The following is a 121,896-nucleotide window of genomic DNA, read 5'->3' as shown; positions in this document are numbered from 1 at the left end:
ACTAGACCCTGTTGACACATGAGGGGGACCCTGGGTGATGCAGTCCATCCTGAGAGTGACTGGTACTTATATGGTCATAAAAATCCTTAGTATGCACATACCTCTCTCATTAAACACAGCTTTATCTGTATCCCCTCTCCCTCTCCCTCCATCCTCTTAACTCTTTCAAGTTCAGTTTTTTTCTGCGCTCTTTGCCCTCCCCAGCGGCTGTCACCCCCCCTCCTCTCCCAGTTTATGCACGCCACTGGGATAACGTGATTGGCCCAAAGTGTGTGGATTGGCCAGAGGGGCGGATACATCAGGGCCGGGGCCCGCCTCGTCCTGGACCGCACCCCGGCGCCAGCTGTCTACGTACTGAGAGAAATTACGCGACCCAGTGAGCAGTTAGTGTAAGAGGGAGGGCAGAAGGAAGAGGGTGAGAGAGAGAGAGAGAGAGAGAGAGAGAGAGAGAGAGAGAGAGAGAGAGAGAGAGAGAAAAAAGAAAGAGACAGAAAGAGTGACTGAAGTAGAGAAGGAGAGGGAGGAAGCTCGAGCTGTAGTTTAGCCTGAACTCTCTGCGAAGCTGCTGTCGACAGGAAAAGAAGTTTGACTCACGGCGACGCTGACTGAGCCGCTCGGTTGTTGTTAGCCACCATCTGAAAGGCGTCCTGCATCCCAAAAGCAGGTAATATTCTCAGTTTTATAACACTTTTGCCTGCCATGCTCTTTCTCTCTCTCTCTGTGCCCACTTTCATTCAATCTCGCCGTCACTCCAGCAAGTGCAGTGAACCAGGAAGCACGGTTGCTAGTTCACCGCTGCAACTTCAGCAGCCGCGCAGGGTGGAGTGGGACCTCCCGACCAGATTTTAACCCGGGGTTTCTTTTAACTTTAAAACAGCACTCGAATACATATTTTATTGCTTAAAGTTTTTGACACAGGGACCAGTTTGGCCGATATGCGAGCGGGAGGTCGTCAAATACAGCATCAGCACTGTGGCAGCTGGGGAGAGGCTAAAAGCCTCAACGGCAGAGGCAGGAAGTGATTCGCTTGAATGAGTTGCAGGGGGAAAAAAGGGGCCGGTGAAGCGTTTTGGGGAGAGCGGGTTCAGATACACGAACACCGGCTCTGTCGAGGGGGACACAACGGGTAAAGTGTATCATTAGAGCGTGGCTGAACTTTTTCGGTTTGTAGCGGTCAGAAACAGGACGACGTGTGTGGCCAGTAACGTGTCTGGCTGGCGGCATGACGTCACTAGTTCACCGGCAGACCTGAGGAAAAAAAAAAACGGCGCTGACCAGCTCACCCTCACTGAACCATGTCATCTGTGTGTGTGTGTGTGTGCGCGTGTGCGTGCACGCACCTTCTGCTTTTCTTCCTTTATATTCCCAGTGTTAGCATGCTGGGGCCCAGGCAAAATGAGGAATATATTTGACTGTGATTTAGGTCACTATAGGTTATGGGCCTAAAAACATTCTGCATTATTTAACTATTTATCTCTTGAGGGAGACCTCGCCCAAACTACAGGATACAAAAGATAACTGACTCGCATAATACATTTCTCATAGCACAATATATGAGAAGAATAAAGAAGAGTGTCACATGTGTAGGTGCAACAGTTGGCATACTTCATAAAACATGTTTTGGAGATTGTGTTTAAAGGTCTGACATAAAGATAGTGTTCCCAAATGAAGTTTAGCTCATCAGTTACTCCAAGTCCAGGGTGTGTAGTATGAAAATGCAGTTTTACCAATCCCGGAGCTGACTCTCAGATCTCTGTAGATTATCCGTTTTGAGGATGTGGTCTGACAACCATTTGAAACAGGAGAAATCATTTTGCAGAGGTGGATAGGCATTGCTTGTTGTATCTGTTAGCCAGATTTTTTATGCAGAATGGTTGCTGAAATACACAGGAATGCCAGCTGAAAATGATGAACAGTCCACTGTGATGATCATTAGCCAGGCAACATGAGTTTTATGGGATATAGCAATAGCCAGCCAAGTACATTTTATTTATTTAGCCCAATGTCACAAATCTCCCCCAGACAGATTCAATTGTAAACCATAAGACTCCCTCTAATTTTGGAGCCTTGAAACTTAAGGACATACTAAGGACATTCATTCAGCCTCATGCACATCAGCATACAGCAGTACACTTGATATAGTTGTTCCTGCAAGCCTGAGAGAAAGTTTTTCTTTTACAATTTCAGACTTTTGTCAGATCTGTAAAGTGTCACATTCTCCTGAGGCCTAACTATGCAGTGTGATGGTGCATCTACGTAAGCATTCTGCTTTTGTCAGTACAATTTGTGTTCGCTCTTTTAGATGGCACATCACTGTGTTTGCACTCTGGGAAGCAAACAGACTTTGGTATGCCTGCATGCCCCTTCTGAGTTTGAGTATGGCAATCTGTGTGGCTCAGTATTTGCAAAAAAAAAAAAAAAAAAGACATGAATCTAACCTTAAGTCAGACTGGGCATCGTAGCTCTGGCACCTCTCCACCTGAACCTGCTTCTCATTGTACAAGGTGTTAGTGGTCTCAGAGAAAGCGAGAGCAGCACCTTTTTGCTCTTGCTTTTATAATAAGAACCATACACTTCTGTTTCTGTTTTCTGCCAAGAAATTACTGCCATTAAACCACAGTGTGAACTTACCACAGTCATACATTTTTGATACTTAGGCATAGAAATTATTGTGCTGAAATACTCATTAACTGTAGCAGATGTGTGTGTACATATTCTAATGTAGCATGTGTGCATCTCTTCTGTCAAAGTCATCTCTCGTGGTTGTGTTTCTCTGCATGATACACCTACACTCGAGTTGCAGTTGCTCGCTGTGTGGCTTGACAAAGACACGTCTTGAAATATGTAGCCTTAAAAGGGACACAAAGGGTGACATGTAGTATGTCATTTCCTGTTATTGCACTTGAGTCATAGGGATGAATTAAGTCCTGGAAATGCATTGTGCAATAGCTACTCTGCAGGGGCTGTTCCTCTCACCGATTGCCAGTTTCAGTGCAGTTATGGAGCCCCCCTGCAGAGATCGTTAAATTCCATCATTCGCGTGTCAGCAATGTCCATACTCGACGCCCCCCCGGAGAGTTATGCACTGTAGGCTAGACAAAATTAAATGCAGACATTTTAAAAGGTGAACAGGGAGTTGGTGTGCGAGACTGTTCAATCTTTTCAAAATGACACAGTCTGAGAGAACATGCCTGTGGATGTTTAGATTTCATTGGAAGGACGGTTGTCCTGGCTGAGCCAGATTACTTGCTGGCTTCAGTTGCAAATGAGAGTACAGAGTGGTGAGGGCAGTGCGACACAGTCTGGCACACTGCAACCCACAGCTGTCTCTTGTTATGAAGTCTCAAGGTTCTTTTAACAAATCAATAAAGATACCAAAGACATCACTGGTCCCATCTTTTCAAATGTGAAATCAAGAAAAGAATTATCAAACTACACTGAGAAAAATCCTTCTCAATTAATATATGAGAGGTTAACATGGTTGAAGAGCTGAAGAGGAGGCTGCCAGTTTGACTATGCCAGTTTTACTTTCTGAGTACGTTCCTTGTGCATTTCATGCTAATGATTGTTGAGGATTGACAGGCCATTAAAGTCAAGTGTCGTGCATATCCTAGTTTCCTACGTAGTCAGCTGAGATTCATTCATGCAGGCAAAACATTCCAGTCAGTGCAGAGACTTTAAGATTCCCCATTAACCATGGCAGAGCTGATCATGCCATTTCTCAGAATGTACTTGTAAGTGTTGTTCATAGTCAACACTGGGTGAAATTCACTTCTGCACTCAGAAAAAAACCCCAGTATATTTCAGACAGTATCAAATGCAACAGCCTGCACACATACTGAATGTGCTGTCTTTACCTTGTTCCATATATCACTAATGTTGGCCTTTTAATTTGGGTTTTTCAAACAGCTACTTTTTTTCTTGAATATCTTGTCTATTTTGGTTCAGCCCAAACATATTTCTTCTGGTTGACATGAACAGCATAATTAAGTTGCCTCAGTCAGACTGGTTGCAGTGTCTGGGCTCAGCAGACACTGCAGTAGTGCCTTCTGTGGGTTTCCTATTTCCTTTCACTGCTCTTTATTTCTTACATTTCCTTGTTGTCTCAGTCTCCTCGTCAGAGCTTTCACAGTGATCCCTGTTCCTCCGTCTCTGTTCTCCTTCATTTCCCCCTGCTCTACCTCTTTTCCTCTGCTTGTGTTTTTTGGCCCCCACTCCATCCTTTCCTCCACCCTCCCCCTCACAGAACGCACCTGTAAGATTTCAATACAGCCCAACAATACAAGGAAATGGGTGCGCTCTGGCTTGTACTACTCACAGAAAGGACTTTTCACGTTTCTGAACTCGAAGGACGGACCTTGACCATGTCTCTTGTGATGATTGCTTTTGGCTCAGTAGACAAAACTGCTTTTTGTTTTGTGGCATAAATTATGAGAGAATTCTTGACTAGAGATTTCTGACCTAGAGTCCAACTTTCTCTGGAGTGCCAGTTTATTGAGTCAGCTTCCTGGTCTGTCCTACATAGCGTCCTTATGGATAAGCATTTTTGTATGGTTCTTCTAGGTGTCATGATGTTTTTGGCTTATTATTGTTAATGGACGTAGTGCAAGTAAAGTAAAGCCATGTTCTTCTGCAGAAGCTGAGCGACTCCACATGATGACCCTAAAACAGAAAGCAGATCTGATCAGTGGTGAGGCTGCTGATTGTGATTGTGGTACAGTTGTGTTACTGTACATGACAGAAAATAGACTTTGTCCGCCGATGGGTGTGTGTGAACTGCACACCTGGTGTGCGACTCTACAGAGAAGTGGTTAATACTTCTGACATTGCGCAAGACATTCACCTAGACCACATAGACGGTGAACTTTCTTTTGCACTGTGAACTTTGAAACATGCTGTGTAATGGCTCTATCTTCTGACTCCTATCGGACATGTTTTTCTAGTGTAAGTGCAAATTGTAGATGTCAGACTATCAGGTGGTTCTATTAGGCCTGTGAATGCATTGTTTGAGGAGATGATTGCTAAAACAAGATAGCTCTGAATTGTCTAAGTAACTAAAAGGGAGTGCCCCAGGTAAAGATAACAAGTGCTAAAAAGAGCCACATAATAATCCATAAGGGTGAAGCCCGTGGGGGCTGTCTGGTGATAGGATGAATAGTATGAGAACAGGAGCCAAAGTGAGGTCGTAGTGGCAGCAGGTTTTCTTTGTTGGTTCTGTCAGATATAAAAGGCCTAGCTGTGCCAGTGCAGCATTCCTCTGAATAAAATTTACTGCTGATAAATGTGTATCTTAACTCCCCTCTGCATTTTTTCGCTGTCTGTTTAAAGCTTACGTAACCGCCTATCTATTTTTCTAATGGTCAATACTGTTGGGAGTGTTTTGGTAAAAGGGCAAACTGGTGCTGTACAGTATCTGCCCTGTTTTAACAAATAACCAGTCAATTGTGCATTCAGTGGTGTAATCAGATAGCTGTTTGAAAGATAGACATGGAATTTGTTCTGTGACCCTGAAAAGGATGTGCTTATCAGACCAACACCCTATTTCCAATTATCATGTCATCCTTGTGATTAAACTTAAGCGTCTAAAGGTCTGCATCCAGACTCCCATTGGATGAATGGTTGAAACAGGTAAAACAGACATTTTACAGAATATTTAAACATGGTTGAAGGGTTTTAGGAAAACACTTGACTTGATACTCTGACTTGCACTGTCCATTATCAGTGAAAGCGATCATGTAGGTCAGTGATTCCCAGTCGGGCACTTGTACTTAAAATGAATGGATCAACGATTGAAATGGCCAACTAAAAGTAAAGGATAAGGGGCTGAACACCACATGTTGTGATTGTGACTGTGTGGACACAAGTTGCTAGAGCGAGCAGAGAAATATAAAATAGTTTGCTCACAGTAAGGGATAAATGGCCAGCTTCTTTCACTTGAAGTGGAGTAATGGTATGAATGAAATGACCTTAACATTGACAGTTCAGTCGTACAAAAGATTATTCTAACATCCCTATCATATCCACTTTTATATAATACAGTTGAATAACCTTCAGTTTAAAATCAATTCAGCTGGAACATGGCTGGTGGTGTTGATGAAGGGATACTAGAGTTCATCTGACAGCTGTGGGGGTACATCCGGCAAAAAAAGAGAGTTGGGAACCACTGGTGTAGGTGATGTGCTGAGGCCTTTCGCAAGACCTAGTCGGGGCCCCTCTGGTTGTAAATGGTGGATGGCATTGGCCAGCTTACAGTTCAAAGTGAAATTGGATCCTGGTTGGAGCAGGAATGTGAAAAGTAATGTGGAAAGTGATGTAGATCTGTCATGCAGCACGGTTATTTTCCAGCAAGGGCTTAATTTGCTTCTCACTCCTCAGAGCCGCTCTGCATGTGCTCAAGAAAATGCTACCTTCCCTCCTCCTTGAAAGACTCACACACAACAAGTTCCACAAATGGCAAAATAGTTTTCTCAGTTTGTCATTTCCTCTTTCCTCCCTTCTCTTCTCCTTGCCCCACCCTTTCCACTTTCGGAGGAGGAGGACGAAGGGGAGAGAGAGTCGACGTGTGAGCCCATAATGAATTTTGACTGGCTCAGTGCCTTTCCAGTCCCTGTCTGGCACCCAGTCTGGCTTTCATGAGGGTGAACTTGCAGCCGATAGATCATCGGGCAGTGAAGGGGACCAAGTTGTAAAGCCAAGGCACAGAGAGGGACTGTTGCCCTGGAAATAGATGTCTGAGCATTTGTTAGACAGGGAAATATAAGCAACCAAAGCCAAACAAACTAGGGTGATAACAGTGCAAAATAACATCCACAGCATGAGGAGGACAGCTGAGGACAAGCAGATCTGACTCAGCCTAAGATAACTGGGATGTTGGGATGGGATGCAGTGGGTAGGAATACACTGTTATTGACTTTGCTTTTGTTCTATTAATATTCCTGTCAATGGGGCAGTCAACACGGCACAGCTGGTTTATGAGTTGCCTTTAGCTGGAACAGGAGGGTTTGACTGTACATGGTAATGCTGTGGTAGAAGCTGTCACGACTCCTGGTTTTTACAGTAACTCAGGGAGACTCAGTGAGGTGGAAAGGAATGAGAGGGAGTCTGACTGATGGATGGATGGCCTCAGTTTTATAAAGACTCAGGCTGACCTGCTTTCTAAACGGGACAAATGGGACTGAAAGGGACGCTCTGTAGCTCGTCCCTTTTCCAGTTCTCTCCTCATTCCTCCTCCGCATCTTTCTTATGCTCCTGCTTTACTTCCTCTGTTTATGACCACATTCTGGTTTCTGTGATGAGGCCGGTTTCTAAAACCGGCCTCTGTTCTCTTCCTAGTGTTATTTGTTTAATGGTTCCTCTTCCTCTTTCAAGCAGGCTGCTGCTGCTTTTGACAGGATACTGCCAGCTCTGTTGTCATTTGGGAATTTTTAGAATATAATCCTTTAATGGTATCTCAGTCAGATTCCATGAAGTTCAGGGATTTTTGCCAAGGGTTGTTTCGAGATGACCGTGTGTCAGTGTATTCAATTAACGAGTAATCCTTGTTATGAATATCTAGTCCAGCTAATCTCACCGTAAATGTGGATCAACAGAATAGGTAGTGAGTGCTTTCACAGCCGAGCGGTGTTGCAAAGTAACAAGGAATCAGGGAAACCTTGATTCTTACAGGATTAGAGAGGACTTGGCAGGGAGGCTGCAAGAACCTGAGCTATGAGCTCCAAGTGGGTGGGTGTGATGAGCGTCCATGCACACTGTTTTATCTCAAAGTCAAGTCAACATCCCAGTCTTACCATAACTGCTGGCCTCCACAAGGGAAGGCCTAGCTCTAAAAGTGTCTGATGGGAGTTCTTTATCCCTCCTCTTCTCTCTACTTTCAATATAGATCAGCGCTTGTCAAACTAGAATAGACGTTGGAGCAATTTTTAGTCCTCGTGCCACTCTCTGGAGAGGTAGTTTGAAGTGTGTCACTGAGTTATCTGTGTCAGGCATGTGTGTCGGACTGTGGCACACATCAGCAGACTTGACTCTTAGTTGTATCTTTGCTTCTTCACAAATAATGTTCAAGTTAGAGCTGAAACACTAGTCAGTCATCAGAAAATTATTCTGAGAATTGATTAATCATTAAATCCATTTTTCAAACAAAGATGCCAAACATTTCCTAGTCACAGCAAATGTTACTGATTTTTATGTGATAATAAATTGAAAATCTTTGCGCAGCTGCAACTACAGTAATCAATCAGTTGTAGCCACTTATTGATTAATTGCTAAAATAATTTGCATTTGAAATAATAGTGAAAGTAATTGTTAGTTGCGGCACAAGTCCAGATTTGTCTGTAGCACACAAAAATATATAAGCTGATTGTTTTATTGACCTACCAAGTAATACATGAGTAAGCTAATTGTGTGCAGCAGCAGATAGCATCTGTATTATTTTTTTTAGAAGTGTTTGAGATGCTGTTTTCATGGTGGCCAGCATTTCTCTCTGTACCTTGAAACATAGCAAACTAAAGCAACGACAGAGCTTTGGGTGTGTTCAGCCTGTTCTACTTCACTTCTTGTTTTTGCCAAACAACGAAGCTACAGGGATTATAATCAGTCATGGCTCGTATTCAGCTCTGCATGGGGCCAACTGATCCAAATATACTGGAGCGAGTAATGGTCAAAGGAGTTTTAAAGGAGCTTGGGAACGTACTGAGACACATACACGGTGAATAAGAGCACTCAGGTCTTTTTGATCTATGCAGCCATGGGTGTGCTACCAGTGTGCTGATCACAAATGACCTGCTGGTGTGATGGGAATATGGGAAGGAGGAAAAACAGGAAGGAAAGGCAGAGAATAGATCTGAGAAAAGATGCAAGGGAGGAGGCATAGAGGACAGAAATTTGTAGAATGCCTTTGCTTGCTGTCTGTCCCTGATAAAGGGTGAGTATGGGAGGAATGTGACCCTGAAAAGACTGGATAAACAGAAGGGGAAGGGGGAGGATGGGTGGTGTTAGGTCTCTGGAGAGGGAGAGCAGGGTGACTGAAGGCAGAGGAGGGAGTGAGAGAGCCAGCTGAGAGGTAAAGCAGGACTAATTTGCCCCACGTTCTGTTACAGGATGGGGTCGGTAACAGATCCCACCAGAGCCGAGTTAGGAGGTGGAGTGAAGCGGCTTTGGGCAGCTGTGCCCGCAGCCTGACAGCACTGACAGAGGATGGAGGGATGCAGGGGTCATGAGAAGAATGGCTCTCCCTCTGCATTCTTTCTCACAGATCAGGGTTAATGTGCTGGAAAAGACAGGACAGACACACGCTTGTTAAATGCAGCAAACTTCTTTTCTGTCTTTCAAAAGCTTCTCAAGGGTCTGTTACCTTTCTGTAGCACAGTTTAGGAATGATTCAGAGTTTGATAGAGTTTTGCAACGATTGAAAAAGAAGCAACTTGAAAAATACTAATTTGCCATGAATTGAAATAAATTGTGGGCATTTTAAAGAGACGTGTGGCTTATGTAAATACATTGTAGTTGACCTTATAAACTTAGGGGATAAAAAATGAATTGAAAGTTGCAATAAGAGAAATATGAGTCTTGTAGGATCTGTGTTTATCTGCACCATTTTCTCCAAGCATTTGTTTTATAATGCTGAGCATGAGAATTTGGCTCCAGGATCTCCCACTGGGCCTCAGTGAAATGTGGAATTACTCTCATGGACATATAAAACAATTCAGTGAAGTGTACGAGCTGAACCTGACCTCTGCAGTGATTTTTATTTCCTTCCTCTCCCTAGTGTTTACATATGAGCCACACAGCATATGCAAACAAGTGTGTATATGGTGGCCTTTAGTGTTCCCTCAGAGGTGAGGGAACATTGGCAAAGGCTAACGACCCTGGTGCTGCTGGGAAAACGTCATGCTCCTGCTGTGTTGGAATGATAATTGAGACGGTGAAGTCCGGGGCACCAGTGTCAGTGAAAGCACACAGCTTTCAGCTAATTGCACTTGTTGAGGTTGGGCGTCTTAGTTCAAACACACTCCTCTTCTTTTTTGTTCATACTGGTTAAACTTGTCTTGTCACTTTCTCTGTGGGTTAAACTGGAGCACTCCCTGTCCACAGCGTGTTATTTATGAGCTTTCAGAGGTGTATTGAAGCAACAGCTTGTGCTGAGCTTGTTGTCTATATGCTTGGACAAGATATTGTCTGCAGTGGGCAGTGTGCTCATGTTTGATAGTGAAACTTCGACGTGCAGCATTAAATATCAAGCGCTTGTTTTGGTTTGCTGCAAATTTTATGGGATGTTTTATCTAATTTGACAGTTACCCTCATCTCCTCATTGCAACACCATGTTGAGAAACAAATTGTTTGAGAGCAGTCCTCTGAGCGTGTAATCAGCGCAGTTGTTACATAACTTGTGTATTTAAAGTGACAGATACTTCTTTCCACCTGACTTCCAGGAGTTTCACCAATGGCCCACTTCCACCATCGAAACCTTTTAGGAAATGAGGATCTTCATTACCTGCATTAGTACAGCATTAACTTAGCTCCAGTTTTTTTTAAAAGTCAAAAGTCTGACAAATAATCAAAAAACAGATAATCACTCCTTTAAGAAAGCCAGAAACAAACAAAGACGAACATGACTCTGGTGTTGAAAACAAAAACAAAACTTGGTTTTTGCTCCTTTAATCTTTGACCCTTTAACTTTACCGTTCATCTGAACCGAAAAATGGACAAAGAAATGTACAAAAGGGTGCGTTTGTTTCCAGATTTAGTCACTGGGTTTAGTTCCTGAGACTGTTTGGATGATAAAGGCCGCAATGACATGCAAAAGTTTACGCTATCTCATCAAGATCACCCACAGTCAATTCAACCCCCACCCTCCCCCTGTCTGAGCAGTCACCCAGACCAACCAGCAGAAATGACAACAGAGACATACTCCCTCACAGGCTTCCCACCAGCTAACAGACAGTCGCCTCTGCTGGGAGGTGAACTCAGATCTCTGATCCTGGGCAAATGTTTCTCCTGTCAGCCACATGGTCCAGCTGCTGGAAATTTGATTAAGTATTCACAGCAGTTAGCCAGGGGGGGAACGTGGGGCCTTGTTTAACATGGTTGTGTGTGCTTCTCGACCCGACCTCACTTCAGCAGACTTTTCCTGTTGCATATCACATCAGTGGTGACCTCTGCATTCCTCAGAGACTGCATGTGAAGATGGAAGGATAGCAAAGGTCTGGTCCTGTAAACTAGACCTTTTTTACATAACCATCAAGCCTTTTTTCTACCAGATGTTATTGAGGACTTGAGCCATACACAAATATGATTTATTTCAGTCTGCTGAGAGATAACAAGCATTTAAAAGATAACCATAATGAAGCTGTTTATATTTTTTTGTGGTTTTATTTCTAAGTTTCTGACCGCTGTCAATGATTTTCATAACTTCCCTCAACTGACCACAAGCACTCTTTCTTCTGCTCTCTCTTTAACAGCTACCATGTCAGACGCAGACAAGTTCCTGTACGTGGACCGCAATCTGGTCAACAACCCCCTAGCACAGGCTGACTGGGCCTCCAAGAAGCTGGTATGGGTGCCCTCAGAGCGCCTGGGCTTCGAGGCCGGCTCCGTGAAGGAGGAGCACGGCGATGAGTGCGTGGTGGAGCTGGCAGATTCCGGTAAGAAGGTCAGGGTGAACAAGGATGACATCCAGAAGATGAACCCGCCCAAGTTCAGCAAGGTGGAGGACATGGCCGAGCTCACCTGCCTGAACGAGGCGTCTGTGCTGCACAATCTGAAGGAGAGATACTACTCTGGTCTCATATATGTGAGTATGGAGCAGCCTTTGTCGCTTATTTTTGCTGAAATGTAATGTTGTAGTGATGCTTGGGGCTAATTTTAGTTTCTGTTCCAGTTATTGTATCAGTGGATGAGATTTTAAGCCGTAGTCTTACTTTACGTGCTGTAGACAAAAATCCAGCTAAATGTGACATTTCACTTTTTCCTCTGCGTATGTTTTACCTCTGTTTTCTGGGTAAGCTTGCCCACAAGACAGTTATCAGGGTAACTTGGTCTCATTGACGTGGTCTTAAAACATTTTCCTCTTAATTGTTTTGAAATCTCCACTGGCTCACAGAAAACAATATGCAATGGCGACTCTCCAAACCAATTTATCTCCCTGTCCAACCTCCTAATTATCTCATTAAGCCCCATTGTTTAAGACAATCCACTGTGTGCAAATTGTCAGCGCAAAGAACGCGTTCAGTCTGTTAACATGCTCATGGTATGCAAGCATTCTTTCCCTACACCCTCTTCCTCTCTCTCTGTCTTGTTTGCTCTCTCCTTCTCTCTCTCTCTGTGTTTGGAGTTATCTTGTAAACAGGAAGTTGAAGGGAACAATGCAGTTCAGAGTGCGAGAGATGTGAAGATCAGCATTAGGGTAGAAGGGAGGGGCCAGTTTTTGAACAGATGGACATGGAATGTAAAATGTGTTGTAACTATTTCTGCCCCCATAATTAATGTCATTTATCCCTCATGTCCTGGGCTGGGAATGATTTGGTCTCTTTGACTTTGTGGTCTGGCCCAGTCATATCAGCACAGCCCCTTGTCCCCTACCTCACTCCCTCCAGAGATCCAGGCTACAGTTGGTTTGAGAGGCTCCAGGCTTCTCTGTAGATTTTAAATTGACCCTCTCCCAGGGGAGAGCGGGTGTACAACAGAGGGGAGAGATGCCTGGTACAGGGATGTTGGGAGGGCAGCACAGGAATGCAGTGCACAAGGAAAAAAAAAAAAAAATGAAGTTATGGTAGGAGGAGAAATGAGTCCAGATACTCAAAAGAAGAGATATAGTTGTTAGAAAGGAACTTAAGGAGGGTTTTAAACTTGGCCTCGAAGCAGAACGATAATTTGAGTGGATCTGAGATATGACTTGGATAACCAGTCAAGTAGCTGTAGTTTGACAAAGCTGAGGTCACTCATCAGTTTAAACGTGCAGCAGGGTGGAGTTGAGATTACGTAATGTAGGAGGGTAACAAATCAGAGTTCATGAGAAACTTTCAGCTTGGTGTTGATGGACAGAGAGAGGCCTTATTATTAAATCTAGTACAGCTTCTCCTTTTTATGGAGAAGCTAGTTTTTGGGAAAACACTTGTACTTAAGAAAACGTTAGCATATGAAATGGCCAATCCATGATCCTGATCTGCACACTGAACAGTCTGGCATCTCTTTATGATATTTCCACATGTCCAGTAGAATTTGACCTAAAAAACATTTTTAACTATCCCATTGAACACAAACACCCTCCTCTTCCACAGGTACCTTCCCTTTGGTTTCTTATTCCACATTTAAGTGCAGCTTTTTTAAAAGCCGCCTCTGTCTTGCGTTGCAGACATACTCTGGCCTCTTCTGTGTCGTCATAAACCCCTACAAGAACCTGCCTATCTACTCAGAGGAGATTGTTGACATGTACAAGGGCAAGAAGAGGCATGAAATGCCGCCTCATATCTATGCCATCACTGACACATCTTACAGAAGCATGATGCAGGGTAAGTCACCGTCCTCACCGTAAAACTGTGATGACATGAATAATCTTACATTTGCTGGCTTACATGATGTACTATTTTTTCTGGCTTGATTCAGACTTTTTTCCAGAGTTATTTTAGCATCCCAAAGCTTGTAATATGAGTCCCTTTAAGATGGCATTGTCAGTGAGGCTACTGTGTCCTGAGTGGTAACATGCTGAGCTATAAACTGTAAGGCTCCTAAGAGAATAGGTTTTACACATACATGCTGTAATATTGGCCACTTAATTGCATCAGTGCCCTCTCTTAAAATTGGAATGCAGTGAATGAGAGTAGTTTGTATGAGCTTAGGCCTTAAAATGGAAGACACTGGGGACCAGTTGCTGCAGACTATTGGAGTTAAGGCCAGCTCATCACAGAGTATTTCACATGATTTACATGCCCCACTGGCCACAGAAAACACCACATGCTCTAAAACTCTAGCTAAGCTGTATTAACCCTTGCTAAGTTGCGTTTAAAATAAATAAATAAATAAAATGCTGTGTGTCTCCTGTCCAGCTCATTTGTCATATTCTTTTGGAGCAATATATATTTAAATGGGCAAAAGATATTAATTTTGTAGAGCTCGCTGTATTTAGACTGATTCAGCTCAATATGTACTTGTACAGTGATTATGTTAAAAAAAAATATCCTGTGTGTAATAAGTGCTCTTATTACTTTGCTAATGGAGATTTCCTGTCTTTGGCATTTGCATGCAGTTTTTTTCTTTTTGAGACATTAACCCTTGCCTCGTTATGTAATTGTGCAGTGTTCTGTAACTTTTAACATTACGAGCATCGAACTGGTATTTCCTGCATGGCTATCTCATTGTAATGTGTTTCTTTAGTTCACCTCCTGTATGTGTTCCCATTTGTGGTTGTTTTCCGCACGTTTTGGTTCAGACAACATTCACGTTATATGAGGTGATGGGTAATGAACAGTTTGACACCCAGCAGCACCTCTTTCCAGTCACAGGAAGCCGGATATTGATTTCCTGTCTGTGGCCAATGTACATCCTGTTGTACAGACAAAAACCGTATGTGCTGTGGTGATAACATATGCTCACTTAGAATATGTAGCGTTGTCGTTCTGCAGAGGCTGCATAATCAGCTTGTGCACCTTTATTTTGCAGATCGTGAGGACCAGTCCATTCTTTGCACGTGAGTTTCAGATACACATAGATGGACATGACATTCTTCTAGTGTTGTAATATTATTTGACTGTCGCTGTTTTAAAACGATCCTTGTCTCAATCCTTTGACTGTTTATCTGCCTCTGTTTGTCCATTATAGAGGAGAGTCTGGTGCTGGAAAGACAGAGAACACCAAAAAGGTGATCCAATATCTGGCTCACGTGGCCTCCTCTCACAAGACCAAGAAAGACCAGGTCAGTCACACCTGTCATCTTACACAGTTCATCCTTCAAACCTTCCTCCTGTTACTCTTTTACCTCCTCCGGTCATCACTTTTATTTTTCATTTCTTACTCCCTTCATCTCTCATTTCACTCCCTGCCGTTATTTCTTATTTGTATCATCATTTTCGAGTGAGATACAGTGCCTTTATTTTACAGGATCAACATTTTCCTGTTCCTCTCTAAACACTTGCTCAACCACTTTTTTTTCTTTTACTGTTTATGTGCACTTGATTGTGTACATGATTGTTAATCCATCATCACACTGCTGTGTTCAGACAGCTTGTTTTCAGCAGTATGCATACTCTTCTGTGGTACAGCTGCTGCAGAAAAGACGTGCCATCAAAGGAAAAGGGGTGGCAATCAAGATAACAGCCCTGCAGGCATAGAAAAACAGTAGTTTGGATATAAAGGCTGCTGGTTTTTGCACTCCATGACATTTTATAAACACCAGACGCCTTACTTCATCTGTAACATATTCTGTTTTGTTGATATTGCTGCACCTTCTCATCAGAAATAAAACTCAGTCTACCATGTAACAGTCACACATGACGTCAGACTCTACTAGAAATCCTGCACCGCTGTTATCTGGCCTGCCAGCCTTTTCATAGATGCTGCGGAAAGCAACGCAGTGGGGTTTGATGAAAAACCACATCTATCATTCCCTTTTTTTGAGGTTGTTGTATTTCTCTCTTCCCATCAACAGAACAGCTCGGTCCTGTCACATGTGAGTTAACTCTCTCCCTCCATTCACCCTTCGCCCATCCTCCCCACCTGCTTCTGTCATCACCTTCCTCCTCCTCCTCCTCCCCCCACCCTGACCCCTCATCCTCCCTCCTCTTTCTCGTCGCTGGAGTGCACTGTTGTGGGAGTCACTTTGTATTAAGGGCAGAGGTGACATGTCTTGCCAGCCGATAGGAAGTAGGGAGGAAGTTTGTTTGCAGATCAGTGGCAGCCGTATGTGTTCCTGTGAAAAATTCAGCCAGACAATGGTAGGATAAGGAGGGAGGGGGGTCTTTGCTGAAAAAAATGCAGCACTTTTGGGTCTCACAATTGTATTCATGTATTTGTCTGGTTGAATTTTTCATAACTTGTATCACTTCTCTGTGCGTGCACCTGAGTCCAAAGTTGCTTTTCTTTTTTTGCATAAAAGTTTTGCTTTGTCAGTGTGTGTATGTTTGTACGACATCTGGTCCCAGCAGACATTGATCTCCTATGGCAGAGTACATGTCGTGTGATGGCCTTTTTTTGTGTGCTTAACATACACCTAAGTGACTGGCCACACAGTTTTTTTATTTATCAAGATGCTCAGTGAAGGGACAGTAGTCCAGAATCAAATTTTCTGTATAACTTGAACTCAGAAAAGCCTGACACAGATATCAGATATCTTGTACAGTAGAGGGTCACTGCTTTAAATTCTTATGCCTTCTTCCTTCTCCTGAACTTTACCTATGAATCAGCACAATAACGGTAGCTTTTGGATTTGAGATTTTGTCAGTCCATGTTAATGCTGGATGGATGTGAGTGATCATCAGGTGAAAAAACCCTCTGTATGAAAAACCAGGTAGCTGAGTCACGACTTAAACATACTCAGCAAACTATTTCGTGTTCATATATGTAGGGAAAGTTTTCAAAATCAGAAATAACATATCATTTATGTAATTCTGTAGTACAAACAGTACTGGTATTGTACTATATATTTGTGGAGACTTCACTAAAAGCAAGTACAGCTTCAAGGAAAAATGAATGTTATACTGAAGCTAACAGGACATTGTTTTGTGCTTGGGCTTCACTGGATTATTCTGCTCTGGGTAACAGGTGATGGGTTACTGATGAGGGTCACAGGGTCTTTGGGTGTTTGCAGATTTGGGCACTAACCTGATGTTATGTGTGTGTGTGTGGGGGGTGGGGTGAAATGCTTGGGTGCAGTGTGTGTGTGTGTGTGTGTGTTGCTGGTGCGTGTATCTGGTATCGCTCTCATCGCTTTTTGTTTTAAATGTTTTGTAAACTCCATGGTCTCCCTTGTCCTCAGACGTAAGTACATCATGACTGAATTAACAAACACCACTGTGTCAGCATATTTCTCTAAAAAGAAGCAAACTAATCAGTTTCTTACAATGACAAAGCATTTTAGTAAATGAATAGCAGAACGTAATTTGACGCTCTCAGGCTACATCACAGTGAGTCACAGTCCCTTTTGGTGACAAGGTCTCGTTAGATCTGAATCCATGGCTGAGAAATATGCAGCTTTAATGATGACAGTGCAAATACAAAGTGTCCTTTATATTGTGTTTTGTTCTTCTCTTCATTTCCACCAGGGGGAGCTGGAGAAGCAACTGTTGCAGGCTAACCCCATCCTTGAAGCCTTTGGAAATGCCAAGACAGTCAAAAATGACAACTCGTCCAGATTTGTAAGACTTGATGCTGCGTCTTGTTCTTCGTCTCATAAACTGCCTGTTTTACACCTGTTCTGTTCCAGACATCTTTCTTAAATACTGTTTTTATTCTCCTTTAGGGAAAATTCATCAGGATCAACTTCGATGTCAATGGTTACATTGTCGGTGCCAATATTGAAACCTGTATCCTTGAAACTGTGTGGTTTCTTGTTTTTGCCTTGTATTTAATGCCATGTTTTAGGCTACAGCACACTACAGTACATTGGATGGCTCGAGAGAGCTTTGTCATAGTAGTATCAGAAAACTTGTCCTTAACAGAGTGACCACTAGACTTGTTGGAGAAATCCCGTGCCATTCGCCAGGCCAAAGAAGAGAGGACCTTTCATGTCTTCTACTACTTGCTCACAGGGGCTGGAGACAGACTGCGCAGTAAGTAACATATCACACACCTATATGGTTAAAGACAGAGTGAGGTTTTCTTAAGGCTTGGCAGAGTAGTGATGATTATTTGTTTCATTCTGAAAGTTTCTTCTTGTAATAATTTAAAATTTCTTTTGCCATTTATCTCACCCCTGTTACTTTGTCTCAGATGAACTCCTCCTTGAAAATTACAACAACTACCGTTTCCTTTCCAACGGAAACGTCACAATTCCGGGACAGCAGGACAAGGATCTGTTCACAGAGACCATGGAGGCCATGAGGATCATGAGTATCCCGGAGGAGGAGCAAATAGGTGAGGTGGACAGCAGCTTAGTTTTAAACTGTGACTTTTTGTATTCTTTAAGTGGAACTTGTACAAATTGTCAGTGCAACATAAAATCATGTCTCTGCTCCTGATTGGTCGCTTCTTGTGCAGGCATGCTGAAGGTGGTGGCCTCTGTACTGCAGCTGGGGAACATGAGCTTCAAGAAGGAGCGACACACAGACCAGGCCTCCATGCCTGACAACACAGGTAAGTTAGACCTTAACCCTGTGCACCTTCACGTAGTTTATGATCCTGCAGTTCTGTCTTACATCTCACTGTCTTCCCTCTCTTCTTCTCTCTTTCCTCATCAACTCCCCGTTTTCATTTTCTCTCTCCCTATTTCCCCTGCAACAGCTGCCCAGAAGGTGTGCCACCTCATGGGCATGAACGTCACAGACTTCACCAGGGCCATCCTGTCGCCCAGGATCAAGGTGGGCAGAGACTACGTCCAGAAGGCCCAGACCCAGGAGCAAGCAGAGTTTGCTGTGGAGGCCCTGGCCAAGGCCACATATGAGAGGATGTTCCGCTGGCTCGTCATGAGGATCAACAAAGCGCTGGACAAGACCAAGAGACAGGGTGCCTCCTTCATCGGCATCTTGGATATCGCTGGCTTTGAGATCTTTGAGGTAAACAAGTGAAGCAAACTGTAAATCACTTGCCTGCAGGACATTGTAGTACGTAGAACAAAATATGTAAAAAAAAATATTTAAAAATCACACAGAATCTTATCCATGTTTGCATTTCTGCTGCTGATCAACTGTGTTCTCAACCATTCTTTTCTTGTCCCTGCAGCTGAACTCATTTGAGCAGCTGTGTATCAACTACACCAACGAGAAGCTGCAGCAGCTCTTCAACCACACCATGTTCATCCTGGAGCAGGAGGAGTACCAGAGGGAGGGCATCGAGTGGAGCTTCATCGACTTCGGCCTCGACCTGCAGCCCTGCATCGACCTCATTGAGAAACCTGTGAGTTTGCTGATGTCACTTACCTGTCAAGCTTTTATTTCTTTTTATTTCTTCTTCCGCTATTTCATATTTTCTGTTTCATGCATTAAGATCTGCTCCCTTCCTTTGTTTCCAGGCCAGCCCCCCTGGTATTCTCGCTCTGCTGGATGAGGAGTGCTGGTTTCCCAAGGCCACCGACAAGAGCTTTGTGGAGAAGGTGCTGCAGGAGCAGGGCACACACCCCAAGTTCTTTAAACCCAAGAAACTGAAGGATGAGGCTGACTTCTGTATCATCCATTATGCCGGCAAGGTAAACGTGCTAATTTGTAATAAATTTTCACCTATGTTAGAGTTATACTTGCCTTTTCTGTTCTCAAACTTCATACCAATCCAAAAGATGTGAGTCTAAAAACGACATCCTGGTTCCTGCCTAATATTACCCCTCAGGTGGACTACAAGGCGGACGAATGGCTGATGAAGAACATGGACCCCTTGAATGACAACGTGGCTACACTGCTCAATCAGTCCACTGACAAGTTTGTCTCTGAGCTCTGGAAGGACGGTGAGTTCAGACAGACGTTAGTTTGTTTCAGTAAACCGGGAAAATCGCTGCTTCTCTTGAGGCAGTGCTTGATGTGGGAATATATTTTATGTTCCTGTTTTGCATCTCATAGTGCTTTCTTTCTCTTTTACTGTCTGGTGTACGGACCTTTGTTTTTACCTTCTCAAATCCCATTTGTTGTTTCCATCCATTTCTTCCTCTGTCCGGCCCCTTTTTGTCTGTCATCTTTTTCTTTTACTGGGCCTCAGAGGTACAGAATTGTCAGAGAGCCTATTTTTATCAGCGTTTTCCTATTCTACACTCAGACTCAGGTGATGAGGTTTCTTTTTCATTTGTTCAGTCTTTCCCTCTTTCTCCTGTTGTCAGTTTAAACATGCTTATTTCCACCATGAATCCTCTCGGTTGTCCTTTTCTCCTAAAATGATGTTTCCAAAGATGCCAGTAAATTTAGTCAGTTGCTTCCTCTGTCTGTGACCAGCTCTGTTTACAGTAACAAAATCCTCTGGTCATCCTGGCACTTGTTGCTCTGTCATTGAACTCTCCTTCTCTCCCTCTGTGTAATAGTGTTGTTTGGGGCCTCCTGGTGTTGGTCATGGGTACTGCAACGATGGGTATATACTGCATGGGTTTGGTTTGGTCTTTTTTTTTTTTTTTTTTGTCACCACAAAGATACATGCCCACTGCAAGCAACGTTTGTCACCACCTCGACACACATACATATTTAAGTGAACCATCGCACATAGTTTTCACTCAGAGAAATACAAACTGGCAGTGTTAACAGTTGACAAACCCCCTTCACTCATTGCACTGAGTATTTTTTTTGTGTGTAATCTTTCCACACTTCACTGGCTTTTTGTGTCTCCTGTCTGTCATCCTGCTCCTGATTTCTGCCCCCCCACCCCCTCCACCCCATTCACTCTGTGTTTGTGTTAGTGTGGTGTTTCACTGGTCCCATCTCTGCTCTCTCCTGGTGTGTGTTTACCAAGAGGAGGTGGAGAGACAATGGTCATATTCATTCTTCCTTGTGACATGCATTCGGTTTCAGTTTGACTGGTTAAATATTTCAATCATTAAATTGAACGCCTCTGACTTCTTAAATAATGTTGTTCCCCTCTCTATTTCTGTCTCTGTCCCTCTTTTAGTGGACCGCATTGTGGGTCTGGATAAGGTGTCTGGCATGTCCGAGATGCCCGGTGCCTTTAAGACCCGTAAGGGCATGTTCCGCACAGTGGGCCAGCTGTACAAGGAGCAGCTGTCCAAGCTCATGGCCACTTTGAGGAACACAAACCCCAACTTTGTTCGCTGCATCATCCCCAACCACGAGAAAAAGGTATCTGAGAAAAACAAGCATCTATTAAGTCCTTTCCACCACAGGAACTTTACCAGGGGACTAAGAACTCAGGAACTAAACCGTCTTTCAAACAAAGGAACCACACATTAAATTCAGTTCCTGTATGATAGTTCCAGGTGCTAAAATAGTCCCTGCTCTGGGCAAAGGATTATCTAACGCTACTGCTTCATTCATTAAACAGGGAAGTGCCCAGGGAGTGAGATTAGGAGGAGGGGTGTACATTTCTTGTTGTTTATAAATGTACATTAATGAAGCTAGGTGGAAGGAGCAGGGGCTGAGCGGCAGTAGAACATAGCGAGTGAAGGAGAGAATGTTACATGTTGATCCTGTACTGAAGCAGAATTAAATAACCATCAAACATTCAGCAGGTTGTCACTGTGTGCTGTGGATAGATACACTGATTTATAGATACACGGCCCAAACATCAGTCATGCAACAGTAAATACTTAGTACATTAGAATAGGTCTGTTTTCTGATGAGTTAGATTTGTGTTACAAACACGTCATTGTTTCCAAATCTATTGTTGCTCTAATTTGCCTAATCTTCACACGTCTTTAGAAGTGATGGAAACTGTTGGTTTCTCTGTTTTGCAAAAATTGCTGATCAGCAAATGTTCCCCTTCCTTAGGCTGGTAAACTGGACCCCCACCTGGTTCTGGACCAGCTGAGGTGTAACGGTGTGCTGGAGGGGATCCGTATCTGCAGACAGGGCTTCCCCAACCGCATCGTCTTCCAGGAGTTCAGACAGAGGTAACAGTAATAATAGGACCGTTCCCAGTGCATCTTATTGATGTCATGCAGGAATGTGTAAGAAAACATTTAAATCCTATCATCTGCACCTCGTTTGCCAGGTATGAGATCCTCACTCCCAACGCCATCCCTAAGGGCTTCATGGATGGGAAGCAGGCCTGTGTGCTCATGGTAAGAGGTCTACAAAATTCAAACTGAGCTCCACAATATCTAGTCCTAGAACATACAAACAAATCACTCTATAGCGCGACTGATTAGTGCATTTCTTGCCCTGTCAGATCAAAAGCCTGGAGCTGGATCCAAACCTGTACCGCATCGGCCAGAGTAAAGTTTTCTTCAGAGCCGGTGTCCTCGCACACCTGGAGGAGGAGAGGGACATGAAGATCACAGACATCATCATCAGTTTCCAGGCCTGGTGCCGAGGCTACGTGGCGCGCAAGTAAGAAGAGACGGTCACCACATTTTTGGGGTCTAATAGTATCAGGATCCTGTTCAGTAGCTGCTGATAAAAACAATGTGGAGCATAACTTGAGTGACAACATTTAAGCAGACTCAACACTCAGACTTTAACAAGATTTGTTTTCTCTCAGCAGAGGTTTGTTTAAAAAAAAAAAAAAAACTGATCCTGCTGAAGTTGTTAATGTGCAGCTGAATCAGGAGAAATAACTTGGGTGACATGAAATGTGACTGAGTCTGTCTGATATTTCTTTGCAGGGCTTTTGCTAAGAGACAGCAGCAGCTGACTGCAATGAAGGTGATCCAAAGGAACTGTGCCGCTTATCTTAAACTCAGGAACTGGCAGTGGTGGAGGCTCTTCACCAAGGTGAATCTCAGACAACATCTTACGTCCAACATGTTGCTTACTGCACGTTTTGCTCCCTGGCTTTTTCCCCTAACTGTCTTTTTCTAACGCTCCCACCCCCCTTTTCCACCATTTTGTCCTCAGGTGAAGCCTCTGCTGCAAGTCAGCAGGCAGGAGGAGGAGATGCAGGCCAAGGATGAGGAGCTGACTAAAGTGAAGGAGAAGCATCTGCATGCTGAGCAGCAGCTCGTGGAGATGGAGGAAAAGCAACAGCAGGTAACATGAAATGTAGAATAAATGTAGAATATCTATTCATAGATAGATGATGAAGGAGGGTGCTTAGTTTGAGTGTCAAATAAGTGCTGTTTATCCTTGGTTTAAATTAACCATACACAATTTTAAAGTCATCTTTTTCCTCTGCTCGCAGTTGAATGCTGAGAAGATGGCCCTACAGGAGCAGCTCCAAGCAGAAACAGAGCTCTGTGCCGAGGCTGAGGAGATGAGAGCCCGCCTGGCTGCCAGGAAGCAGGAGCTGGAGGAGATCCTGCACGACCTGGAGGCCCGTGTGGAGGAGGAGGAAGAGCGCGCCTCTCAGCTGACATCAGAGAAAAAGAAGATGCAGCAAAATATCGCTGTAAGTAGAGAAAGTTCACTCACTCTCCAGCCGCTAATTTAGATACACATGCACCGATAACATTTGAAAAGGTAATTACTGTTTCATTGCCAACTCTCTCATTTATCTGCACACAGGACCTGGAGCAGCAGCTGGATGAGGAGGAGGCAGCCAGACAGAAGCTCCAGCTGGAGAAGGTCACCTTGGAGGCCAAGATGAAGAAGATAGAAGAGGATGTTATGGTTCTAGATGACCAGAATAACAAACTAAACAAGGTTAGGATTAAAAGAACCAGAATCACTGTGACTGGTTAGTGATCTGTACTTTTAGGGAGCTAGTGACTTCTACAGAGTCTTTCTGCTAATTTGTTCCTAAACGTAACAAAAGAAAGGATGCTATCTCTTACTAAACTTACTGTTTACCATGTTTGTGAATTCAGGAGAAGAAGCTGTTGGAGGAGAGGATCTCCGAGTTCACCACCAATCTGGCAGAGGAAGAGGAGAAATCCAAGAGCCTGCAAAAACTCAAGACCAAACACGAGGCCATGATCACAGACCTGGAGGGTAAGAAGAGAACACGACAGGCACAAACAGTAACAGACATGACAGCCATTATAGATGGAACTGGCCCTGCCCCGAGTCTAAACAGAGGAGGGTGTCGTCACAGTTTGCAACTTTTAGCATCTTTTTTTTTTTCGTTCCCATAGTTTAACATTTGTTCTTTCTCTCTGTCAGACCGCCTGCGCAGGGAGGAGAAGCAGCGTCAGGAGCTGGAAAAGAACCGACGCAAACTTGAGGGTGACTTCACTGAGATACACGACCAGATTGCTGAGCTGCAGGCCCAGATTGCTGAGCTCCGTGCTCAGCTAGCCAAGAAGGAGGAGGAGCTCCAGGCAGCTCTGGCCAGGTCTGTATGGACTTCATAGTTCATTGTTCTGAATTATTGTTCACCTTTGTTGCCCTGTGCTCAGTTTATCAGTCTGCAGTAGAGAATTTACTTAATTCAAAGAGATGGTGGTGTGATAAAGATTCCTCAGCTGCTGCTCCATTTACTCATTTCTGCTGACCTGTTCTTCCCTTCAGGATCGAGGAGGAGGCAGCTCAGAAGAACCTGGCCCAGAAAAAGATCCGTGAGATGGAGGCTCAGCTCTCTGAACTGCAGGAGGATTTGGAGCTGGAGAGGCAGGCCCGTACCAAGGCAGAGAAACACCGCAGGGACCTGGGAGAAGAGCTGGAGGCCCTCAAGACCGAGCTAGAGGACACTCTGGACTCCACCGCCGCCCAGCAAGAACTCAGGTAGAGCTGTTGGTCCTGGGTTATGATTTTCAGGATGTTTGTGTCTGTTGTACATCTCGACACAAGCAGATTAACCTCTGCTCTGCCTCCTCAGGACCAAGCGTGAGACAGAGGTGGCACAGCTTAAAAAGACTCTGGATGAAGAGGCCAAAGTCCATGAACACCAGCTGGCTGAGATGAGACAGAAACACGGTCAGGCCTTCGACGAGCTCAATGAGCAGTTGGAGCAGGCTAAGAGGGTAATTAAAGCCTTTTTCATCCACTTGACTGTTTTCTTTTTTCATTTTTCCTTATTGCACATTTGTTTTTCCACTGCAGAAAGCACTAATGCTTGTGTCCTTTCTCTGCAGAACAAAGTATCAATGGAGAAGGCCAAGCAGGCTCTGGAGTCAGAGAGGAACGAACTGGCCATTGAGATGCAGACGCTGATGCAGGGCAAAGGAGAATCTGAGCATCGCAGGAAGAAGGCTGAAGCCCAGGTCCAGGAGCTGCAGCTCAAACATTCAGAGAGTGAGCGCCAGAGGATGGAGCTGGCTGAGAAACTGGCCAAAGTGCAGGTACAGCAATTTGTCTGATGTGATTTAGTAGGATTCTTCTTCTTCTTTGTGTGGTTACATTGCTAAATGCTAAATCAAAGCCTGTATTGATTAGCTAGTCTTTGTCCAAACAACAATAAGAACAAGAAGTAATTGATTAGTTCGTTTTATTTGGTCATTCATTTATTGTCCTCTGTCCACAGACTGAGCTGGATAACGTCAGCAGCGTGCTGAGTGAGGTGGAGGGCAAATCCATCAAGGCAGCCAAAGACTGCTCTGCTGTGGAGTCCCAGCTGCAGGATGTTCAGGTACGCAGACGGACATGCTGTTTGTAACCTCCTGTATGTTCAGAGATGCCACTGCTCAAAGCTGATGAAACATTAGTCATGCATACTTGAGGCATGTGGCTGTTTTGCTTCTTATAATTCAGCTTTACATGCCTGTGTTTACAACAGGAGCTACTCCAGGAAGAGACACGCCAGAAGCTGTCACTGGGCACACGTCTGCGCCAGCTCGAGGACGAACAGAACAACCTGAGAGAACAGCTGGAGGAAGAAGAATCAGCCAAGAGGAACGTGGAGAAGCAGCTACAAACAGTGCAGGCTCAGGTGAAACACATGAACATGTCCCTCAGATGTGCTGCTGACCTCATTCAGACCAGTGGCCTAGAAACGTGCACTGGCTTCTACTGAAGACTTCATTTTAACTCTTGCTGCTTTATCCAGGACATGTCATGAAACACGCATCTACCTCACTGCGTTGAATGTTTGAGTGACACCACCTCTTTCCTTACAGCTTGCTGAAATGAAGAAGAGGGTCGAGCAGGACGCTGGGTGTCTGGAGACAGCTGAGGAGGCAAAGAAGAGGCTTCAAAGAGACCTGGAGGCAACAAACCAGCGCCTGGATGAGAAATGTGCTGCCTACGATAAGATGGACAAAACCAAGACACGTCTCCAGCAAGAGCTGGATGACCTGCTGGTAGACCAGGACCACCTCCGACAGATCGTCTCCAACCTGGAGAAGAAGCAGAAGAAGTTTGACCAGGTCAGACAATATTTATAGTGTTATTATAGTATAATTGTAGTGTTCATCTGCGCAAACATTAAACATTTTGTCCTGACTTTCTCTAGATGCTGGCAGAGGAGAAGAGCATCTCCGCCCGCTATGCAGAGGAGCGTGACCGAGCTGAAGCTGAGGCCCGTGAGAAGGAGACCCGAGCACTGGCTCTAACCCGAGAGCTCGAGTCTCTGATGGACATAAAGGAAGAACTGGACCGCAACAGCAAACTGCTGCGGGCTGAAATGGAGGACCTGGTATCCTCTAAGGATGACGCTGGCAAGAATGTAAGTCTGGAAAATGTGTTTGCAGAGATGTTTGTGCCTTTGTGGTCTGCTCGTTCTGTTGTCCTCATCACTAGTCCTCCTCTCTGTCGTCCAGGTCCACGAGCTGGAAAAGGCGAAACGTGCAATGGAGCAGCAGCTGGAAGAGATGAAGACTCAGCTGGAGGAACTGGAGGACGAGCTGCAGGCCACGGAGGACGCCAAGCTGCGTTTGGAGGTCAACATGCAGGCTATGAAGGCCCAGTATGAGAGAGACCTGGCAGGACGTGACGAGATGGGCGAGGAGAAGAAGAGAGCTCTGGTCAAACAGGTACTGAACCCACTCTAATATATGTTAACTGTAACTTCTTTTATGGGACATGGCTGAAATCAGCTGCGTATCATTCAGGTGCGGGAGATGGAGATGGAGCTGGAGGATGAGAGGAAGCAGCGTTCTGCGGCCGTGGCTGCACGCAAGAAGCTGGAGCTGGACCTGAAGGAGCTGGAGACAGGCATCGACATGGCCAACAAGAACCGTGACGAGGCCCTGAAACAGCTGAAGAAGCTCCAGGTGAGTTGGTTGCTGAAATATTCTAAATTAAAAAAAAAATCATCTGCTGTCCACATGGACTCAGCTCAGTGTTTAAATATCAATCATGTTCCCAGTTTCCTCTGACCCTTTTTCCCCCCTTCCTCCACAGGCCCAGATGAAGGATCTTGTCCGGGAGCTGGATGACACTCGCATGTCCAGAGAGGAGATCCTCGCTCAGAGCAAGGAGACTGAGAAGAAGCTGAAGGGCATGGAGGCCGACATGATCCAGATGCAGGAGGTCGGCATGCACACCTCTTCAGCCTTCTTTTCTTTACCCCTCCCTTTTTTTCCTGCACGCTTAAATGAACTGCTCTCTGCTGATTCGTCCCTGTGCAGGAGTTGGCCGCTGCAGAGCGAGTGAAGAGACAGGCCCAGCAGGAGAGAGACGAGCTTCAGGATGAGATTAATAACCAGGCCACTAAGAAGTAAGACCTTCAATTTTCAGTTAAATGCCCAAACTATCAGTTGTGTGCACAACTTATTATTATTATTATTCTGTATCCCTCCATCTCCCTTTTCTTCTGTGCGTCTCTCAGTGCTCAGGTAGCCGAGGAGAGGAGACGGCTGGAGGCTCGTATTGCTCAGCTGGAGGAGGAGCTGGAGGAGGAGCAGTGCAACACTGAGCTGATCAACGACAGGCTGAAGAAAGCAATGCTGCAGGTTAGTAGGCTCACGTTACACATCTTATCAACACAGGTTTGTGATGTTCAGCGTTATCTGTCTGAAGAGCCAAGTGTTCAGCCCAGAGTGACGAGTCCCTGTCCCACCTGTTTAGACTGACCAGATGAATGTGGAGCTGACAGCAGAGCGCAGTGCCTCTCAGCGTGTGGAAGGGGCTCGTGCCCAGCTCGAGCGTCAGAACAAGGAGCTGAAGCTGAAGCTGCAGGAGCTGGAAGGAACTGTCAAGTCCAAGTACAAGGCCAACATGGCCGCCCTGGAGGCAAAGATCGCTCAGCTGGAGGAACAGCTGGACATGGAGACCAGGTGAGAGCCTCAGGCATAGAAATGAGAGATAACGGACAAACCACTGCACATTTACTTCACATTATATTCAGTAGAAGAGGTGATGTTTAATCAGTGCTTGGAAACGTCTCTTTGCTCCAGTGGTGGAGTTTAAGTACATTTACTTTTCTGTACTTAGGTACTGATTTGACATACTTGTACTTAACTTGAGTGTGTCTATTTTTTTTCTACTTTATCCTTCTATTTCATTGTATTTTCAACCCACTGCATTTATTTGACATCTTTAGTGAATAGTTATTTTTCAGGATAAGATTTTATTTATAAAACATGATGATCTTATAAAGTCTGATGCACTCTTATTGATTAAAGTAACAGTAACAGTATATATATAAAAAAACAGATTAAATTAGCTCCACCTCAATAATAACACAATACTATGACTATGTGTCATGTCTTTAGCCTGATCAGTGTTGTACTCTTCACTCAGGGAGAGGCAGGGTGCCACCAAGCTTGTGAGACGCACAGAGAAGAAACTGAAGGAAGTCATCCTGCAGGTGGATGACGAGAGACGCAACACAGAGCAGTACAAGGACCAGGTCAGAGATTTTCAGTCACCATGGTAAAACTCAAAACCGTCACAGGAGCTCTGCAGTGGCTATTTCTGTCTCTGTAATCTGGCTTTTCTGAGTATTATCAGTGTAATGTGTTTTTGTAGCTCCACATCAGTACTCTCTGAGAGCTTGGTAACTGATTGTATGATGTAAGTGAAATATTGCTCAGGTGCCAAAATAAGCCTTGAAGCTCAAAGTGGCGATTTTAAACAGTTATGTGAAATAGTAGGCAGCTGCTGTATAAGGTGTATTATGCAGAGCAGCGTTGCATCATTGTAGCCTGTAGGAAAACAGATTTCAGTACTTTTTTTTGAAAATCTAACACAATCTGTGTCAAATTCTCAGGTCGACAAGTTGAACTCTCGTATGAAGCAGCTGAAGCGTCAGCTGGAGGAGGCTGAGGAAGAGGCTCAGAGAGCCAACGCCAACCGAAGGAAACTGCAGAGGGAGCTGGAGGATGCCACAGAGTCTGCAGACGCCATGAACCGTGAAGTCACCAGCCTCAAGAACAAGCTCAGGTGGGCAAACGGACTGTAGACACCTAGTATGTTTTATTTGTGTTCAGTTTATTACGTGGATGGTTGTAGCGGTCCTACACAGAACTGTTGAAGGTAGTTGCAAGATGGTTCTCCGTGACATTATCTCAAGCATAGTCTGCTCACTCACTGTGTGTGTTTTTTTTTTTATTTATTGTTGTTTTTTTTTTCCTCTTCCATGTTTTAGGCGTGGTGACCTCCCCTTCACCGTGCGCCGCACTGTTCCCCGCCCCGGCATCGAGAGCGACGAGGAGAGCGAGCCCAAGAGCGAGACCCCCGAGCCCAAGCCTGAATGAACAGCCACCGTGCCACTCGACTCCTTAGAACTGCATCATAGATAGACAGACCCAAATCCACATGAGCACACACATTACTGAACCTGCTGAACAGAGAGGAACACAAAACAAACACAAACCGGTGACAGTCTGATCTCTTTAACACTGACAATCTATGCATTCTTAATACACTTTCACACATACAGAAGCCAGTAAACAGGGACAATCACCATGCTGACAAATACACACATTATTTTGGGCCAAATTTTTTTCTTTTTGCTTCATTTTTCATTCTCTGGGAAAAATAAAAAAAAAAGAAAATGATATTTTTATAAGGAAACATTCCAGTTATGATAGTCCTGATTTAGGATCTATTTTTCTAATTGAAGAATGAGAAAACAAAGAAAGAAGTATACATAAATGAAGACAGATTACTGGAAGGGGACCAAAGTAATAACTCGATCTATAATATTGTATTTTATGCACAAGTTTTTATAATGGTTAAGAATGGAAGTGCTTCATGTTTATTACGCTCGCGCTCTCGCCTCCGTTTATAATGAAGGTTTATATGCTGAAATGTATTCTATCAGTTTAGCTGCAGTTAGCACTTGTGACTACGCTTTTGAGCTTAATAATTTGATACACACATTTCATGTGGAAAATAAAATTTGAGGCAGATTTCAAGTAACAATTGGAAACTCATTGATGCGTACTGAAGGTATTTGATTGTGACTGTGCTGAAATATCTTAATTTTGCACTGACATGGTAAAAAAAAAAAAAAAAAAAAAAAAACACTTTAGCCTAGACATCATAAACCACTGCAGTTGTGTGTTTAGTTGAAACCGTGACGGAGATGCTTGGAAGGTTTGGAGAGACTGCGTACATGCTCATCTAGCAGGCGCGCAGACTGCCAACACACACTAAGGCCTTACAATGCAGCTGAATTCTACTGGGCAGGGTTGTTGGCTTTTTTTTTTTTCTGGACATGCATTGATTTTTATTTTTATCACTATCAGTGTTTTGGTTAATGTTCAGGGTAAAGTTTAAATGGGGTGGTGGGGTAGATTAATACTTACAGCGCACACTGTATTCTCTGGGCATAGCTTGTTGAGGGAGGAGTAGCTGAGGTTGTTTCAAACCAAAGGCAGATTCAGGAGGTAGGAACATACTTTGTTACTCTGACCTGTGTACGCTTTACTCTGACTGGCCTACAGGGCTTCACATAGACATGGGGAGTTGAAATGTGGCCAGGCATTGAGTAGATGTATCAGATGAGTAGTTGTATAGATATACAGACCCCTCACAGGCTGTGCTCAGGGTTGGCTTTTGGCTCACACTGCTGGGAAGTGAGAGGAATGTGTTACTTTAAGAATAAAGGTTCACAATTAAAAGGATCACGTCTTTCGCACTTAAAAACAAAGGAAATCCAAAAAAGAAGAAAAAACTGCATCTCCTCAATTCTTTTGTAATGTTTGTCTGTCTGCACCTCTGGAATGGAAAATCATGTTGTGAAATGTTGGTATTATTGCAATTAAAGAGGCTTTCTAAACTGCTACATGTTGACCACCTGTGTCTTTATTTCATACGGATGTTTATTTGCAGAGGTTTATCTGGAAAGATTGGGGGTCATGGGGTGGATAAGGTCTGGTATGAAGTCCAAAACCTGACTCTTCTGGGGTCCAGGTTGTTGTTTCATAATACATTCTCACCACCAGAGGGCAATCAGGATTTTCCACAAGGGACTAATAGAGTAGTCCACAATCAGGTCCAAACCGGTTTCACTGTGGAACAAAATATAGTAAACAAGGATGGAGAAATTTGGGTGAGAACTGTCTTTGGAATTATTCTCTTAGTCATTTTTCTGTTTCAGTGCAGCTTTAATCTAAACACATGACTAACAACAATGACTCAAGCATAATAAAAACAACATATAAAGATTTTTATGTTTCATAGAAATACTTTTTTTAAATTCAAATATAGATGTAAATGTCCATGGCATTCTATAGTCCACACAATGGTGGAAAGTCATTAAGTACATATAGAAGAAATACAAGTACTTCAGTATTTCTATTTTCTGTTCATTCAGAGAATATTGTACTTTTTACTCCACCGTTTGGCACCTGTAGTTTCAATAGTAGTAGTTAGTCAATTTTGTATAGAAAACGAGCTTTAAAAAGAAGGTGTAATCCTATAAAGTGATTGATAAAATTTGTGAGGTGTCGGGCACGTGAAGGGGGGCATGCCAGGAAAAGGACTGAGAACCACTGCAGTGAATGCACGTGTGTTTTGTCTAAACTGTTGTTTCCGAGAAGGTGCGGACTAATTTCTGGACCAACCTGTGCGTGCAGAGCTTCACCTGTCACGTACTCGGTAGAGTAGTGCCCGTTTAATATTGACGTCTCGACCAGACCGCTGGATAACCAATCAGAACAAGCGGCTCCTGGGTGGGAGGGGCTCGCTGTTACGCCACGTTACGTCGCCGAACAGGAACCGGCCGGTCTGAGTTATCAGCACGGCTGTAACTTTCAGGTTATTATCAGCTTTTTTATGTCACAGGACAGAGCTGCGGTTGCCAGTAGGACTCAGGTTTATCTGTGCAATGGTTATTACAGTCTGAAGGATTAACGCAGACGTTTAACCTCGCTGTGGTTCATTTTTTCGGGCCCTCGACGGAGAGAAAACTTCACTGCGGCAGCACAGTGAGGTGAGGAGCCTTTATAATCAGTGGAGGATTGTCAAGCATCACTCTGTGACTTATATCAGTCTGTCTCCTGCAGTATGTCTCCTCATACTGCAGGAAATTTAAGGAGGTTATAGAGGGTGAGCTAAAGACGAAGACACCTTAAATGATTGAATTGCAACTTGCGACTGTATTATCAAATCAAATTGGGGTTATAATGTTGTTAAGGCTGTGCAGTTAGTCTGCTGACCCTTTCACACCTTTTATATCCTTGATTTGTTGAAGCTGAATGCATGTGGTGTCACTGTGTCTAAAAAACCCTGGAGTTTTATTAAATTATAGACTAAAGTGCAGATGTTGGGATTCAAACCCAGAAACATCTGTTAGGAGACAACAAACCATCATTTAGAAACAAGAGCACATAGTGTTACCAGTCTGTGTTGACACAGACACACATGGCATGAGTTCATCATGTGTTCACGTTCACCCTCAACATCATGTGTTCACGTTCACCCTCAACATGAAAAACATGCAGCGTGGTGGCAATCATCAGATCCATCCTAATATGTAGCAGGATGATCTTTGGTTAGTTAATGAGTAGCTGCGTGTTGTGTCAGGTGGTCGCAAATGGGAAACGCCGTGTTGGTCGGGTGACCTGTATATTTAGCCTGGTGTGTGTGTGCCATCAGCAGCAGCCTGATACTGACAGCAGGACTGTACACACACGCTCCAGCATCTGTAGGACATACTCCATAGACGAACACTGTGCTGTGGAGCTGAACTGAAGGGAAGGGCCAGGTTGTGACTTTGCGTTTCTCATCTTTTTAAGGTGTGATTTTCATTCTCAACATTTCATCAGAGTGAGAGGCTGACAAAGGGAAGGAGAACGGAGGATTTTGTGTGTTGAAAAAAAGGTTAAGCATCTCCCTGAAGAACTATGGAACTGTCACTGGTGAGTTTTGCAATCAGAACAGTTATGTAGTGTTTTGTTTAACTGACAATAGTCATTAGTGGTGATATTGTTTTTGTTTTGTTTTTCATTTTTGTCATTGCACCTTTTATAACCAACTCGAGGTCAGGGCATCCTGATGTCACTCTGACCTGCTGATAACCTTTCTTTACTCTCCTTTTTTCCTGATGGGACATAGTGAAGTTAAAGGATCCTTCATACTTCCTCTCTCCTTGTGTCTGTCTCTAACCTCCTCCTCAGGCTCACCCAGCTATCAAAGCCTTCATGTGTGGCTCCCTCAGTGGGACCTGCTCCACGCTGCTTTTCCAGCCTCTTGACCTGGTCAAGACCCGTCTGCAGACACTGCAGAGCGGCGTGCAGCCTGGGTGAGTCTGTGTACGCTGAGCACTTAAACACACGTATTCATTTATCAGTGTCACTAGCTTGCATCATGTGCTTTATTATGGCCTCCAAAAGCTGGTTTATTGACTGGATGAACACAATAGAAAGTGTTGCTTCGGCTCAACCTTGTATCCAGCACATGAAAGCAGTGTTCATTATTTGCCACTGACCACCTTCCTGTCGGCTTGTCTGAATGCTCCTCTTTCAGCTCGGGCAGAGTGGGGATGGTGAACGTGCTCCTGAGTGTGGTGCGGACTGAGAGGCTGCTGGGACTGTGGAAAGGAGTTTCACCGGTTAGAACAAAGTTCTGCTACCTTCTGCTGCTCATAACCTCACATTTGCTCCCTCCTCCTGAGTTACTGAACGTATAAAAAAAAAATTAATTAATTCACAAGCTTGAGATTTCCATTCTTCTGACTCTGCTGTCTCACCCATTTGCTCTTCTAGTCCTTTGTTCGGACCATCCCAGGTGTGGGGATCTACTTCAGCACCTACTATTCGCTGAAGCAGCACTTCTTCCAGGACAGCAGCCCACGGGCCATAGAGGCCGTGCTGCTGGGAGGTGGGGCCCGGACGGTGGCAGGGGTTTTCATGCTGCCGGCCACTGTAATCAAGACACGCTTTGAAGTAAGCACAGAGTGCAGATGCATGAAAATAAGCTGCTCTCACTTTCAACTTTGTTCATGCAAAAGACATTTATTAGTTTGTTTTATGTGTCAACTTTATTTGGACTAGTGTCTTGCATGCGTATTGAACCAAATTAAATGTTTGTATCGCTGTGTTTCAGTGTGGCAGGTACAGTTATAGGAGCGTGGTCGGAGCTCTGCGTAGTGTGTGTCAGACTGAAGGTCCCGCAGCTCTGTTCTCTGGCCTGATGGCCACTCTCCTCAGAGACGTTCCCTTCTCTGGCATCTACGTCATGTTCTACAGCCAGACCAAGGCCTCACTGCCAAAAGGTAAGTATAGACCCAGAGAGAGACACACAGTAACATGGTGTAAAAAGTGCTTGACAAACATATATATGTTTTAAATTCTAACACAAGCTAAATAGATAATTGCCTTTGACGGCCATTTGAATAAAATACCTACTTGTCTGTCTTCCTTCAAGAAATCAGCACATCTCCTTCGGCCCCCCTGGCTAACTTCAGCTGTGGGATCCTGGCGGGTGTGTTGGCCTCCCTGATCACTCAGCCTGCCGATGTGGTCAAGACACACGTCCAAGTGAATCCACAGCTGAGGACGGTAGAGGCTATCAGATACATCTATATGGTAAATATCTCACTCCTCTTTTACTCAGTGGGTCAGGTCAGGAATGTTTGAGGCCTTCATTATCTCACAGTTCATAATGTCAAGTTGCATTTCATTCAGGGATATCCAGCTGAACAGACCGATGTTTTAACTGTACAGAACATAACTGTGTGATACATTTAATGATCATATCTGACCTCTGTCCTTGTCCTCTCTCTAAGGAACATGGCCTCCAGGGCTTCTTCAGAGGGGCAGTTCCTCGGTCACTGAGGAGGACCATGATGGCCGCCATGGCATGGACGGTGTATGAGCAGATGATGGCCCACATTGGACTGAAGTCCTGAAGGGAAAAGTTGATAAGAAGCTCGTGAACCAAAGAAGAGATCAAAGTCAAGTCAGTGAATGAAGACAGTGATGTGTGAAGAGGAAGGAACTGCTACAGTGGAGCTGCCCATAAGAGGCTTTCGGTGACTTAAAATATTTCACTGTAACAAGAGCAAAGAGAGTGTACACTTGTCTAAATGACTGACAAGCACATTACAGAAGAGATGTGGAGAGTTTTGCTGTATGAAATGTTTCACCAGGTTATGGCTGAAGTTCAGGAATCCAACTTCTGGCCTGTAAATTTGGAGAAAACAGTTTAAAATAATACTGATATGCTGTGATGTTCTGTGTTGCACTACAAGCTGTTCAATGATCTACAATGTGATCCTGATGAGCATTTTGGAGTCTGTCATTAACTGAGACTTCCCCCGTTTTTGAAATGCGGTGGGCATTCCTGTGTCTGTTTTTTTCTTCACAGCTGTGGAACACATGCTTGTGATTTCAGAAAGACTGCAGTGATCGAGACAGTGTCCCAGATACAGCTCCGACTTCTGTAATGCACTTTAACCTCTGCAGCTCTGTGATGGCACAGTTTAAAACCAGGAGAAACTATTTAATTTATTAGGATTTTTTTTTGGTAAAATAAAATATGTGATATATTTGCTCAGAACATTCAGCTGCCTTAAAATGTAAAGATTTTTGTTTTGATATTTGTTTGAAGTGTATGTTATTGCTAACTTACTTACCATTGTTAAAGTATTTGACCTTTTTGTGAATGTTTAATAAAATAAGATGATGTACAGTATGTCAGCCAGCTTCAAATTATAATAAACCCATACTACAATGGATAACCACTCTTCAAAATAAAACTTTCCTAAAAACTCCTAAGAAAGTTTAAGTAACGGAGTAACATGATAATACTTTCCTCTTATTAATTGCAGAGAAGAATGGCTGACTCTGCCGATGGGATGGCTTAATGAGTTCAGCTGTGGCATAAAACTATCAGACGCACTTCCAAAAGATAAGAAAGACATATCACTCAGCATGTTGCAGCAGATTGTCAGAACATAAGGGCCAAAGACTTATCACAGCGCTGTGGGACAGAGATAAGCAGCAGAGGGGGTGTGGTGACATGTCATCAAATAGTAAATGAGGACAAGGAGTATTGGATTGTCAGGCTACAGTAAGAAACAAAGCTATTTCTGGTGATCTGTCTGCTGAAACAGACATGTTCATTATTTATTAAAGAGAGGAAGAATTGTGTTTACTACACTTTATCAAGACTTGTTCTCCATTTCTATTTGATTTTATTTTCAAAGTATTGTATGTGCAGTCTATTCATACATAAACCTCTCAATTATATGAAGAATATACATGAATAATATGCATGACACAGACCTCCTTAGTGACTTAGCTGCAGACATTAAGAAGTTCTGGATCAAGAATCTGACAGATCAAAGTAACAGACTCTGAGTGTGTTGAGAACCAATTTTTAAAAAAAATTACTATCTATAGTGTTCTTTACTCTTCTCCTTTCCCAGAAAACTGCTCCAAAACATGTCCTTCCCTCATGTGACACATTGCCCCATCCCTTCTTTTTAGCCATATTTGTAAGATCCATCGCCTCTAATGCCCTTGACATTAATCCAAACACAAGTTTTGAATCAACACATGATTACCAGTTAACCTACTTCTCTGTCTGTGTCTGTTCAGCCTCCCGCCACAGTTCGACGGTATTAAGGCCTACACATATCCTTACGGGATTACACTGTCATACACAACTTTCTGCACATAAGACACGTTTCATTGAAATCATTTCTCAACTCGCTGGGTCATTGTGTACATATTATGATCCCTTTGCCTGGAACACTTTATCTCTCGCAAACATTGTTACAACACAGGTCAGTCTTTGCCTGAGAAGTCAACGTCTCAGCATTGTCTTAATATGGTCTTTCCATCTCCATTGTCTTAATATGGGATACCCATCCGACCCGTATTCCGACCTCTGATTACCTCTGCTCCTGTCAGTGCATCGCACAGGATATGCCCCCACCTGGTGACCACATTCAGAACTACACTAATCCCGTCATAAAAAAAAAATCAGCCAATCACACGCTTGGAAATTTGGTATAAAATCTACGTCATTTCCTCCCAGCTCCCTCTTTTCACCGTGTGGTCAGATTTCCATACGGCGTTGTTTCGTGGTGAGTTTTAGTCTGTTTTTTGGGGCTAATAAACGCCTAAAATGCGGCCGGGGATACAAAGTAGTGATAAATAACTCTTTAAGCACACAGCAGGACGATATAAATCCAGCCTATCGTGTCTTTATCGCCTCCAATTATCACAGAATAGACAGTGCTAACATGCATAGCTAACTTGCTAGCTGCTGACACGCGCTCATCTCGCTGTTCCGCTCTCGTCTAACTCGAAATATTGATCAGATCTCGTATTCGCTGTTTAGCCAAATGAAATATAATTACAAATTTGTTGTTATATGTTAAAGAATACGGTGAAGTGAGTGCACCCTTGGTGTGTGGTGTGGTTTTACGCTTTTAAAGGCCATCCTTAACCCGGATGGCTTTAGTTAATGGCTCTTAGCCTGCTGCAGTGCCGTTTAGCAAGGCGCTGAGGCCTCACACACTCCAGAGTTTGTAGCTAACGATGCACCCTGCCCATCCTGAACAGAAAAGTTTTATTTCCTAATTACATAACTTTGACACCCAAATAGAAATTCCATTATTTCCAGTCCTTAGTCACAAGTGGTCTTTTTTTTTAAGTATTTGTTATTTATATGTGTATTTATATGTTTAAGCCCGGAATCTCTGCAAAATTTCGTTATGCTTGCATAATGTCAATAAAGACTCTTGAATCAATTGATTGCACACCATGACATTGTAAAAGACATCTGCTGTGACAGTGTGACCAATGCTTGTTTTTTTATTTTTTTGTTTTCCCCCTAGCTCTCCCATCTAACTCGTAACGCAGGGAAAGCGGTCACGATGTCCGGAGGTCTGGATGTCCTTCAAATGAAGGAGGAGGATGTGCTGAAGTTCCTGGCCGCAGGAACCCACCTGGGAGGCACCAACTTGGACTTCCAGATGGAGCAGTACGTCTACAAGAGAAAAAGTGACGGTGAGTCCTCTCGCTGTGGTGTTAGTCATTCAGAAAATACACAAGAGTCATGAAGTAAGATTCTAATTCTGTGCTTTGGGCTTCTTCCTAAACCTCCAGGTGTGTACATCATTAACCTGAAGAAGACCTGGGAGAAGCTGCTGCTGGCAGCCAGGGCCATTGTTGCCATTGAGAACCCAGCTGATGTGTGCGTCATCTCCTCCAGGAACACTGGACAGGTAAAGATAAACACTGTGTAAATCAACATCCTGTTACACTGTTGTGACTGCTGCTTGTGCAGTGGCACATCTGTACATTACTATGATACGCACACTGTTAAAGTCGGGCACTGATGTCAGTGTTCAGGTGTCGGAAGTGTGCAAGAGGAAGCGGGCCGGGTTTTCGCTAACACCATGAGGACGGCGGTCCCATGACTGGGGTTTGATAGTGACCTGAGCCACAGTGCAAATTGTTAATAACAAGGGAAATTGTCATCAGTTCATCTGAGATTTTGAGTACAACTTGCTCTCTCTCTCTCTCACACCTCAGAGAGCAGTGCTGAAGTTTGCCTCTGCCACCGGTGCCACCACCTTCCACGGTCGTTTCACCCCTGGTACATTCACCAATCAGATCCAGGCAGCTTTCAGGGAGCCCCGCCTCCTGATTGTGACAGACCCTCGTGCTGACCATCAGCCACTGACTGAGGCTTCCTACGTCAACATCCCCACCATTGCCCTGTGTAACACTGACTCCCCACTGAGATACGTGGACATTGCCATCCCCTGTAACAATAAGGTGAGACCAGCTGAATAAAACATTGTATACAGTAACCCTGCCACCCCGTAAATCCTTACATTTTGCACACTGTTAGAGCCCGGTGCTGTCCTGTCTGTGCGGTGCGGGGTGTAGGATGTGTGCTAAATAATATGCTTGGCCTTTAACCTCTTCTTTCTGAACCACACAGGGGGATGCAGGTAGAGGCCTTGCCACAAAAGGCAAACTTTGTTTTGTATATTTATGCCTTTGTGGGTATGAACCAACCTGTGACTGTTTTGCAGGGTCACCACTCTGTGGGTCTGATGTGGTGGATGTTGGCCAGGGAGGTTCTCAGGATGAGGGGAACCATCTCAAGGGAGCACCCATGGGAGGTCATGCCCGATCTGTACTTCTACAGGGACCCTGAAGAGGTAAGACAAATGCAAGGCACCTTGTCAAATGTACAGTGGCTTGATGTTGCCGTATGTAATGGTTACATGAGTGGATTTGCATGCTGTAATGCACACGTTTCCTCTGCAGATTGAGAAGGAGGAGCAGGCCGCAGCTGAGAAGGCTGTTGGAAAGGAGGAGTTCCAGGGTGAATGGAGCGCCCCTGCAGCTGAGTTTACTCAGCCTGAGGTAGCTGACTGGTCTGAGGGTGTTGCTGTTCCATCTGTGCCCATCCAGCAGTTCCCCACATGTAAGATCACCAGTTTTCTTTTGATCAACTCTTATCTTTACCTAAACTTTGTAAAACTACATTTGATTGGCTACTGTTCTGTGTCACTGAACTAATGTTAAAACATTTGGTTCTTTTGTTACAGCTGCTGCAGCTGTTAAAACAGGTGAGGTTTATTCTGGTGAGTGTATATTGAAGCTAAGATTATTGGAAGATGTAAGAAATATTTAATTTTCTGCTTTTTGCTATTTTTTTCGTTTTCTCCCTAGCAGAGGACTGGAGTACTCAGCCTGCCACAGAGGACTGGTCCACTGCCCCTACTGCCCAGGCGTCTGACTGGGGTGGTGCCACTGCTGACTGGTCTTAAATCAATGACCATGTTCTCAAGAATAAAAGTGTTTTTTACACTTTGACTTTCTTTGTTTCATTTAGTATTCACTGAAGGTCATTTCATCAGTTCTTCTATTGACATCAGAGACAATTAAAGAGTTTGTCAAAGCCAGTGAAACTCCTGAAATTGGGACATTAGTGATACTTGTACATTGTACACAACATTGTAACTGTGTGTAGCATAGGACATAGATTATACAATACCACTTTGATGGTTATTAGGGGAATTTATTTTGTATTAGACCAATGTATTTTGGTTAAGGTGACAATTGAAACCAATTGTGAGGGTTTAGTAAGAAGTAATAACTCAGGAGGGCTATGTAAATGATAACAAATGTGAAAATTATAAGTACTATTGAGCTCAGAGGTGTCCAAACTGTTCCACAAAGGGCTGCAGGTTTTTGTTCCAACCAATGAAGAGCACGCGGTTTGACTAATCAACTGTCTGAAGACTGAGATCAGTTGATTAAATGAGTCAAGTCTGCTGTGCTGCTGCTTGGTTGGAACAAAAACCTGTAGCCACACAGCCCTTTGGACACCTGATTTAGCAAATTAGTTTCAGCCATACAACATCCTGACTGACTGGGTGCTGTGTTGGTACAGCACAGGTAAGAGGATTCTGACTGGGCTGTACCAACTCTGGGCTGGGCTGGTCTTTCCGTATTACTGATCCATGGGATTTGACTTACAAGCTGACAATTGTTCACTGTCCTTTAAAAATGCAAAGTTCCATTGGGACGAGTTTATCGCACTCTGCGGAACAAAGGATCGCTTGACTAATTACTGGTTACCTAAGCAAATGTAGAGCAAACACAGTTTGCATATATGAAAAAATGGACAGAAAGAGATGCTGGGGAGTTAAATCTTGCTATTTTGCAGCTGATATACTTAATATGGCTATGAATTTTTTTTTTTTTTTTTTTTTTTTTAAATAAGATTTTATACTCATCCCACTTTATGAGATACATGTATATGAATAGTCATAACTGTTTTTTTTTTATTATTGATGAAAATCTTTTCCAGAAGGTGACACTTAATGTTTGAGAAGCCAAAACTGAGCCAGGTTCTGCTCAAGGTTTCTTCCTGTTTTTCTTGCCCCTGTCGCCTAAAGTGCTTGCTCTGGGTCTCTGTAAAGCGCTTTGAGACAGTTTTGATTGTGGAAGGTGCTATATGAATTGAATTGAAAAACTGTCATCAGTGGATTTTCGACTGATTGACCATTAATTTAAGTATGAAACTCATGTACAACGAAATACACTGAAACTTACAAACTAACAGTGAGGCAGGAAATCCATTTCTAACCAGCTAGTTGGAGCTGAGCAGGAATAGAATGCCTTTTATTGTCATTGGACATCTTTTACATGTACAACAAGATGGAAAGCATCTCCTTCTCCAGTGCAAGTAGGAGATTTTATCTGTAGTTGCCACTTGAACAATACACGCTGTTGTGCTTTATTAAAATGTTAATCTATGTACTGAGGCTGAACAGAAAGTTTGGTTTGCACCAAGGCTTTCAGATGCAAAAATTAAATGGGCATTCCACAGATTTAAAACATAGCGTGTGAAAACAGCTGCACAGTGTCTCTTGTGCCCAAATATTTATTTTTATATTTATTCATCACAAGACAGTTTACCCTCTACTCAGAAGGACAGTCAAACAAATGCTCTGCATAGGTTAGCCACACAAAATAAATAAGGCCTCATACATCCTCGGAGAAATGAAGGATCTGTTACTTTGGTGGGGGGAAAAATCAACAGGGAACATTTAATTCATAAGATTGATGTGCACCTCTTAAGCTTTAGAAAGGATGGGGAAAACATCCTCTGCATAGGTTAGCCACACAAAATAAATAAGGCCTCATACATCCTCGGAGAAATGAAGGATCTGTTACTTTGGTGGGGGGAAAAATCAACAGGGAACATTTAATTCATAAGATTGATGTGCACCTCTTAAGCTTTAGAAAGGATGGGGAATAAAAATGATCCCTCACTGATTTTATGGGCTATCGGGGCAGAAAAACCAGGAATAAAATCTAACATCTCCGTGTAGTAAATAGTAGAGCTGTGTCCCGCCTGTGTAGAACAATCATCTCGTCCACATTCGCGCTTGTGTGTCAGGTGGGCGTGTTCCAGCTCTGCCATTGGACGAACACGGTTCCCTTTCCTCCCCGGCTTCCGCTTTCTTTTCATACGCACGCCCAGCCACTGAATAATGATAATAATGATCAAGATGGCTACTACGGAATACTCCTTGCGGTAGCTAACCACCAATTTCATGGAAGCGCTCAAAACTGCGATTTCTCACTGTTTAAGTCCCTCGTAGGCGACGGGGGCCGCGCCAGGGAATAAACTATATGGATTAAAACGGGCTGAGAGGAGATAAAAGTGATTGTGTTGTCTGCAGCACCCATTCGGAGGAAGCTAGCTAGCAGAGCAACTAGCTAGCTGTACTTGTCGACCATCTCCAGGTTTAGCTCTCCAGTCAGCGGCAGAGGAGTGTGGCGCTCCACGTTTTGCGTGCCCGGTCGTCGGACGGAGAGCGTCAAATGGCAGAGCCCAGGAAAGTGCCGTTCGTCACCATCTCATCCTTCAGCACCTCGCCGCCGACCTCGGAGTCCAGTAAGAAACGCCGCCGCGAAGATGAGGCCGTCGACATCACTTTTGGGAAAGATGGAGGTGGAAGTGCCGCGGCCGTGGGGTCAGGAGGTTGCGGGGGTCTGTTTGGAAACACGAAAGGAGGCGACGCCGAGACCGGGGAGACGAAACCTACCGTCCGCCTCAACCTCCCGCTGACCGAGCCGAATGAACGAGGGTCCGCCGAGTTCAACTACGGCGAGCTGGTCCAGTCAACTCTTACTCAGGTTAGGAGAGAGTAGAGACACAGTAGGCACCATGATATGAGCAGGAGGGGCCTAACCTGGCACCAGTTCAGGAGAGGCGCCCTGGCTGGGCTGTGGGGCTGAGATGTCACGCTTGTAGATGTTGTTACTTACTTAAAAGTATGAGTTGTGTACAGGCAGTGTTAATAAGGAACTCAACTATGTAACTTTTATTCTTGTGCTTTTTATTTATTATGATCCTTGGCTATAGTTTGGACAGGAAAATTAATGCTGAGGATGAAAGGTTACATGTTAAATGGCTAATCCGGGTATTTGGTATTGAACATTGGCAGACTTGTGTCAGGAAATTATTAAGGCAGAGGCTGTTGCATCCTGAATTTCGGTTACTAGTATCAGTGAAACTACAGAAACAGTGGATCTTCCACTTCTGTTTGACCCTCATTGGGTTGTTAATTGTCTGCTCTCAGGTCATATAGGATGGATGGTAGACATGGGAAAGTCTCCATTTTTACAGCCTGGTAAGGCTCACATCACAGAACAACTTAAGACAATTGTATGACTTCAGAGCTGCTTGAGTGTATTGACAGTATAACCATTAAATTTGGGTTTAAATACATTGACTTACGGTCTTATGGCAGATGTGAGATATCTCTACTTGTTTGATTTTCAGGCACTTCTATATTGTCTGTATTATTCACTTGGTTGTTGATGTGAACACTATTTACAAGTCGGGAATGTATATATATATATATATATATATATATTATACACTGCATTCAGAGTTACAGAAGATATTATACAACTGTTTTGACTGAGATCTACAACTTGTGACAAGCATGCTAAGAAAACCTGACCGAGGAGGTTCATAGCTGTTGAAACATCAGAAACTTCTGTTTCACTCTTGATCCTGTTTCTTTGTTTACTTCAGGTAAAGCTTGCAGGTTCAACAGTCCCCAAAGGTCTCACTCCTCCCCTGGACCCCAGTGACCCCTTTGCTGATGATGAGAGAGAGAGACGGGAGGTCGAAGAGCTGGCCAAGAAATTTGAGAGCAAATATGTAAGCGTTGTAATCTCAAGATATCTGAGTATATTGTTACAGCTGCAACTGTTTGGATGTGGTGCGTGCTGTGCGTGCCAGATAATTTTTTTTAAAAGGGTTTTTGATCCCTGTGTTTTCGCTCTGTTTGCAGGGTGGTGGCTCTAAGAAGAAGAAAAAGGACAGGATGCAGGATCTCATTGATATTGGATATGGCTATGATGAGACTGACCCCTTTATAGACAATTCAGAGGCTGTGAGTACTCTACTTTTTTCCAAAGAAATGAAAAATTAATTTCCACATTGTGTGCCAACTTCAATCCTTTTGTGTTTTCATCTTTTTTAAAATTTTTTTCAAAAAATCAAAAACGATAACCGGAAGTTTTCTGTTTTGGGCTGAGAATATACACAAAAATCACACGTTGTGTCCTGAGTAGCAGAAGAAGAATAACAGTAACTGCACTTCTCTCCCGACCTCAGTATGACGAGCTGGTACCGGCCTCTCTCACCACAAAACATGGAGGCTTCTACATCAACACAGGCACTCTGCAGTTCAGACCAGCTTCTGACTCTGAGGGAGAGAACGCAGGCACGGAGGATAATCACTTCAAGGTAGGTTTTTACTTCTGTGCACTTGTATGAATACATCGCAAATAAAAGTACCTATATATACAGGTAGATTATACATAAATGTTTTTGTACGTCAGTGTTAAAACTGTTCCTGTACTGAGAGCTGCTGTTGTTACACCACACTAATTAGCCTACATCTTTGTGCCCATTTGTAGAAGATGAAAGATGGTGAAGAGCGGGTGATTAAAAAACGACGGAAAAAGCAAGATGGAATTCTGGAGGACAAGAAACCCAAGAAGAACAAAGTGCCAAAGCCTGGGTGAGGTTTAATCTCAGGCTTGTTATTTGTCCCATGTTTTCTGTGTGCAATATTTTTGTATGTTTTATTTCCTCTTTTCAGAAGTCTGTGTTGTAATTCAGTTAAATGTGCAGATTGATTCAAAAGTCTACCAATTGTGTAATCAAATAGACTGAAAGAGGGAGTTCTGTAACTGGAAGTTAGTCTATATGTGTCATGGTTTCCCTCAGCACCCTCACCTTCTTAAGTCTGCCAGTTTGGGAGTTAATCATGACAGATTCATTCCTCTGCCAGTTGGTGAAATGTCTCTCTTCTTCTGTTCTGGCAGAGTTTCAGCCCTGAATGTTCATCGGCCAGAAAAGAAAAAGAGGAAGAAACTGATGAAGGATTCTATCCACCTGGCCAACATGCTGCGCCGCTTCACCAGGGAGAAAGAGGAGATTCGCAAGAAGAATCTGGCTTCTGCTGGTCTGCCACGACCCAACGCCAAAGTGCCCAAGGCCAACAGCGCGCTCCTCAACACCCACCCCAAAGCTGCTGGCAGCAACGACTGCAGCATGGCTGACCTGAGCGCCGACCCGGCTGTGATGTCACTGCTGGGTTCAGCCAACAACGACATACTGCAGGACATGATGGGTGACCTGGACTTTGGGATGCTGGACTCCCCTCAGCCCTCCAGTCCAGCGCAGGGAGAGAACGGCTCCTTTGGGATGGGACATAAAGCAGGTGGCAGCCGAGCGTCACAGGGTAGCATGATGACCCCTCCCCCTCTGCCCAGTGGACTCCCAGGGCCGCTCGCAAAGCGCATTGAAGACCTGAGAGCGGTACGAACTTCAGTACTACCCAGGATCACGTGTTGCAGAGTGTACATTACATATGAGTTGGAGTAAAAATCATGTTCACAATGTCAGAGGGATGCTAAAATTACCAAAACCAACTGCAAACAATAACTTAATGAGATTAACATATCAAAATTCTAAAACACTCCAAAACACCATCAGGCAGAGTGAACATACACACGTCCTATTACCAAGTTCAGTGCAGACTCTAGGGATTGTTTGTAAAAACACGCATCACTGTTCACACAGTTTTGTTGAACAAATGTACATAGATAAGGAGACTTTTAACCCAGGCATGGCTTTATAGATAAGTGTGTGCCCGTGTCTTGGTCCATGGGAGGCCAGAGATTTTAACAACCTCTCCGCTTTTTGACGTCTGTGTTTGTCAGGACTGTGACACATTCTTTCACAAATGTGAACAGAGACGTTGCTGAAGTCTGTTAGATAATAATAGTTGTCTCTCGTCACAGGCGTCCCGTCTGTTTGATGAAGAGGGCAGGAAGAAATTCTTCACATTGGACATGAACAACATCCTACTGGAGTGAGTACCATTCAGAGTTTCACCTTTTGCACACAGATATAAATCAACAAATATAAATCTACGTAAATCTTTCTGTGTGTGTGTGTGTGTGTGTGTGTGTGTGTGTGTGTGTGTGTGTGTGTGTGTGTGGCAGTATTGAGCTGCAGGTTCAGGAGCAGCCTACAGAGGTGCGTTCAGCCGTCTACTCTCACCTGGAGGCCTTTGTGCCCTGCAATAAAGAAGCTCTGCTCAAACGCCTTAAGAAGCTCAGCCTCAACATACAGGTGTGTGGGAGTAACTGATGTTATCTTTAGACGTGGGGACAAAAATCGTTGTCTCTTCCAAGTCAGACCATGAGGACCTCTTGCTGCACTTCACTCATTACTTAGCAGTTTTGGATGGCTATTTGATGTCATTTAAAAACTGTCCTCTGCAGAATTGAATGGGTTGAAGATGTGTCTAAATGTAACTGTGTGAAAGCTAAATCCTTGTTTTGGTCACTGTTGTGTCTGCTGGCTGTGTGCTCGCTGATCTGATTCTATATTTAGCATGCGAGTGTGCTGCCCTTCGTACGTGTGTGTGATTTTTCCGACTGTGCTTATCCCCGTCGCCCAGGATGACCGTCTTCGAACGCCCCTGCTGAAGCTGAAGCTGGCGGTGTGCAGCGTGATGCCGGAGCAGATTGCTCGATACAACATGGACTGCCTCGCTAAAGTGGCAAAGTAAGGACACGTCCCCAATCAGCCTCGGCTCTCGTCATTACATCTGCCTGCCTTTTTCACATATTTGCATTCACGCTGTTTATACAGGTGATTTGACATGTGATGTTTCTCTCTGTGCTCTCAGGCAGCAGTCTGAGGAGGGAGAGAAGAACGGGTCGGAGGATGACGATGAGGAGAAACCAGGGAAGAGGGTGATGGGGCCTCGAAAGAAGTTTGTCTGGGACGACAAACTCAGGTCAGTGTCACAGAGGACGGAGGTTCATTTCCTTTGCAAGGAGCCATAAATGTACATAACAGTCACTTCTCCCCCTGTGGTGACGCAGTGTTTGGATAATTGTACGTGTTTTCCAGGTCGCTGCTGTGTAACCTGGTGAAGGTGAAGCTGACCTGCTATGAGCTGGAGGGAAAGAACTCTGTGTCTCTAGAGGACTACCTCAAAGCCTTCATGGAGACCGAAGTCAAGCCTCTCTGGCCGAAGGGCTGGATGCAGGCCAGGTGTGTGTGTGTTATAATGAATTTTAATTGTGTATTTGTACTAATTACAAGCTGCATTTTATGTTTTCAATAGCAGCTTTAACTAGCAAGATCGCAGCCCACTCCTATTTTTACTTGCTGGCTGAGTAGTAAACCCTTTTACGTGAACATCTCTTGTGTGAATATGTCTTACATGCTTATTTTTGTCGACAGGATGCTGTTCAAAGAGAGCATCATGGCTCATGGTCACCTCACAGGCTACACGTGAGTCAAGTCACGTACTATTAACCAGTTTTTCCTCATAACTGACTCTGATGTTTTAGCTTGTTCTCGCTCACCTCTGTTGTCATTTCACTCCAGAGCAAAGAAGAAGATGGTTCCTACTCCCAAGGCCAAGCCAAAGGTCAGACTTTTTATTAGTTGTAGGTGATGCTCTGAAAATGTGGTTCACTGAATGTGCTCGCTGTTAGGTTGGGCTTTTGATCAGTCTTATGTGTCTTTAAATGTAATCTCTAAATGTGCAGTATAAATGGGTGTATGTTTGTAGATGACCATGAAAACCTTTTCTTTAATGCCACTGGGGGTAAAGTCAGGTTATGAAATGTTATTTTTGTGTAATCCTTAAATCCAGGAGGCCGTCTGGGTCCAGCGGTCCACACCCTCGGCGGGTGCCACTCCCTCCCCTGCTGCCCAGGTTGCCAAGCGACCACCTCAGTCACCATCTGAGCCCATATGCCTCGATTCCCTCGATGAGGATCTGGCGGCTCCCTGCCTGGACTCCATCTCCCAGGCCCTCGCCATCCTCGGTAACGCAGCCAAGGGCCTGGCCCAGGGGGACAGCCCCCCGTCCCCAGACGTACCCAAGACAGCCACCAACCCTTCCCCCCTCCACCCCTCGCCACTCATTCAGCAGCAGAAAAAGAACTCTGTCAGCACTCCCAGCTCCAATGCACCTCACTATATCTCTACCTCTTCGTCTTCCTCCACCTCTCTGTCTCGGCCTCCCTCCATCACGTCCTCTCCCCTGCCCTCAGTGAGGGTGGATGGGATGGGGGTCGCCAAGGGCATGCCGCAGGCGCACAGACACTCAGTTTTGAACACTCAGAGACCTATGGGTGTGGCAAAAGCCAACATGCCTGCCTCAGCGTCGCCACCTAAACCACGTCCACCACCCACTGCGTCTCCACTTGTGCCCCCAGGATCAAAGACGGGGGTCTCCACCCCCCCCTCCGGCCTCCTCAAAGGCAGCAATAATAGTAAAGCCAACAGCGGCGACGCTCTCATCCTCACGTCGCCTCAGTCTCGGCCACACACCCTTTCATCACCCTCGCTCATGACTTCCAAAACCTTCCAGACAACTCGCCTGCCCATCACCCCCCAGAGTAAATCCTCCCCCTCGCCCTCCCTCTCTCAGACGCTCCCTGGAGTTCAGCCCCAGCCCCAGCCGCAGTCTAACTTCATCACCCCTATGCACGCCACTCTCACCAAGTCCACACACAGTAGTATCCCACCTATTGTCAAACTCACTCCCCGCACCCCCAACCCTGCTGTCACCTCCACCCCCTCAGCCTCACCCTCCATCTCTCAGAGCCCCAGGTCTCAGGCAACCCCCACCATACACCAGTACTCTGCCAAAACCCCAGCAGGGTTCCGCCCACAGTTCTCAGGTGCCCAGGGAGGAGCGACCAAGCCAGGGCAAGGCAGCTACACTCCTCCAGGCAGCCAGAAGCCCCCCAACAACAACAACAACAGCGCCACCAACACCAGCCTTATTAACACCTCATCCATAAGCAAGCATTCAGGGTCCAGTGCCTCCCCCACGGTGGCCTCTGCCAACCCAGGCCAGCGTCAGAGGCCTGGGAGTGGGACACCTCAGGGGGCCAAGTCTGTCGTGTCTGTTTCATCATCATCCGTCTCTTCTCAGTTGCCACAGGTTTGTACTGACTTCATGTCCAGATTAGTAACCTGTAGTGTGTCCTCCCTGTTGTTTTAATGCATCATTACTCACATTTACACTCACTGTAGTAATTTGATCAGTCACCACATTCACTATAATCAGTCTCCAGAAAAAAAAAAACTTTTATTGAACAGGGACACTGTGTTAGTCTGCACTCACGGTTTTAGATTTCTGAAGTCCAACATGAACTGACTCAAATTATTTTTTCTTTATACATTCGACATGTAAACTGCTCATTGATTTGGTTTCCTCAGCTGACTAATGAGTGGAATATTCAGTATTACTCAATATTGATGTGCACTCAGGAGTAATAGTGTAAGAAACCGAGAGAAAGACACTTCTTCTGATCAGCCAATGCTTCTGTGGGTAGTTCACCTAAACCACAAGCATTTTCCACTTAACCTGAGTGGTGTGTAGCCATGTGGTTCAATTAGCTCAATCAATATCAATCCAGCAAAAATCCATAGCAATGTGGATTTAGCAGAAACAGTGTCCTGGGTTACTCAGTGAGCAGTGTTGTTTTAGAGCTGTTCTCTAACAAGAAAAAGAAAAGAAATATTGCAAATGTGCCAGAGTAAGGTCTGTGTATCATCAAGAGTAGCTGAGTAGCTTTCTTTTAGAAACATGTGTGACTTTTAAATTTGTCAGTTCTCAATCCTTCCAGTGCCTGAAATTCTGTCCCACAAGGCCCAACAAATTTGAAGTACTTTCACTTTGAGTAATTGCATATTGTTCTTTAATTTATTATTTAATAGACAACATGACCATTTATTATTAAGAAACGTTGTAGAGCTGAAATTAATCCATTAATCACTTAGCTGATGGACAGGAAATTAATTATCAACTAATATGATAATTGATTAATTATTCAAGCAAAAATGCCCAAACATTCATTAGTTCACATTAGTTGTTGTGATGATTTTCTTATTATCTGTTTGACCTTGTTGTGAATATCTGTGGTTTTTGGACTGTTGGTTAGACAAAACAAGAAATTTGAAAAGAAGTAGAGATGAGAAACATTGTACATGAATTGATTGATCCAGACCTGGGCGGGCCCCACCTGGCCCTTTGTGTGTCCCTGCCCGGCCGCGTGAGGCCAATCATAAATTAGAATAGAAATGAAAAAATATTCATGGCATGCATGCAATACACCTGTGTTGCTTTTATTTTGAAAAGCCAAAAGTGTGACGTTTTACAAATGGATGCACGGCCTACATTATTATAGGTTGAACTACCCAACAGCAGCAATACATTATATAGTAATAGTTGTAACGTGAGAAAGGATCTTGTTCCACTCTTGGTATGTGGGGAAATCAGTTTTTGTGATTTGGGTGAAGTGTAAAAATCACAGGATCAGAAAGAAAAATGAAGAGTTGGTGTGTTTTCTGACACAGTATCTGGAATCAGCATTTCTTCTTCTGCTCAGGTCTCCACAGCAGGTAGCGGCAGTTTGCTCGGCTCGGCCTCGTCTCTTCCCCTGGGGTTCGGGATGCTGGGGGGCCTGGTGCCCGTGTCCTTACCCTTCCAGTTCCCCCCGCTGCTCAACCTGCCTCCACTGGGTACAGCAGGCTCCAGTACGGCGGCCAGCGGCTCCGCGGCCAGTAGCAATGCACCGTTCTCTACCCTGACCCAGAGTGAGTGATGAACGCAGGGTACAAACATGGAAACTTTATGCAGATGATATTTAAATTATTCATCACATACACATTTAACACAGGTGGCAGGAACTCCGCATACTAAATAGTATAATGTAGAAAATAATCATCCAGTTGGTTCGATTGAAATATTTAGATTTTTTTTTTTTTTTTTTAACACAGTAGTCAGGCACTGTATGTCTGCTGCTCTGCTGTTGTGTGTTTGGGTGTTCCTGTGTAGGCCTTGTTTTGTGTTGTATGTTAGAGCATCATTTGTTTTTATCACCATACTCTGTGTCAGATGTAAGCTTGTGATTTTTCTCCTGTTTGACATTATTCCATTTTGTTTGCTTCATTTTCCCAAAATTTCTCTCAACCCTGTTTTGGTTACTCCCCCCCTCCTCCGGTCATTCACTTGGCCTCACACTTCTTCTTGTCTTTATCTCCTTCTCTGTTTGGCCGTCATTACCTGCCCTTTACCTCTGTGCCATTTTGCTCCTGTCCCCCATCTGCCTTCTCCTTCTTTTCCACGCCCCCCGCCCTGTTTTGCTGGTATCTGTTCCCCCCTCCCTTTCCCTCCTTGTTCCCCTGTCCTGTCTCCTCAGATCTGTATAAGAGTCTCCAGTCAGGGTCTCAGGTTGCTCTGCCTCCTCACTTGCAGCTCGCTTTCTCAGGTAAAATCGGACCCCCTCCCCCCCGCTCCACCCTCAAAGCCTGCTCCATTTACTCCCTCTCCTGCCTTTCTGTTTTTTTTTTCAAGTGTCTGGTGTTGTGTCTCAGGTTGTCCTTTTCTGTCTGGTCCTGTTCTGTTCTCTGCTCGTCTGTTGGTGGCAGCATGCCTGTTATGGAGTCGTTTTAGCTGTCGTCCAATCTGTAGTTTGTGTGTGTTTTCTTCTTTTTTTTTTGTCTGTCACTGCTTTTCACTGATTTCAAGAACTGTACTATTCCTGTCCAGATGTCAGTCAAAGCCAAGGAGGAGACGCTAAGAGGAAGACTCTATGATACAGATGGATTTCTACACCCAGCGGATGCTCTCTGATGACTTGACCGGACAAATCAGGATGGAACATGGCTTTGGGTGACAGAGGTCTGAAATACAGACTGGGCTACACTTAGGATACTTGATCTGAGAAGATCAGCTCAAGTTTTCATGAATACCACAGTTAAATATAACTTTTTTAAACAATTTGATAAGTTTTAAATACTATTCTTCATAGAATTGTTAAATAAAATGACAAATACTGTTTGTCAATGTTTACAAAATAGACCTATATCACTGTGGACAGGGAGAAGGAATGAGTGGGTTTTTTAGGTGAGCGTGTATGTATGTATGTATGTGTGTGTGCGTGCACATGCCTGAGTGACTCTGTGTGTGTGTGTGTGTGGATGGTGCAGCTGAAAGTGTGCCTTTGTATGTCTCCCTCTCTGATGCATGGTCAGTGTGTCTATTTGGTGCTGTTTTTATCATAATGTAATTATCACTGATACCTGTAAGAAATGTAAACTGCTAATTGAAATTGAGCTTTTTTTTCCCAATGAAAGTTGTACACTTTTAATTGTACTTGAATTCTTGAATGGATTCGATCCTGTATAGATCTCAAACCAACTTTTAATTAAAATCTTTCCCTTCACAATGGAGTAATCTGATAGAAACTGATGTTTCTAGTAAAACCGTGTTTCCTCTGAACTGACTACGCTTAAGTCTGAAGGTAACACAATCTACCAGAACTGACGTGCAACATCTCACTAAAATAGGCAGTGGAGATTTAACTGAAACCTTGGTTTGGCTATTAACAAATCAAATTATTAATGAACCCTTAGATAAACCAGACATGTCAAATTTGAAAAGATTTAATAATAATGATGAATAATGTTTGTCAAGATTCTGAAACACCTTTTGACACCAGATCAAATCACTGACGCCCAAACAAATAACAAGCAAGGCAAATACAAAAGAAAAAAGGGAAGGGGGGGTGTGACAGTCTAAGGAGTTTGTGAGAGCCGTGATGTGAAAGGTAACGTGAACTGGCAGTATGAGAAGGTCAGGATTGGCCGGCCCTCCCGGAGCTTCTCCCAGTAAACACTGTCGCTTCATGTTCACCTTGCGGAGCCTACTTGACCAGAGGCCTGGTTTTATCGTCGTCGCCACACTGGTGGGCTTTGTACTTTTTCACCTCAGCCATGTACTTTGACCAAGCATCGCTCTTGCCTGGCTCAGCCTGTGGGAAAGGAGACACAGGTAATCTGTGGTAAGCCGTGGGAGTCAAAACTACACATACACCATGCTGACAGTGCTACCATCAACCCTACTTACCTCTGTGTCCTGTTTCTGCTTCTTGGCAACCATGCCGGTCTTTAGGAACACACCGCCTCTGCGCTTCCCCACCTGGGTTAGGGGATAGAAGACTGAAACCGTTATAGGAGCCCTTGCAGGTGGATTGCCAATGAAGGAGACTACACCAGAGCAGAGGGTCTACATTTAGTCTCCTGCCGCACCACCAGCGAAACCATCATCAGAGCGGAGTATCCCTAGACTTGACTGATCTATTTGCCACATAGCAAAATAATGTAAGTATAACACAGGCACTGGCATGTGTGTGAAATGATACCACAGCTAATACTGAAGTACTTATTATTTCAGGATGTAATAACTGAAGTGCCAGTCAGAGTAACACTGTCAATCAGTGCATGGTGATTTAATCTGTTTGTGTGTTAAACTACTGCTATCTCATCTTGCAACTGCCAAACCCCTTACAAAGCTCGTCACGGGAGGGGGCTTCTTTTCCACTGATGTCCGTCCTTGCTCGGTGGCTTTCGCGTCTCCATCTGTTTGCTGCGTCTCCTTTTTCCTTCTCTCCTCCTCCATCTTCTTCTTGAACATCTCCATGAAGCTGCCGTCGTTGGCGAATACGTTGCCTCCGGGCGCAGTGGCTTTGCTAGACGCCGGTGCGGGGCTGTCGGACGGGGACGCGGGGCTGCCGCAGCTGGAGTCGCCGCTGCTGCCGTCGCCGCTTGTTTGAGGTTTACCGTGTGCGCGCTTTGGATCCATGTTACCTGGGTGTAATGTTCATGTACAGGCACGGTCCGGCAGCTCAAAAGCGAGTGTCTTGTCAGTTTTGCAAGAAGTATGGCTTTGTTGCGAAGTTGGCCTTTAATGAACAGCTCTGCCGACACGCTGCGAGACGCGCTGGACCCCACCCGTGATAGTATATAAAAAGCTGCGGAATTAATCTAAAGAGCAACACAGTCCAGTTCAGAAAAATGTGTAATTTTTTTAAGGAAAAAAGGCGAAATAAAAAAAGGCTAAACGGCTTCACAGTGCCAGCCCTCTAGCGCACACCGCCTGACAAAAACAAAAGCAGGCGCTGGTTCGGTTGCTAACGTGGCTAACACCGCGGGCTAATGCCCGGTTTAGTAAGGCCTTTGCGGGCGAGCAAACTCAACCTGAAGCTCCAGCTCAGGTGTGGGATGTATCCAAATATACAAAAATACAGTTGCGGCGCACAACAAAGTTCAAATACCTGCAGCAAACGCCGAGAGCCTCCCAGGCTTTACCAACGGTTTTCGCTAACTTTGGCCATCTATCACTCACCGTCGGCCATGTTTAATTTGCTCTGATGACATCACGTCGTGCCTCTAGCGCCCCCTGCTGTGGCGGAATTTGAACTGATACTCAATATGATATTTGTGATGATGATGACTGTTACTGTGCTGATGTGAATGCGGATGATTTTACATTTTGTTTGATTAATTCTTGATTAGATTTAAGTGTGTTGTTTATTATTGTTTTTGAGACAGACATGTACAAAGTGCTTTTGCCCTTTCACTCAATTCTTTCACAGATGCACAAAAGGATGTGAGAAGTCTGATTATTCACTTTGGCCTTTAGATCATGACAGAATTAACCTGAAGGACCAAGGTGATAAAAACAGGCTCAGATTCTTCTGAAGAAGTAGTTATAAATGGTTCAGACAGTACAGACTATTCAGTGGTACTTTAGTTATCTTTAAACATACTGACACAGACAACTCCAGACACCGGTTCTTAAGATCCCATTTATTTGTAGTGCAAAAGTAGGACAGATAGGACTACAGATCTTTAACTTGCCTCAGATCCCTGTGTGAAGTACAGTATGCTATAATCTACTCGACCAGTTTATGTGACACAAACAAACATGGACAACCAAAAAGTTCAACCCTTCAAGCCATGCAAATGTGCAGCAAAGATAATGAGTTTACACCATAAATATCAACACAAAATGATGAAACATCAGTAGAAAAATGTGTGCACCCAACAACAGGATTCTGGTCTGTGTAGATCATAGCACAAACAGTTTACAGGGACGAAGTACAAGTCACAAAACAGCAGCTTACTGACATGGGACAGACTAAAGTTACTACATCTGCTGAAAAGTTAACCAGTAGTGAATAAAGGCAGACGCAGTGTGGATGAAAGAGCCGTCTAACACAGGCTCAACCTTTTTTTGTCTGCCTCTGACTTCCTGTCAACAGACAACAAAAGAATTCCAGCGTATTGATAAATTCTTTTCCTTCCAGTTCAGCTGAACTAAAAATGAGGTCAGTGGTGGTAAACAGCAATTAGCTGAGTCATTATTTTTAGTGTTATTATAATTAGGAACTTAATCACACTGTGTTTTCCAGTCTTTGTGATAAACTTAAGAGGCCTTCGGTTGCCTACTATCACATCAGTGAAAGTGGTGAGTGCAATTAGGTCCTACCCACAACCAATACCCTGATACATTCTCTGGGAAGAGAGAAGGGAATGAAAAAAAAAAAAAACAGTAAGTCAAAATCTTAGGCAACAAAAGAGAACATAGTTGAGATATAAAAATGAACCTGCAGCGTTCTTTAAGTAAAATGTATTCTTGCCTAACGAGACGAGCAAATAATGCAAATTTCAGTTTCATCCATAGCATCATCCAGAGTATTTAACGAGGCACTGAACAAACTCACCCATCTAAGGAGAAAGTGCTTTGGTGTATCTTTTGAAAACTCTAATAAATCCCTATTATGAATATTACATTTAGAGAACAAAGATTCAAGTGAATGAAAAGTAAAAACAAGACTAAAGCCATTAAACACCCCTCATGGTCTTTACATCTATTCTAGGTCCTTTAAATTAAAACAACAAAAAAAAAACTCACCTCAAAAACACATGATCTAGAAGACAAAAAGAAAATTAGGAGAAAACTCAAAACAAATGAAGAAAACCTAAGAGACGTACTAATGGCTGCATCTGTTTTCAGCCTATAACTTCTGTAGCTTTATGTCCTTGTTAGCGTTTACAAGAGTAAATATACTATCCCTAATAACACCTCCCTCATCTGCCACTTTTAAACTGTAATCTTGACAAAACTAGTTCACATTCCATCCTACAGTATAACATAAAAGATATATATGTATATAAAAAAAAAAAAACAAGATTTAAAAGAGACCTTAAAGAAACAGGAGTATGTCCCAGAGGCTAAAGAGGAAATAAAAGTCACCTTAAAAGGTGAGACAGCCTCTTTTCAGACCCTACAAACTCCTTCTTCTTCAGTCATTTCTGTTTCTATGGGTTAACTCTGAATCGAACTCTGAACTGAATCAAAAGCAGAGTTAGACTCAGTGGTATCTCTCTCCTCTGGGGCTCCACAGAGAAAGTTAGGAAGTTCTCATATCATTAAGAGCCAGCAGGGGGCAACAGCAGCATTAAAATTACTCTGTGAGGTGCAGCGATCCAGTGAAGGCATGAAGGCAAAGTCTCAGGGAGTTCACATGAAGTTTGCTGTAGATCACTTCATCCTCTCTATGCTCTTTTTCTTTTTTTTTTTAAATTTCAGTATGCTTGTTCTGCTGCCTGGATGTTCTATCTCGGGTGGTGCCGTGTCAGGCCTCTCCTGGCGTTGGTGGACTGCCTCTGCTGGGCGAGGAAGGACATGGCCTGGTTGGAGGGTCCCGTGCGCTCGCTGGACACTTTCTGATGCAGCGCCATCCCCTGAGAGAAAGAGACAGATGAAGGAAGAGTGAGGAATCATCGTCTTATGTGAAGGTGCGTCTACATGTTTTTATGTGTTTACATGCTCACTTACCATGTTGTACCAAGCAGTGATGATGAGTTTCTCCTCTTGTTCATGCCTGGCTCTGCTCTTCTCATAGTCATGCTGCGCAAAGGAACAGGATCATCATGCATCAGTGGGCGTGGACAGAGCCAGAGTAACCTCATTTGTGTCTTCATGTTAAAGGTTCGTACCTCCAGATGGTGGATTTTTCTCTCCTTCTCTGTCAGCTGGTTCTTCAGAGCCTGAATGTCGGGACTCACAGTCACTGGCTGCTGCTTGGGATCCAGGGTTTTGATCACCTGCACACAAGAGAATTCTAGATTTAGCATTAATCTTCTATAACACTGGTGGACTTGTGATAGATAGTTCTTAAAAGGGTTTGGGTGTGTTCTGCCTGCTGCTAACCTCAAACAGATATGATGAGTGGGCTTCAGAGATGAGTTAAGCTCACTTCTTTCTAACTCCACAACTAAAGATTTTTTTTTTCCATTTTCAAACCAACACTGATACTAGTGACATTTGAGGTAGTTTATCAGGTCAAACGGTTTTACACAACTTTTTTTTTTTTTTTCACATATGCAGCAGTACTGCTGTGAACCTTTGATCAGGCTTTGAAGTGTAAAAATCAGTGGAGTTCCCCTTTAATAAGTGAAAAAAACGAAAAAACAACCCCTTCTTTTTTTTTTTTTTTTGGTAAGAGTGCCACATGCTGATGACAACATGTTCTGTTTTAGGTGGCCTGACCGTTCTCGCCTTCTCCACATAGCGTTTGTATCGCTCCTCCATCTGCTTCATGTCTTCATCCTTCTTCCGCAGGATCTCCTGGAGTTCATCTATCTTCTTGGCCACTGAAAGGTAGGAAAAAAAAATAAGTGTTTAGAGGGGAAGAAAAGAGTGGACGGTGGCAGGTGGCAAGGAACGAGAAAAATGACTCACTGTTACTGTCCACTTTGGGCTCGAGGTCATCGATGACCTCTTTTTTCTTTTGAAGATCTGAGTGAGCTTCGTGGAGCTTCTCCCTGAAATAATCACAGAACAAAAGTGTGAGAGTTCACTGATGTTTGGAGCACAGATGGATAAATGGTATGTAGGAAGCAGTGGGATACTTACAAATGCTCCTCAAGCTTTTTCTTCAATAAGGAGGACTAAGAAAAAGAGAGGTGGGTGGGGGGGATTAAACATTTAACTCTAAATTCATAAGTTTTTATAAATGCCACACAAACACACACACACAAATACAGACACACACACACACACACAGTATAAGCTGTGAAAGTCAAGCTGTCAGAGAGTTAAATCATGGGCCAGTGGGACAGAGGGTGGGCCGTACTTACGATTGCCTGATTTTGGCAGAGTTGATCGATGGGGGCAGGCGGAGAGAGACAGACAGAGAGGGGCAGGCGTTAACAGTGAATCACCACAGCAGACTTGGGTTAAATTCCCACACAACATGTATCAAAAGTAGGACAACAGACACTTCAGTCCTTGACAGCTTTGAGTGTTCAACAGTGATCTTTTCAGTGCACTCAAGTGTGCCATGAAAACATTCTGATTTTAAACATATGGAGTGTTTGCATTACTTTTACTTCGTCAATTCAAGGAATGTTATGATTGTCTTTGTCGTATCTTGGCCATTTTAGTTTTGCAATACTGTTAATTTAACGCCAATCGATAATTAGAATATATATATATATCAACTTCTGTCATCTTGATGGTAGAAAACTATGATTTGTGATGAAGGACGTTGTAAGTGTACAGTAACAAAAGCAGGCAGAGGAGAAGGAAGCAGCTTTCTCTCCACTCACGTCCTCAGTCTTGCTGTCCTGCTCCTGGAGCGCTTTCTGGAGCTCCTCGATCTGAGAACGCAGCTCTGAGATCTGCTGCTGGTTCAACCTTGGAGGCAGACACAGGTGGAGAAGGGACATGGAGAAAGGGTTAGGAACAGAAAGAGCAAAGAAACAAAGAGAAAAAAAAAAAGAAAATTAAGGAACATTGTGGAGAGAGCTACAAACAAAAAGAAGGGGGATGTTAGAAGATATGAAAACATGAGACAAAAGATGAAGCACAGGGTTATTAAGTTGCGTCTGTGGGTGGAAGATGTTTGCAAAGCATTGTGCGAATCCTTGTACATCTCCTGCAGGCAGCGTTCATCCATTCCACCAAGTCTGCTGCCTGGCCATTCACTGCTCTGCTCTACTGAGCATGCTCACTCCACTCCTCTCCTCCTGTCACTGTTGCTGAGGATGCTTCCCACACCCTGGGCCTGGTGTTGCAATACACACACACACACAGTCCACCCACATGTCCACATGCCCACAGGCATGTAAACACACACACACACACACACACACACAGTCAAGGGACAATCTGGCTTTCTGCTGTCTGTCCTCCAGTCCAGCCCACACAGCTCAGTTGAGCACACAGTCCAGAGGGTGAGTTGACATTTAGGCAGATATCACTCCTACTATCAGCCAAATAATCAGCTTAACGTCCAGGAACACACAATATGGTGGCCTAGAAGGGGAATGATTATTTAACACTGCTGAACACGTTGGCCTGTATGTGTATGTATGAGTACACACACGCCCCCCACCCTACCTGTTCTGAGTTTCCAGGGCGTTCTTGCTGCGCTGAGCCTCCTCCAGCTCAGCCTGCACCTCCACTAGTTTCTGCCTGTAGGTCTCCTCCTGGACACACAGCATCTTGTTTTCACTCTGTAGACGCACCACCGTCTCCCTGCCAAAAGGAGTGAGGAGACAGAGGGAATAGGAGGTGAAGCACAGGGGCGAAGAGGAGGGCACAAGAAACAGGGGGACAGATGAAGTGGGTCAGAGAGTGGTGGAGACAGAAAAGAAAAAATAGCTCTGAATTGACCGAGCCTTCCATATGACAACGCCCAGGCCAAATGTGCATTGCTGCCATGTGTTGCTATTTCGGGGCCTATTGCGCATTCAAGTTCTAAAAATACATTTTTGTAGCTGTGTTAGCAGCAGAGTAGTTTATCTCAGGCTATAGAAGCTGAATATAGGGTACGAGTGGGCAACTGATAATGACACCAATTCATGTTTTTTTTGTTTTTTCTTTCACAGGTTTAGAGAGAAAATCTCATCTGTTACGGCCAAATTCAATTGCTACGCACACATTAACCCCTCCACACCACAGCTTACACACACACACACACAGAGCATAATAACAACAGACATACTTGAGCTCAGTAGGCATGATCTCTGCAGCAAGGTTTCCCACTGTGACACCACTGTCACACAAGCCTCCTGTAGAGAGAAAGAGAGGGATTAAGTGTCAACGGGAAACTTAGCAGATTTAAGGAAATAGCTTCCTCAGCTTAAACCTTTCACATGGTCTTTCACATGAGAAATGGATTACAGTTGCACTGAGTCCCCTTAATTATTATCTTCACCAAACATTGTTCAAGTGCATCTCTTACAGTTTTTTATCTATTCAGTTTTGTAATTATTTGTATTTTTATATAAGCATATTTTATGTGTCTTTGCAAAGCACCTTAGTCAACATGTTGTTTTGTAAATATACTCTATAAATAAATTTGACTTAACTAAAAGACAAAATGCTCCAAAACTGTGAAAGGTGATAGGTTTACTGCTGGATTACACTGTGATGAAAGGAAAACATGCATTCTGCCACGAGTGATTATTCTTTTAACACACTGCCATTTATTTATTTCTACATTGAACAGAATTAAACTCTCACCTGCTCCACTGAGACACCTCTGTTGGACCTGTGCACACCTGAGCTCATCGTTTGTCTCCCGAAGTGTGTCTCTTTCTGAGATCAGACGCTAAGGAACAGGGCACAACACACACAGACCTCAGCTTCAGTTCAGCCTGCTTTGGTGAGTATGTTAAAGGACTTATCAGGCCTTTAATGGAATCTGCAAAGTCAGTCCAGTCAGTGGAGGACACCACCTGCAGTATACACATGTAAACTGACCTGAAGTCATTTTACATTATATTACAACACGACCTTAAAGCCTCACGGAGTAAAGGGTCCACTGTATTTAAACTTGCAGACTATTTCAATCAGATTACTATAACATGGACGAAGTGAATGTAAATGTAACTACATGTCAGTACAGTGTGTATTTCTTAATTACGCCCACAAGTAACAGAAGACATTAATCACTCCTGTCAGATTGCAGAAGGTGCTAGAACTGACACTGGACGTGGGAGTCCACTGAAGAATAGTACGATATTTGCCTGGCAACAATTCCTCCTGCTGCAGTGTGCGTCCCGTAATCATCACAACAAATGGTGATGCACACGAGGACTGCCGCCACTGAGATAAAAACTACATCTTGTAAAGTGAAATCACAGGGCGTTTCGTGTGTGACCGTGATAGGAGACAGAGCCACTACAAACAGATGCTACAACGGTGATAAAACACCACAGAAGAAGCCCTGTGGAAGTGGCATGACCACACTTTTTTCCTCCCACCACAATTGAACTTTTGTTTCCTGACGGTCTTCACCGACTCACTTCTTTCTCTTTCAGCAGTGCGTCATACTTGTCGTGAAGGTTCTTGTACTCAAACTGCCACTTCTCAGCTTTCACGGCCTCTGCCGAGTGCTTGGTGTGAAGCTCATGAGCCTGCAAGTCAGAGAGCATAGCAACAGTCTGTGTTGGCAAGAGCGCTCTATAAAAACTGCGAGGTTTTCCAAACACGTGCAGAAGCCAAGTGATGTGTTTAACATCACTTGGACGTCAACACGGGAGCAAGTATCACTCTCCCTCCTCTCTTCAGCCCACAGCTTGCCTGTCTCTTATAGGTGTCCAGCTGGTTGCGGACGGTGTTGGCCCTGCGGAGCTCCTCTTCCAACTCGCAGGTGCGCTGCATGTACACGGTGTTGCGCTCCTCCAGGAGGCGCACCTGTCTGCGCAGGTCCCCCAGATCCTCCAGCTTCCTCTTATACGTCTCCACCAGTGCTTCGAGCTGGTTCACCCGGTCAGACGAATGCCTGAGGGGGAGGAGTGTGCGTTGTGTTGAGTACCGGCACAGGAAGGTGAGTTTTACTTCAACACAATACATCCGTATGGATATGTACTTAAGTGCTGAAAACCAACAACTCTGACGCAAGCCAGTGTCAATGCATGAAATTCATATTATCAACACAGATGTCAGAGAGAGGAGCTGAATGGATGTCTGTGTGTGGGCAGTGTGGGAGTTGTTTCTGTGAGTGTAAAATGATAAAACATGAACTACTGCTGCCATTTTTGATACTGTGAATATATCCTTTCACAGGACCAGATCAAAATCAACAATGCGTTAGTTCTTCTCTGAACACTTCAACTTCCCTTCACCGTCTGTGGCTCTCAGGTCCAAGCCCATACATTCCCACTGAAGAGGCAAATCTTTAGAAATGTATTTTTAAAGTATTCAGTAATTTCTGTTTGACATATCAAGTTATTATCAAACAGACAATACTTTGATGGTTTTGGTCTTTTCATGATCAACTTGTTGATTTTGTAAGAATACTGGTGTGACCTGAGAATGTCCATCTCGTCTTTGAAGGCCTGGGCCTCCTGCGCCAAGCTGGTCAGCTCTTCGTTACGTTGCTGCAGGTCGACCACCTCGCGCTCCAATATCTCTGCCCGAACACGCATGTCGTCTCTGCTGTTCTCCAGTCTGAGACATACAAGAGAAGAGCAGTGGTTTGTGTAACTGAATAAACTGGATGGATGCTTTATAAGACACAAAACAAGGCAAGGTATGCTTCTAAAACTTTACACAAACTATGTCAATGCCCTCATGTCTACTATGTAAAGGCCTGATGAATACTTATGATTACTTACTACTTTTTGTCGATTTGTCTCTTCTAGGTTGAATCCCTGGACTGTTTTCCTGAGTAAATGCACCTCTGAGTGTGTGTACCTGTAGTTCTCCTCCTGAAGCTGCTCCATCTGACTCTGCAGCAGCAGCAGCTTCTTGCCAGTGATGGCAGTGGTAGAGGCGTCCAGAGAGTCGCAGCGGCTCAACTTCTCCTTCAGAGCTTGTGTCTCCGCCAGAAGGGCCGACTTCTCCTCCAGCGCCACTGATAACTGTTGAGGGTGAAGAGAGAGCAACAGAGGACAAACATTGCAAAACGAGGTAAGAAGACCGGGAGATTTAGTATTAGACAGCTGAGAGACGAGATGAAGCTACAGCTATAAGGAGGGAGGAAACAGAGAAGAGAAAGAAGATGCACAAAAACATCAGAGAATGTCTTCAGTGCTGATTTCCAGAATAATGTTATCAAGATAGCTGAAAATTGAAATCTTCTCAATCCAAAAACAAACATATGATAGCCCTCAACAGATTCAAGCAGGAAAAACACTGAGACACAGCGACAAACTCACCGCCTTTAGTGCAGAGAGGACTTCGAACACATGCTTTGTTCTCATTTCACATGCTCAGTCGTCAAAAGCTAGTTAGTCAGCTGGTGTGCAATGGTCTCAGGCAGACTGAATCAATAGTGGAGTTGTTAGCGTTAGCCTTCGGGTCAAAACCAGATCCTCATGATATAAATAGATGAGTACGTACAGCTCACTGAGGACCATTAGTAATACTGGTTATACTGTTATAGTTGGTTGATGAAGTCGGTTTGAATTGAGAAGGGGAGAGAATGCAGTTTAAAGTTGTATTACGGTAACAAAATGTTTGTGTCGGAGTCAGACTGAACTGAGGTTACAGTTAGACGAGCTGGCATTCCACTATTGAAAAGGGGATTGGATACTTACCTGCTGGACATCTTTCCAGTTTGAATACGACAAAAAACCCTACACTGAACTTTAAGGACAGATTGCATGCTTTAGCACAGGGACCAATAACAGTAAATAGCTTTCAAAACAACACAAATGACTAATCCCTAATGCGTGGGCTATGTAAGTAAACAAACAGGTGGGCTGAGAGCAGTACAAATTATTGTTGGCTACTGCTCCATCCCAAGGCAGTGATGTGTCACTTTTATCTTGATGTTATGCAACTATTGACTAAAATGTTTCTGTGGAAAAAAAAAAAAGCCAAAATTAAACCCTTCTCAGTCAGTGGAGCAAAAACAAGCCATGGGAACACAAAGTCTCAGGCGGGCTAATCAATAAGGGCCAGAGCACAAAAGCTGCAGGTACACACATTCAGCAACATGCTGTAACCACACTGCAGCAAAACTAGGCCTCTAAGTATCTAAAAGTCGTGCACATCGAGTTGAAATGTTTTTTTTATTATTCCAAAAGCACAAAATAGTTTGTCTATTGAGATAATGCCAGTGGTTCTGTTGAAGATAAGTCAAACCCAAGCCCCAGTTTACCAGCTGAAAAGTTAAAATCCTTAAGATTTTCATGGAATCTGTTTTGATTCTATCTATGGTCATCGGTTTTTCAGTAATAACCAATCCATGTAATTATATTCAGTAATTCCATCTCCTGTCTGAGACTTTAATGAACCAACCTGATGTTCTAGGTCTTGACAGCGCTGGTTCAGGTCCTCCTTCTCATCTACCTCCTCACTCAGAAAATAATATTTCCTGGACTGCAAACACAGAAAGTGGAGACTAGATGTCATACTAGTCGTAGTATGAAGTAAACATTAGTGAAAGGACGAGGGAAAACACAAAAGAAAGATCTAACAGATCTGCTGAGTGGAGAGAAAGTATACAGAGGGGAGAGTGAAATTGTTGTGGGTTTCACCTGGTAGTCAAAGTCACCGTAGGTCTCTGGGCTTCCAGGTTCAGATGAAGGTTCTTTTGATAACAGCTGAAACAAAGCAAGTCACTGAAAAGATCAAATTATTGGAAAATACAAGAGCATTTCCCAAAAAGCAGGTTTATTGGATTTTATGGATAACTTTGATAAACCCTGACATACATTTTTCCCCCATTTATAATGTTTTTTTTCCAGTCTCATGAGTGTCAGTGGAATGCTTAACATATTCTTGAAATATCACAGAGTTGGGTTTCTGGGACGCCGTTCAGTCTTATGCTTATCCGGATTTCTTTGATAGTGAATTCACCATGACTAAGAGCTGGGATTATTGCAAAGTAGAGAGAACCAAGGATAAGGATAAGCAAGAGGCTCACTCACCTCCTGAATGGCTGTCATCACAACATGCTGGACAGATTCCTCAAGTGTCATTATTTGCTGGATTTGTTCTGTGTTTAGGAGAAAACAACAACAGAGACCAGTGACGGTGCAGCCAAATACAGATTAACACAAGTAATCCCCTAAAAACCAAACCAGAACTGCATCTATTTTCAGAGAACCTGTGCTCATCAAGCTAGAGTTTAAATAACAAGTCACTTTTTACTTTCTCCTCTGAATAATAATATAGAAAATGTTTTTTGGTGTGGGGAAAAGAGCATGTGGTCAGTTGAAAAACTCCTGAAGCGCAGACCATGACTGACTAACATAAAAGAATCATGTGAACTGACTTTGAGTTAATCCAGTGTGTTTTCACAGATGGCTGCATCTGCTTGGTTTTCTTTCTTTTACAGCAGATAACTTACCTTGTTTTTTCTCACAACTAACAGCACAGCCCAGTACAAGCTGTACCAGTTTGCCCAGCTCAGTGACATCTCCCATCTCTCCTATAAGGTTAACATCTGGCAAATGTTCATCTGATACTTGATGACCGAGCACCTGTTCATTGAGAGTAAGGTGAAACCGCATTGAGTCTGACATTTTGGAAATAGGGGTTAAAATCTAGCAAAAGAAAAGCAAGAAATTCAAACACAAATGCAAAAAGTAAACTGATAAAATCTTCTTACATCGTGATAATATTCCAGCATGCTCTTTAGAATCTTTTTCAAGTTGCTGACCTGAAAGAAGAAAACAAGAGTTACAATCTAGATCCCCATTTTCATCAAGGAAAAATAAGTGAAAAAAAAAAGCCTAGACATCAGACATCTTGATTATTCTAGGTTGCTGTAGGGTACTGTGTCACATCCTGCTGTTTCACAAATTACCTTGAGGCGCCAGTTGGCCCCGCTCTCCTCCTTGATCCTGCCTAGCCATGTCTCATTAAACCAAGAGGGGTCTCTGTTAATGAGAGCACAAGAGAACTCCTGTGACAAGGACGACACATCTCCGGACATCGAGATTCACAGGAGGCCAAAGGGCAATGAAGCCATGTGCTTATGTTCTGCTACTGTATGTACAATGACATTTGTGGGAGTAGTAGTAGTAGTTCATTGAAGTTGCATGTCAAATGTGGGAATAATGTTCAAGAAGCAGTTACAGTGGCCTTAATTTAAGAAAGCATTTTGTTCCAAAAATACCTGTGTTGTCTATTTATCAGTGGGGGTATGGGGATAAGGAAAACACAAGCTACAAAGGTCATTAGGCCTGGAGAGACTGTTTACTCAACAATTGCTTCAATGCCACAGCTGGGCAAATTCACTCCGAGGGGGGAAAAAAAACAACTCACAAATCCAGGCCCTATACATTAAATGGTTAAAAATTTGCATTAGATAATGGCCTTGTGCAATTCAAAAGGGCAATTTAGTGTGAATCATATAGATAAGCAAATCTAAGTGAGTGAGTAGGTTGTGAATGAATGTCTGTCAGCTGTTTCCTCTGAGTTCTTGCTGTATACTTAAATATTCAGAAAAAACACAATAACTAGATATGGTTCAATGACTGATACATATGTGTCTCCTTACATTCTGTGCAGCACATGTGCAATGGCCACTCCACTTGTTAGGCTGTGCTTGCTGTTGCATGATGGCACCTGAAATGTCTGTAACTGAGATTGGAGATGTGAAAAATTAGTCATTAAATAAGTGACATCCGACAAACATGTACATTTAATGCACAGCCATATTTTTATGAAACTTTTAACCCATAGCCCTTTAGATGTTCTGGAAAGTTCCTTACATAGCTTTATCCATGATTTTTAACTCATGAAGTGCCTAAGTGACATCCATCCAACATCCTGGTGCAGTCATGTGACCATGTGTAGATTTGTGTACTGATGACATCATTTCCAAGATGGTGGTGTGACTGGTCATCAAAAATGGGTCTAAGTTCTTGGTTTATTGGTTAAACTAAACAGGACCAAACACAGACATGTGGAGGAATGTGATACTCACGTGTGTGTGTGTATACCCATATATATCATGTGTGCATAAATAATAATCTGTGTGATTTGCTACAAGCAGTAAATCACATTATAGTTGCCTGAAAATTAGAAAACAACTGTCAAATAATGTAGGCAAATAACAGGGATTTTGTCAAGACCCATTCAGTCTTTCTGAACACTACTTAAATGTAAGTAAGCAGTCATAAGGGATTAGCAAGCTATTCATGTTAGTAGGTGTCTTAGTTTAGTCCTACACTTGCCTCTGTGTGGAAAAGTGCCAAACAGGTGGATTTTCCCTGAGCTTGAGTAGTAACTATTTTGGATAGCCTAACATTACTGCACAAGACTCCCAGCTTACACTAAGCTATTTGGGTTTGTTTTTCTGGCAGCCAACTTTGCTGACCCTACAGACAGTTTGACAGCCCAGATAACAAGCTAACAGACCACAAACGGCAAACTTCCAGGCTGTATTCCTAGCTAGTTAGCTTGGCTGGCTAGCGACAGTGAGCTTCAAAACACAGAACTTTCCCACCTACCAACTGCTTGTGCGTTAAGTTACTCAGTCAATAAAGTATCTCTGTATCGATTACGTGAAGCCTTCACTCACAAAAGTAACGTTATTTTCTTGTTACTTTGCCATCTCCTGCTGTCACCTGTTAGCCGGCTGTTAGCCTTGCCACTAAACCTCGCTGATATGAAACTTACCCAGGTTAACAGTGAATCACAAAGCTCTGCTTTATCCAGACTCATCTTGCTGTGTCCAGTGAAACCTCCAGGAGCTTACGGAAAAGCGATGGTTTTTGCTCTCAAGCCTTTTTCGCCCCCTAAGTTTGTTAGTCACTCCTGACACTTTCCACGTCTGTCATTATACAGCCATGGCCTCCTGCTGCTCCTTAGCCGCTTCGCGTTTCAGCCCCTGATATCCAAACGAGCCTCCGTATTAAGAGCGTTTCCATGGAAACGGATTATGTTACGGGTCAGCTTGTCTGGTCATGGTTAAAATAAAAACAACAATAATAATGACAATAATAGCCCACTGTCTTGTTAAGCTCTCATAAAGACGCTGGTTTAAGTCATGGCGAACTTTAAGACTAAGAAATTAGAAAATTATTATTACTATTATTATATATTATTATTATTATTATTATTATTATTATTATTATTATTATTATTATTATTATTGTTGTTGTTGTTGTTGTTATTATTATCATTATTATTATTATTAGACACAAACACACAGACGCGCAAAGGTCATGAATATATTTTGGTTTCTGCTTTACAGTAACAGTACAGACAATGAATGGACAGCACAGCACAGCACAGCACAGCACACCGCACCACTCTCGCAATGTCCCATTTTCACTGGCTAACACACCTGTCAGAGGTGATAATGGTGATTATAAGCTGCTTTTCTGAGCAAAAAAGTATTCATATCAGCAGTACTGGCCCAGTATTTGCTTGGTACACCACATTTTGCAGTATCACACACCCCTATTGGTTTGTTTCGTAATACATGACCTGTAATATTATGGTCTGGCTCAATTATCGCTGGCCAATCATTAGCCAATCAGAGATGAAGACCCACCTGGTTGTTAGAGGGTCGGACTTAAAAGGGGCAGCTGCAGGCCGCGAGGCCGCTAGGAACAGGTGGATACGGAGACGCTGGTTGTGAGTTCGTTTAAATCTGTGAACTACTGCTGTTCATCAGGTGAAGACCCGGGACTTTGAGTCAGTGCGTAACCTGATAAAACCGGACGCTGGGCCGTGTGTTGAAGCTGGTTTCAGCTCGTAGTTCAGCTAAACCATGGCACCACTGAGACCAACACGCGGAGCAGCGAGTCCGCCATTACCGCGCCATTTTGGAGGAGAGGAGAGCGCGTGTGCGCGGAACACAGACTTCCACCGAGTTTCTGAGTGAGTATGGAGACAGTGTGAGCAGGTGGAGCTCACCTGGTTCTGTAGTAAATATTCCTTCAGTCTTGGTGGTTTGACATATTTAAATTCTGGACCGTGATGTGGTTCATGTGGTAAAGATAAAGGCTGAATATGACACGCAGGACAGCGCAGCCACACAGAGACAATTAGGCCTCCTCAGTTCACGTTAGTAAGACAAGAATGTGTGTGTCATAGGTTTAATGTATATAGAAGTGATAACTGTCGAGGTAAAAAGGTAAAGTGTGAGCAAGGAGGCAGCCGCCATGTTGGTGTGCCGGTGTCTCACTGATGCAGTTTCCTTCAAGTAGGTGTTGTGTTTTAGTTTAATCAGAATCTAAATATTGGAATGAAACTTTAGTTTCTCTATTTTTTTTCTGGCTCTACATGTGTTTCCCTATAAATGAATTTAATCTGTTATTTAGCCTTGTTAGTCCCTGGTGACTAAGATTATCATAACTGATTATAAGAACCAAGACTATGATAATGACTTGCCTGTATTTTGACTGGTTATTGATGATTGGTTTAAATGGAATTATTAATTGAATTATTGATAGAACATTGCTATTCTGATCTGATGAATTGGTTGTTAATGTGTTTCTGATGTTGGCTTTCTCAAGCAGTTATTCAGCCCATGGATGATGTTTTACAAATGCATTTAAAATCTGTATTGGCATCTGAGATACACTTGTGATCACATTTTTTGATATTGAGTAAAATAATTGTTAGGTTAGTAAGTTGATAAGTTTTCCGTCAGTAAATGGTGGAGGTACAGAGGCAGGTCTGATGTAGATGCACTGGGGATCCTCCAAAGTAAGAGTTGTTTTTTAATCTTAGCCTGTGTTCTGAGCATAGTTGCATTTAAAATGCATTTAAAATCTGTATTGGCATCTGAGATACACTTGTATTTATGTCCATCATCACCAGCCAAATTTTGATAGAAGCTTTATTGTACATGGAGGGTGAGTTAGACTTTGAGGTCAAACACTGGCTCGTCTCGCTCTGCCAAGTTTTGTTCCAAGGGGAGCCTGGAGTAGGAGCTTTCTGGGTTGAAGTAGGTGTGGTGAGGAAAAGTTTTGCGATTCTTACGTTTTTTTTTTTTGGCGTTGACACATAAGTTTACCAGGTTGAATAATAATGATTCATTTGCTCCTGCTGAGCTACGTGCTATTGACATACTTGAAATGAGACATTGTCATGGGCTGAATTGAAGAGAAAGTCTTAAGGATAACAGGCTTTGTCTTGAAGTAGAATTGCTAATCTTTAAAAACAAATGTGAACAGAGTGACAGTCATTTCAGAAGGCAAACCTGAAAAGATGTTTATAGATGGTAGAGAAACCTTTCACTGTCTTTGAAAAAAATATGTCAAAGACACTAGAGGGAAGACACAGTTAAGGCCTCGTTCCAGTGCTTGAAGGAACAGAGTGAGGAAGACATGTTGAAGTTTGGACGGGCCATAAATTCTCTGTCTTTTAGCACCTTTTTCATATACTTATGTTATTTATTTTAGTTTAACTTTACATATTTATGTGTATGTTTTTATTTTATTCTTTTGTTTTCATAGTTATCCCTTTTCTTAATTTTTTGTTATTGTCAAGTTATTTAACTTTGTCACTCAGGTAAAAAAAAAAAACCTTGTACTTTGTAGTGCTTGATCATTTTTGTCAGTGGAAATTAGTCAAGAGGAAGTGAGAGAGCAGCAGCCAAGGGTAAGGTCTGAGGTCATGTTGCAGGTTTGGTTTAGTCTGTTTACTTACTTATTACTAATGATTGTTTTTCTCTGTTTTAGTCATATATCCAACCTTAAGGAAGGCTGGAAGGGGAATGTTGTGCCCTGACCCGCTCCACCAAGCCTTGGACACTGCCTACATCTCCGGACCTCACCTCTGAAGCCCACATCGCACAAGTCTGCAAGCTGCTTTTCAAACTACAGGACACGACCAGGAAGTGAGTCTGCTGCATCTAGGAGGTGGGTGGGCTGATTTTCTGCATAATGAAGCTCAAGTGCTGATAAAGCACAGACTGTGACCCTTTATTAACTCTGTTGCTGGAACCGAAGTTTTACTAGCTCTTCGCTTGTGATGCCTGAAGAGGAGACTGTCTCAGGAGTGCAAACGAAACACAGCTGGATCTGTGATGTTGGCTTTCTCAAGTGGTTATTCAGCTCATAGATCACGTGTTATGAATGACTTGTCCAGCTGTGTTTTTGTTAAATTCAGAAACAAACACAATCTCGTGTCAAAATCAGGGAAACTTTATTAATCCCTGGGGGGAAATTCTTTAGTTACAATCAAACTCCCAATAGAGAATGAAGAAAATGCAACATAGTATGCTGAAGAGTTGGAAGACAGAAGTAAGATAAAAACATTTTTTTTAGATAAATTTAAGAATTAAAAAAACTACAATACCCACCCCTTAGAATATACATATACCCCAATATCAGAAAAAGTAAAAACATGTCTTCATATTTATATTTACTTATGTACATCATAGGTCTGCTGTTTGTGAAAGTGATTACTGTTGAGGTAAAAAGGAGGAGTGTAAGCAAGGAGAGTGATGACTGGTTTAAATGGAATTATTGATAGAACATTGCTATTCTGATCTGATGAATTGGTTGTAAATGTGTTTCTGATGTTGGCTTTCTCAAACAGTTACTCAGCCCATGGATGGGGATCCTCCAAAGTAAGAGCTGTTTGTTTAGTAGTATTCAGCCTGTGTCCTCAGCTGTCCTAGTTGCTTTGTCCATCATCAACAGCCAAATTTTGATAGAAGATTTATTGTACAGAGAGAGTGAGTTGGACTTTGAGGTCAAACACTGGCTTGTCTCACTCTGCCAAGGGGAGGCTGGAGTAGGACCTTTCTGGGTTGAAGTAGGTGTGGTTAGGAAAAGTTTTATTAATTTATTTTTTAATTGTGTGGTGGACAGGTTAAGGGAAGGAAGCCTGGCAGAGAGATTACTCAGATAGCTCAGACGACTGTAAAGATGCACCCAGTTTGGGTATATTTGCTTTATTTTCCATCTAGTGGTGATGATGAGCGCAGTGACCACTTTGAAAACCTTATAGATGTGTCAAGTTTACCAGGTTGAACAATAATTATTAATTTGCTCCTACTGAGCTATGTGCTATTGACATACTTGATGTTGAACTCCTGAATCCAAACCCTGGAGAAACTGTCTGAACACATGCTGTTATCTGTGTCTTTTAAAGGAAATTGTATCTTTAAAAAAAAAAAAAATACAGATTTGTCCCTTTTCTTGTATGTTTCTCATTTAATGTTGTCACTTGGATGAAGAAAATCTTGTCATTGTGTGTATTGTGTCATTAGCCAGAACTTCTCCATTATATAGTGAATAAGGTCAAACTGAGTCGATTCATATGACATAAGATGTGATACTAATATAACATAGTGCTGTAATTATTGTTCATTTAGACTGTTGCTGACTCTGTCTTAAAGCCGTATGTTTACCAAGTGAGTGATTTTATGAATGAATTTCTAATCTGTTTTGGCATCTGAATTATGTGTATGTTTAACAGAAGAAACCATAGCAAATTATTGTTCTAACTTTAGGTTCGTATGATATGGGATATTCTGCTGTTTCCAAGGTTACCATTCTCAGTTTATACTGTGAGGTCGGTATTAGCTGGTATTGTGCTCTCTCCTGATTGTTAGCTGATGCTCTGTGTCACTTCCAGTATCTGGTCAGTCTGTGTTGAACTGCGATAAGTATGTTCATGATATAACTGAATGTGATGTAATTAGAGACCCAAAATCATTTGTTCATATTTTATTGAGTTTTATTTAAATGTTTTGAGTTGGTCTAAGTTGAACTTGACTGTGAGAGACCTGTTGTTGTGAAGCCAGAAACGGCGGTTTGTTCTCTTTGGACTCAAACCAGGAATAAACCTGAGTTCACCACATGTCAGCGTCCAGAGTCTGACTGTGAACCAGAACACAGCGCGGTGTTGTCGGGACTGTGCATCAAACTGCAATAAAATGAGAGAATGACAGACCAGTGATGTGCGTGATGATGTGGAAAAGGATATTTTCATTTGTGGTTTTAACAGGCTGCCACTTTATGTCAATGATTGTAGCTGAGTTCATTTTTCACCCCCAAACTTCTTCCCTGACGTCTGTATAACAGAGCGTGCATTTAACTCTTCAGCACCAAAGACAAACCTGTGAACATGTGGTGGGACAGAATGGAGTTTGTGAAATCAGAGAAAATATAAAACACACATCTGACAGTCGAGCTGCTTGAATTTTCAAAGTGAAGGTTGGCAGAAAATTAAAGCAGATAATAAAGAAAACTCTCCAACTTCACACTGTGGCTTTTTCACTTGTTAAATGCAGATGTTATTGCATGTTGGTGTCACAGCTCTGTTTAGGCTCATTTTCCCATTCATGATCGTTGCAACCTCGACTATAACTTAATTGTTCCAAAAAACAAACACTAAACACAAACAGGCTTTATTATTTTTATAATAAAATTATTATAATAATTTTATAATTTTAAAGAGGTGAGGAGAGTTGAAGAGAAAAGGAGAAGAGAATAGAGGCAGGAAAGGAGAGAACAGAAAAAGTGATAATGTAGAGGAAAGGAGTTGCAAAGGTGAAATGGGTGGGGGCGGGAGAAGACAAGAAGAGTGGAAAAAATAAGGAGGAAAGAGGCAAAATTAGTGTAGGAGAGGATGAGAGGAACAGAAAGGAAAAAGGGAGGAGGAGAGGTGAAAAGAGGTGAGAAGAGGCCAAAAGGCACCACTCTCGCGATTTCCCGCAGGGGAATTGTCTAGTTATTATTATTATTTGAGAGCCTGCATATCCACACTGAATCAAGATGAGACAACCTTTTGTAGTTTTTGTCTGTCAATGCACCTAATTTGCTTAAATTTAATTGTTGACATAGAAATTTTTCAGAATCTTAAATATTTCCTCTCTTTCACATGACTTTTTTTCTGAATCCTCAAACATTCTGATTATTTCCAGCTTTACAGGAAAATATTAGAGATGGCACAAGCAGTCTTGTTATATATACATACATATTTGTTTTTGGCAGGACTGAGTGAAATTATATCAAAGCTATAGGGAAACACTTGAAAGTTTATCAATCCAAATCATTTAAAGGGAAGAATATGTTTTGTTTTTAATAAATAACTCACCAATCATGGCCCAAGTATACAACAGTCCCTAAATCCACGACACCATGAACAGAATATGTTAACAAGCAACAGTCATGTCATTCATTGAAAGAACAGTAGTTCTAGGGTGATGCTCAGTTTTTTGTTTAAAGGAAGAAAATCCCAACAACGCATTACAGCCAATGTCTCTTTTGAAGGCCCCATTGTTTTCTCTTTGCTATACTCAAAGTTCCTGAAAGCACCACTGGATGGCTCTAGTTGACAAATAGCTACTGGAAACTGGCTGATGCACAACTGACAGCCCAAAATTTCACACTGCCCACTGTATCACAGGTGTTTTGAAAAATGTTTTTCATACAACATGTTCTCTTAGCAGCCAGAATGTGGATTTTAAAATAGAAGGAATGACATAAATCGATCCTACACTTTACTTTAAAAGGTTACATTGGCTTTGGTTCGGTTTGATATGTTAAACCTTTAGTGATTGTATACAAATGTTACTCAGTTAATGGACTATCAGGCTGTCTTGAGTGTTATCAGAAGTGCCCGTTAACCCTGGTTTGTGGTTTACACCTGTAAACAAACAAAAAAAAAACCTCTTCAGGTTTCTGTCAGAAGTCTCACTCATATTAATGACATGCTGTCACACACGTACTGCCTTTCCTTGGTAATCTTTCATATCTCCCTGTCCACACGCCTCCTTCCTGTATTCTTTGTTACTCTCACAAATGAAACTACAGTGACCAATCACAGCAAAACACGGCCCACTGCTTCCTGTTTGCTCTGAAAAACCCAGCCAGTGACTCTGTACCAAGTCCACAGTGCTTGTTGACCACCTGCATATGATGAAATATTTTGTATTCTTCCGATCCTTCCCATTCAAAACCAGTCTGTTCACATCACCACCGTACATCTGGCTTTACCATATTTGTCTGGCTGGAGTTCCTGTTTTTCTAGATGGTTTTCTAGCCAGAGGAATGCACATGTTTACCCAGTTCCTTCCACGGGCTGTTACTGTATTATAAATCATACCTCAATTACACTGAGTCCTGTTTTCTCTCAATTGATTATGGTTAAAAATTTATTACATTTTTTTTAAAATCACTTTTAGTTTTTATCTGTCTGAACATGGCTATCTCTTTCTCTTAAGGCCTGCAGTGATCTGTATCTCTAGTCCCACACCCCCTCCAGTGGGGTCCTGTAAAGGGCAGTGTTGTATATCTTTGCTTGAGGAGAGAAAGCGCTGGATGGGGGGGTCTCAGGTTGAGTAACCCCGGACTAGATCAAGACACCTGGGAGGAAGTGAGGTTCATGACACGGGGGGGGGGGGGGCGTTTGGTGGAGAAGTTAGTCACCCGCTGAGGGATGGGTCAGGGCTGACTAATGCTTGAGTGGCAGGAGGTGTGGTGTAGGGACTCTGGCAAGGCAAGGCTCGAGCGGAGGCTGACTATTTTTGGCCAGCTCCTCTTCCTCCACTCTAATTCCTCTTTTCACCCGTTCTCTCTTTCCTTATTCCCCAGATGTGTTTCCTTCCTGAAAGTCAAAAAGCTTTACTTCTCCTCTTTTCCAACCCCACACTGACGCACACGCATCCCTCTGGGGGGAAGTGGAAGGGTGGAGGTGGGAGGGCCAGAAGCTAAGATTGAGTAATTATTCCTTTTTTTGAAGCTTGTGGTTTTCTTGTTTGGAAAAAAACAGGGATAGTTCCCGTTTTGAAAATTGCAAAGAGCAAAAGATCTGCATTCTCATAAAGTTCCTAAAAACAAGGTCATAAAGTTGTATAAAATTCTTCTGACTTGTAGATGAAAACTACGGATTTTTCGGATTTTTGCTTTCATTTATTTATTAAGTCCCCCTCCCCTAAAAAACGTGTTTTGCTTATTGTTACTTCACTTGGGTGTTTGACCTTCGCTGTGGAGAAAAATATGTGCAGAGTTTGACGCTAGAAGGCCGTTTTCACATTCATCTGCTGAAGGTGAAAAGTTTCTCTTCTCACCTTCACTCTCGGTTTAAGATGAGTACATATGACCATGATTTTGTCATCACAACTAGTTTGGAGGCCAGTTGTGGTTCAGTGGGTGTGATGTAAGCGCGGAGGAAAACAAGAATACAGAAAATCTTGCATATGAAACAACCAAAACTGCTCAGACTTTGGCAGAAAATGTGTGTTTATGCAGGATCACATCACCTTTAAGAATCCTTAATTGAACGTTTTACAGGAAAAAACACATCAGTCACAAACGTGTAAATCATATCTGGTAGGGGTCTTTAAGTATCTGCTAGAGGACCTCACTTATGTGTCTTCAGGTCATAGTTCAGCCATGAAAGTCACTCATGACTTAGGAAAACCCAAACGTTCCCACATACCCATATTAGAATGATGTGGTTTGGAGAGACAAAGAAATTGCTGCACCTTTAAATGAAAGAATGCCAATGATGTGCAGCTGTACCCAGGCACTTAGAGCAGGAATGTGTTGGAATGCTGGCAGCAGTTTATTTCCCGTACAGCTTTCCCAGGTGTTATAGGGAAAGGAAAACAACAAAACCACGGAGCAGAGATGGACAGGCTATGAATAAAAGAATGGGCGTGGGGCTGTAGGTGAAAAACACCCAGGAGCCTGATCAGCAAGCTCCATTCTAGACATGAGGTCACCCCGTATAGGTACATGCTGCCAAGACATGTAAACCAGAGGAGGGAAAAAACAGAGATTTATGGCTCTCTCTGCCTTATCAGCTGTCTCCTCCCTCACTCTCAAACCACAGATTTATGTCTTTGTTAAGGAGAGGGAGTCAATAATAAAGTCAACTCTGAAACCTGGCAGGGAGTGGTCATTTTGTAATACATGCATGCGAACACAGACAGGTTGTCGACCCACAGAAACGGTGTCTGCTTTTAAAAACCAGTTCTGAAACCTCATTTAAATAGTAGCATACAGCACGTGTTGAACACATTTCCTCAACACGAGAGAATTTTCAGCCAGTTAGTTCAGCTCTTCCCCGGCTGACTCACTGCTTGTTGTGTCTGTGCCACTTAAAGACAGCAAAGTTTTACTCATGTTATGTAACAAGCACTAAATGACCCTCATACTTATTGATCTAAATCTTGACATGACTCATAGTAACAGCGGCAATCATACCCCACTCTGTTCTTTTCAGATGTGACCCACTGTAACATCAAACCAGTGGCCGACGAGGTGTTGGAGGAGGAGGAGGAGGAGGGATCAGCTGTGATGTGGGAGCAGACACCCTCAAAACAGTCCATGATTGTCAGGCTATCTGCAAAACAGGTGTGCTCTGCTTGCTTTTACTCTCACTGCTCTGTTAAGTTTTGAGTTTTTTCTCCTTCTTTGTGTTTTTGATGGGTCCCTCTCTCCGCCTCTGCCTGCTTCTCTCTGTCTTGCTTTCTGTTCTGATGCCTCACCATCTCTCTCTCTCTCTCTCGCTCTCTCTCTCTCTCTCTCTCTCCCTCACACACACACACACACACACACACACACACACACACACACACACACACACACACACACACACACACACACAACAGGCAGCACATGGCCAGCGCAAGTGAGTCACAGCAGACTGGTAACAAGTGCCTCTTCTCAGGGAGAGTCCCTCCATGTGTCCTTGTGATTAAGGCCAATCCCCTGGAGTGTATCAGGTGCACTACTTTGCTGGGCAACGTGAGACTTGGTTCCATTGTCTCCAAGTTTGACAATAAACATTAGCTGAAAAACAATGCACCTGTCAGATGATACTCCTTCAGATATTAACTTGAGCTTGAAAACCAACAGACAGTGATAGGGGGCTAGTTTCTCTGCTTTTTGTTGTTTTGATACAGATTTGACATAACACTTGTGCATCTAAAAATAGAAATATTGAAGCGTATTCTATGAGACACTGGGACTCGGGAGGATGCAACTACTTGGATAGCTGGCTGACTGGGCTCACAGACAGCAGGGTATGAGGAAAGGGGGCGACCTGCCCAGAAGCGACAAGCACTGGGTCTGCTACATGCAACTCGATGGTTAAAGAAAAATAAATATCGATTTATGCTTACGTTTTCAAAATTGTCTAAAAGATGGATTGGCACTAAATGTGAAGTATGCAGAGGCGGGTGGGAATGTGATTAGCTTTTCAAGTGTCGACCAGACACCAGTACTGGATAAATCCAAATTTTGAGAAACAGTTATACAGTTCATCCTGTAAGGAACATCAATGTCTGTACAAAATTTCACAGCAGTCCGTCCTGTTTTTGAAATTTCAGTCTCGATTGGACTGAGAGATCATTTAGCGTGGCTAAATAAATAATATGACAATGTTATTTAGCCTAGTGTGTCACATACTGTGACTGATCCTTTCTTATAACACTGAGGAGTTACTGAGAGTAATTTAGTATGAAGTACTAAATTTACAAATTGCTGTCAGTCCTCTTATTGACTGACCACTGAAGTAAGTATTTGTCAAATTAACCAGCTGCTTATGCTGCACAAGCACTAGCTAGTTTGTGTTTATTTTATTGGCACAACAGGAGCAAATCATATGTAGCTGTCATTGGGTGCAAGTACAAAATGATATCTGCAAAAATCACCTCTTGAAGTGTGGTTTAAAAGGAGTCTGAAAACGGTGTTATTTAGTGGTCAGGAATGCAATAATTACCTGCAGGACTAATAACAGGCTAGAGGCCCAGTACTTAAGCCTGCTCCTCCCAGCACATGTTCACAACCTAGCAAACACACCTCATACACCCACGATCACCTATAACAATGGAAGACTGTGCACTACGCTCCACCTCATCAGCACAAGTCAGGTGTATCTTTCCTCCACCCTGTTTGTCTTTTCAGATACACTCCACACACCCTTTACCAGAATAATCCGTCCTGCAATGTGTTACCGAACTTGGTGGCCTGGTCATGCTGGTGGTGGCTGGATGGATTTACAATGGAAGGGTGTGTGGTTAACAAGACAGAGCCTGCTGAAGGCCTGTTATCCCAGTAAAACAAGCACTCAATGCCAATACTGCAGAAAATGAGAGAAGGTACCAGCAGTGTTGGGTCAGTATTAAAGGATAGTTTCATGTTTTTTCAACTCTGTCTTAAAACAACACTTAGATGCCAAAATGCAAAGAGTTATTGGTCAGTGCAACTGTTTCCTCTCTCCATACTCTCCATCCTTTTCTAATGTATTTCCAATCTAAGTGATGAGCAACAATATCCATAGTCGTTGTGCTGTGTAAAAGCTAATATGAGGCTTCTTCAGTCTGAATTTGACAAATCAAGTGGGGATCTTCCAAAATGACAGTGTCTACAGTGAGTTCATCATGTGAGGAAGGCATTGCTTTACAGCCTGTGTGAACAAGAGGATTCATTTTCAGGCATTAATAACTGTTTACATGTACATGGACATGTGAGTGTAAGGTGGACTTGGGGGGAAAAAAAACGTGTTATTTAATAATCACCAAAAGCAATGATCCCAAAAGCCATCATTCTTGACAGTTTGCTGGGTGTGAGACCAGATTCTAGTGTCAACACTTGCCAAAAAACGTCAACCACACCTTCAGGCTTGCACAACTTCCCTATTCTTTTGGTCCGCACACTCTCAGCAAACACACCCAAACGATCTTCACCCTTCAGTCCCTCGCTCGGTGTTCTGCAGCCAGCCTAGCTTAATTGATGCCCTTCCCTAACAACCTAAATTACACAGCTGGGCTTTGAGGGCAGAAAGCGGGTTGTCAACAAGTGTGGCCTGAGTGAAGCCGCGGCCCTTCACCCAGAGTGACACTCCATCTGACTCAGCAGCATACAGGCACTGTTTACTGGACCTGTCCACCACAATCAACACGCCTGCATCTGGCCTGACTGTAATTCCACTGTTAACCTCATCAGGACTGAGAGAGGGGAGACGGGGGTGGGGAGACAGAGGGGAGGCTTATCTCCCCCCCACCCCCTCTGTCCTTCCTCATTCACATCATCCAGTTGGGGACGCAGGGCAACAAATTAGGCTCCCACGCACAGGACAAACACTTCTCCTCACACACAGGCACACACAGTGAAAGCATCTGCATAAATTATCCTTCAGAAAATGTTAAATTGAATTGCAGTTTCATTTGCCACACACAGCGCCTGCACATAATGTACAGCAAATGAAATAAAAGTTCAATATTCCAATTACAGCCAAAGTTAAAATGAAAATGAAAGCTGTATTTAGGCTTCCACATATTTTACCATATTGCAAAGCACAGCCCTGCCGAAAAATAAAATGGAGAAATCACATTTGCATTTCTATTACTGTGATGACATTATTTAGGACAAAATAAATTAATAAATAGCCTATGTTTCACTTAATATCTCATGTTATTTCTCTTTCTGATTTGGTCTTTTACTATGTGTATGTTTATTTACTGCAGACTCAGTGGTACTTAAAGCCTGAGGCAATTCAATACAAACAGCTCAGCCATATTTTCTACATTTGCAAGGATAATAATGTTCACTTTTGATTGGCACTGTCAGAGAGGTGTTAATTTAACAACATGATTATTATTGAGGTTGTAATTTGTGGTGGTGTTGTACTGGACTACATTATCATATTTAGTTTCTACTGTTTTTTTCCCCTCCCCGTTTACAAGTGCTTGGGGAGAAAAATATCAGAAACACCTTTAATAAAAAGCATCACCACTAATGCTGACCTAACAAATATATTAGATGACTTTACACCTCTCTGAGATTCTCAAAATAAACTGAACATTATAAATTTTGCAGAGGAAGAATATGTGGCAGGGCTTTTATTCTGGATTGCATTAGATTGTATAGGTGTACATACATTCATGGTGCTGGTTTCCCACTTGTTGCCAACCCATCTGACTTCAGCACTGTCAGCACAAAGCTAGTGTGGACTGTCCAACTGAGACTGATCTATTAGGACAACCACCTATAGCTACTGATTTGGACGTAGGTGAACCAACTGTCCCCTCAGCTCACACACACAAGTGATTGAAGGGCCGCTTGGCTGACTGACACACTATGAGACACAGAAGGCTGATGACCTGGAAGAGTGAGAGCTGCTGACCCCACATGTTGTCTCATTTCTTAAGGATCCATCAGCCAGTGTAAACTTGTGTTGAACTTGTCATGTGTCTGATCTCTTGTTTTGCACAGGCCAGTCGGTGAGTGAGAAGCTGAGTGTGATCCTGAGCACAAGTTCAAAGCCGTTTGAAGTGTCGATGGCTATCACAGGTTAAACACACAGTAAAAGGTATGTAATTGCTGCACATTTCTGCACCAAAGAGATATATTGACAAAAAAAAAAGAAGTAATAGCACCTGTGGTTTGTGAGATAATTACAGGCGAGTGAATAAAGGTTCAGTTTGAAAGGTGTTTGAAAAGGGAGTTGTCATATGGGATTAGAGCCTTGCTGAAGCAATAACTCCCATGACCCTTCAACTCTTTTTGTAGGGTCAGCCTAGATTCCTCCCAACAGAACGCCTGCAGCAGCCCTCTCTAACCACAGAGAACCGGATGCTCTCACTCCCACTCCCAGCTCACAGTTGCACCACTGTTACTGTTATCTGTGGGATAACTTTACTGTAATCATCCTGGATTTTACCGTCTTTGCTGATGAAATATTAAGGCGCTACAAGCACTAGGTGAAGTTCAAAAGTGCAACATTTTGAAAAAAGAAAAGGAGTGGCTGACATTTATAATTAAATAAAAGCCAAATATTTATTTTAGCTTGTAATGAAAAGAGAAGCCATAAGTTATTTTTTTTTAATTTTACACATTTAATTATTCTTTTTTAATCAAAACAGAATTTTATGGTTCATTTTTATTTTTAACTTTTTTTTCTTTCACAATGACTAATATTTACGAACAATGTAACAAGGCTACGCATGCGAGTTGGCTAACTAGCTGGGCAGGGTTTTGTGCTCTTACAGCGACAGCTTGGCTTGTTAATAGATGCCCTACTGGTAATTAAGGTGCATCAAGATGTTTGTTTCAAACATTACTGCAAACAAATGACTGGTAGCTTATTCCTTATGGTGCTGGAAGGCACAGAGGGTTAAAGTGATGGGGAGAGGTCTCATGGTGTTGGGCTGGATGTACAAGCTGTTGAGGATCCTCACAGCCTGGGGAGGCCCTGACGCTCCTCCTGTAGGAAGTGGGATGAAATGGAGGAGTGGATGACATCATCATGAAATCACTCATGACAGCTGTAGGGAACAAAACATTGGAGAAAGGAAAAGACCCCGGACTAGGAAGTGAAAGTCAGACACACCACTGACTAGGAAGGGATCAAAGGTCATCGAAGGGTATGGAGTCATCTGACACCATAACCCATTTTTATACAGCTACTTGTTATCAAGTGACTTAAGTTACATAATTGCTCATGGGCCCTTTTTGTTTGTAGATGAAGACCATGGGATGAAGTTCAAAGCTCTGGAAAAGCTAGTAAGCAGATATTGAGTTGAGATTATTTTGTCACATACAGAATGAAAGCTACAAATTTCACACAGGGGCTGCTAATGTGTTGGATTAAATTAAATTGCTGGACCAACATAAACATACACACTGGTTCCATGTATGGAACCATAAAGGCCATAAAATCACAGTTTAACTACTTTGTTAATAGCTTGCCAAACAAAACAGCTTATGAAATCCTCCAAATGGCTTAAAACAGTGTGGTTTATTAAAATCTCTTTAGGACACATAAAACTAAGCAGCTCATTTCAACTGATCCTCTAAACCCTTTCAGATTAACAGTGAATTAATTTGGCTGTTGGTAAATCCCAACCTCACCAGTGTAAATCACTGGGATAAAAGGCCTGGTTATGATGCAGAACAAAGGCTTATCTGTTTCACAAGCGAGTACTCCATCTATTCACATCCTCCCCCGCACTGCTAACAAACTTTCAAATGTCCGCCTCACATAATTAGACCCGCTTGCTGGATTGGCCCCCACAGAGAGGGATGAAACAATCCCACAGACAAACATTAACCCAGGCCCTGACCCCGCAGCTTGTCAAGAAGATGAACGTCTCAGACTGGAGAGAGAGAGAGAAAAAAAAAAACAGCATTCCATTTCCCGTAAACCAGGAAAGGGGGAGGGAGGGGGATTTTGGGAAGTTTGGTGAGTCATCACTTTTTCTTTTCTACCGGCGCTCCCCTCTTCTGGCATCGCACCGTGGAGCTTGAATACCTCCATGGCAGATTGCCCCGTCATGCTTTCAATGGACCCTTTTGAGTTTTGACAAGTGTCTCACTCTGAACGTTAATGCCAGAGTCGCAGCTGTCTGCACGGCTGTCAGCATCCTGAGCTCGCTTTTCTGGTGCAGACAGATCCTTCACTTTGAAACCCGAGAAGATAACAAGTTAAGACTTATGGCATAAAAAAAAAAAAAAGAGCAAGCAGCGACTTGAACCGTTGCTGGATCAAACCTTCAGTTTGTCACTCAGGTTTGTTCTTGTGAGTGTGTACGTGTGAGTGTGTTAAACAGTTTTAAGAGATCAGGTCAAATACAGTGGGTGAGATGAGTCAGTGGATATTTGCTACCATGCTGAGATTTTAAATCTCGCAAACTTCATCTTGTGTGACAATTACATGCTGACGAATGCTTGTAAAATGATGACAGTGCTCAAATATGGGAGCTTTTACAGCATTTTTAGGAGCACCCCATAATGGAAAGTGCTTAAATTCTCATAGAGACAACCGCAGATTTTATTGCTCTACTTTCTTCTCCTATTTTTATGTCAGCTCTTTTGTGTGACCACTCATTCGTCCTTGAAGCACTCTGTTCCACTAACTGATCATCAACATCATTTTGTGGTCAGGGACTCTCCCCAGCGGGCCCCCTGCACGAGGCACAATAACACCCTCAAACCTTCTATCAGTGGCCATTTAGCTCCAGGGGCCAAACTTCTCTCTCTCCACTGTTCAGTGCTACACACAGACACACACACAGGATATTTATCACGCCGTAATGACAGACTTCACAAAAGGATGATGTCAGCGGCCGCAACACAACAACGTACAACAAAAAGGCGGCCTTCCCACTCTGCTCTCAGTTGGACCGCAGTGACCTCACTTGATTGATAGGCCTCAGTCTTAGTGGGCTCTTTGTGCCAGTTAGGCCGTCGTGGTATGTGGCACATGAGGCCTTGATGCTGCTGCTGCTGCTGCTGCTGCTACTGATGACTAAGAGTGAGTAATCAAAACAGTCGTAGAAACCAGCCTGCTTCACAAAGACAGTTGTTACCATTAAAATGTCATCGAGCACTTGATATAAGGCAGTGTTTGCTCTTGTCTATCGCCTTCATCGACTGTGGTGGATGGTCACTGTGTTTGTGCTGTGTCTGTGCACAGTTAGTTAAAAGCAACATACACACTCTCAGTCAAAATATGTGGCCTGAAATGTGTGTGTGTGTGTGTGCACTCCATGTTCACTGGTTTAGATGTGACGTATAGGCCAGTTGTTGTCGAGTGGAGTTTTTTTTTGTCCAGTTTTTTTTTTTTTTTTGTTCTGTTATTAACATAGATTCATAACATTTCACAACAACAGCTTGAATGGTGCCCTTGCCTTAACTGCCGATGCTACAATAAACTGTCATAAAAATCCCCTTTACACACAAATATAATCTATAACACATCACCATTGTCATTACTGAAAGTGAAAAATTTCAGTGGAAAATGCTTAAAATAAATTCTCTATCTCTGTGTATCACACCACTCACCCATTAACACACACACACACACACGCACAATCACATACACACATCAGTAGACTGTATTAAGTTAAAAGCACAAATTCAGTCCCACAGCCGTTACACACAAGCTTCTTCCAGTTTCCAGTAAAGGTAAATAACTTCAACAACATTTCTCTGAATGTGTTCCCTTGTGCATAGACACACATATTTAACTAATACAGTCATCAAAGGCCTTCCGTTGAAATATATAAAAAAGAAAAAAACCCAACAACGTTTACCATGATTTATGAAAAACAAAATCCATTACTTCTCCTGGTTGTGGTTTTCCTTCAAATGAGTGCTTTGCTAGCTGACTCACTGGCTGAAGTACGGCAGATTTCCACTTCCACTTTGGCCCGTTCATTTGAAATGCTGCAGAAAAACAGAGAGATGGGGAAGGGGAATGGAGGGAGGAAGAGATGGAGATCTGGAAGCCATTAGAAGCTGGCAGCTGCAGCCTGGAGTGGCTGATTCAGAATAGGAGAGAGAGGCAAAAAGCGAGAGGGAGGGTACGGCACATGATTGCCATAATGAATTTAATATCTGTGCATGTGTAGGTCATTAATGCAGGGCCTTGTGATTTCACAGCAGGGATGATGGAGAATGTAAAAAGTAATTTCCAAAAGAAGTCTTTCCTCCTTACAACTTCTACTGCTGTGCCTGCATTTCCTCTGGAGAGTAATAAGGTCTTATCTGGTTGTTTATCCATCCTCTTCAATCAGTTATTCATCTTTTACTTGCTTCCTTCCTTCTCTTGGTTTGTGTAAGCAGCTAGCACACATACCCTCATCTGTCCATCACCTTCGTCTGTACCGTGTAGAATAATCTTAGAGAGACATTCATACAGGTCCAAGCATAGATAATACTCCATTTATAAAAAGCTCAGAGCAACAACAGCAGCTCTGCCCTGCTATACGGTTTGGGGACGACAACGCTCCAGCAACTCCAGCCCAACTTGCGTTGGGGTTAGCTAAGTTTAAGATTACCACCATGTTGTGTGTTCAAGTATGTTCTCCTAAGCTTTCAAACCATCTACAGGTATCTACAGTATTATGCTGACAGATGCTAGCTATAGCTATAGCTGATAAAATCTGCAAGCAACAGTCATCATCTCAGCTGACAAAATCCACCATCTGCAGCTAGAATTGGAAAGCCTGCTTTTGGTCCCGTTGTTACTAATTATTAAGAATTTCAATTAATAATGTAATGTACTGCTGCTAGCCTTGTGAGCGGCACATATGCTGTTTGAGAACAGAAAGTTTAGGAAAGGAAGGAAGTGAGACAAGTTTGCTTTAAACAGAAAGCAGACAGATTCCACAGGAACGGGTTCCAACTCTCCCATATCCTGTTCAAAAATCCCATGGAGAGGCCCCTCATATGATGCAGGGGCCACAGTGAGACTGTGGGTTTTCACCTGTGACTCATCCACACGAATCACAAGGATGAAAATCATGCGACTCACTCAAAGACTCAGATATAAACTCACGTATGCAAATAATGTGTGTAACACAGTGATGTCATGACATATGCAAGTAAACAAACAGAACAATATAAACACATAATAAGGATGTAAATATTTATGGTTTTGTTTTGAGTGATGGCAGCATTTTGAATCCAGGGCAGTGACATCCAATGATTGAGAACCATGTGAGGGAGAATATTACTTCCCCTGATGCTCCATGGGGGATTTCTTTGTCTGTCATAAGCCTGCCCTTGAAAACCCACAACAACACAAACACACACAATTATATTAGATAATGCTATCCTTGTTACTATGTCAGTTTTTGCTGTGTCAACTGATACATAAGCACCGGATATCTGGTTAATATTACTAATCACTCTATGTAAAAATAATAGTAACTTTATGTTTTTCATACGTAAAATGCCACTCAGTGTGCTTTACAATGTGGCATTAAAAACAAAACACAATAGAAAGAACACACAAAAATAAATAGTAAAAATTGGCAGTAGAAAGAAATAAGAATACACTGCATGAAAACTGAAAGTCTGCCTAAATAAGTAACTGTCTGCTGTCAGAAGCGGAAATAAAGAGCTTGAAACACTGTCTTTACATTAGAGATGCAAGTGAGCAGCATTGTTCAGTGAGTACAACATGAAAAGCTGGGTCTGTCCCTGTGCCTGTATTTAGATTTCATGTTCTCACTCCTAAACCACTCTCTGCATGGCTGGTTTTCAGTTACACCAATCTTACCAAGCACTTCTCCCTCCTAACCTCTCTGCTCTTCTCCTTTCCTCTTTTTTTTTTTCATGTACTTCTCCTTCTCGTCAACATCTCTGGTGGTCTGAGATCACCACCGCGGTGGTCTGACACTCGTGTGGTCCTCCAGGTCAGCGAGGGGAGCTCAGACAGTGGTTGGGTCAGAGAACACACGCACAGAAAGACAGAGGGGTTTTCACCTGGCATGAATGTAAGGACCCTCAGAGACTGAAACCAGGGACGGCTGGCTAATAGTGGGTGATGGCCCTCCTTGACCCACATGAAAAACGTAACAGTTTATTTTCCTGTTCCAAGTCTGAATATTATTGTCCAATCAGCAGCCTGAACATCATTGTCCAATCAGCAGCCCCTTGGGGCGATTTCAGTCAGATTGAAAATTACCCCAGGCGCTCTCATAGACTTACAACTTTTTTTTTTTTTTTCCAAAATGTAGACCCTGCAATGCATTTCTATGGGCTTTTGTCATACGCATTGATAAAGTCATGTGCTCCTCTGATGCGCGCAGCGGATACACAGGTGTCTTTAAAGGCGGGGGAAACCAACAGGCCGCCTTATTGACTGTGACAAAATTTGTGGCGGGTTTGAGTTAGCCTCGTGAGGCAAGGATGGAATGGAGGGGTCCAGCAACCCCGGGATTTTTTGTGGACTGGTCGACTTAGTGGTGTCGCTAGACGAGGTGTTTGAGGAGCACTTAAAAACGGCCTTGTTATTGTACTCTCTAAATGTTGAATTGTAAATAGCTGTGTTGATTGCACATTGCCAGCTGAATATTGATGTAGCTATACAAAAATACTGCACAGTATGTACAATTCATGTCTGATGCTGCCGTCAGGCTAGTGGTTGAACAGGAAAGATGACCAGGAAAATCAAATTATACAATGCAATGTGACATTTATTTTACCCATTGAACGGGTCATCTTAGCCATCATCGCAACAATTGCGAAGAGATTTGTCAGGAGCCGCCACTGCTGAAAACAAAGATTATTTAAAGAGACACAGTGACAGTGTTAGTACAGATACAGACACTTGTGTGTGCTGAACATAACTGCTAACAAAGGATACCCCAATTCTGCTGAATTAAGGCCATTGAAACTGTGGATTTCAGCTCATACCAACACAGAGTGAAAAAATACTTGCTTGAGATAATTAATCTTGTAGTAATGAGTTTTTAAAATCAGCAGGGACTGATTTTAAAAACTCTCCCATGTTGGTCTGTCCAAGTGATTGTTCTAAAATCTGCCTCTGATTCAGAGCTGACAGTCAGCTACTGAGCAGCAACAGCTGCAACGCCAGAAAATCAGATATTTCTGATAGCAGAGCTTGAGAATTGGTTGCTTTTTGGCAGCACTTCTTCAGTCCTGTCTGTGGTTAGGTTTAGAAATCAAAAGCTCTTTGGTTAAGGTCAGGAAAAGACCTTGTTTTTTTTGTGATAGGCAAATAAACAAGTTGTGTCTGAAGCAACTGTGAACGTTTTTTCTGTAGTAAACCAGATCGCAATCTTTCCTTAATCGTAACCGTAGCGCTGCGAATGTCGACTCACATAACTGCAAAAACTTCAATAATGCTGTGGTCACTACAAATGGAAGATCAGATATTGTGGTGGAAAACAAATACATTGCCTTTGAACATTTTACTGATAGGTTCAGTGCCAACGTATTTGCAACTTGTCAAATGCGTAAATTACCTTTTCCTCATCATCTTAATAGGAAACTGAATCTGGTTGTGATTATGTTTCATGTATTTGCTGCAGTTTAGTTGTATTTTGGAAACAGGGTTGCCACACAATGGAAAAAGCTGACTGGTCAATACATGTTTCACATCTCTGCCAGCTGATTTGCATATGCAGGACTGTGAAGCCAGCAGCTTTCTGGAAAGTAGGGATAAAATCTTGACATGTAAATCAATAGCGCACTGTATTTTTCGCACTGTATTGGTTGCACAGCAGTTAAACAGAACACAGTTTTTTTTTTTTTTTTAAACTGATGCATTACAATACAGCAGGGTAGCTGCTAAAACCTGAAAAAGTTAATGAGTTAGTGAAAATAATAATTCAAAAAACAAACATACAATAAATATAATAATAATCAACAATGGCGTTGTAAACAGACACCACAAACTCCACGCTGCCGCTGCTGGTGGTTGTGTGTGAATGCGTTCATCAGAATGTGTTTGTTTTGTAATGAATGCTAACATAGTTTGATTGTAAGACACAGACCCACTTACTGCAGCATCTCACCGAAGAAGAGTCTAAATAAATAAGTATAAACCCAAGAATTAGTTGTGAAAGCATAAACACACAGTCAACTGCAGACCTTCTTGTAAATCTAATCAATCAAATCTATCTTTATCTGGACATGTCACAAAAATATCTGTATTCAGATTTATGCTAGATTGCTTAAATTTCTGTGCTAAGTTGTTTTCTGTTGTCATTTATTCTTATATAAGTTCACCTGCTCAAAAATCTGAAGTGAAAATCTCTCGCCATGTTGTGTGCACTTTTTTTTTTTTTTTAAATTCAAGATGAATGCCCAAGGTGCTCCTTACTCCACTCACTACATGACTCAAGAGACATTGGAGGAAGGGGGGAAGAGAGGAGCAAAGTGTGACAGCCACCTCGTGTCATGGGTGAACTTCTCTTGATATTGACGTCGGAGCTTAAAACAGAAAGATATCACTTCCTTTTGGGATTATTATTAGAAGACTTATTCGTGGAATTTAGCCAAAAATAGCTTTGTTATGGTCAGGTCCACCCATGATCTTTGCGTGTTGAGGAGGTGTGAGTTGCAGTGCGTGTTGAAAAGAGGTGGCGCGACAAGATGATAGAGTGGTTTCTCATCATTTTAGGTCATCACAGCCTTTTTTTTAATTGAGATTGTTTTCAGGAAAGAAAACATGAGACTGGATCCATACAGTGTGTGAGTGTATAAGTGAACGAATATGTAAACTACAACTAGTAAACAGACTGGAGTAATTTATTTATAAAATACAATGAATTAACAAAATCTCTGCACAGGGTTTTAGGTCAGTCAGTACATTTTTTAATGTTTGACTAAGAGAGGGAGCAAAAAGAAAAAAAAAAACTTACTGTGAACTACATGTTCAACATCCCACCTCCTTCCAATGGAAAAATCACACCAGTGGCAGCCTCATGACTCACTTTAGGAAGTTATTCTTATACTTCTTATTATCATTCTATTTCTTTATGGAAAATGTTATGTTCTTCTTAAGATCTCTTCCTTTGGTAATTTGCACAAAACTGAATGCTAGTGAGGTCACGGCTTCCTTGGTTTGTGGTTTGTGAGATTATTGCAAAACATGGTTCATTGACGTACACAAGTTAAACCTGATGACTCCACTTCTGAAAACTCTTGGTATACAGTATGTGTCAACTCCAGAAGTGTCTTTCCAGATTATCATTACATTGTCGTTGACCATGTTTCATCAGATGAACACCACAAACAGATAACTACACAGAAAACAAACTGAACAGTTGGGGACAAAATAATGTGAACTGCCTTACATTATAGTGAGCTGATGCCTTACTGGGGCTTTTTGTTGATGCGGTGATAGAGGTGTTAGAGGTTAATATTTAGCCATGCAAGTGGCATGGCTCTGTGAATGGTAATGTTGTTCATTCAGTCAGTCCGCCAATTTGGTGCAGACTGAAATATCTCAGCGACTGTTGATTGGTCCCCCCGCCCACCCAAGGTGAATTGTGAGAACTCTGGTGAACCCCTGACTTTTCCCCTACCACCACCATCAGGTCAAATTTTTAATTTGTTAAACAGAACTAACCGTAACTAACAAACTGTATGTCTCATTTTGCCTTTTGTATAAATATAAATATTATACCTGCTAAACATCAGTATATTGGCACGGCCATTGTGACCATGCTGCCATGCTAACATTAGCCTTTAGCTCAAAGCATCACTGTGCCTAAATACAGCCTCACAGGACAGCCAGCGTGGGTGTAGATTCTTAGCATCAGATTATGCTTGAAAACTAGCAGTATGTGCAATGTGCTGTCTGATCACCACAGTTGAAAGTAGGTTGGAAAGAGCTGCAATACCATTTGAATTTTCAGAGAGTCTAATCAAGGCATTCATGATGCTGCGTTTGGTTGTTAACATGGCAAATATAAAGAGACTGCTAAAGAGAAATGTTCAAACCCAGGTTACAATACTTTCTATCCTCTGCACAGCTGGCCACCCACTGGCATGAAGTGGGTGTGAATGACTGGCGTCAAGGCCCCCCCACTAATCTGCTGAGAGAAAGTTGCAGAGGCAGGGGGTTTCCAAAGCTGTTTGACCATACAATAAGCAGTTCAGTTGCATTATATTGTAAGGTGTTTCATGTATTTTGTCCAACCCCCCCCCAGAACATCATTTAAATCTATCCACACACTGCTTGTGCTTCAGAGTGCACCACATCTGCCTTTGCTAAAGACGCAATGAGAGTGTATCGGACTCGGCGTCCTGCCACAGGAGCTGCTGCTTTCAGGGCCTTTCTCGTAAATTCATTGTGAAAGCTTTGGGGCACTGACCAGGGCAAGGAGAGTGAAAATGAGAGTATGGTCAGCTGCTGTTTGAGGGAAAGATGGAAAAATACAAAGACAGGAAAAGGCTATGTGCCAAAACAAGGGAAAAATCCAGGAGCTGTGTGCTCGTTCTGTTGGAAGCACTGCACTGTGTTCAGCTCCCCAAGGCAAGAAAACAAACGCACCTGATTGACGAATAACTCTTAGTCTTTTGTGCAACAGTGATAGTTTATACAGTTAAGTGACTGAAAATAATACGGCGACATGGAGGCAGGAGATATGAGAGCACATGAAAAATTATGTTTGGCATTCCAGCCTGTGCTATCTGATTCCACACATCTATTGTTTGTTCTCCCTGAATCTGCGTGTGTGTATGCTCAACCATGAAAAGCTTTAAAGTGGGTAGCTCTTGATACATTCCTGTTTGTTTTCTCGGCGCAAGATCAAAGTCAGGTGGCCTTAAAATTAGCTCAGAGAGGTTTGAATTGTATGTCACCGCTGAGTAAAGACCCAGAGGAGCCAGAGGAGTTCTTTAATGTTGATCCAAAAACCAGACTTTCCACTTCGTAACACCATTTCACAGGTGAGAGCCGTGTCAGCCTCCATGAAACTAATTCCCACAGTGAGCTTTTGCAGTAGCACGGTGAATACTAATGTAATGATTCTGGCTTCATCCTGTTAATTTATATGGATAAGTGATCCAAATTCACATTCTGGAGGAAATGAGAGGCCCGTGGAGGCAAAGCTATTCTCAGTGACAGAATCGGATTATGTGACGATCCATATGCAATCACTTCATGCCAAGGGAGAAGACAGACGTGGAGGAGAGATGGCAGAGAGGAGACAGAGGGATGAGAGATGAGAAGGAGGTGTGGGGGTGTGCGAGGAGGAGGAGGAAGATAGAGAGGGAGAGGAGGGCGATGGGAGAAAGAAATAGCAGGGTTGCCAGGACTCCAAAGCTTGTCTGTCATTCCGTGCGTCAGTCAGCCTATTCCCAGGCTCAGACGCAGGTACAGTATCTGCGCAAATGGGAGTATATATACACATCCACGCACACAAGGCACACACATTTTCTCACTCTATCAACGCAAGCTGGAAGCTGGAAATATCCCTTTTTATCCTCTGTCACAGTCTAATTAGATTCCACCACCACAGCAATCCCTTTCCCTCCACATTTTTCTCTCTTTTCTTACCTCACTCACTCTCTCTGCCACACCGTAGCACTGCAGACCTTCTGGTTGTTTCCCTGGCAACAGCCTCTTCCTGTTTGTCTGTCTGTGTTGCCATGGAGGAAGGGTAGGGGTGACGGCGGCGGCGGCGGGCAGCTCGCTAATGACAATAAAGTGGCCCTGAATTGGATATCTGGCTCACTTGTCTGACCTCCATGATATTACAGTTGGTAAACACTTCTCAGAATAGTAGCAGCATACAGGAGCAGCACTCAGGCCTCTGTAAATACTGTTATCATCCATTCTAAGGAGTAGTTAACACATTCAGGGGAGTGCAGTAATATCCTCACATTCATTACCTTATGTTGTTTAAGGTAACATCCACCCTGTGAACTGTACAATACGGCAGCTTTACACTTGCTTTGCATCATCGTAACGTGACTGTTCGCCCCACTGAGTTACTGAAGCTTTCTCTTCTCCACATATGTAGCTCACAGTGATAAATGGGGGTCGATTTACCACTGAGAGTTCTCATTAATGTTTGAAGCAATGGGTCTTTGGTTTCACTCGTGAGTGAAAGAAAAAAGGCTGGTTTCTCATTTCTTCTTTCATTTTCAGCTGGATTTTTTTTTGTTGGCCGAAATGAGACCTGTCGCTAGAAGAGAGAGTAGTAAATCTCTGTGTTGGCTTGGTTTCGTGTTGACTTTTGAATGTATTCAGCTAATTCAATTCATTTCAAACATGGCAATCCTGTAAAAAGGTGCTCACACGTGATACAATGCTAACAGACTGAGGCTAAAGTTTCGTGTTACAGGCAAAAAGCTGGTGATGGAAATGAGTACAGGATTGTAGAGGTATCCTGTAGGCTTCAGTATTTTAAATAAAAATGCTATTCTTTGTAACACATATTCTTTGTGTTTTCACGAGAAACACAGTGGTTAGGTTTATGACTTAATGTTTGTATGCTTATTTTTTTACTAGAGAAAAGGATTTGAACACGAGGAGAAAGTGATGGGTTCGACAACAGTCACTGTGGCTGTAAACTTCCCTAGCCCAAAATAAAGAACAGGACGGAGCTGCTGTTTTTATTACTCAAAACTCTGACAGAAAGCCGTCTTAGCTCTCATACAGGGGATATTCCATGTAATGTAATGTATGTAATGTAACCTGTCACTGCACATAACATGCCCCCTGCTTTTTCTATCTGAGTCAGTAAGCTAGTTAGCCATGCATGCTAACATAAGCAGAAGGCCTTAGCGCAGACAAACACTCTTGTGTTTTTGGTTTTGGAAAGGTGATATAAAAGACAACACATCAGTCTTGCTACAGCCGCACGCACACCTTCAACATGTGGAGAAACCCATAGCTTGACAGACCTGCCGTACCTACTCACGCTGGCTCAGCTATGATCTGACAGTTGCTGGAGGGGTTTTAGTGAACTGTCAATTGCCACATGAATCTGAGCGTGACATACTTTCATATTCTGTTTTCACCAACCTGAAGGCTGTCCCTAATAGTCTAGAAAAACGATGATTTTGAAAAATTTGTGTCACCTGACTCCACCTGACCCCACGGTTAAAAAATGTTCTGTAACTGATGACTAATTACAGGGTGGTGGTTTGAGATTTCTCCTTTCATGAGCAAAAAAACAGAAACTCTGCAGAGCAGTTTTGGTACATCAACCTGTTTTCCAGTGTGCCACATGTGCTGTAAATAATATTCCACTAGTAATGATGTACAAACAGGGTCCGGTTTCATGTAGCCCACACAGATGACCGCCGTAATTAATAATTTGTGGCATGTGTGCTCTGTAAACATTGATGTGGGCACCGCCGACCTGTGAGATGAACTAGCTCATTGCGGTGAGGGAGGTCAGCGCAAGTCAGCTGGAGCAAATTAGACCCCAGAGTCCCTGTGAGAACACAGGCCATTTCTGTAATTACTGGTCTACTGTGTTTCAGACCAGAGTGGAGGATTAAATGATACAGTCCTTCATAACGAAGCATGGTGAATGAACACTGCACATCAGTCGTCAGTTGTGGTTTGAATCTCCTCCATGTGAATTTACATTTACTTAAATTTTACACTTTGTTGAGAGAGACTAAATCAACTCGCTTTAGAGTCGAATATTTTATGCACTCGTTGTGTTTTCTCAAGCCAGCTGGGATTTTGCTCAACAACCTAATTCTGTGCACAGTCATCACAGAGTTGCAACATCTGCATCATATGATGTATTTAATTTCTTATTAACCTATCCGAGAAAAGCGCGTGTCATCTCTGACAATAGGCACGTCAGCATGAGTGAATCGTTTATTCTTGTGTATCTGAAGAGAGTTTTCCGTTATGTGTTGTCATCTCTACTTGTGACTTTTATATGTGTGAGTAAATGGAATGAAGAGTCTTTATCTACAGATGAATACTTTGAAGCAATTGTGTCTTTGTAGACCAAGAAGCCATAATGACACCCGGCATATTTGTCTAAGCATACCAGACGTAGCTGAGTGCCTCTTCCCTCACAAACAGTGTTTGATAAATGCTTGGAATGACATCAAAACTTTGCTCCGGAGGCATTCGTTTAAAGAGGAGCTCTTTGTCGAAAGAGACCACAGTGTATTGGCAAGAGGTGGGGGGGTATACCTGTATCTTACAAGAAACAATAGCTTCTATTCGAGAAACTTCTCAAGTTCACAGGTACAACACATGGTAAATAGTGTATATGGGGCAAGTATCTTGTTCCATACCGGCCCGTTTCCCTCCCAACTCGCACACTGTCAGAAGATAAAAGAGGAAACACAGCAGAAAGACAGTGGGAAACACAGAGCGACTTCAAAGCTGGAGAAGAATTTCTTTAAACATGGTTCTCTAAAGACCACATCAAACACGAGGGGAGGCAAAGAGGGGAGGGAGGGAGCTGGGTTGGGTTCATGTGTACGCATGTACATAGATGCGTGTGAGCGTGTGATATTGTGTGTGTGTGTGTGTGTGTGTGTGTGTGTGTGTGTGTGTGTGTGTGTGTATGTGTGCATCATAACAGGGTGCACAGTTGCAGAGATGCATCTAGGCTATGCTGCTCCAACCCAAATGTGGAGAAGAAAGAGAAAGAGGCTGTCAGCTCTGATAAAGAGTTAGGAGTGTGTGTGCGTTTCTTCTCGTTCTGGGGGGCCTCTTCAGCACCCAGAGAGCACTTCAGCACAGCGGCTGCCAAGGAGACGATCAGAGGGTGGCCCCGCAGCCCACACACACGCTCACGCATACTCACCCTGCTGCATCAGGGCTCCCATCATGTAAGTGCAAACACACACACACACACATCAAACCACACACTTCATGCTCTTTTATTGTGTATAAACCAGAGTGGATATTGATTGTTTTAAACAGAGCATTTACGACGCAAATGCTATTCCTAGGGCTTAGAGTACACCCACACACGTTTTCCCCCATGATGCACACACACGAAGACAGTACGAGCACACACACACACAGAAACGCACAAACAAACTGCAATACATTAAAACAGACATTCTTGACATTCCTGTAAAGCCCTCTAGTATCATCTGCAGGCAACACCACACAATCACCTCTGACTCAATGGCCCTTTGTCAGAAAAAAAAAAAACGATGACCTTTCTCCTGTTTTCACAGAGGCTGTCTCCGGAGTTTCAGACCTGGTGTTTCAGGCCTCACTCAGTAACAGTGGCATGGGTGGAAAAATAAAGGCCACTTAAATGGAAACTGTGCAAAGTATTCCAGTCTGAGGTCTGTGAACTGTCTGAACCCGTGGCTCCGTTCCTTCCTTTCTTTTCATGGTGCTTTTCCTACTTCTCCGTTATTCTGGCTCCCTGGCAGACGAACCATTGTGGGCCTGTATCCTTCCTGTCTGCCGTCTCTCACTGGGTCTCTGCCTGTCTGTCTTGCTTTGTGATTTTTTCTTCCTGCTGTCTGGTAATGATGACAGTAATGTCTCTACCTATTTTATGCTAACAACGGCATGCTAGCAAGCGCAAAATGATAGTGCTAACATGATGCCGTTCACTTCGTGGTGGTGCTAAAAGTCAGGGGATCACTGAAGTCGTTAGGATTCATCCTGTGGGGAACATGAATGTGTGTTCTAACTTTCATGGCCATCCATTGTGCAGTTGTTGAGATGTTTCAGTCAGTCCCTTTAGCCATGTTGCCAGCATAGCTAAAGATCATGATGTTACAGATTAAATCTTTGGAATAACCTGCGTTTACATATAAGCTTTTCTTAAAATATGGTCAGATTTCATACTTTTACAATTGAAGTGAACAAACGCAAATCATTTTATTGTTCTTGACCACAAGTAATACATGAGCTGTATATATATGTGTGTGTGTGTGTGTGTATGTGTATGTATGTATGTATGTATATATCACTATATACATAGATGGGGGTGGTGTTAACAATCTGCACAGCTGTGTGCCCTTTAATGGCAGTGGAGGATGATGGAACCTGTCTCTGATACGATCAGCTTGCATATTAGAACTTACGTTTGTCTTTTATCATTTGCGTCTTCCATAGAAAAAAAGTAACAGACTCAAACACGAGTACACACATATATACGCCCGACCACAGGATGCGATCAGAATTTGAACATCCTCTCTGCCCCCTCAACATCCTGTGTGAAAACCTTTCTACCGCAGCAGCACAGGAAGTCTCGTCTGTAAGTAAGGACACAGGGGTTAGGTGGGACATGACGCGGACTGTGCTGCAGTGAAGAAGTGACACAAATATTGCAATCAGTACTAATACATTTTAGGTTCAATACAGCTTCCTTCTCGCTGCCACATGCAAGCTGGGAGTTGAAAAGTGTCTGACAGGCGTTAGATAACATCCATTCATTACCACATGAGACACACCGCCAGCGAGTGTACCAACCTGTGTGAAAGAGTCAGTACTAATGTGATTAGGCCTGATGCTCCAGATGATTTGCTTCAGGACATTGTTCTGCTCTCTGATCCTTCTTAATTGATACACGGATGTGGGTGGATGGCTAAGGCTAGCTTGCGAGGGGAGCAGGAGGAAGATGACGAAGTGGAGGAAAGAGAGGGGGTTTTGTATATGCAGAGGAGAGGGTAGAAAGAGGCACCTGCTGGGTCCACATGGCTTTGAATGGCCCAGTTTAAGTGGCTGCACTCACGCACGCATCAGTCTGAAGCGCTGCTCCCGCTGTGAGCAAATGTGGTTGTACGCACATGGTGCCTCTGATCAAGGCTATTGGCAAGGTGGTTTGTGTTATCCGGGGGGCGGACCAGAGATAGTGGGCAAGGTTTTTTATTTTGAGAGAGCTGAAGCACAGGTGCATGTTGTAAAGAGGGATAGTTAGGGGTGAAATGGGGATAGAGAAGAAAGAAAGAAAGAAGTAAGTACACGGAGAGGTTGAGGAAGGTCAAAAAAACAAGTACAGCAAACAACACAAAGAGGAGCGTAGTGTTATGGTAGTTATGGTATGGTGGAGATTAGGGGAAGATTGTTGTAATGCAAAATAAACTATGGTTAAGGTATAGTAAAAGTTAGGCAAATAAAACACCTGGTTGAACCTGAAATAACTGATTTCTTGGCAACCTTGGGGCAGCAGAAGCAAGCTGCAAACACTGGCTCTTCAGCTGCTAAATGCTCTACTATGTTCACCAGTCAGTCACTAACTGTTATTTTGGTGCTGGGCAGGAAGTGTAAAGTGGGTTTTTAGAGCTTTTTCACTGCTGCCATCTGTGATAAAACAAAAAACAAATGTCTTGTCTAACTCTCAGCAAGAAAGCAAATATACATATTTCTCAATATGTATAATTATTGCTTTAAAGTGATCATCTTCAAGGGTGTTAAGTGAAGTGACACTTGGTGTCCCTCTGTTGAGTCAAGGTTGGTCCATCCAAGTACACAAGGCTGCTGGGCCTAGATGAACCCTAACCGTACCAGTAACCTTGCATGCCTCTTTTTCAGTCTGCCCTGCGACCTTTAGTGAGACTGTGCATGTCACTGATAAAAACCTTTAGTGGTCATCACTTTCCTTTGTCTGTGCAACACTTGTCAAACTGTAGCATCTTTTTCCTTAGATTTTCTTGATGTGCTGAAGTGCCAACAGTGGAAATATGTTAATAAGCATCACATCCTGTGTACCAGGGGATTTTTTTTCCTCTAAAAACAACAGAGTATGTAGGCATGTGAAGTTTCATAAACCTAGGCTGCTATTGCTTAATATTAGTTGATAATAAAGATATCTATTCTAATGAAAATCATTGTCAACTCTCTGTAATTTTATGAGCTTTTCTTCCAAATCAACCTTTAATATTTCTATACTATTGTATATATAGAGTGTGTATGCACTATGTGTGTGTGTGTGAGGGAGAAAGCAGCAGCGAGGGGAGACAACCAGTGTGTGAGTGTGTGCGTGTGCGCACGTATATGTGTGTGAGTTTTCAACCCACTCAGCAGAGTAGAACATCTGTGTGTGAATCCACCTGCATGCAATCATCTACACACAACATCCGCGCTTATCTGTCAGTAAGCACAAAGAAACCAGTCTACTTATCCGATACCACACTTAAACACCAAAATTACTTTTCCATTTTAGTCCTGAACCACCATACACATGTCCATAACTTCAGGATCAGATGTCAAGTGTCTTTATGAGTCACAAATTTTGAATACTTGTGGTCTTGGCAGAGGTTATAGCCAGATAACATCAAATGAAAGTTGGACACACACACACACATGCAGATACACAGTTGGAACAGTGGTCTATGTGTGCAACTGCAAAATATGAGCTGAGAAGTCAGTTATCGGGTGCTCACAGCAAGAGAAAGATGAATCCAACTGACTGTGCTGATGCCAGCCAAGTTTGCACTTAAGGTTTCTCTTACAATGTGACACCGAAACTCGTCTAACTCTGTAGAGTTATGGGGCGTTGTTAGGTCTCAAATAGATGAATGGAGATACTCTCAAACAGTCAATTGCACCGCATCGTCGTCTCAGAACGTCAATGGGATGAGAGTACAACTCTCGTTATTACTCACAGAAGAAGAGAAAGCTGACGACTCCCTACGGCTGCTTTGTTTTAACGAGAGAATTTTGTAAACGAGTGCAACCTTAAACTGAGATGCATGAATGCTGCACGCCTGTAAAATGTTAAATAAAATTAGAGGAGCTGGGATACAAGTGCAGTTAGGGTTGGTGATTAGCATCAGTCTTTCAAGAAGGGATCATAGGAGTTTTGATCACACTGAAGTACCCCAAAAGCCACAGAGGGACCCAGAAATAGAAAAAAGTAAGAACAGCAGTTGACTCAGATTTTTCCCCCCATGTGAAACAGTAATTTTATCCACTTAGTGTGTGTAGGGGGTCCAGTTGCTAAACCTTGTGAAATTACTCTGCTGTATGTGTGTATCTCTGAGTGAGTGTTTGAGAGTGAGGGAGTGAGGTGAAAACAGCAGCAGCGCATATACCGACTGTGTGCTTGAATGTGTGTGTGTGTGTTGTGCAGGTTGTGGGGCAGCTGTGTGTGCATATGCAGCGTGAGGAGAGTGCTGGGGGGAGACCACCTACACTTCCACCTGCTCTGCCTTTTAGAGGTGCCTCTTCAATCACAAGGCTGGGGTCATTATGGATGCGAGCCTCATAGCCGCCAGGCATTGTTTAGCTATTTCTGTCCTCGCACTTTACAGTGAAACATCGAGCAAAAGCCCCATTAAAACCTGCACTTCAAAACACGAACAGCCACGACAGGAAACATCAGGTCCTGTACATCAGAGTTTCCTCTTTCTCATAAAACAAAATCCTCAACAGTGCTCTCTGAGTCAACACCTGAACTCTGAACTGTACGTTCTTTAATATCGTTCCACAAACAAATGCATGTCATTAGTTTATTTTATTCTATTTTTTTTTTGTCAAGAACAGGATGAAATGCACACGGCTCTGCAAAAATGTAGCATAACAAACTTTTCTTTAATATGGAGGTAAAAGTGATAATAAATGGAGACGCCTCTGAGTTTGCCCAGACTGACACGGTGATGAGGAATGACAAAGCAGTGAACTGTTTGACAGGCACTGTGAAGATGACTAAGTCCAAACTTTCAGAGTGAGATATGAAGGGGGAAGATGTTGTTTGTTCTTGACTTCAGGGAAAACAATTTGAAGGCTTCTGTTGCTGCTGATGCTACGTTTTATTTCCCATGTTTTGGTGCCTACGTGCAGCTGGTTTACAGTCAACCACATGTTTTTAACCCTTGAGAGGGTTTGATTTGGGCAAGTTGCAGATGTCAAACTTAGCCTTTGTATCGTAACAAAGTTATCACTGCTTCCGAACTTCTGGAATCTAGCCTGATATGTTCTCTGTTTGAAACACTAGTAAACAACTCTGCCATGAAAACAATTAAACATTTAAACATAATTTGTGACCAAACGAGACTCTTAAATTGCCCAGTGAGAGTCTATATTTGGAGCAGGGCTTCCTAAACGCACTGCTTAAGGTAAACTACATTAAATGTGAGGTAATTAGTGTGCCACATAACAGACCACAAACTGCTAATTGTGCTGCCTGTGGTTGTCTCCACTTGCCTCCACCCAAAAGAACCTGTAGACTGTTCTTAATACTAACCTCAGCATCTATTTTGCACGAGATCATTGTCCCGGCGCAGAAACACGCAAACAGTAATTGTCAGCTGAGGTGAGATACAAAAACATGTCTGACAGCAGGCTGAGCTGAGGCACGGGGCACTATGAGACGAGTGTGAGTGTGTGTGTATTCAGTACAAGCTGTGTACAAGGTGGTGCACCAGCAAAAGTGCATTTACATATGTGAGTAAGAGTGTGACTGTGAGCGAGAGTGGAGAGCAGCGTCTGTGTGTGTGTGTGTGTGTGTGTGTGTGTGTGGATAAAATATGTGGGTGTTTGTGGGGGAGTTGGATGATTTTTACAGGCACTGATTCACTCGAGGGCGTCTGTGTCCAGGCTTGTTTAAGACGTGCCAGGTCCCGGGCGTTCGGGAACGGCTCTCAGTTACAGGATCACGCAAACGCTCCCTGAGGCTTAACAGGAGTTGCAGACGCAGACAAAGTCAGAAAATCTGTGGTCTTTTATGTTGACAGTAAAACCTGCGTGTGAGTGTTTGCCCCCAGAAACTGCTGCCGCTGCATCTTTTCTCTGAACTATCTCTAACCTGAGAAAATCCCTGTGGATCTCTGTCACACGGACCCAAGCACTTGCACAATAATAAAATGAGTAACAGCACATGTGTGTTATAATACTGGTTGTGTTGCTGTTTGTTTATATTACTTTATGAGGTGTGAGAGTGTGAGTGGCTTAAAACTTACTCACTCGGCTGTCATCGCCTTGAACTCTGCACCTCTTCGTCTTTGCCGACCAGTGACGTCACTCTCATCAAAGTCATGACCTTCCCATCATTCATATCCCCCCTGAAGGGATTCCCTGGTCTGGTTTTACCTTCAGTGTGACGTCCTGGTATCTGGCACTGAAATGTTTCCACTGTATTTATTTGGACACTCACTAGGAGGGAAACCAGGAAGTGGACCAGACACTGAAGAAGAGACTCAACACAAAACAACTGCTGACAGGCAAAGAGGGAGTTTTGCAGAGCATATGTGGCTGTGTGCACACACACACACACACACACACTCTGATTCCTGATAAAGGAAATTTTATTGGTTATCAAAGTGATGTGGGCTGCATTGAGAGCAGAAAATGGTGGAGCAGCTGCTTTCAAATCCGCCTGTGTTGGCAAAAAAACCTCTACAGAGGGAAATAACTGCTCTTGTTGATGATTTATATTATTCTAAAAACCCCAGATCATGAGCTCCGCCGAAGCTGACATGGCAATACTCTGGAGGCATTTTGTTTTATTAAAAGCCAAAGCCATGTTTTGACCATGTGGCAGATAAAGAACCAAAAGGAAACACACACATAGCGGAGCGGCTGTGGCTGTCTGACTGAGCCAAACCATAACTGAGAAGACCCACTCAAAGGAAATCTCAAAGTAGCTTGGCAGACGCCAAACACACTGGGATCAAATGTGTGTAGAGGAGGAATTCATGCAGTATTTTATTTGCCACTTCAAGACTATGAGGATAAAATGTCAGCTATCTCAAATCCCTGCCCTACTCCGCTGAGACACACACACACACACAGAAGTAAGAGCTGGAGCCAGTTGCTCTCTCATGCCATAACACCCTCACCCCTGCATTCCCCTCTGTTACGCTAAATGTCCTTGTGTGCTACAGGCTCCCTAGCTTCTAACATTGAACTCTGAATAGGGCAAGATCATTAAAAGCACATCCTGCATTCATTACCATGATTGCATGTTCCTGCACTACAGGCTAATGAACAGAGAAAGAGGGGAGGAAGGAGGAGGACGGGACTGACGATGTAGCAAAAAGGGCTGAATGGAGCCACTGGACACGGCCAAACATGTTGACCTCTGGCACAAACATCACTGACCCACGCTTTTGACTGACTAACAGTTTTTCTATCACTTCTCCCCTCTCTCTGCAGAATATGGCCGGCTGCCTGCGAGCGAGGCTGCCCCCTGACGCTCCGGTCAGCTACCTGACTCACAGCTCCTACAGGCTGTTTCAGGTTCACTGAGTACGGTGGACATGGGACCTTGCCAAGGAGATCTCAGAGTCTGTTTAGTTAGCACGGTCATGGACAGCACTGTGCGTGAGACCATGTGGCTGCCTAACAGGTTTTTTACCCCCCTCCTTTTATCATAAAGAACCGAGCAAGAGGTTGTGACAAGCCCAGAATGGGCTGATGCGCACACTTGTCTCTTACTGCAGGGGAAGTAAGAGACAAGTTGTCCCTTTTTGAATCTAAAATGATCAAAGGTTTCAACTTTGCTTGGAAAATTGCAAAAATGAAAAGTGGTTTGGTGTCAGCATGGATTTCATGCAACATAACAGTCGAGAGCAAAGATTAAAAATATTTAAATTTCTGCGACATATGATGTAAAATGTGTCTCCAGATGATTGATGTACAAATTTTTTCACTACATCTCATTTGGACTTGACTGTGTTGTGCACTCCCTCGGTACACTGCCACGGGCATGGGCGTAGGCGCAGTCTTCTAGCAAGATCTTTTTTTAATTCTGCTTTGGCAGCGTTCTGAGTTTTGTGTGTCTATCACTGAGTCTAATATATGTCCTCTGCTCAGCCTGGTGTTGTTAATGATTTCAGTCCAGCAATTTGTCAAACTTGCATTAAAGCAGGGTTAATAAATCCCTTTTAAAAAATAAAAATGAAACGGGGGGAGATGGTGAAAAAAATATTTACTTTGCTTTACAACAGAACATTTGGAATGCTAACTTCAGCATGCTAACATGCTCACAATGATAATGCTAACGTGTATGTGGATCCATGAATGTCTAAACACATATTTTATCCAATAGTTAGACTTAAATTTCAATCTGGATGTAAGTAGTGGATCTACAAATACTGACCAATCCACATTACCATCCCAAGAGCCATGCTGATAGCGTAGCTAAAAATAAATCCTATCAAGCACACTAATAATCAAGGTAAAAAAAATAATTTTCTGATATTATTCCTACAAAAAGGATTCCCATGAAACATAATTGCTTACTTATTCTACTAGTCCTTGTACAGTTAGGGAGTCTGCCTTTCACTTCAACACAATTTTAGTTCTTCTAAAAAAAAAAAAAATTAAATGAGATGGCATGACCTCAGATTTTCTTCTACTGATGCTGTCATGCAACATCAGATGCACTGATGCATGTCAGGCTTGGAGCCAATCAAGCATCTCTGATTAGAAAGCTCATGAACTTCAGCCTTCAGATTAGTGGCACACAAAGGTTGAATGAGGTTGAAGCTGAAGTGTTAAAACATCAGCATCGGCCGTTTGGGATTAACAGAGCGGAGCCGAGGAAAACACCATCAGGCCGTCATGTGATGTTGACGAGGATGATGATGATAATAATGATGTTGTAAATGATGATGGATCACTCTATTAATAGATCTGGTAATAAAGTGACCACAGTCACAAAGGAGAACAGCAACGCTATGGATGAGAGGCCCCATTATGTCCAAATGAAGGAGTCAGCCGCTCTGTCAAGAGGGCACTTCACAAACAAACCTCATCTGACTGAGCCTGTCTTTCTCTTTCCCCTTGCCCACCCGCTCGCCCTTTGCTAACCGCAGCTCTTTTCTGCTGAGTGGGCGTTTGGAGGAGTTGCGAAGGTCAGGGGAAAGACGTGAGGAGGGAGCTTCGGGCTTTGACCTCTGATTGGCCTCGGCTGCCCTTGCTGCTCTGAGTCACAGAGATGGAGCAGTCTCGCCAACCAGAAAAAGGGCCCCGCGTTGTGAAGAAGCAGACAACAAGTAGGCTGCTGGTCGGCTCTGACAAAAGGAGAGTTGTGCAGAGGTGGCGAGGCACAATGGGACGATTTGAGAGGAGGAGGTGAGGAGAACTCAATCCCTACCATAAGCATCTTATTGTGAAAGCCTGCTTTGTTTAGAAAAAACAAAAACAGAATCCATAGGGTGAGGAAGTTAAGGGATTTTCCTGTGTTTGTGACATTTTGTGAGTGAGGAGAGGAAAGATGTGCTTCTTACCTTTTGGTTGTGCACTAATATGTATTCTGTCACACCCACTACAAACCATTTCTTACTCGTGTTGGAAATAAAGGCACATTTCAGCCTACATCATGTGTTATGAGGTTAAAAAAAAAAAAGTAACCTCATTGACAACTAAATGATGTGGGAGACAATGGATAAAAAATTTCCACTGAAAAACTGTTTATCTCCTCCCTTCATGCTGATAGATGTTCACACTGCGACAAGAAAATTCTACGCCCATAAATACTCCACCCTGAAAGATATACGTGAGTACTTACACACACACACACACGCTTTGCTTAATCTTACGGTAAACAGCTCCCTTCCACCCTCAAGCCTTGCCTTTCCCAAGAACAAGAGCAGGTAACACTCAGTTGTTTTTGGCACTCAGCCATGTGATCCCGACTGTTAAAACCGAGTCTGTTGCCAAGCAGCTTGTCCTGCCCTGGAACTCTTTGAAAGTTTGCCCAAAAAATATGCATACAAAAAAAATATATCAACACAAAATCCAAGAACACTTCCTGGCAATCACTAGGACTTTTGTAGAAAAAAAAAAAAAAAAAAGCAGAACTCGCTTTCAGGAATTTCTGTACTTGAGTATACAGAGCAACTCTAAACAGACTAAACAGAGATGTGACTAATCAAGATGTGACTAAGACGTCGGCAAGATCTTTTTTGTTTTCGCAAAAGCTGAAACCTGATAAATGAAGTGTTCAACAAATCAACACACGTCATTGTTTAGAGCTGAATGTGCCCCAAATTCACAGCACTACTGCTTATAATTGATGTGGTGATTAATAGAGATTGTTCATGACAAAAACAATATCACATATTAAAGTATAACACACCGTACATCTGCCTCAGCATTCACACATTTGTCTCTCCCACTGGTTGGGTAACATGAGTGTTTTTGACTAACATTTGGCAGGATGGCAGGGTGCCACATCACGAGTGTTCCCGTAAACACTCACCACTGTGGACCCTATACTGTTGTGCTTTGCCAAAATGTCACTAGGACTGTGGTCAACCTCTACCGCAAAGCTGAATAAAACCTAAGCCCGAGCAGAGCAGAGCAGAGCAAGACAGCAGCAGAAACAGGCAGCTGCACAGAGAATAGAATTTATAAGGGAGGTGGCAAAGTGGAGACATAACACTGCCAGGAACTGTTGTTTTCCTTTGTTTATTCATATTCCCATGGATACTGACAAAAAGGCATAGAATTAAAATAGCTGCGCCGAATACCAGAGAATTACCTGAGATGAGGTCATTATGATCAGGCATGGAGACCCTGACAGTGCTGATTTAAGCCAACTTTCCTGGACACATGAGGAAGATGGTTAACAACTGTATCCTCCCTCCCGTGGCAGTTTTAAAGAGATGTTGAGTAACTTATGTCTTAACAGCAGCTCGCCCTTTAGGCCTAAACGTGATAACAGGGTCTGTCTGTCTGAGCAAATATCTCTGTATATGCTTTTTATAACAGGTACATGTTGTTACAGGGGAGTAGTGACACTTCACTGCCAACAGGAAAACATGTTGTAAGCTTGATCCAGTCCAGCCCCCGGAACAGGCTGGATACACAGGCTGGCAAAGGTTAAATAATCAAAGATGGGGCTGCACTTATTTTGTAATATTTAATTATGATGGTATTCTTGTTTATTTGCCGTGTTCTATTTTTGTTATCTAGATCATTGTTTCCCAACCCATGGGGCATGTGGATAGCTTAGTTAATTAGCTGTGTTTTAACAACACAATAAAAACTGTGATGTGATTTAAAAATACATCCCCACGTTTGTGTCTACATGGGATCAAAACATGGTGTGATGTTTTGTAAATGTACAGTATATAAAGCTGCCCAGCAACCTTAGTGGTAGTGGCAGGAATTGAAAGTTGACCAAACCAACCTAGGCACTAAAATTCAGTTATATCATAACACTATCCATTTTTATATGATTAATAGTAGTTAACATCCGGTTTAATATCCATTCATGAGAACGTGTTTGGAAGATGAAGGGTGTTACTGATGAAGGGCTACTTGAAATCAGCTGATGAAGCTGTAGAGTCACGTCAGACAAAAATGTTTGGCAACCACTGATCTGCTCATTTTAATGAGGATGAGTGCATTTCCAGATTTATTCGCTCACATATTATGCGTATTCTACGCTGGCCTTGTCTCCAGTTGCCGTCTGTAAACAACAGATTTGTTATTGATGTGTTTCCTGGTTTGAGCGGCTGCTGAACATGATCAGAGATTCATCCCTTAAGTGCAGCCAGAGGATTTAGCACCTGCCGAGGCAAAGCATCCTACCTGACTTGTTTTGTCTGTGCAGGGATACGGGATACATTGGTGGAGGCATTTGTCTGTGTTTGTGTGGGCGTTTGAAGAATTACAAACAGGAGACAAAGGTTCGCTTCTTCACAACTGAAACAGGTGCACTATTGACTATTGAGGAATCACATTTCCTTCCTCTTCGCACTGAGCTCTTTAGAGATTGAATCTCAAATCTTCTACTTGAAAAATGACAGGTAATTTTTCTGAAACAGGCAGAAATCAGAAATCAAAAGGATGAATATTACTGAACATGAATCTTCCTGCTTGAGATAATTGACTACGTTCGGTTGTGGTTGGACACAGTTTTGCTCCATATGCCGTTCATGATCAAAGCAGGGTTACTTCAGGCAGCATGCCCGGCATCAGCAGCACCTCACAAACCTGTCAGGATACTGAAGGAGTTTGCTCTGTTAACTGATCACAGGCACAGTTTTCTGCCCCTCTGGTGTGTGTCACTACAGCTAACACGGAGGCAGCCTGTCATTTGAAGAAATCATATTTTGATGTCGATGTCAATGACAAAATAAAAAAAAGGAAGAAAAAAGAAAAGAAACAGAGGCTGTATGGATGATATTCTGACTGTTTCAAACCATCTATCCTGATCAGTAAGCACAGATGGAAGTAACTGGGATATCTGAGCTCACTCTTCCCTGCTGAGGCAGAAAGTCCCTAACTAACTAGCTCATGGATGGGGTTTATACAGGAGCAGGAATGCTGCTGGATTGAGGCCCCGGGTGGGCGTGGCTTCCCGGTTCTCCCGGAGAGGAACTGGTACGTCATCCTGCCCATATAAGGTATCAGGACTTCCTCCTTAGATTGGATCACAATAAACAGCGAGAGTAAGTCCCACGGGTTATATAGATTATAGACTTCATTTGACATCTAATAGCATCGGGTGTCAGAAAAACAGATCTAAATAGATCTGATGTGACCACTGTCAGTGGTGCGTTTGTTGCTGTGTAACAACACGCGCACCGATTTGATCTAACAGAATAACCTCACCTCTTCGCTTATCCAACAACCGCTTATTCGACCTTTAAACGCGCAAAGCCTTGCATAAATGAAAAAAAAAAAAAAGACAGTGGGCTTTTCTATTTCTGACACTGGTCTCCGCTGCGATCCCTCCTCGCTGCGCTCTCTTGCCTACAGGCTTGTTTACAGTCGCCTCTTCCCGGCATTAGCGTCACTTGGAGTCGTCATCTCTGGGCGTGGAGGCCGGGCCGGCCGGCCTATCACCGCGCTGCAGTGGTTCAATGGTTGTATAAAAGGAGCGTATTGACCCGCCTGAGCACACCTCAACAAGATACAGAGAGAGAGAGAGATTTCGGCGAACAGGAATTTCGAGTAACAACTTTTCCCTCACAGGGTTGCGAAGAGAAACAGCAACCAAACACTGGAAGAGAGTTTTGCGTACTGACAACTGAAGACAGCTTTTGCTGGACCTTGGACTTTCACTCTTTCTTTTGTGTTTTTTTCTGGGGGAGTGATTTTTTTAAATTCCATTTTGTTTGTGGGACATTGTTGTGAGAGACGACGAGTGCCTGAATTGATGCATGCTCTCTGCTGACACTGACATTTGTTGATTATCCACAGACTGTTTCTATAAGCAGCTGGTAAGCTTACTTTTTCCTACGACTTTATGTCTACAAAGATGGAACAGCCTTTTTATCATGACGACTCTTTTCTGTCGGCTTACGGCCACTCAGATGCAGCAATGCACGACTACAAACTGCTAAAGCAGAATATGAATTTGAACTTGACAGAGCCCTATCGCAACCTGAAATCCCAGCTGAGAGCCGAGACAGACCCGTACCAAGGGGGGCAGCAAGACGTGGGGTCCCTGAAGCTCGCATCCCCAGAGCTAGAGAGGCTCATCATCCAAAACAGTAACGGTGTAATCACCACTCCCACCCCCGGCCAGTACTTCTACAACCGGGGCATCACCGATGAGCAGGAGGGGTTCGCCGAGGGGTTTGTGAAAGCCCTGGATGAGCTGCACAAGATGAACCAGATGCCCCCTCCTAATGTGTCCATCGGAGCCGGTGGAGTTACGACGTGTTCAGCGGCGGCCTCTAGTGTCTTCGGCTCCGCCTTGCAGCCGGAGCCTCCTATCTACACAACACTGAACGCCTACTGCCCGAACACAAGCCTCTCTTCCGCATCCAGCTACCCCACAGCCACCATCAGCTACTTGCCGCCACACCAGCAGAGCCACCCGCAGACCTCGACGCAGGGCACGCACCCCTTTCAGCACTCTCTTCCCGGTTCCGGGTTCCATCCGCCGCGGCTCGTCGCTCTGAAAGAGGAACCTCAGACCGTGCCTGACCTCCTGAGCAGCGACGGCTCGCCTCCAATGTCTCCGATCGACTTGGAGACCCAGGAGAGGATCAAGGCGGAGCGCAAGAGGCTGAGAAACCGGCTAGCGGCCACCAAATGCCGGAGGCGCAAGCTGGAGCGCATCGCCCGGCTGGAGGAGAAGGTGAAAGTTTTGAAGAACGACAACGCGGGGCTCTCCAACACAGCGTCGGTGCTCCGGGATCAGGTCGCCCAGCTCAAACAGAAGGTCCTGACACATGTGAGCAGCGGCTGTCAGTTGATGCTTACAAGCAAGATGGAGGCATTTTAAACAACCGAGACTATGAACTGACTGAAAAGTAATAACACTGGAGTTCTGCATGCGCAGCACTGGAATACCGGCTGAAGTGTTGCTGACAGCAACACAGGGCCGAGGGCTATGTGTAGACAACTCTGTAGGCTATTTAGGGTGAAAAGACTGATTGAAATGGTACTTCCGGATGCTGGACACCGCTCAAAGGACCATTCAACCCTAGAAACCAGGGCAGCATCCAGACTGAGCAGACACTGAGCAACATAACGGGCACTGGCCCATACGTTGGGTTTACTAATGGTAGAAAATGGGAATGATTCTTTGTACTTTTGCAAATGATATTGTCATGCAATGCTGCATTTATTCATTGTGTAAATTATTTTTGCTTGTCTGGTTGATCCAGACAAGCTTATGATGTCCAATGTTTACAATGTCTTTTTTTTTTATTTGTCTTGTGTATTTAAGTAAAGTGTCTTCAAATGAAACGGAAAAGATGATCTCGAGTGTTTGTTTTACATTCATGTACACATACACACACCTATACATACATATAAAGACAGCAGCACATATTCGAAAACATAGAACACACATAAACAGGAGGAAAGAGTGTGGGGAGATCAAACAAGCTTTCTTTCCTACCATATTGTAACCATAACAGTTACAGCTCCCAGAGAGGAACCCTTACACAAGCACATTCTGGTTTCTGTGTTTTTACGCACAGAGCGTAGCCCTCGTACGTAGACCTTTCCTAATTACGCACGGGCTTATCCATATATGGGCATGTTGGTGAATACTTCGTCACAGGGGAGGATTTCTGGGAACCCCCGCCCAGGTAATGCAAACTGGTTTCATCTCAATCCCTCCTATTGTATCGATAAGGTTCGCGAGCTTCATGAGGGTGGCGGAATTTCCTTTTTCTTATTGTGCAACTTCAGACTAACTTGTCACACACGAATGGTACAAAGTACGGCCGTGTTATCAGGCAGATTGATAAAAGTTGGTCTAACTTGCAAGAGGACATCAGGAAGCAGGTAGACCCAATAACGTAAAACGTGTGGCTTTTGAGATCATTTGAAACACATTCTTGTCATCATCATAAAACAACCCCTTTAAAGCCACAGTTACACTCTTAAATCCTTCAACCTGTCGGTGCCACTCACGCTTCGGAGTCATTAAGACATATTTGAGGTGTCGGTATAATAGAAAGATCGCACACGAGGGGAAGTGACAGTGACTTCAGGAATGTCGGGGGCGTCTTTAGATGCCACGCCGCTTGGCAGAAGCGGTAGGCGAGAGTGGGCGTCCGGAGCGCGCAGGAGCATCTGTGTGGATAGATGGAGCTGTGCGCGCTGCCAAGGACAACATTCTGGTGGGACGCATCACTGGCCAAATATGCGCGGCACCAGGGGCTCAAAAGATGGATATAGAGAGGGAGGAAAGTCCCGCGTTAAATGATGTGAATGAGTCATTAAGCATTTGCCCTATTAGCCAGGGGTCACCAAACAGTTTCACGGGCCCCAGATGCACAAAACAGTGATAATAACGACAAGAGGAGGTGTGTTAGGGAGAGTGCTCAACGTAATCACTCAGGGGAAGATTTGGAGCCAAAGTGAAGCCAAAAAAAAAAAAAAAAGTTTTTGTAACCGTTGACCTAGAGAGAAGTTGTGCACAAGCTGGTCACAGGAAAACTGGAGGGGGGTTTCTGTCCTGTAAAAACAGTCTGTGACGTAAACAAGTAAACAAGACAGTCGGTCTGGACTGAGAAAAAAAAATCTCTCTCAGTACTCACGAAAACCACTTCAAAAGACTATGTGAGTGAAGGCTGCGGTTTGAGCACACTCTCACCTCGAGTTGTTTTGGAGAGGAAGGTTTTTTTTTTTCTTTTTACCTATTTTCATCTGACACGCATTTAAATAGTCTAATTTCCATCAATAACAACTCCCCTATTTTTTTGCCATGAAGGTGGAAACAAAACCGGGTATGCCCACACAATTTCTCCCTTTCTGTAACTTTTGTTTTGTTTTTTGTTTTTTTTTTAAATCAAGAAACCTGTTTGCTTATTTCAGGGGATGTACATCTTTAGAGCTCATTGTCTGTTTTTGCTTTGTTCACCAGTTTCAACTAACCTTCATAGTTGTGTTAAGAATCAGCAGGGTCTCACACGGTAACACAAAAAATCCCAGAAATCACAGACTCTGATTTGGCCCCTGAAGTAGGCAAGTGTTTTATTTTCTATAAATCCGCCATGAAAACTAACGAGGTGTCCTCAAAACCAATAACACCTCTATGGCTCTCACGAGCATCACAAAGTTATTTTCCTCGCAGCTATTCTCGAGTCCAGCTCCTACTCAGAGGAATACTTTAAAATATCACTGCAGCGCTCGAGTCTCCATTTACGCACACAGCAGGCCTACATATTATAATGTCACACACACACATACTCCAACAACACGCCAACTGAAGCCATACCGGCTCTCCACACGCCTCGGCCCACAACCCACACTGAGTGTCTGCGGGAACATCTGTGATGTGAACGGTGACGTATGAAGAGCTCTGGGTGGGTTTGAGTTTCCTCTCCACGAGCCCCCTTCCCCTCCCACAGACACGCGCAGGGCCCCGGCTCTCTCACTCATTCTCTCCCTCTCTCCGCTCTTCTGTTATCTTCTCGAGAACCATGAATATTCCTCCCACCTTTGCCGCGACCATCTGAGGTTCCCGCAGAAGCTGGGTCGCGTCGGTAGCCTCAGACGGCGAATACAGGGATGATTTCTGCTTTTTTAGAGGGACCTAGTTAGAGGGAAGTTTGCTGCAGTCACAGAAATTGTTTCTACCACATAAATGTGAGATTATCCACATTTTGCTGTGTATAGAAATGTTATGTAATATGTGCGTGTTTTCACTTAAAACCTGTACAAAACTATGTCACAGCGGTGGAAAGCGTATAGGGAAATGAATGCTCTATTTTAAAGGGTTCATTAGACTAATAGTCTAATATATTTTTCTTACACATGAGCTATGACAAATTATAATGATTAATTTATCATGTGTCTCATTGATTTAACACAGTTACATACTCATTCACCAACTGTTCCCGTCACAATGCTGCCAGTAACAGGGGCCTCACGGAGGAGGCCACAGCGGTGACATAACACACGCTGATTATACATGAAACTTAGTGTTGGCGTTTAAACAGCATTTGCTGAAATATGGTCACATTCTAATGTATTCTGGTGTATTAACACTACAGCAGAGCAGTGGCCCAGAAAGCAGGTCCAGATTCACAGATGCAGTGTATACAGCAGTCAGGGTAACAGTGGCGTTTTGAAGGATTATGGTGGGGACACGTCGCCATCTAGTGGATTAATACTAAAACTGCAGCCAAAAAAAACATGAGATTTAGCACCAACATTAGCTGTCCTATTTTCAAAGAGTCTCATTGCTACGATTGCTATGATGAGGCTACAATAATGATTATCACTTTTAAAAGATAACCTGTAGATAATCTAAAAAATATATTTTATTTCTTTTTCAAGATACCCTCTGGATTAATTTTGACCGTGTGTGTGTGAAAACACAGAAATCCTCAAAAATTAGAAGAAAAGAAGAAAAAAGCAAAAATTTTAATAAATTATCTGAGAAATCTGAGAGATCCCATGTGTGTGATCCTCTGGGTGTGTCTTCCTCCTGTCTGCAGGTGTCTTGATTGGCTAAACACACCTGGGCCCTGGTGGAGAGTCTATTTAAGCCACTGCAATCAATTGCTCATTGTCTCTCTCCACAGGCACACCAGGTTTTTGGTTTGGTTTTTGACCATGTTGTTTTGAGTTAACCTTTTGCTTAAGTTTTATATCAGTAAACACCTGCATACCCACACTCTTCACTCATGCACACTTTACACTACTGACTCCACTGATTTCTCATATCCCACAATGTAAATATCTAATTTGATCATTTAATTTGGGTTCAGTTTTGGTTCAAGAAAGTATTTATTTGAACATTTACATGGTATTGTCTCCCTTTTTGTTGTGACCCTTTGAGTCAGGTCATGACAAATGGGGGCTCGTCCATTTAAGCTTGTTTTGTGGTAGGTTTGTGGTCGTGTTCATTGTGGGAGCTACACCATGTGCTTTCTGGGAGCCATATTTTGTGATTTGTGTTTTGTTGGCGCTGATCAGGAAATTGGTGTCACTGTATTGATGCACTCTTAGACGGGGAATTCTCCAGCAAGCTGTGGGACACTGTCCTTTAGGGATTGGGTCTGTTTGTTTGTTTTTTTGGGGTTTAGTGTGGTTAGAACATGGCAAGAGCAGTTGTCTCGGGGGCAGGTGGGTCGCCAGTTCATGGTTGCTTTACCGGGCTGTCGGGCTGAGCTGTTGCTCACCACAACATATAGATATTCACGTTACTGGCATTTGTTGAGCACAGTTACATGGGGGTGGGTTACTCTGGGTCTTGCCCAGAGGATGTCTTAGACAGTTAGAAAAGGGGGTGTATGGAAACTTTTAGACTTTTTTAGTTTTAGGACATATATTGTGTCTGTGTTAATGTTTGTTAAGCCCTCACAGAATTCATGCAGTTTCTGTGTTGTATAATGAATTTGTTCATTTTTCCCATCCAAGGTTAAACCTTGGACCTGACTTTGGTCTGCCAGGATAAGTGTTATGTATTTTTCATATGTAACCTGTTGTTTGAAAGAATAGCTTAGTCAAAATTTGGTTTCCTCCTTAACAAAGACCAATGTGGACACTGTGCAGATTTTAAATTTGGGTTTGCTGTGCAGAGATGAGAAAATGTTTTTAACCAGATCTCCACTGTCATCCTGAGAGCAGAGACAGTGCATTCCTTATTAATTTATTTATAATGGCAAACCTGCTTGTGTGCACAACTCCTAGAATTACAAAAACAGACTATATTTATTTCAGTAAGGGACTGCGTGAAAATTATTAGTCAGGGAGGAGGTCTGATAAGGGGCAGTTATGTATGTATATATGAAGAGGGGGTAGTTTGACTTTTTAAGAGAGCAATTGTATTTTTTTTCTCTCCCCAGATTTATATTTCTTCAGCCATCCCTTGTAGAGTGATTGTAAAAAGAAATACATGATGAAAAGAACAAAAATTATTATTCCATTAACATATCAAGGTCAATGTCGAGGTACAGCATCTTTAAGTCTTAATGCTTTGCCCCTTTTATTAATGGTGAATTGAGTTGTGCTGATACTGATACTATTTGAAGTTCACTGTGGAGATGGCAGTGTCCTGCCTCTCATTCAGTGTCAGCTGGAACTGACTCCAGCCTCCCAGTGACCTGCTAAAAGATAAGCTGGCACAGCTAATGAATGGATGATGGATGGCAAAGCTATGGAGGGTCTTGCTTTAATTTTTTAAAAGTCATTAATTTACTGTTAAATTAAAAGTTGGGTGAGCATTCATGTGAATGAAAGTTTTCTTGTGTCCTATCCTCACGCAGGCAAAGAGCACATACTTGTTGGCATGAACCAGCCTTATATCTGCACTGTATTTGCTCAGGTTAAGCTGTGGTTACTGGCCCAGTCGGCTTGTTAGGCAACTTCATCCGAGAGACACGCCCACTCAGTTTCCCATCCACCATCACTGTTACAAGTGGTATAACTGGTTCCACTAATCTCACCAACAGCCACTACATAGCAACCTCTCTGAATGAATTATAACCGTTGACCTGTCTTACCAACAAATATCAGGTCCAACCTGCCTTCCCACCTCAATTATTTCTACACAGTCCCTGAAGTACTGTATTATATTTTCATCATTGTACTGTATACACAGTATTGCATTGACTGTATTGTTCCATTGGCCATCCAGATGACTGTTTTCTCTTTGATGTGAGAGTGAGCCTCAGAGGATGTGAGTGAAACTAGACAAAGTGGCACCAATAGTCACCATGTAGATGTACTGCATGGGAAGAGAGAGGAAGAGAAAAACAAAGACAGTGAGTGTCTCAGACTTTGAAGGTCAGATTTTGGCCTTGTTGAAGCAAAGACAGAAAGATACACTCGTCTCTTCTACATTACAGTTTGTTTCAGACACTGGCTTTGTGTAGAGATAACGTTGTCTCATCTATGCTACAATTTGCCTTATCAGTGAAGCATTTGCATACTCGCAGTCATGAGCTTAAGTGTGTGTGTGTGTGTGTGTGTGTGTGTGTGTGTGTGTGTGTGTGTGTGTGTGTGTGTGTGTGTGTGTGTGTGTGTGTGTGTTTGTGTGTGTGTGTGTGTGTGTGTGCGCAGTATGACACTCATTTGTGACCCTCTTTATCCACCTCTCTCATTTGCTGAGATGATGACTTTCACAGAGGACACGTTATTAGCTAACATCATCAAGTAGCACCAGTTCACTTCAGAAATAGCTGCAGTGGGTTCAAACACTCACCCACCCCCACACACACAGACACACACACATACACACACACACATTGTGCCTCATTGTCTGTCCTTCTAACAGAAAAATGTCAAGTGGTATGTGGCATTATCAACATGATGCACAGCTTGTGTTCACTGCATTTTCACCTGTAGAGGGCACACACTCGTCCACTGAGAAACACAAGACCAAAGATAATTTATGTGTAGAGTCCATGTATTAGTCACTTTTAATGAGGTTCTTTTAAAGAGAGATGTGCGACATTGCGATATGCATACTGCTGGTTAATTTACCCATTACTCATGTGTCCTGATTTATTGGGAAGGTCTATTTGCTGGACTCAGATGATGAGTCTCTCTGTCAGTTCAGCTGCTGTAAAGCTGAATTACTGGAAGGACTTGAATCCTCCCAAGCCCAAAAGGGTTTTCATTTTGAAAGTGGCCCGTATAATACAATCAGACTTTGACAGTGTTAAAATAAATTGTCCTGATACTTATTTAAATATAAGAGCATTTGAATTCCTCCCTTAAAGCAGTGGTTAGGAAAGGGCGAGGCTGAGTGACAGCTGTCTGAATGAGAGGGTAAAAACACTTGTCATGATGTATCAGTAAATTGCAGGCTGACAGTGGTGAGAAGACGTTCCATAGACACTGCCTGTTCCCATAATCAGAGGTGGAGGACGTGTTGTGAGAAACCAACACTGCAGTTAAATGTTTCTCAGTGCGCCAACGTGCAATACCTGGCCTGGGGTGATGTACAGGGTTGCTGGGTTTGATTTAATGAGTTTTGAAAAAGGAGAACGTCAAAAATATATTCTTGTTAAGTTAAAACAATCCTTTTCTTCACTTCATGAAGAACGGGCATGTGGAGATACAATTTGTTACATACAAGAGTTAAATTTCAGCGCTATAGCAGAAATGGTGTAGCATGAAAGTAGACAGAACACAGAGGAAGTGAAGCTACCTGCGGTATGTTTTTTTTCTATTTCCAGAGCTTTGAGGTTTCTGATGCATGGTGCAGAGAAACTGTCTGCGTAGCTCAGCTCAGTAGGGGTTTTTGGTACTCGAAGAAAGCGTTGTACAGTAGCATTTTTGAACAAGCCCACTCATTTTGCAAAATTCATCTTCCCTTATAAAAAAAAACCCTTGAAATCTTCTCTCAGTTACAAAACATTTTGCATACATTTCCAAACTTTTCTAAGTAAAACAACAAAGTTCCTCAAGTTTCTTAAATCAGTGTTTCCCAGCCGTGTGTACAGGTTGGTGTGTAAACTAATGCCCAGGGGTTACATCTGCTGTTACCAGCTGGTACATGCCAAGGTCAACTAATTAACTCAAGTAAACTCAACTCAGAAACTGTGATTTGATCAGATCTACATATTTATGGTAAGGAGGAAAAAATTAATAAACAGAAAAGTCTTCCATTGTTTTGGACAGAAAGGGGCCTGACTGCAAAGTGCAGCCTAAAGAACGATGGCAGGCTCAGGATGACATTTAGAAATGTTGTCTTTATTGAGAATGTAAAGAAAAGCACAGAAACATCCATTTCAGCAAGCTTACCATAAATCAGTCAAATCAGTTTCATCAGTTTCCCTTTTTTTCTTTTTTTTTTTTACAAAACATTTACATCTAGCAGTGCCCCACTCTAGAAATACATGACGTGATTATAAAAGAAACATCCACAGTAAGTTTATGCTGCGTGATCAAACTACCAGAGCAACCTTATCTGGTATGAATACTGCCTCTGCGGATTTACTCTGGTGAGCAGATTTTGTTTCTGAATATTAAACCTTCCCTCAGGTATTAAGCATACCTCTCCATTGTCATTATCATACCAGATCCCTTACATTCAGGCCAGTAGTCTCTGTCAGAAAGCCTAAGTTACATTCATTATCCTCATGACTCTGTGTGACTTTCTCCACTATCATAATACCTCATGACATGTAGACTGCACGGTACAGCATAACAACAGTAAGATCTGCATTTTAACAACTGACTAACTCACAGATTAAAGTCACATAGATGATTGAAAAGAGTAGCAGGGTAGTGAAGTACTGGTGCAGGTACATGATGTTTACAGTACTGTCATGAACAGTCCTCTGGTTAATGATGTTTGATTCATGCAGAGACGCTAAATCTGTAGCACTTTCCCGTGTACAAGACATCACACACCTCAAAGCATAATGTTGAGTGATGTGCTTTACTGAGCCATACAAAGCAAATAACATACCTGACTTTGATAAAGACCTGGTAAAAGAAAAAAATGACCTTGTTAGCTGGCAATAAAACAATTGTGCAGCCATTATGCGATATCAATAAAAATCGGAAAGATAGTCTTAGTGTTGAAGTCAGAGCCCTTGCAGAATTGAGGATTTTGCCTTTAAATACAAAATACGTTATCATTCATTTGTGGCATCTTTAATGATAATTGTTTTTTTTAATTCTGGTTGTTTAGGTTGTTTAATCTTATCATTGATCAGGAAGTGTTTCAAGCTTGTCAGTCTATCTTATGCCAGATATAATACTATTTAAAACCATAGAGATTATGTCTGAGATGTAATGATAATGATTATGAGAGCTTAGGTGTGTGTGGTAAGGTTAATTAGAGGAGCAAGGTTACAACTCCATTTCAAGAGATGGATTTTGTATATTAGGATCTAGACAATTAACTCTATATTTATTGCCATCTATCGCACAATCTACAAGCCACTACCACTCCCCTCCACGTCGTCTACCATGACAGAGCGTTTACGCAGCACAGAGTTTCCCTTCCTGCCGCTCCTGGCCTGCAGTGGCAGCTTGGTCTGGCAAGGGGCCCGGTACTGAGGCAGGCCCGTCTTGGTGGTATCCAGTTCCTCTGGGTCGTCCTGTTGGGCCCTGAGGGCAGCGATCACATCCTTGTCGGATGGACTCAGGGTCAGGCAGCCGCAAGGGCGACCGCCGTCGCCCTCCACGCCGATCTCTCCAGCCTCTCCCACATCCTCTGGCTCGTCTTCCACCGTCATGAAAGCATCACCCCACAGGCTCTCGCAGAGATCCCTACCGTGCTGATACATCTACATGCACACATACAGGAAGAGATATTTTCTGTTTAAAAACCTTGTATGACCAAATGGGTAATGACCAGTGGTCAAAGAAGTTCTAAGTTTCTTTATTTAAATATTGTATATTTGAATAAATGTACAATATTTGCAACATTCAGAAAGTACAGCCTTTCTTTGCTTGTGAACCTCCGTTGAAATAATTGATTCCGGCCTTCCAGGGCAGCACCGGCCTTGAAAACAAACTCGCTCTGCCAGGTGTTAGAGGGGGTGCAGGCACCTGGCAGCTGCTCTAGCAAATGTGGCTTTTGTCTGCACCTCGCGCTCACCTCACCTCATCTCCACTAACCTTGAGAGCAAATTATAAGATATGACCTTGAAAAGCTCACAACGGTATCTGAAAGATTTCATCTCTGCACAGTCTCTGTGGCAGAATGACGATTCTGTCGAGCTTCGCAGAGCAGACGGACTGATCTAAACTAATCGGAAAGATCACTCCCACCACCTTTTGTGTCGTTATCTGACAGGAAATTCATTACAGCGTTCAGTCTTCACAAAGTTAGACTTTGAGGAAAAACTCCAATTACTGCTGACATTAGCTCTATGGTTTCTGGAGCATGAAAAATTATACTCCTCTCTAATAAGACACGTATACGGATTAAAAGGGATATTGCATTACGCTGCAAAAAAAAAAACAAATCACAATTTAAGCAGTTTAACTGTAAATGGCGTAGGCCTATGTAGTTAGAAGTAGCTGGCAATGCTAATTAGTGAAGTTTCAGAGACACACACTCTGTGCTTTTCTGTGTTTAAGCTCCCATTCTCTCTCCAGTGGCTGCCTGATAACCAGTCATTAAGATGTGTTGCCAAGTCACTGTCTCTGTCTCCTACAACAGCTCATTTTGTCCCCTATCTAACTTCCACTATATCTCCCCTCTGCATTTTTCCCCCTCTCTTGCTTATTGCTGCACTTGCTGTTTGTATATGTCTCTTATTCTCTGTAGCACACCCCCACCCCAACGTCTGCTTCCTTTCATCCTCCTGTCTGTTGGGGGATTAAGACTGAGTCACACAGGGTGCTCAGAGAAGAAAAAGCTGTAATATATTTACCGTGTTCGAAGGACAAAGAGGATGACTGCTATTTCTCTCCACTACATATACGCTCTGTCTGACGCTTAGGTCTTATCGCAACGACCCCATAATACACACAGGGGTGGATGTGGATGTACACGTACACACACACACACACACACACACACACACACACACACACACACACACACACACACATACACAAACATTTCTATCCTTCCCCAGGCAGACATGGTTTGCTGCCAAAACTAATTCAGTACAAGCACAAGTGGCTTTAGACGACATGGTGTGATCGAATAAGTGAGATACAGAAATTTCCTGGGGGCAGTAGCCTGTCCTTCCGATCCTTATCTCATTCAATTCTGCCCTTCTCTGTCCGAATAATATGGCATCACACCTGGTGTGAAAAGGGAAGCAGGGGAGAGGAAGGAAGGATTATAGCAGTCATCTATTGCAATGATTCTCTTGGCCGGGGGTCAGGAATTAAATTTTTCATGTAACAGGATAAAAATGAAGAAATCAATCTATCTTTTCAAGATGTTTCGATCTATTTGATCAGATTCTATGATAATGTTAACAAAGATGCAGTTTAGATTACAGTATAACAATATCCTCTAAAAATCAAAACTGATGTCAGAGAGGAGCATAGATGAGATTATGTCCTGTCATATCCTGTTCTATCATCAGATCATATTCCCGGGCAAACTTTGTTTGGTTTGGACAGCATAAGATAAAAAGCATGACCTTTACCTTTGAGCACACCACGGTCAGGACAAAGCATTGAAAATGTACGGGAGAGGGATGTTTTTTTTAATGTGAACCCAAGGCATGCGCAGGCTGTAAAATAAAGCGCTGTCTTGTTTACCCCGTCTCACAGTAACTATAGTGTAGTCACAGTGTATGTGGGCTGTAAAAGAAAATGTTCTCTCTTTCACCCCCTTTTTCAAGGTAATTACAAAGTAAGTGTTGGGTGTGCAGGCTGTGATATTGTGAAGGGACATATACACCAAGCGTGATGGTCCCTTGTAATTATTATTATATTCTGGGAAACTGAAAAGCACTCACATTGTAATTTCCTTCTGAACAAACTAAATGCAAATTTCTTACCCACTTATTCCATGTGCTTCTCCCCTTTTAACTAGTGATACGTACCTGGTAAGTATTTCACAAAATACAAAAAGATTTGCATTGCAATTTGCAGGCTGCAGGTAAAACCACATGGTTCAGTATCCTCATATGACTGTTTTCCCCTTCCTCCCACCATTAATTCACCATATCTGATCCA

The 121,896-nt window shown here is 43.1% G+C and overlaps 8 protein-coding genes and 1 non-coding gene across 16 annotated transcripts in view; 6 read left to right on the top strand and 3 right to left on the bottom strand.

Annotated features, from left to right (window-relative positions):
* The first annotated feature begins 386 nt into the window (after positions 1-386).
* On the top strand, positions 387-30,777 carry LOC121198294 (myosin-9-like). Of its 2 annotated transcripts, XM_041062307.1 has the most exons (41): positions 387-664; positions 11,457-11,788; positions 13,349-13,505; positions 14,653-14,680; positions 14,812-14,905; positions 15,638-15,658; positions 17,250-17,342; positions 17,447-17,510; positions 17,658-17,756; positions 17,917-18,060; positions 18,184-18,279; positions 18,427-18,698; positions 18,865-19,038; positions 19,154-19,327; positions 19,465-19,579; positions 20,722-20,909; positions 21,558-21,679; positions 21,781-21,850; positions 21,958-22,118; positions 22,394-22,502; positions 22,626-22,757; positions 22,909-23,115; positions 23,232-23,369; positions 23,534-23,657; positions 23,829-24,000; positions 24,177-24,389; positions 24,484-24,628; positions 24,740-24,946; positions 25,129-25,233; positions 25,381-25,533; positions 25,721-25,969; positions 26,056-26,268; positions 26,363-26,575; positions 26,654-26,815; positions 26,946-27,074; positions 27,173-27,261; positions 27,373-27,496; positions 27,612-27,820; positions 28,287-28,395; positions 28,756-28,928; positions 29,134-30,777. In XM_041062307.1, the coding sequence occupies exons 2-41, from the start codon at positions 11,462-11,464 to the stop codon at positions 29,240-29,242; spliced, it is 5,883 nt and encodes a 1,960-aa protein (XP_040918241.1). In that variant the 5' UTR covers positions 387-664; positions 11,457-11,461; the 3' UTR covers positions 29,243-30,777. The 2 variants fall into 2 exon arrangements, with proteins under 2 accessions (XP_040918241.1, XP_040918242.1); XM_041062308.1 differs by lacking the exon at positions 15,638-15,658.
* Positions 30,778-31,019: 242 nt separating this feature from the next.
* On the top strand, positions 31,020-35,627 carry LOC121198318 (mitochondrial glycine transporter A-like). 3 transcript variants are annotated; one of them, XM_041062356.1, is made up of 8 exons: positions 31,020-31,044; positions 32,732-32,854; positions 33,113-33,237; positions 33,462-33,546; positions 33,701-33,880; positions 34,041-34,209; positions 34,362-34,522; positions 34,723-35,627. In XM_041062356.1, exons 2-8 carry the CDS (start codon positions 32,840-32,842, stop codon positions 34,843-34,845), a joined length of 858 nt encoding a protein of 285 aa, XP_040918290.1. In that variant the 5' UTR covers positions 31,020-31,044; positions 32,732-32,839; the 3' UTR covers positions 34,846-35,627. The 3 variants fall into 3 exon arrangements, with proteins under 3 accessions (XP_040918290.1, XP_040918291.1, XP_040918289.1); XM_041062357.1 differs by lacking the exon at positions 31,020-31,044 and adding an exon at positions 31,713-31,926 and having other exon boundaries at positions 32,762-32,854; XM_041062355.1 differs by lacking the exon at positions 31,020-31,044 and adding an exon at positions 31,713-31,926.
* Positions 35,628-36,974: 1,347 nt separating this feature from the next.
* On the top strand, positions 36,975-39,784 carry rpsa (ribosomal protein SA). Of its 3 annotated transcripts, none has more exons than XM_041062354.1 (8): positions 36,975-37,029; positions 37,786-37,957; positions 38,057-38,175; positions 38,486-38,731; positions 38,995-39,123; positions 39,233-39,392; positions 39,517-39,537; positions 39,644-39,784. In XM_041062354.1, exons 2-8 carry the CDS (start codon positions 37,825-37,827, stop codon positions 39,736-39,738), a joined length of 903 nt encoding a protein of 300 aa, XP_040918288.1. In that variant the 5' UTR covers positions 36,975-37,029; positions 37,786-37,824; the 3' UTR covers positions 39,739-39,784. The 3 variants fall into 3 exon arrangements, with proteins under 3 accessions (XP_040918288.1, XP_040918287.1, XP_040918286.1); XM_041062353.1 differs by having other exon boundaries at positions 39,641-39,784; XM_041062352.1 differs by having other exon boundaries at positions 39,517-39,552; positions 39,641-39,784.
* On the top strand, positions 38,262-38,401 carry LOC121199165. The gene has a single exon (XR_005896420.1). It is a non-coding gene; the product is annotated as a small nucleolar RNA SNORA62/SNORA6 family (small nucleolar RNA).
* A 2,206-nt stretch (positions 39,785-41,990) lies between the features above and the next one.
* Positions 41,991-52,283, top strand: ubn2b (ubinuclein 2b). 2 transcript variants are annotated; one of them, XM_041062312.1, is made up of 17 exons: positions 41,991-42,622; positions 43,530-43,658; positions 43,792-43,893; positions 44,118-44,249; positions 44,423-44,526; positions 44,834-45,329; positions 45,815-45,885; positions 46,019-46,148; positions 46,480-46,586; positions 46,711-46,821; positions 46,938-47,081; positions 47,274-47,324; positions 47,421-47,463; positions 47,692-48,993; positions 50,444-50,651; positions 51,257-51,325; positions 51,607-52,283. In XM_041062312.1, exons 1-17 carry the CDS (start codon positions 42,308-42,310, stop codon positions 51,651-51,653), a joined length of 3,561 nt encoding a protein of 1,186 aa, XP_040918246.1. In that variant the 5' UTR covers positions 41,991-42,307; the 3' UTR covers positions 51,654-52,283. The 2 variants fall into 2 exon arrangements, with proteins under 2 accessions (XP_040918246.1, XP_040918247.1); XM_041062313.1 differs by lacking the exon at positions 51,257-51,325.
* A 203-nt stretch (positions 52,284-52,486) lies between these two features.
* trir (telomerase RNA component interacting RNase) lies at positions 52,487-54,272 on the bottom strand. Its single transcript, XM_041062364.1, has 3 exons — positions 53,407-54,272; positions 52,966-53,037; positions 52,487-52,870 (listed from the first exon to the last, which is right to left on the bottom strand). The coding sequence occupies exons 1-3, from the start codon at positions 53,698-53,700 to the stop codon at positions 52,763-52,765; spliced, it is 474 nt and encodes a 157-aa protein (XP_040918298.1). The 5' UTR covers positions 53,701-54,272; the 3' UTR covers positions 52,487-52,762.
* Positions 54,273-56,411: 2,139 nt separating this feature from the next.
* On the bottom strand, positions 56,412-67,686 carry LOC121198302 (protein Hook homolog 2-like). Of its 2 annotated transcripts, XM_041062323.1 has the most exons (23): positions 67,501-67,686; positions 66,377-66,459; positions 65,681-65,753; positions 65,483-65,533; positions 65,222-65,354; positions 64,800-64,867; positions 64,407-64,472; positions 64,168-64,248; positions 62,617-62,783; positions 62,230-62,370; positions 61,501-61,702; positions 61,224-61,334; positions 60,439-60,526; positions 59,918-59,984; positions 59,311-59,448; positions 58,518-58,605; positions 58,047-58,052; positions 57,823-57,857; positions 57,649-57,731; positions 57,457-57,560; positions 56,904-57,011; positions 56,743-56,814; positions 56,412-56,648 (listed from the first exon to the last, which is right to left on the bottom strand). In XM_041062323.1, the coding sequence occupies exons 1-23, from the start codon at positions 67,543-67,545 to the stop codon at positions 56,520-56,522; spliced, it is 2,139 nt and encodes a 712-aa protein (XP_040918257.1). In that variant the 5' UTR covers positions 67,546-67,686; the 3' UTR covers positions 56,412-56,519. The 2 variants fall into 2 exon arrangements, with proteins under 2 accessions (XP_040918257.1, XP_040918258.1); XM_041062324.1 differs by lacking the exon at positions 58,047-58,052.
* Positions 67,687-108,777: 41,091 nt separating this feature from the next.
* Positions 108,778-110,570, top strand: junbb (JunB proto-oncogene, AP-1 transcription factor subunit b). Its single transcript, XM_041062346.1, has one exon. It carries the CDS (start codon positions 109,118-109,120, stop codon positions 110,102-110,104), a length of 987 nt encoding a protein of 328 aa, XP_040918280.1. The 5' UTR covers positions 108,778-109,117; the 3' UTR covers positions 110,105-110,570.
* Positions 110,571-118,038: 7,468 nt separating this feature from the next.
* The window catches only part of rtbdn (retbindin), a 9,049-nt gene continuing 5,191 nt past the window's right edge, over positions 118,039-121,896 (bottom strand). The window contains exon 6 of the mRNA XM_041062358.1: positions 118,039-119,534. Within this exon, the coding sequence (XP_040918292.1) occupies positions 119,178-119,534 (357 nt within the window). The 3' untranslated portion in view covers positions 118,039-119,177. The remainder of the gene's footprint in view (positions 119,535-121,896) is intronic.

Source organism: Toxotes jaculatrix, chromosome 18 (assembly GCF_017976425.1).
Source record: "Toxotes jaculatrix isolate fToxJac2 chromosome 18, fToxJac2.pri, whole genome shotgun sequence".
In the NCBI taxonomy this organism is placed as follows: domain Eukaryota; kingdom Metazoa; phylum Chordata; class Actinopteri; family Toxotidae; genus Toxotes; species Toxotes jaculatrix.
This window is presented reverse-complemented; position numbering and strand designations above follow the sequence as displayed.

Bases quoted from the DNA above. Each gene is read 5' to 3' on its own strand.
- LOC121198294 (XM_041062307.1), top strand. From the start codon at position 11,462: ATGTCAGACGCAGACAAGTTCCTGTACGTGGACCGCAATCTGGTCAAC. The intron at 11,789-13,348 runs GTGAGTATGGAG...CTTGCGTTGCAG, and splicing joins ACTACTCTGGTCTCATATAT to ACATACTCTGGCCTCTTCTG. The intron at 25,234-25,380 runs GTACGCAGACGG...TGTTTACAACAG, and splicing joins CCCAGCTGCAGGATGTTCAG to GAGCTACTCCAGGAAGAGAC.
- LOC121198318 (XM_041062356.1), top strand. The intron at 33,238-33,461 runs GTGAGTCTGTGT...CTCCTCTTTCAG, and splicing joins CAGAGCGGCGTGCAGCCTGG to CTCGGGCAGAGTGGGGATGG. The intron at 34,523-34,722 runs GTAAATATCTCA...CCTCTCTCTAAG, and splicing joins CTATCAGATACATCTATATG to GAACATGGCCTCCAGGGCTT.
- rpsa (XM_041062352.1), top strand. From the start codon at position 37,825: ATGTCCGGAGGTCTGGATGTCCTTCAAATGAAGGAGGAGGATGTGCTG. The intron at 37,958-38,056 runs GTGAGTCCTCTC...CTAAACCTCCAG, and splicing joins CTACAAGAGAAAAAGTGACG to GTGTGTACATCATTAACCTG. The intron at 38,732-38,994 runs GTGAGACCAGCT...ACTGTTTTGCAG, and splicing joins CCATCCCCTGTAACAATAAG to GGTCACCACTCTGTGGGTCT.
- ubn2b (XM_041062312.1), top strand. From the start codon at position 42,308: ATGGCAGAGCCCAGGAAAGTGCCGTTCGTCACCATCTCATCCTTCAGC. The intron at 43,894-44,117 runs GTGAGTACTCTA...TCCCGACCTCAG, and splicing joins TTATAGACAATTCAGAGGCT to TATGACGAGCTGGTACCGGC. The intron at 48,994-50,443 runs GTTTGTACTGAC...TCTTCTGCTCAG, and splicing joins TCTCTTCTCAGTTGCCACAG to GTCTCCACAGCAGGTAGCGG.
- trir (XM_041062364.1), bottom strand. From the start codon at position 53,700: ATGGATCCAAAGCGCGCACACGGTAAACCTCAAACAAGCGGCGACGGC. The intron at 53,038-53,406 runs GTAAGGGGTTTG...CCCCTAACCCAG, and splicing joins CCCCTCCCGTGACGAGCTTT to GTGGGGAAGCGCAGAGGCGG. The intron at 52,871-52,965 runs GTAAGTAGGGTT...CCTTTCCCACAG, and splicing joins AGCAGAAACAGGACACAGAG to GCTGAGCCAGGCAAGAGCGA.
- LOC121198302 (XM_041062323.1), bottom strand. From the start codon at position 67,545: ATGAGTCTGGATAAAGCAGAGCTTTGTGATTCACTGTTAACCTGG. The intron at 61,703-62,229 runs GTCACACCAGTA...CCTCCCCCTCAG, and splicing joins GACGAGATGGACATTCTCAG to GCATTCGTCTGACCGGGTGA. The intron at 61,335-61,500 runs GCAAGCTGTGGG...TCTGACTTGCAG, and splicing joins TGGACACCTATAAGAGACAG to GCTCATGAGCTTCACACCAA.
- junbb (XM_041062346.1), top strand. From the start codon at position 109,118: ATGTCTACAAAGATGGAACAGCCTTTTTATCATGACGACTCTTTTCTG.